The following is a 144179-nucleotide window of genomic DNA, read 5'->3' as shown; positions in this document are numbered from 1 at the left end:
CTGGCCCATACACCAATCAGAACAATTTCTCCCTATCTACTCTGTCAAAGCATTTCAAGATTTTGAACTCATCTCTCAAATGTGCTTCCAACCTTCCCTTCTCTTGCACCTGAAGTCCCTCATCCCTGATTCACTCTCGTAAATCTTTTCTGTACCCCTGTAAAGCCTCACACCCTCTCTAAAGTATGGTTCAAAAGCGTGCAGTCCAGAACTGGGCACAATCCTCAACTTGAAGCAGAACCTGTATTTTCAAAAAAGTTTGACTGTTACCCACATCAACCAAATCAAAAATCTCATCTAAGTCTGTTAAATGTGATCTGCCTTCAATGCATCTGTGCTAGCTTTTCTTCACTAATCGCCTTTACCCAAGCGACTGTTAATTTTGTCACAGATTATCATTTCTAAAGTTATTTTAAAATCCTTGTAGCCTTGCAGCCCTTACAGCAGTACAATTTTCTAAACCGGTGACCGCAACAGTAATGCGCTTTTCTTTTTTATTAACTTTTGCCAAATTCTTGTATCTCCCACTGTTTTGTATCTCACTCTCCTCAGCCACTTATTCAGATTTGTTTTAAACTTTTTTGCGAAGGTCCAAGCAGCTCCAGAAGCAGTGAAAGTATCACACAATTGCCGCCTGTCTATTGCTCGGTTCGTGTAGAACCATCTCACATTGACTGGTACATTTGGTACGATTAGGAACAGCACAAGAGACATAGGCTGCAGTTCAGTTTTACTGAGACAAATCTCACTTACACCATAAGACAGACAGACTTTGTAACCCTGTATTAGGGATGCAATATTGCATTGATTTTGTTGGATAAAATTGAGTCTAGCTTGCTGGTCTATAATACAACCTTCTTAATGTTAATTCCAAAGTGGGTTGGAGTGGCATGTACAGGAAAATAAATAGGTGTTAAGAAAAGTATAAATTTGAAGGGGTGATGAAAGTTTATGAACAGAATAAGATTTTAAAAATACTTGTTAAACTGGGGAGAGATGTAAGTTGGGAGAGGGGTTTTGAGCTGGAGCCCCAGACAATATAATTGAGCTGGCGAAAGATACTCACCACTAGTGGGTCTAAGAGAGGGCCAAATACTTAACCAGAGTTAGAGGAATAAAAACAATAAACGGAGCTGTAAGGCTGGAGGAGATCATAGAGTCATTGTGTATGAAAGATATGATTATAGTGATGTTGGAATCAAAAATCCCTACTGTACAGAAAGAGACCATTTGGTCCATGAAGTTTGCACCAACCTTCCAAAGACATCCCATCCAGACCCAGCCCCCTAGTCTGTCCCCATAACCCTGGATTTTTCCCATGGCTAATCCACATATCCTGCACATCACCAGACAATGTGGACAATTTAGTGTAGCCAATCCACCTAATCTGCACACCTTTTGACTGTGAGGATGTCAGGAATCCCAAGAAATGCTGTAAACGTATCAAAGGAAGAGGATACCCAGGGAAAGAGTAGGGCACATTAGGGACCAAAGAGGCAATCTGTGATGGAGCAGGATGACTTTGGTGGGGTGTTAAGTGAATACTTCACACCTGTTTTCATTTTGGAGAAGGAAGGTGTAGGTACAGAATTCAGGAAGAGAGACTATGAGGTTCTTGAGCAGTTTGACTTTGGGAGTGAGGAGGCACTGGCAGGCTTAAACATGGGCAGATTCCCAGATCTTAACGAGCTGTATCCCAGGCTGCCATGGGAGATGAAGGAGGAAATTATAGGGGCCCTGACCTAAAATTTTAATTCCTCTCTGGCCATAGCAGAGGTTCTACAGTATTGGAGGACAGCAATTGTGTTTCCACTTTTCAAGCAGGGTGGTAGAGATAAGCAAGGGAATTACAGACCAGTGACTCTCACATCAGTGGTAGGGAAACTATTAAAGAAAACTCAGAAGGAGAGAATCAATCTCCACTTGGTGAGGCAAGGTTTCATTGCACACAGTAAACAGGGCTTTGTCAGAAAGAGATCATGCTTAACACATTTGATTCCATTTCTCGTGGAGGTGACCAGGTGTGTAGATGAGTGTAGTACAGTTGATGTAGTTTATTTGGATTGTTAAAGAAGGTAAAAGCACATGGGGTTCAGGGAGAAAATTGGTGTGTTGGCTCCAAAATTTGTTTAGTAGGAGACAAAATGTGGTGGTAAAAGGCTGTTTGTGTGATTGGAACTCGGTGTCCAGTAGCTTACCACAGTGATCAGCGTTGTGTCCCTTATTCTTTTTGATATACATAAATGATAAAGAAGAAAATGGCGATGATAAGTATATTTGTGGACAACATGAAGATTGGTCAGATGGTTGTCAGTGAGGAAGAAGGTCTTAGGCTACAAGAGGATATAGATGGGTTGGACATATCAGTGGTAAATGGAACTTAACCCTGAAAAGTATGGGATGATGCACTTTGGAAGAAGGAACAAGACAAGGGAGTACTCAATGAATGGCAGAATATGAGGAAGTTCAGAGCAGCAGAGAGATCTTGAGGTGCTTGTCCACAGATCCTTGAAGGTGGCAGGATGGGCTAATAGTGTAGTTAAGAAGGAATACGGGACACTTGCCTTTATCATTCATGGAGCAGATTATGAGAGTATGTTGGAGCCATGCAGGATTTTAGTTAGGCCACAGCTGGAGTACTGTGTGCAGTTCTGGTCACTGCACTATAGGAAAGATGTGATTGCACTGGTGGGGGTGCAGAGAAGATTCACCAGGATATTGGCCTGGGATGGAGCAGGTTAGCCATGAAGAGGGGCTGGATAAGCTCAGGCTGTTTCCTTTAGAGCAGAGAAGGCTGAGAGGGGACCAGGTTGAAGTAGCTAAGATTATGAAGGGCATAGACAGGGTGGATGCAAAGCAGCCGTTTCCCTTAGTTGAAGCATCAGTGACAAGGGACATAATTTCAAGGTGAAAGGCTTCGAGGTTTCGAGGGGATATGAAGATAAAGGTTTTCACCCACAGGGTGGTGGGATTCTGGAATGCACTGTCTGGGAGGGTGTTGATGCAGGAAACCACACAACTTTAAAAAAGTAGGTAGATGTGCACTTGAAATGTCATAATCTTCTGAGCTATGGGCCATGTGCTGGAAAGTGGGATGAGTGTTGATTTAAAGTAATTTTTGTTGGTGCAGACTCAATGAGCTGAATTTCCTCTTCTGTATTGTCTGATTCTATGAAAACTGAATATAGTGTACAGCAAGAATCCAAGCCAGTAAAACCTATAGGTTTTAATGCCATAAAAATATGGAAATAATTAACATCTGAGGCAAGTTGAATTAATAGAGTGAGTTGGATGAAGTTCAGTAAGGAGGACATTAAGCTCAAGTTTGAAGAAGCTTTGAAGCATCACTTTACTTAAAGATACATTTATGATGCAAATTCAATGCTCCATGACCTTATTTATGCTCTGCCTTCCTCTTGTACAAACCAAGGCAGTGAAGATTGAGGACGTCACAATTTTCCTTCTTGCTAGTTGCATCAGAGACTTTGTCAAGATTCTTAAACTCTCAGTAGCCCAGGGATTGGGGAATCCACTGAATTAGGTACCTTTTTAGAAAAAGCAACTATTGAACATTGCCTGAACAACATGATAGAATTCAACCTACCATTTAATAGTAATTACTTATAATCAGTATTGGAGATCTTAAATGATTCTGCATATTTTAGTGGTCATCTGGATTAAATTCATCCTTACCAGGAGGTCTCAGTCAAGAAGGAAGTTTAAATCAGAAGGGGACTTTGGAGATTGGCTATATCTCCTGCATGGTTAAAGGACATTTGCAATCTGATGTTGCCATTGTTCTCCAGATATAGAGAGTGCCTCCTAATTTAAAACATAGTGGCCATTTACTCTCTGGTTGAGGCATGATATAAATTGGCCTCATTTGAAAAGATGAGTTCAGAATGGGAATTGCAGATGACAAGGGCAGCAACACTTAGATTGATGTATTGATTTTCGATGTTTGTTACATTTCTCCTCCACTGAATATCTGTTGTGGTTAACAGTTTGATTGCTGTGGGAGAGAGACACAAGTAGTAACTATGAGCATTATTTTTGGACAACAAGTAACACATTTACCAGGTTTTTTGACTTGTATTCAATGGGCTGTCTACTCGTCTTCATAGTGCAACAAAACAGCTGTGCAAAAAAAATTGATGCGTTCCATTCTCCTCTACTTATTAAAAGCATAGCGACCTCAGATTTACAGGGAGACATGAAAGAGATTGACTAACAGAGAAGAGGCTTTGGGAAAATAATGCTGAAATAATAACATCATAAATTGTGAGCAATAAGATCAGTAGACTGTTTTATGTACCAACAGATCAGTCACATGATTTGATGTCCAAGTGTGAAAGAACAACTAGTGCTGTCTGAATATATACTTGGATGTAAAATGAAACGACAGCCAATACTGTAATAATGTCAAAGAACGGGACGGTGCTGGCACTTCTTCTTTCAAACAATCATATTGCCAATAAAAAATAAAAGGCTTACATTTATGCAGCACCTTCTACACTGCAAGTACAATTATGTACTTATTTGAAGCATGGCGGCTGTTGTAAATCGGGTCAATTGGGCTGAATGTGGCAAAAAGTAATGTTTCAAGCTACAAAACAGGTTTGTTAGGTATATGACACTCCTGTGGTACACTAGGTATTGAAGGAGTGTAGAAAAGGGGCAAACTTCTTCCAGCATAGGATCATAGCAACTCAGATGAAGGCTATTCTCCTCCTCCACCATTCAACGAAAGTATGGAAACATATGGAGGAGAGCTGGCACAAATACAAAGGTAACAAGTAATAATGATGAAGATACATTTTGGGACAAAGAAAACATATAAGCCTTTGTTGTGATAATTATACCAGCGTCATGATGCATTACAGGTAATAGACCCACTTCTTCCTGCCCTCTTGGCTTAATGTGGAGAAGGCAGTCGATCACCCCTCTTTACAATGTTACCAAAGTCTGCTGTTACTCATTTTCTTTCTCCACAGACACTGCTTGACCTGCTTGAGTGCTTCCATCATTTCCTGCCTCTATTTCAGATTGTCAGTATCTGCAATATGTTGCTTTTGTCTTGTCAATTTAGAAACTGCTTTACTGTGGTCTACAAGCTGGTGCTGCAAGAACTACCAGGAGAACGCCAAAGGAAAGGAAAGAGGAAGAAAGTGTGGAGAGACCAAAAAGCATCTCGGAGGCAGCCATCATATCTCGCGGGATGTGATTGATTTGTGTTCTCTCCCATTCCTACCGTCCTGGTGTAATAGTTTACATGTTTCTAAAAATATTTCCAACACATCTATTACCTGTTCTGCACGTTAGTCAACATATTCCTAATTTTCAATTCTCTCAAAATAGAAGGAAACATAACTTAAAACCACACGTTCTTCACTTTCTATGACATTCATTGTTGTTCTTTTAAAAATCTGAAGATTAGCTTCACCATCAGTTGGAACAGAAGATGTTTTATCAACTCACACTTTGGGAAGTACATAAAAAGTTTGATCACTGAGATGTCCATCACAAAATATTAAACTGAGATAGCTTGTGCAGATGTTCAGTCACACGTATCTTAGGACTTGATGCAGGTAGCAATCATGTTTCATTCATGGATTTGGGAATTGCTGGCTAGGCCATCATTTATTGTTCATCCCCAGTTGCCCTAGAGAAGGTAGTGCTGAGCTCTCTCTATTAACCAAAAGAACTGTGGATGTTGTAAAAAAGAAACAAAAACAGAAATTGCTGCGAATGTTCTGAGGAAGCGTCACCAGACCCAAAGCGCTAACTCTGATTTCTCTTCACAGTTACTGCCAGACCAGCTGAGCTTTTCTAGCAGCTTCTGTTTTTGTCCCTTCTTTAACCTATGTGTTCCATTTACTGTAGGTACATACACAATGCTGTTCGGGGGCAGTTTCACAATTCTGACCCAGTGACATTGAAGGAATTTGCTTCACATATGAGGAGCGTTTGAGAACTCTGGGACTATACTCATTGGAGTTTAGAAGGATGAGGGATGGTCTAATTGAAACTTTCAGAATAATGAATGGCCTGGACAAAATGGCTGTTGGGAAGATGCTTCCATAGGAGACTCTTGGACCCAAGGGCACAGCCTTAGAGTAAAGGGAAGACCTTCTATAACAGAGAAAAAGAGAAACTTCTTCAGCCAGAGAGTGTGAATGTATGGTATTCACTGCCATAGAAAGCTGTGGAGGTGAGATCATTGAGTACATTTAAGACTGAAGATAGATAGGTTCTTGATTATCAAGGGGATTAAGGGTTATGGGGAGAAAGCAGGAGGGTGGGGTTGAGGAACTTATTAGCCCTGATTGAACGGCGGAGCAGAGTCCATGGGCTGAATGGCCTAATTTCAGCTCCTATGTCTTATGGTCTAATGGAACGGCGATATATTTCCAAGTCAGGATAGTGTGTCGCTTGGAGAGGAGTTTGCAGGTGGTGTGTTCTCATGCATCTGCTACTCTTGTCCTCCAAGATTGAAGCGATCATGGGTTTGCTGTCCAAGAATCTTTGGTGAATTTCTACAGTGCATCTTGTAGCTGGATGCTTGTGGATGTGGTGCCAATCAAATGGGTTGCTTTGTCCTGGATAGAATCAAACTTCTTGAGTGTTGTGGGAGCTGCACCAATCTGGACAAGGAGGGAGTATTCCAGCATACTCCTGAATTATGTAGATTGTAGATAGTGGGCAGGCTTTGCGGAATCAGGAGCTGAGATACTCAATTCAGGACTCCTAATCTCTGGCATAACCTTGTACCCACAGTACCTATATGGCTAGAATAATTCAATTTATGGCCAATGGTAAACTCCAGGATTTTGATAGTGGATGATTCAGTATAGATAATGCCATTCATTTGAAAGGAAACAATGGTTAGATTCTTCCACATTGGTGATGGTCATTGGCTGCCATTTGTACAGCTTAAATCTTACTTGCCACTTGTTAATCCAAGCCTGGATGTTGCTCCAATGTTGAAGGAGTCAAAAATGATGCAATCATTGGTGAACATTTCCACTTCTGAACTTATGAGGGAGGGTAGGTCTTGATCAAGCAGCTGAAGATGTTTAGGTAAAGGACCTAAGTCCCTGATGTACTCCTGCAATTATGTTGATGACTTGATGACTTAGACTTAGTCTCTTGATAGTATGGAAATAGGTCCTTCAACCCAACAAGTCCACACTGACTGTCACAGCATCCCACCCAGACCCATCCCCCTATAACCAACCTATTCTACACATCCCTGAAGACTATGGGCAATTTAGCATGGCCAATCCATCTAACCTGCACACCTTTGGACTGTGGGAGGAAACTGGAGACCCAGAGGAAACCCACACAGATGTGGGGAGAATGTGCAAACTCCACACAGACAGTCGCCCAAGGGTAGAATCGACCCCAGGCTCTTGGTGCTGTGGCAGCAGTGCTAACCACTGAGCCACCGTGCCGCCCATGTTCTGGGACTGAGATGGCTGACTTTCAAAGTTACAGTAATCCCCCTTTGTGAGGTACGACACCAACCAGCAGAGAGATTTTGTCTTGATATCCATTAATTCTAGTTTTTGTGAGAACGCTTTAATGTGACACTTGATCATTTGTGGTCTTGATATGAGGAGTAATCACTGTCTGGAATTCAGCTGTTCTGTCCATGTTTGAACCAAGGCTGTAATGAAGTCAGGAACGGCGCTGGCACAATCCAAATTGGGCATCAGTAAGCAGGCTTTTCCTCAGCAAGTACTGATTTCTTGTAGCACTGTGGATATGCCCTGATGCTGGACAGTGGACTAATGGAACAGTATTTACATGAGTTGGATTTTCCTGCTTTTTGTGTGTAGAATGTGTCTGGCAACTTTCCAATTTGTGGGCTAGATGCCAATGATTTAACTGGAACAACTCAGCAAGAGATGCAGCGCGTTCTGGGGCACAAACCATCAGTACTATTACTGGAATGTTGTCAGGGCTCATAGACTTTACGGTATCCATTGCCTCCAGCCATTTCTTGACATCCTTTGGAGTGAATTGAATTAGCTGATGAATGGCATCTGTGATGCTTTAGACCTCTGGAGGAAATGAAGATGGACCATCTCCTGGGCATTTCTGACTGAAATCAAAAGCAAAGAAAAATTGCATAATTTAATAACTAATCTTAAAAAAAAACACATGTACCTGTGCTGCTCTCACTGCTCCTTCACATGTGATTGCTTACTTTAACATGATGGCTATGTGCATTCCCAAATAGACTGCCTTTGCCTTCTCATCATTATTCAGCACCACTTACCCAAAAGTACTTCCATTAGTCTTAAATTACTTGCCTTGAAACTCTCCTTAGCACCTGTATTTTGTTTTCACCACACCTGATTTGGCCAGCTACCAATGACAGATGTGCACTTGGCTCACACATGTTCCCTGGCTCACCTTGTGTATTCTCCCTGGAGCAGTCATGAGCTGGATAAGAAGCTCCTGTAGGCTGGATGAGGACCATAGCTTGCAAGTCTAGTTCACAAAGTGTTAACCTGCATTGGGAGAGATCACTATCCATTGGGATTGTGGAGTTGTTGTGAAGACATAGCTTGAAGAATGTAATCTGGGTTTGGGTAATAGTCTTTATCAGATTTTTGGTGAAATCATATTTGTACAAATGACCACAAAGTTCTGCAGTGAAAGTAATGCTGCTTCTAGAACTGCAAGATGGTGTTTCCCTAGTGTCAGTGTTAGAGGGCACTCACTCATTTCTTTTGATGAGACTCACCCCAGGTTGGTCTCTTACCTGGAGTTTCTGAGGAGGGTTATTGCTGCCCAACTTCACTGTGATACGGGTTTTTATGGACAGAACTGCACAGGGGTCTGAGTGAAATGGGTTACTGTGAGAAATCTGTGAGATCATCTGAGAAATCAGATGAGGCCTTCCTCAACATCGGCAGCATCATCCACTTCCTTGTCTTTTCCCCATAACCCTTTATTCTCTTACTGATTAAAACATATATCTTCACCTTGAAAATATTTAACAACGCAGCTTGACTGGGCTCTATAATAAAGGGTTCCTTAGATTTGGTGCCGTCTGAGAGAAGAAATTTCTTCTCTTGTCTGTTTAAAATGTGAACCCTCAATCCTCAGATTATGCCCTGTGGTCTTGGCTTGCCCATAAGTGGAATCAACCTCTCCACATCTACCCTGTTCAAGTCCCCTAAGAATCTCTCAATTGTAAAAATTGTATGATTCAATAAAATCGCCTCTCATTCTTCCAAACTCCAAAAAGTACAGGCCCAACTTGGTCCAATAATTGCAAGGGCAGGATCTTGACCTCACCAGGAAGTTACTGAGAGTGTTGAATTACATAACTAAGAACATAAGAAATAGGAGTAGGAATAGGCCAACTATCTCATCAAACCTGTTCTGTCATTCAATAAGATCATGGTTGATATTTTTGTGGACTCAGCTCCACTTACCAGCATGCTCATCATGGTGTTGACACCTTTGTTTCTTTACCATTCAAAAATGTATCTATCTATCTTTGCCTTAAAAATTGCACAATGCATTCCCCACCCATGACTTCCATTCTTCATCCACAATGCAATTGCTTGCTGCTTGCTTTCTGCCATGATATCATGGGGGAGGTGATGACCTCATGTTATTATTGCTAGACTGCTAATCCAGAGACCTAGAAAACATTCTGGGGACCAGGGTTTGAAACCCGCCATGGCAGATGGTGGAATTTGAATTCAATAAAAATATCTGGGATTAAGAATCTAATGATGATCATGAATCAGTTGCTGATTGTCAGAAAAACTCATCTAGCTCACTAATGTCTTTTAGGGTAGGAAACTGCCATCCTTACTTGGTCTGGCCTACATGTGACTCCAGACCCACAGCAATGCGGTTGACTCTTAACTGCCCTTTGGGCAACTAGGAATGCTGTTTAGCACCAAAACCAAGCTGTATGTGCCTGATGGACAAATTTGATTAAGAACTAAGATAGAGGTTTCCAATAGAATAGCAGTACCCCTGTAGCAGCTCTTTTTAAAACTAAATATATTTAATGAATGGTCTTTACCCATCGAAGCAAAATACAGTGGATACAGTAAATTTGGGGCAGCACGGTGGCTCAGTGGTTAGCACTGCAGCCTCACAGTGCCAGGGACCCGGGTTCAATTCCAGCCTCGGGCAACTGTCTGTGTGGAGTTTGCACATTCTCCCCGTGCCTGCGCAGGTTAGGCTGACTGGCCATGCTAAATTGCCCGTAGTGTTGCTTCAAGGAGCGGTGTGGACTTGTTAGGCCAAAGGGCCTGTTTCCACACTGTAGGTAATCTAATATAATCTAAACTGAAGCAAACACAGAGAATGCTGGAGAAACTCAGCAGGCCTTGCAGCATTTGTGGAGAGAGAAAAACAGGGTCAATGTTTTGGGTCCGGAATGACTCTCCTACAGAACTGGAGTAGCCAGACCTGCTGAGAAGCTTTTACCTGCCTGGTATTAAAAGTGGCTTGCACTAAGTAGATGTGGCTAAAATGATGTGATGGCCATAGCTATGCCTGGGCTAGCCAATGATGTCTATTGTATGGCACTGGTGTAATTTTGTACTGGACAGTACCTTCAACCACCAAGCTATCGGGGGAGCTACCCTACATCCATTTGTACTAATGTTTTAATGTGATGGATTTGGAGATTATGTTGCAAATAAAACTTGATTCTTTAAAAATAAAGCCACAATCTTTCAAAAGTACCACAGTTACGTAAGCCCATAGCTGTTACTTTAGAATAAGTTGCTATTAGGGAATGATCTTGATCTTTAATAAATAGGACCCCTTAAAACTGTGAAGGTGCTGGGAGGAAGTTCACTCTCTGGAAATATGAATGGCGTGTGGCTCAAGGAGTCCTGAAGAGAAAGGTTTTTTTTGCGGTCAGACTCATGTAGAATGGGTAATAAAATCTTTTTATATGAGAACATTGTGAAGACTTATTGATGTGTTTGGCTTCAAGACAGTTTAGGCAATGCCAGGAAAAGGTTAATTTTCACTTTCTGGAGACTCCTCTCTGCTTAAATGAGACTGTCTTTGAGGTGATCTGGTTAATTTTTAGTTAATTCTTTTGGAGAGCAGCCTGACTTGCATATCAGACAAAAGAAAAGGCTAAGCTAGAGGGAAGACCAAAAAATAGACCAAAAAGGCTAAACAGTGGGACAACTAAGCAATTACTAATGATTATAAAATTATCCCAGCAATGCTAGTGGCTCAGTATATAAATCTACCATCGTTACATATTTAGAAAGAGAATACAGTAAGTATGGTAAATTTGCAGACTGGCTCCTGACAATTGCTTTTTGAAAAACTAATGTATTGTCATAAAAGTCCAATTTGTTTACTAATGTCCTTTTGGGTTGATAGCTGTCATCCCAACTCATATAGCCTGCACGTTTCTTAAAGATATTGGACAAACCAAAAACAAGTGAGAAGTGCTGTTTGCTAGTTGCCCATGTCCCAATAATAAATAATTTATTTTAAATGGGGAGACTAGTGAGGGTGGAATGGAAGTGTGTGCAACTACTGAAACTCATGTTGACGTTCACCTTTCAAAGAGATGACCAAGTGTGTACTTCATCGATATATTCAAGACTGGAAATGGTACTGAAAAGTCAAGTTCTCTATTCCTGCTGCTTGGTAAGGGTGTGTAATTTCTTTCACTGTGAATTTAACCCGTTTATTTGCTGTAAAACAAGCAATCTCGCACATCAGATTGTTCCTACTATCCCTTCATTAATGATGGGAAGACTCAAAGTTTCAGAGATACCAGTGCAAGCTATTGGTGAAGTACTGTTACTGTACAGACTCATATTAACCTTTTTGTCATTGAGCTTCTCCTGTGAACAGCTGTTTCTCAAGATGCACACAGCCACTCACTGGGTGGAAAACGCACCTTCCAACCCAGGAGGGAAAATAAATAAAACTTGTGAATGTGCAGCTCCAGTATGACCAGTGCATGCGTGTCCGGGTAGAAATGCTTTTTAAAATTGCTTTTTTTCCCCCTCCTGTGGGAAGGTTGTTACAAGTATTAAACATCCTGAATTCCTCCAAGACTGATATCAGATCACATTGAGAGATGATAGAATCATAGAATCCCTACAGTGTGAAAGAAGGCCATTTGGCCCATTGAGTCCATATTGATCCTCTGAAGACCATCCCAAAACCCCCAGCCTCCTACCCTATTCATGTAACCCCACATTAACCATGGCTAATCCACCTAACTACACATCCTTGATCACCATGGCAATTTAGCATTGCCAATCCATCTAACCATGGTGGATGCTGTTGGCTATTACAGTTTTTAGTGTTGATGGTACCCATTAAGAACAAACCCCATGCATGGTAACCATCTTTCCAACCTTCTTGTTACCTGCGAAATGAAGTTAAGGATTTCCACACAGACTTTGTTTATTCAGCTTTGGTTGGAATGGAGGAAGTCTCACAGATCTCAGAATCAGGAGTCTCAGCAGCAACAACTTGTGCAAAAATTGCCCATTCCACACTTGGCAGCCTTCTAATCTGACCCCATCCCTTCTTATCTTCTCCCTCTCCCGACTATCACTATGCTGTACAATATCGCAGCTCATCCCCGCCTGCCTAACCTGTTCTTCCTCTCACCTATCCCCTCCTCCCACCTCAAGCCACACCTCCATTTCCTACCTACTAAACTCATCCCGCTCCCGTGACCTTTCCGTCCTCCCCGGACTGACCTATCACCTCCCTACCTCCCCACCCATACTCTGCACCTATCTTCTCCTCTATCTATCTTCAGTCCACCTCCCCCTCTCTCCCTATTTATTTCAGAATCCTCTTTCCATCCCCCTTTTCTGATGAAGGGTCTAGGCCCGAAACATCAGCTTTTGTGCTCCTAAGATGCTGCTTGGCCTGCTGCGTTCATCCAGCTTCACACTTTGTTATCAATATCGAGTAGTTTGTTCTGTCGCTTTGTTAAGTGTAAATCTCAAGGCACTGGTGCTCTTGATGCATTGTGTCTCTCTGATGCTGCTGGGTCCCACAACATTCCCATACATATCAGTGAAGAAAGCGGAAGCTATGTTAAACCATTACGCACAGTCAGTTCATCATCATTTTTCAAAGTAATAACACAGATAACAGATATTGTCCATCCTGTTCAACTGTTTGTCTTGGCGGCCTCACAAGACAGGAGAACATAAAAAGAATCTGAATGGGTTAATTGGTACAAGTGTGTCTCCCATTTCCTTGACAACAGCATCTTACAGAATGTCCATACTGATGAAGGTTAGATTCCTTTACTCAAAGATTGATAAAAGTGTTATTATGGTGCCAAGGCAGTATCACAATACAGTCTGTTGCAATACACCGCCTCTTCCTTGTCACATTACTGCAAACATTGCTGACAGGTTGCATTCTTTGTAATACTGCAAGACTTCTCCTGCTTTGTTATGTTATGTAAAATGCACATTTAATGAGACCCCATTTTTCTCATGCACCATGACTTCCATTGCTACATCTTTATCTCTGGCAGATACATTATTCCAATAATAACGTTCGAAATATTTTGAAATTATTGGATTAAACTAGTCATAGTAAATAGCAAATAGTGAAAGCATTTGGGATTCAATTTCTTTTAGTTTGGAGGGAAATTTGTACATGATGCTGCTCCCATGCATCAGCTGTCTGTCCTTCCAGATGGTAATGGCACCTTCCAAGCCTATTACCACTGTCATCTAGAACAATAGAGAATTGATACTTTGGAAATACAGTCTTTGTAAGTTCCCCTCTGAGTCACTGAAAAGAGTTGAATTGACCTAAAATATCAACAGCATATCTACCACAGAGAGCAGTAATATTCTTCCCAATTTCAAACTGCTCTCTCAATGCTGTTAATTTAACACTCGTGTTGAAAACTTTAATTCATATAATGTCATATCACAACTGCTCGAAATACCTTAAACTCCTTCACGCGTATTTGAACAGTAGGATGCTATCTGGTAAGCATAGGAGTCAATACTCCTGCTAAGCTGTTAGTTATTGCTCAGTTGTCAGTACTCTCACCTCTGAGCAACCTCTCACTCACAAAATTGTAGGTTCAAATCCCACACTATAGCTTGAGTATGTAAAAACCAAGGCTAACACTCCAGGATAGTAATGAGGGAGCACTGCATTGGTGGACATGTTACCTTTGGATGAAAAGTTATAATAAGGCCCTCATCTATCTTTTCAGGTTGATGTGAACATTCCCATGAGGCTACCTTAAAGAACAGCAGTGGAGTTATCCCAGACTCCTAGCCAATATCCATCCGTGAATCAGTATCACAAAAAAATAGGTCAGCCTGTAGTTAAGACAGACTGATTTTTACTCAGGAAGGGAATCAACAGTAATAGGGAAAAGACAGGAAGGTGGAGTTGAGGACTATCAGGAACAAAAGCAGACATTGCTGGAAACGCTCAGCATGTCTGACAGCATCTGTGAAGAAAAAATCAGAGTTAACATGCCTTCACAGATGCTGCCAGACCTGCTGAGCTTTTCCAGCAACTTGCGCTTTTGTAGCTGATTTACAGCACCCGCAGTTCTTCTGGTTTTTATTGAGGATTGTCAACTCAATCGTGGCGGCGTGGACTCGATGGGCTGAATGGCCTACTTCTGACCATGCTTCTTATCAACTAAACGTATTGTTGGGCACATTTGGAATGAAAATCGTTGCTGGAATTTAGATGTTACTTTGTTATGCTTGCACAACCAAAACGAAGCCGCGTAGGAACCTGGCAGGTATGATGAGGGTCTTGCACAGTGTCAAATACAGTGAGTGGATTGTTTCTGATACAGGACTTGAAGGCAGAACCTCGAGGTCAAAAATTCAGATATCCTAGTACTGTGGTCACTCAAAAACCCAGCCCAGAGAATGGGTCATCGCTGGCAGACTCTACCCCAGGGATGATGTGAGGCCAATGTGAATAATTGACTGACCATGTTTGGGCTAACTGAGAATTCATTGGGATCTTCCTGGTAGTGGACAGGCCTGGACTGGGGTCTGCTGGGTGCCTAGAGGCAGCTGGCTGGAAAACCCACAACATCAATTCAGTAAACCCTCTTCTCACCCACCACCACAAATGATCTATAAAGGGGTCATAGATCTAGCCGCTATGGAGTGGAGTGGCTCTCCCTCCGTGGAGAGGTTTGGCAACTGTGGGACAAGTCTATTTTTCATTAATTTAAAAACCCTTCAGAGGGCACTTTGCGTTGGTGCTTTGAGTGGGTTGCTTACAGTCTGCATCCTGCAGCAGAGGCTCCCTCTCCAGATTATGGGGCTGTTGACCTTCTCAGGCTGTGAACCCCATGACCAAGCCTGACACCTCACGAACTCTTATGTTGTCCTTAACTGGACAGTTGATTCGAGCCAGCCTACGAAATGACTGCCTTCAGGAAGAGCTCCCATGTGGCATGCTAACAGCAAGTCCAGGCTTGGAAATGATCCTGCTCCTTGGCTGCTTGGGCCAAGGTTGTGCAAAAATGGAGCTGAACATTTGGAAGCTGGCTATGTTTAGCCAGAAAGTTTTGTAAGAAATATAAACATCAGTCATTTTATGCACAGCAAGATCCAGGTGAAGTCCAGGACAAACAGGGTAGTTACCTCTGGATTACTATCAGTGCCATGTGATAATGAGGTAAGAAATAGGGAGAGAGTGCAGCTAAACACATGCCTAGAGGGCTGGTGTAGGAGGGAGGGCTTCCATCATGTGGATAATTGGAGCTCATTCTGGGGAAGGTGGGACCTATACAGTAAGGACGGGTTTCACCTGAACTGGAAGGGCACAAAAATCCTGGGAGGGAGGTTTGCTTGAACTATACGGGATGGTTTAAACTAGATTGGCAGGGGGTGGAGAACAGGATTTATAATTCAGACGATGAGGTATTCCAAGCCTTCCAACAGACACAACAGGGAGTGAGGTTGTTAATAAAGGAATGCGGTCGATGGAGCATAATTGTGGACACAGGGATGGTTTGAGGTGTGTATACTGCAATGCTAGAAGTATCAGAAATAAGGCAGCTGAACTTAGAGCACGGGTCAGTACTTTGAACAATGATGTTGAGGCCACTACAGAAACTTGGGTAACTCAGGGACAGGAATGGTAGTTGGAAGTTCCGGGATTTAGACACTTTAAAAGAAGTATTGGGGGTGGAAAAAGAGGCATGGAGTGGCATTGCTAGTCAGGGCTCGTATAGCAGCTACTGAAAGGCAGTTTGAGAATGATATGTCTACAGAGTCAGGTTGGGTTGAGGTCAGGAACAAGAAAGGAGCAGTCACTTTTTTACAGATTTTCTAATAGTTGCAGAGAAGTGGAGGAGCAGATTGGGAGGCAAATACTGGAAAGGCGCAAGAATCACAGGTTTGTAGTCATGGGTGACTTCAACTTGCCAAATACTGGTTGAAAACTTTTTAGTTGTAACAGTTTAGATGGAATGGATTTTGTCCAGTGCATTCAGGAAGGATTCCTGACACAGTATGTCGATAGACCAACACAAGGAGAGGTCACATTGGATTTGGTGCTTGGCAATAAACCGGGCCAAGTGTTAGATCTGTTGGTAGGAGAGCATTTTGGCGGGAGCGATCATAACTCTGTTACTTCTACAATAGTCATGGAAAAGAAGAAGTTTTTTACAACACGGTAAGGTTTATAATTGGGGGAAGGGTAATTACAATTCTGTTAGGCAAGAACTGGGTAACATAAAATGGGAACAGATACTGTCAGGGAAGAGCACTATTGAAATATGAGATTGTTTAAGGAATGCATACTGCGTGTGCTTGAGATGTGCTCAATCAGGAAGATGCAGTCGAGTGAGGGAGCCTTGGTTCTCAAGAGAGTTTGAACGACTGGTTAAGAGGAAGAAGGATGCTTATATAAGGTTTAGGAAACAAGGAACGGAAAAGGCTCTAGAGGGATACAAGTTATCCAGGAAGGAGCTGAAGAAAGGGTTTAGGGGAGCTATAAGGGGCCATGAGAAAACCTTGATAGATAGGATCAAGGAAAACTCCAAGGCTTTTTACACATGCGTCATGAATAAGAGAATGACCAGAGAAAGAGTAGGGCCGATCAAGGATTGTAAAGGGAATTTATGCACAGAGCCTACAGAGATAGGAGAGGTCCTTAATGAATACTTTTCTTCCATATTCACAACTGAGAGGGACCTAGTTGTAGAGGAGGACAGTGTGAAATAGGCTGGTAGGTTCGAGAACATCGATGTTAGTAAGGAAGATGTACTAGGATTGAGGAACTTGAACATAAATAAGGCACCCGGGCCTGATGGGATTTATCCAAGGATTCTATGGGAAGTGAGGGAAGAGATTGCAGGGCCTTTGGTGATGATCTTTTCATCCTCACTGTCCATGGGGATAGTGCCAGAAGATTGGAGACAGGCAAACGTCATTCCCTTGTTCAAAAAAGGGAATAGGGATAACCCCGGAAATTACAGGCCAGTTAGTCTTACGTCAGTGGTGGACAAATTATTGGAAAGGGCTCTGAGACCTGATCACTTGGATAGGCACAGTTTGATTCATGATAGTCAGTATGGATTTGTTGGGGGTGGATCATGCCTCACAAACCTTATTGAATTCTTTGAGGAGGTGACCAAACACGTGGATGAAGGTAGAGCAGTGGATGTAGTATACATGGATTTAAGTAAGGCGTTTGATAAGGATCCCCATGGTCGGCTCATGCAGAAAGTAAGGAGGCATGGGATAGGGGAAAATGTGGCAGATTGGATTCAGAATTGGCTGACCCTTAGAAGACAAAGATTGGTAGTGGATGCAAAATATTCAACATGGTGCTCAGTTACAAGTAGTGTACCACAAGGATCTGTTCTAGGTCCTCTTCTATATGTGATTTTTGTAAATGATTTGGGTGAAGAAGTGGAAGGGTGGATTAGCAAGTTTGTGGATGATACGAAGGTGGGTTGAGTTGTGGACAGTGTAGAAGGCTGTTCTAGGTTACAAAGGGACATTGATAGGATGCAGAGCTAGGCTGAGAAGTGGCAGATGGAGTTTAACCCTAAAAAGTGTGAGGTGATTTATTTTGGAAGGACAAATTTGAAAGCAAAATACAGTGTTAACAGGATGATTCTTGGCAGTGTCGAGGAGCAGAGGGATCTTGGGGGTCACGTCCATAGTTCCCTGAAAGCTGCCACCCAGGTAGATAGAGTTGTTAAGAAGGCACATGGTGTGTTAACTTTCATTCACAGTGGGATTGAGTTCAAGAGCCATGAAGTTATGCTCCAGTTCAGCCATATCTGGAATATTGTGTCCAGTTTGGTCACCTCATTACGGGAAAGATGTGGAAGCATTGGAAAAGGTGCAGAAGAGATTTATCAGGATGTTGCCTGGAATGGAGGGAAGGTCTTATGAGGAAAGGTTGAGAGAGCTAGGGATTTTCTCTTTAGAACAACAAAGGATGACAGGTGACTTGATAGAGGTGTACAAAATGATCAGAGGTATAGATAGAGTGGACAGCCAGACACACATTTTCCTAGGGTAGAGGTAACTATTATAAGAGGGTATAATTTTAAAGTGAGTGGAGGTAGATATAGGGGAGACATCAGAGGTAGGTTCTTTACTCAGAGCGTGGTAGGGGTGTGGAATGCATTGCCGGAGAGGGTAGTGGAGTCGGCCTCATTAGTGGCACTTAAGCAACTATTAGATAGGCATATGGATGATTGTATAAGGTCGGGGTGGAGGTTAAATAGACTTAGGATCAGGGTAAAAGTTCAGTACAACATCGTGGGCCGAAGGGCCTGTATGAACGGTAGTTCTATGTTCTATGTTCTAAAAACACGCAGTGCATTGAAATTTCTGCTCTTATTTAAATCATGCCATTAGATCTTTTTATAACCTCCACATAATGAACTAGTACAGTCAGTTGCCTCTCAGTTTATCCTGACATATAAAGTACAGTGGCTCTGATAATGCAGTTCTCTAAAAAAAGCTCTGAAAATCAATAATTTTGCAGTCATTTTCCTTTGAATTTAATTATCTCTAAATTAGCATTCCAGAAGAGTCTATAAAACTTGTGAGAATTTGAATGTCAAAACTCAGAATGTTGCTTTTTAGCCATTAACAGGTTGAGCACTAAATGCATCTGTGAATATGTCATCTGTTCAGTACTTTTTTTTATTCATTCATAGGATGTAGGTAACACTGTCCAGGCCAACATTGCCCAAGGGCAGTTAAAAGTCAATTACATTGCTATGCATCTAGAGTCACATGTAGACCAGACAAGTAAGGATGAACCAGATGGGTTTTTCCAACAAGTGACGATGGTTTCACAGTCATTATTAGATTCTTAATTCCAGATTTATAAAAAACATTAATTCAAATTTCAATCATCTAACATGGCAAGATTCACACTCGTGTCCCCAGAGCATTGTGTAGCTCTCCTGATTAATAGTCTGGTGATATTACCATTAGGCTGCCATGTCCCTTTCTTAAGAGATTGCGAAAGTGCTCCTCAATTTTGAGGCCATCTGGGTAAATTATTATGTATGCATTGTCATAATGTTTTTAAGAGAATGCCGCTAATCTTGTCAGATTTTCATGGTAAAAATTAAAAGAAAATTATCTGATAATCTAGCTAATTCTAGTGGTGCTTTCCTCGCCTTGTCTTAAATGTTCCTGTTATGCGTACTTCATTCTGAATGTATGCTGTTGTTACATTCACTGAAGTTCCAGCAATTCACATATTAAACATACCTTTTTAACATTTTTTACCCCACTTCCCTGCTTCATATCTCCAGTTAACATGTATTCTGGTTACTTGCAAATGCTAATTAAATGTGAGTAACCTCTGCATTGCATCTGAGAACAGTTCAAGGTGATTCACTCTCCCAATTACGTCATTGCCCATCCCTATATGAAAGCACACAATTTTTTACTCCACACATCCATCATAACAAGGTTAGAAATTCATTACATGAGACACCAATACACATCTGTGACTTATCCAGCTCTAACCCAGCATGTTAGAACATTGTATACAACATGTAACAACTTTATTTTAGAACTGATCTGTTCCATCTTGTACAGATATGACTAAGAAAAATCGCGACAGGTTATTCTCATCTTAAGGTCTTTGAAAAGGATTCTACACATCAAATGATCATGATAGCCAATATTTTAATGTTTCAAATGAACCCAGATGAAATTGCCCTGTACTGTTAATAATGAAAGTATCAATGCAGTCAGTAACATTTCTTTGCCAGCTGATTTAAGGACGATGATAAGCCTGACGGCTAGTGCCTTTGTTAAAGAAAATCTGTTATATTTGGCATCACACAATGCGCTTTGAATCCAATAGCGCTTACTTTCCAATTTTTTTTATTTCTGTCTTAAGTACCTAGAGACAACTGAGTGAAAGTTTCTAATTAGCTCACCATCCAATCCAAGAAGTAATTTTACAGTAAGTTCTACATTAGTGTCCAGCAACTACAGACCACACAAAGTGCACAGTTCATTGAACAATTGAATTGTACAGCACAGAAGGAGGCCATTCAATCTGTCAGGCAGTTGCTGACTCCAAGAGCAGTTGAGCTCAGTTGTTCATCCCTGTGCTTTTTATCCATAAACCTGTAGTAATGTTTTGTAAGAAGTCAGAAATATCTCTTAAGTCTAAAGGAACTAAAGGGTATGGGGAAAAGGTGAAAAGGAGACACTGAGTTCGATGATCAATCACAATCATGTTGAATGGCGTGGACGCTAGGAAGTTGTTTCTGTTAGGTGGGGAGACTAGGACCCATGGGCACAGCCTTAAAATTAGAGGGGGTAAATTTAAAACTGAAATGAGACGACATTTCTTCAGCCAGAGAGTGGTGGGCTTGTGGAATTCATTGCCGCAGAGTGCAGCGGAGGCCAGGACGTTGGATGCCTTCCAGGCAGAGATCGACAAATTCTTGATCTCAGAAGGAATCAAGGGCTACGGGGAGAGTGCAGGGAAGTGGAGTTGAAATGCCCATCAGCCATGATTTAAATGGCAGAGTGGACTTGATGGGCTGAATGGCCTTATTTCCACTCCTATGTCTTATGGTCTTATGGACTGGGGGAGCAGACCGGGGAGCCCGATTGGCCAATTCTGCTCCTATTTTCTACGTTTCTATGTAAACTCTTGACTAACCTTTTAAAATTGTTCATCGAGTCAGCCTCCATTATTCTCTGAGATAAAGCAACCGAGATCCAATCTACCTGAATTAATAAAAAATTCTTCTCCTCATTACAAATGAATTTGAATTTATTGCCCCTTGTACTGACCTATTCACAAGAAGAAATAGGCTTCCTCGCAGTACTTTATCAAGATATCTCATCGTCTTGAAAACCTCAATTTGGTCATTGTTTACTGCTGTTGCATGGCGCTTGGGAATATTTGCTGCCCATTCCTAGCTGCTCTTAACCTGATTGGCTCTCTAAACTACTTCAGTGGGCAATTCAGAGTCAACCACATTGCTGTGAGTCTGGAGTCATACATAGGCCAGATCAGGTAAGAATGGCAGATTTCTTTCCATAAAGGACATTGGTAAACCAGATGGATTTCCATGACAGTGGTTACATTAGAACTTGGAATTCCTGATGTTTATTGAATTCAAATTTCACCGTCTGGAATAGGGATTTGCATCCAGACCATTAGCCTAGGACTTTGGTGATGATTCAGTGATATTACCACCACAGCATCACATACCCCTTCATTTTCCAGGAGGACAGTCTTAATGTTTTCAATCTCCTGCCCTGATGGCTGAAGTTCTTCCTCCCTGGTGACAGGCTGGTAAACCCTATATCCTTTCTCATAGCTTTATATCTTTTTTGAAGTGTGAAGCCCAGAATGCTCTGCAGTACTCAAGATAAGGACAGGTCTAATTAATCATCAAGTTCTACCAATTTTTAAAAATTTATATTCCTCAATTTATAAATTTAAGTAACTCCTGCTTTTTAACCCACATTATCAACTTGCTGTGCTAACTTTGAAGTTTTAAATACACAAACATTAAAGTCTGTCTGCTCATCTATACTTTTCACATTTCTGCCACTTGTTGTACACTGTCTTTCCCTCATAGCACCCACAAAGTGTATCACTTCACATACCTCTATGTTGAACTCTTAACTGTCATGCTTCTGCCCATTTCATCATCATGGATGGCAATCTGAAGCCATCAACTATATTCTCATCACAATTTATTATTTTACTAGATTTATAGAGTTTGCAAACTTTAAATGTTGCACACTACTCCTGAGTCAGAGTTGCTTATAAAAACTGAAAATATAATGGACTCAAATCTAACCCTTGCAATAATCCGATGTGAGCTCCCTGTCACTTACCTGGTTAGTTCTTAAGTTCTTACTTCAACTAGTTACTCCACGTGTGCCATGAGAGATCACTGTTCATTCACAAACTCAGTGCCTCTAGGTTGGTCTTTGTTCCTGCTTTGCTTTTCTGCTTGATCTTTGCTTCTCATTGTCTTTCCCTCTATTTAAGATCTCTTGTGATGCAGTGGTAGTGTCCTTACCTTTGACCCAGGTTCAAGTACCATATGTTCCAGCGGCGTGTCGTAACATCTCTGAACAGATTGATTAGAAAATAGCAGTTTATAGCACTACAACCTCATTGGTGTCTCCTGTTTTTTGGCTTGGTAAACATTGCCAGGTAATCACCACTTCACACCATCCCTTTGTTTTTCTCTCTCTGTTTCCATAACTGGTATTTCTTTTTCTCAGAAACCACAAAACACTAATAATATGATTCCCAAGTCAATGGCCACATCACTAATTATATTACTTTCCTCCTTTAAATCACTATCCCAATACCTTTAATTTGATAAGCAACTTATAAGCTGTAAAATTAATCAATTTAAGAGGGTAGGTTACAAAATCAACTTAACTTTGAGCTCTAACATGGTCTTCTTATCTGATATATAGCTACTTCTGTTGTTTTCACTATTTGAGGGTTTTATTTTTGTTCATTGAGTCAAAAGATTAAAACTGTGAGATTCGCTTTTCCTCAACTGACCTGAGGACTGCAGATTTTGTTCGTGTTCATGTTGTTCATGTTTCACTCCAAGATACACACCATCCTGAATGGAAATGATATCATTGTTTCTTCAAGGCTGCTGGATTCAACACATGGACTGTAATGATTCAATAGGGCAGCCTAGCTCCCCCGCCTTCTCAAGGGTAATTATGGAAAGGCTACAAAAAACTGGCCTTTTCTGCAATACTCATGTCCTACAAATGAAAATTAATTTTAAAAAATTCAGCCAAATGATTTGTGCATGAATATAATTTTCAGCAGAGTAATGTGGCCTCCTTGAATCTTGCTTTATCCTGCTTGCAAAAGGATTGTTCAATGCACAGAGGGGTCCGTCTAACCTTAAAATGCAAATTGAGAAACAATTGGCCCTAAATTTCCAATGTTTACAAAGGGATAACGGAACAATCAGAATTTTTCTAAAACTGAAAGGTTTACAGAATGGAGTTCCAGATTACTCCAGCTTCAATGGGTCGGAGTACAGCATGCTCTGAATATAGCAGTACAATTTTAAGAGGAGTAGTTCTAGGGGGCATGGCCATTTAAGACAACAGGCATGTATGTTGTATAGTTTTACAAAGGACCTGCTGACATCACTCCATTCCAACCAAACACTGAGATATATTTTTAGCCTTAAAAGTCTTAGCTGGGCAGCTGGCACATGCATAGAGTGGAAAGTGCAAACTGCTCATAAAGCAGTGAGCTAGTTGCTTTGTGCTGACAATGTTGTAACTGGCTAGCTGCACTTCATATTTGCCACAAGGCAGATGCAGATTAGCACACTTGAAGCATAGCTTGGGATTGAAGTTCCTTGCCAGATGTAATCGAGGGTAAGCGGAATGAAGTCACTTTAACAACAACGTTGGGACTTCATACTGAGGCTGCACGGGGTGTTGGTGAGGTCTCTTCTGGAGTACTGTGTGCAGTTCTAGTCACCATGTTATGGGAGGATTTTATTCAACTGGAAAGGGCTCAGAAAAGATTTACCAGGATGTTGCCAGGAATGGAGGGTTTGAGATATGAAAACAGGTTGGATGAGCTGGGATTTCTTTCACAGGAGTGTAGGAGGTTGAGGGCTGACCTTATTGAGGTTTCATAAACTTATAAGAGGCATCGATAAAGAGAATGGCAATGATCTTTGCCCTAGGGTAGGGGAGTTCAAAACTAGGAGGCATTTTTTAAGATGAGAGGAGAAAGATTTTTTAAAAAGGGTCTTTTTTTTACAGAATGGTTCATGTGTGGAATGAACTTTCAGAGGACGTGATGGATGTGGGTACAGTTACACTGTTTAAAAGACATTTGGATAAGTACATGAATAAGAAATGTTTGGAGGATATGGATCAAAAACAGGCAGGTGGTACTTGTTTAATTTGGGACCATGTCAATATGGACTGGTTGGACTGAAGGGTCCGTTGCCATGCTGTATGACTCTAATGCGGACTCACATCGCACTTTAGTAGAAGCATCCCAAGTTGTTTCACAGTAGTGTAATCAGACTAAAATTGACACGTAGGCATATATATAGATATAAAGGCTAGTGACCCAAACATTTATCACAAGAAGTGAGTTTTAAGGAGCACCTTAAAGGAGGAGAGTGGTTGGGAAACAACATTCCAGAGCTTAAGGCCAAGGCAACTGATGGTCAACATTTGCTGGGGGTGGGGATGGGTATAAATCAGAGAGGAGCAAGCTGATGGATTTGTAGGAGTGTACAAATTTGTATTTGAGGCTATAGAGATAGGGAGGGATAAAGCCACAAATGCAAGGATGAGAAAATTCACATGGACTCATTGTAAGATGGCAATATTTCATTGTCTCAGGTTTGTGGATGACTTGCAACGACTGTACTCCCCACTTGGACCACTTGCTACATGGGTTAGCTTTAGGTGAGCCATTATCACCTCTAGGCTGGTAGTTTGAATTAGAGTTCACTGAACACATTGGACTGGCCAAGGTAAATTGCCCAATCATATGCAGGAATTTTCAGGCTAGTTTAGCCATATGAAATGTGAGCTTAAGGGGATAGGGTAGAGGGCTAGGTCTGGGTGGGGTGCTCTTTGGAGGGTCAGTGCAGACCCGATGGACTGGATGGCCTTTTCCCCCACAGTAGGGATTCAATGATTCAATCACTTCAGGAAAAATGGTAGCATATTGTAATGTCACTGGAAATCCAAAGGCCCAATGAAATGCCTTGAGGAAATTAATTTGAATGTATTCAATAAATGTGGAATGGAAAGCTCACCTGGTCATGATATCCATCATCAACGTTGTCACTAATATCCTTTGGGGAAGGAAATTTGCCATATTTGCCTGGGCAGGCCTGCATGTGACTCCAGACCCACAGCAATGTGATTGCCTCTTAACTGCCCTCTGCAATGACCTAGCAAGTCATGTAGATTTGGGGCAATTAGGGATGGTCAGCAAACGCTGCCCTTATCAGGGGTGCCCAGGTCCCTTGAAAAAAATGTTTCTGCTCCTACTCCAGCACGCTGGTCTCAAACGGATAGAATTAGTCTTGGTCCCAGATTGCATCCTATTAAAGATTTAAGAAAATATTTGAAATACTTCGAAGTGCAATTGAAAAGAGACTTAAACCAGAGTTTAAAGGAATTCCCTTTGAGAACTGAGTGTGCTGAGAATGTGGCTATGATAACGTTAAAGTGTCTGCTCTGACAGTAGCTTGAGATCGGAGGCTTTGGGGACCAGTGGTCTGCCCCACCCCAAAAGAAAGCAGGAAATGAAGCCTCAGGCAAAGCGAAACAGGAATCACAGAGCGATTTGGGGCAGTAATAATAAACTTAATTTTCTTTCAAAGATGCTCTTAAACGGTGGGCGCTTCATCTCGCGTCAGTGTTGAGGGCCAATGTTACGTGTGACCCTCAGTAACTTCCATAAACGCAGCACCAGCCCCCAGACTGGAAGAGTGTCCAGACGAAGGACAGTAAGTAGGTATCCCCTCCTCTGCCCGACCTGCCCCGGCTGAAACTCAATCACGTGGCCACCATTCTAGCAACGCCACCATCGTGAAAGCACAGCTCTCCCTAAGAAAGGAGCCCCATTTTAACAGCAAGAGTCCACAACCAGTTATTAACCCTATAACTGATCTCCACCCCACACTGGGTTTAGGAGCTGTGCACCTACATGTTGTGAAATCAGGTTCAATTGCTTTGACGGTGCGTTTCCACGAGTGAGATTCTCTGCTTCCAAATAAATTGAAACGCAGAACACTGAGCTCCGAAACAGCGTCTCATTTACGAAAGAAACCTGAGTGAATTGGAATATTTTTCACAAGTTTGTGAGAATTATCAAAACTTGATAAATCTGTCCACTTTTCGTTGTAATACATGAGATCCCCGTGTATTTCCAAAAGTTTGAAGTCCCCGGAAAGTCGCCACTTTTCTAAAATCTCCCCGTTTAACTGTATCCGCAGTAATCCTCATCATCCATACACCAAATATTAACCCAGAATAATTTTTAAAACACCATAACCGCTCAATGCGCTGGTGTTATTTCTCCAGCACATTTATGTCCCTTCGATTTGAACTCCACATTGGAAAGGGAGTCTAAGTCTCCCGTGTATTCCTTTATTGCGTTAGTAACGAATTGTCGAACTAGTCTGAAACTTAATGAATTTTCTCACCGGTACTTGGTGTAAAATAACTGCCAATAATAAGTGCAACAGTAGTATCGTTATTTAATGATCTGCTGTTGCGCTGTGTTAATTTCCACAAGATCGTGAAATGTTATTCGTTCTCCTTCCACGAAAATTCGCCTGAAATGAATTGTGTTACGAGCACCCATATTGGTCTGAGTTCAGTGTCATGACTGAAGGTCTGAAAGACCATCCATTCAATAACCTCCTTAAACCACGAGGCTGACGCACTACAAGGGAAATCTACAAACTGAGCCGATAAACTTCTCCCAACTTTAACAAGGTACACGATTATGTAAACTTCAAAGTTTGAACACACCACGCCTTCAATTGGTGAATTAGCACCCCTGAAATCAATTCTTAGATTTCAAGCTGCCCGGGGTAAAGCCCTAAAAACTGCACAACATGACTGTTGAAAGGACTTCTGTTAAAATCACATGAATACCAAACAGACGATGAAGGGTCTAGGCCCGAAACGTCAGCTTTTGTGCTCCTGAGATGCTGCTTGGCCTGCTGTGTTCATCCAGCCTCACATTTTATTATCTTGGAATCTCCAGCATCTGCAGTTCCCATTATCTCGAAACTACAGATGCTGGAGATCGGAAATAAGCAAAAGAAAACTGAAATTGCTGGGGAAACTCAGCAGGTCTGGCAGCATCTGTGCAGAGAGAAACAAGAGTTCATGTTTCCAGTCCTGTGACCCTCCTTCAGACCTGGTAACTAAATGAGGAGCTTGTGGTCGAAACAATAACGAACCAGCCCTGAAAGCGCATATTCGAACACTGCAATGTGACTACACAAACCAAATCAGAAATTGCTGGAGAAACTCAGCAGCCCTGGCAGCATCTGTGGAGAGAAAGCAGCGTCGTCGTTTCTAGTCCAGTGACCCTTCTTCAAGGGAAAGTTGGAAAAGAAATGGAATAAATCATCAAAGCACAAAAAAGCAGAGATTTAAACTCGTAGAGCTGCTGAGATTTTCCAGCAATTTCTGATTTGATTTGTGTAGTCATATTGCTGTATTCGAAGATGTACTTTCAGGGCTGGTTCGTAATTGTTTCGATCACAAACCCCTTATTTATTTATCAGGGAGGACAGTAGACGCTTTTTGGAAAATGTGGGCAAATGTGGAACAATTTACAGTTAATGAAAAGGTCATCTGGACACAAAAATGGAAGCTTTCCATTCGGAAAAAAAGAAACGAAAAGCGTCTGAGAGAACACATTAGGCTTGGCTGAGATAACCCGCTGGAAGTTACCTGTTCGCTGTTCTGCAGAAGCAGAGTGGCGGGGCTATTTTGGAAAGTTACAAGATTATGGAGAGTGATAACATTGATGTGACAAAAGGCACCATTCAAAGACTCTTCTCCCTGGAGATTGATTACATAAACTGCGGCTGCATTGTGCATTTTTTTTGTGGGGGGTGAGGCGAAAGCCTTAATTTTAAAGGGGCAGTCGCCGTTTTATTCGGCGGAGTTAACCAAGAGGTCAAATCGATGGAAAATCGCTCCACGGCCACCCGCGTGATCATAACAGCGCGCTATATAATTATAATTCCCCTTTTGTATCGGTTCTTTATTTTTGCGAACAACAAATGCTGGAGATCACACTGGGTCAGACAGCATCCACGGACAAACAGCAAGCTAACGTTTCGAGTCCAGATGACATTTTATCAGATCCCTCCCCTCCGGCCTTCAGGCCAACTCGGCGTTTGTTGGAGCGATCAACGTAGTTAGCTGCAAGGTCAAAATGTTTATTTGCAAGCTGCTCCCACTCTAATAGTAACGGCGGGGAAATAAAAACGTGAACAAATATGTTTAAGACACTAGTATCCTTTACTGTAAAATTTGACGGGCTCTCTGAATCTCACGATTAATACAATCGTTCATTTTGTACAAAAGGCTGGAAAAACTCAGTTGTAGAGAGAACTTTTCGAGTTTAGAATAATTTCTTCAGAACGCATTAATTTTTTTCATAAAAATATTCGATGATCACATATTTAAGGGCATTAAATATTCGAGATTTACGTTGTTTGAATGCATGTTTTTTTTCCATGTGAGCTATAGTATGGTGGTGTGCTAACATTCAGCACGCTCCCTCTGTGCTCTGTTTTAATGACACCTGTACAACGTACACCGCCAGGCCTGCTCCATATATTCAGAGCTTAAGAGCGATTAATTTCTTTGCTTACGTTGAGGGCTGGTGCAGATTTGAAACATGCGATGGGGAAGGATGGTTAAAACCCCATTTCATATATCACAGGCTCCACACTGATGTACAGGACTGTAATTCCACTTTCAAGACCTTAACCATAAAACAGGACGCGTTCCTTTTACCGACAACGTTGGAGCAATTTCGCCCCAGAGTGGCTCTTAGATAGATCCTGTCGTGGGCTCAGGTTCCTCAGCTCGGAGTAGGAAATATAAAATATAAAAGATTTGTATGGCCCGTGGTCCTAACCTTGTCGAATCCAAATAAACATGTAGCCTTAATAACAGGCCAGATTCTCTCTCTCTCTCTGCCTTTGGTTTCGCTTCGCTGTTCGAAAGAAGACTTTCTCCGAAGGTTTATTTAACAAGTGCCTACTGAGACCCCGTTTTCATGTCAACAAAACCGTGCAGCCCCTCCCCTGCAGAAATGGGCTGTGTATACAAAAAAAGATTTATCCGCTAATGTCGTCGATTCGTCCCCAACTTTATCGATCGATCTGTTTATTGGGAAGGGGGAGAGGGGGGTAAACGGGTGTTCACATTTTCAGTGATTTTTATGCGGGAAATTTGTGAACACATTATTGTGAAGAACCTGCCACAGTTTCCGTTCAATGTAATTTTCAGGATGCAATTAACCAACTCATTCAATTACCACTTCAGATTTAAAGTTTTTTAAAAATTAAAATACAGAATCAGACGCCTTTTAAATTTGGAATGATCACTGTCTGGGAGTTGAATCAACTAAGGTAAAGTTTATACTTTAAGAAGCTGAGAAATTGGTTTTAACCGTGGCTGACGTTTCTGTCGGAGTGATAAGGTAGGAGTGAAGATTATACTCCTTTCGGTTAACTATGGACACTTTTAGCCAGCTTTCTGAGAGATTAAAGCGGCCATATTGGGTAAATGTGCAATTCTAAACGTTTAGAAATTGTCTACACTTATACTTCTGCATTAAGCTTCATCCCTCAGTGAACAGTAAAGATATCGGACTGGAAAGTAATTTACAATTGCTCTGAACGGAAAGCAAACCAGAGTCTCTACTAACTGGGAATTAAGCGATGGACAGTACACACTCCATATTATTGAGGAAAACATTCGTTAGTATCCTTCCATTGGTAAAGACGTGCCCAGGTCATTACGTATATTTCTTGCCCTGGTGAGAAATGATTTGTATTTTTTTTGATAAATCTACTCAGTATTCACTTTCGGGCCACCAGGAAAACATCTATTCTTTTATTTTCGTTTTTATTCCGCCAAGTGCTATCGATTTTTTTCTACCAATGACGGAACAAGATTTAATTCAGTTTATAATTCCCAGGATCAAACTGTTGACAAGAAAACACAAACAGATTCAAAAAGAGAGCCCATTGCTTTTGCGCGATTTCAGTTTCACACTAACAGTCAGAACACATTTCGCCTCCGGCCTGTTTGAATGAGGGCTTATTTTAGGGGCAAAACATGGGCCACCCCCAGCAGCATTGCACTCAAATCTCAATTTATTAATTTTTTTAAGCGAACATCACGAGAATAACCAGAAGTTGCCACGGAGATCGGACTAGGAAAATGTAGCTGCCAGAGGGTTTTTTTTGGGAGAGGGTAACTGTTCCCTGCTAGCCAAAAGGAGAGACAGAATCTGACATTGCTGCGTCTGGTAGCGACACATATTTAGGGGGTGGGGGTTGGTGAAGGGGTGTTGTCAGAAGGAGCTTTGGGGCAATAAAACTGCAGTAAAGTGTCGCCCAGGACTTGTTGTGTCCTAGCGAGACATTCGCGCCCTCCCGAAGGGATATTGTTTCAACAATCCGTTTGAACTATTACTCCCCAAAACAAAATACCCAGAGTCGCTCAGTTCGTAATTGTAGATCCATGCACTCTGTACATATGTATAATACGACGGTGTGTAGTAGTCGCTATTTTATTTTGATGCTTTAATTCCCAGAAACCAAAATGGTCGAAATGTTGAAAACAAAAATGAACAAAAGAAAGTTCATTTATTTGAAACAAACGCAACACATTTCCAGCTGGACTTGCCTGAAGTGAGGCTAAGGGAAATTGTGCACGTGCTAACTCGACTTGAAATCTTTGAATAATTCCAAACGATATATCTTTTAAGCCTCATTGCAGCACATAGTATAATTCAAGATTTGAATTTATCCTCTCCACCTCTCAAAAATAAATTGTAAATCTGCAACCATGAACTAATCCTTCTGACAGTTTGGAAAGCTGGTGACTGACAGGATCTCTCGAAGCCTGGGAGCAGACAGGCTACAAACAGTGAAACTGCTTCACCTTTCACAGAGTGAAGCGAATACTCCAGTCCCTTGGAATTATGGTCAGCAGCTTGTCAGACCATGGCAAAAATCTACCAGAAATAACTCAACAGTCAAAGGATCCCAATCTAAATGAAACGAAAACAATCATGTTCAACAAGACTGTTCGAAACAAGTCAAATTCAACCTCTCAGGCTCATCATTTCTTTGGGGGAAGGAGAGTGGATTATGTTACACAGGGTAGCGTGTTTGTTAGGAATACCCTTAATATTACCAATAGCCTTTACACAATGCAAAGACCCATCACCAAGCGCCTCATTGACCAGCCGCTGTCCCTGTTCTATTGCATTTTCATTTCATCACCCTCCGAAATCAGACCTTGGACTAATTTACTCTGCAATCGATCGCTTGTCCCGTTCACAATCGCGAAAACCCCAATGAATTTTTAGTTTATTAAAGGCGAAATTCAACGTTTCTGAGCTGATGTGCGTGAGGGGCAGAGAGAGACAGAGAGAAAAAAGGTGAGCAAGTTTTCTTTTACCATTTCTCCTCGTATTTAATGGCTGTCGGTCCTCTTTTTTTCTCGTTCCCCCAACCCCCACTCCCCCAGTTTTTATAAAAATACCCAATTTCTCCGATTCCGCTGGTAGTTTAAGCAGACTCTGGACTTTGCTGCATGGCGCGGTCCAAAGTTCACGGTTTTGGAAAGGTGCGGAGCGATAAATAGAAGCGAATTAAAGGTGGCACGTTCAAATGTAAACACAATGAGCCGGAGTTCACATTGTGCCGGCTCCTCCAACGCACTCTGCTGCACTCCGTGGCGATTTGCATATCGCTAAGACCTTTTTTTCTGCCCTCCCACAACCAGCAACCACCAACACACATACACACACACACCCCCAACCCTACAGACTTCCGTCTATTTGCATATTCTTATAATCTCTTCTCAAAGAAAGATCATGGCAGTTTAGGACAGTCTGCGGGAAACCGATGATCCACGCTCTCTTCTTGAATAATACTTTTTTTGAGTTTCGCAAGGCTGCGGATCCGATTGGTCTGTCTCTCTCTCTGTCTGTATATATTCTCTTACACACACACACACACACACACACACACACACACACACAAAAAGCCCCTTTGATTTATTTGGAACATGGTGTCCAAATTGACATCTCTCCAGCAAGAGCTGCTCAGCGCTTTACTAAGCTCCGGACTTTCCAAAGATGTCTTGATCCAGGCTCTCGAAGACCTGGAGCCCTCTCGTAGCTTCGAGGTGAAGCTGGAGAATCTGCCCGTGTCCCCGCTCAAGATGAACGGCTCGGTGGCGGCGGCGGCGGCGGCGGCGGACAGCAAAGCCGTTTTCCACAGCCTGGCCAACGGTCACAGCAAAGGCAAACTATCCGGGGACGAAGCCTCCGAAGACGGTGACGATTACGACACCCCCCCGATCCTCAAGGAGCTGGAGTCCCTGAACACCGAGGAAGGAGCCGAGCAGAGGGCTGAGGTGGACAGGATGCTCAGGTAAGCGAACTCACCCCCCCCACTCCTCCCCACCACCCCGTTATTATTTGTTATACACCAAAGTAAAATGTAACTAGATAGAAATAAAGCTCCGGATTTTGCGATAAAGCCCACCACCTGATTGCAAGCGAGAGCGGTCGCCTTGACAATTTAAAATCAAAAAAGGGCGTAAAGATCTTCCCCCACTCCCCATGCCTCCGGGCTAGTTACTAATTACCTAGTTTGCCATTTATTTCTTATTCTGAAGAGGATAAACTAGATGCCACGCGAGGCAGCCGGGTAGGGGCGAACGGGAAACCGTAGCGGTTTTCACAGTCTTTTAGTTCCTTGTGCCTTTAAACCTCGGAATTCGTTCTAAAACTGGGGTAGTTTGTGGTGAGGAGCGGGGTGAATGCTGCTGGGGGAGTGAGAAGGGGTGTTTTTTTTTGGTGGTGGCCGGGGAGTTCACGTTAATTACAGAGAGGGTTATTTAGGCAGCTTGTCAGTTTCACACAGTCGTTTTGCCAGTTTCGCCTTGATTACAAATCTGTCCCATTTCGCCAGAACCTCTTTCGCAATCGAGCCCGTGCTAATCTGAGGGCGAGCAGAGAACAGAGAAATTCACCAGTTTTGAATAGCTCCTGTTCCGTCTCCCAAAGAAAATAACAGCCAAAGAGCGACGAGGTGTGTTCTGGGCGTCATTGACCAAAAACCCGATCCAAAGTACTCCCCACTCAAAGTATAAACTGAGCATTTAGAAAAAAATCCTTATGTGTTTGAGTGCCAAAGATGTTAACGGGTTTTGTGCTTTGTCCTGTGCAATACACACGGTGTAACGACTTGAAGTTAAATTAAATTATTTGAAGCTGGGCTGATCTTTTGACATCTAAACAAAAACGTCGTAACTGTTAAAATAGCAGTCGAGCGGAATCCCCTAAACAAAAAAAAATCCTCTTCTGTAAAATGAGTAGAGCATTCTTCTTAGCAGAGGCACTGTTTGGGCTCCAGGCGTCTGTTTGAAACGTTGCTTTCGGCGATTTATTTCGGACTCAGCCGCTTTATTTCGGAGCTATTGTTTTAGAACAGCCATAAATGTCAAACTGTGACTCCTTACCGAGGAAGGAGCAGACAGTGAGCCAGAGTCAGTTACATCGACTGTGTAACCAGACTGCATAACTAGACTGAGTAACCTGTGTAACTAGATCCTGTAACCTGCATTACTAGATGGAGTAACCTGTGTAACTAGACCGAGTAACCTACGTAACTAGACTAACCTGTATAATTAGACTGTAATTAGACCGAGTAACCTGTGCACTCCCAGAGAACCACCCCCCCCCCCATAGAATAATTCAAGAACAGGGTAAAAATGTATTCGTTCGCTTCCTGTGATCCAAATAAACACGCAGTGAGTCGACTCGTTAACGTTTGATACTGTAACAAAGCGTACCATTTCCCCATTCCCTATATTTAACACACAGAAGCAAACTCCGACCGTGTGTCTGTAACAATAACTTTCTAAAAAAAAATTATTGAGATTTCAACATGTCCAGTGTGTGCTGAAAATACATAACGAATCCCAACAGCAATCCGGCCGATGGTCGAAGCGTGTGGAACGGATTTACTTTTCTTGTTGATTTGAGCTCACGCCGTCTCTTTCTCAGCCGCCTTGTAGCAGTTTGTAAATATAAATCTGACCCAAGATCGTGGAGCACGTGGAGCTGACGTTTGTGCCGAGTGCTATTAATTTATTATAAATCATCGACCCCGAATGCACAGAAAAGTGGAACACACGACGAGGTGAATGGCTAACCTGGTTACTGATTGGCAAAGTCAAAGCTGTAAAGGGACTGGAATCCAAACGCGGGCATTATCCTAAACAAACATCGCCTTGTGTGTTTGGCTTGGGGGAGCAGATAACTTACTAAATATGATCCGAAAATTACAATCAACAATCAGATTTCCATACGCACACACACTGTGTATCATATACACAAGTCGATCAAACAGGCGCCCACGTCCGTGCTCCCTGCGTTCAGGCAAATTCCGTTTTCGTTGAACTCCTTGTTGAAATTTCAATGCTGCAATTTCACTGCTCATTTCAGCGACATAGGATCTGGGCACACATTGTCCCAGCGCCCCCCCCCTCCCCCCCACCCCGATGCTGTTACTGTATTCCTTATTTGAATTAAATACTGTTTGCATTTTGGACGGTACTTAATTCAACTGTTCCACGATGGTTCAACTCTGGAAGAACAAACGCCACGGAGGAGCAGAAATAAAAGCTGCATTCCAGTCGGAGATTCGTTCCTGAAGCCGATCGGAAGGGATGCGAGGGCTCGCGAAATGGCAAGTGTTCATTCCAGCCTTAGACCGTCTTTCAAACGACCTTTCGTTTCGGAAAAAAAATCTTAACGTCGCCAAACGGACCCTGGGAAAGCTACCGTTCAACAAATTGAAAAAAAAGGCAACGTTATTCGTCCAAAGCAATGGGCATCCCTCCAGTAACCCGATAAACCATTGCCGTTTCACAGAAACACATTGCACCACGGCTAAAATATGGGCCGCCACAGCGTAGAACGGAATAAATTAACGAAAGGGGGACTGTTACAGTGGCACTCCGGCAGCCCAGATGATTTCTGATCTATACTGCACTCATTTTACTCATTCCAAAATGTATCAATCGATTGATATTGTATTCACCTGAACACCTGTCAAACCAGCCCAGTCCTCTTTTTACATAAATCAAGCGCAGGCTTCGTCACTTTTCAGTTGTAGATTTCAAATGTCCCTGTTATTTCAGGTTGGGATTGTAATTGGCGCTCGCCCGGGTGTTTGGTTTTATGTAATGTGGGTCATTTGTTCAGAGTGGGCTGGATCACTAAACAGGGTCAAATAAATAAAACGAATTCAGAGCGGTAGAGAGGGCTGGAATCTTCCTGTGCCCAGGTCGCAGTGGATTGGATCGGTGAGAGTGATTCTCTTGATCGCCTGGCTACAACCTCAGCTGGCAATGAATCTGCGTGCTCTCCTCCAAACATAACTGGGGAAAGGGTCTGTCCTGGTTGGAAAATAAGCGGTCAAGATTTGTTTTTAAACCCAAAGTTTGCGACACTTGCCGCTTCGAGTTTTCTTCAGGCACTTACCGTTTTGTCTGGTTGCCAGTGAAATAAGTGCACAGAGGCCAGGATACCGTCACCAAGTCACCCCCTATTTCCATCTGCAGTGTGCGTGGGCTCAGACCACCAGCTCAGAGCCAGTCCCTACCTGAATCCCCTGGGTGTTTTTTGAGGGACAGTTTGAAAATGGGACGCTGGGTTAGCTGAAAGTTCATTTTGGTCCGGTCTGGTCTCCTGGCCACACTTTGCAATTAGTACAAGGAAAACTGAGGCTACAAGATGATAAAATGTGAGGCTGGATGAACACAGCAGGCCAAGCAGCATCTCAGGAGCACAAAAGCTGACGTTTCGGGCCTAGACCCTTCATCAGAGAGGGGGATGGGGGGAGGGAACTGGAATAAAACATTTTTATTCCAGTTCCCTCCCCCCATCCCCCTCTCTGATGAAGGGTCTAGGCCCGAAACGTCAGCTTTTGTGCTCCTGAGATGCTGCTTGGCCTGCTGTGTTCATCCAGCCTCACATTTTATCATCTTGGAATCTCCAGCATCTGCAGTTCCCATTAAAACTGAGGCTACATCTCGATTTATTAACCTGGTCCATTCATGTCCTTCAGCAGTGGCAGGCCTCCTCACGTGTCTGACCTACTTGTGACTCCAGGCCCACCACAAAGTGGTTTATCCTCAGCTGCCCCCTGACATGCCCCTCAGTTGTGCCAAATTGACACAACAAAGTTCAATAAGAGCAAAACTGAAAGGACTACCCACTGACGAAGGGGCACACAATCAAGTCATCCCTGAAAAGTCTTCCCAATATCTGGACATTGAGAGAGCTGGCCATAGATTGGTCAGTCAACAGCCTGACATAGTCATAGTCATACAATCAAATCTTACAATCTCCCACACAACCACCATCACTATCTCTGGGTAAAATCTTGGCCCACCATAGGACAGACTCAGCAGAGTTGGTGGTACAGTGGTACGCAGTTGCCCTAGGAGTTATGGAGTCACAGCATGGAAACAGGCCCTTCAGCCCAACTAGTCCACACCAAACATGTTCCCAAACTATACTATTCCCACCTGCCTACATTTAGCCATGGTCCCTCCAAACCTTTCCTATTCATGTACCTGTCCAAATGTCTTTTAAACATTGCAACGGTACCTGCATCCATCATTTCCTCTGACAGTTCATTCCACATAGAAACCACTCTCTGTTAAAAAAAGTTGCCTTTCATGTCCTTTTTAAAACTTCCTCCTCTCACTTTAAAAATAAGCCCCTTAGTTTTGAACTCCCACACCTGAGGCAGAAGACTCTTGCTCTTCACCTTATTTATGCCCCTCATAATTGTATAAGCCTGTATGAAGTCACACCTCAACTTCCTGCACTCCAAGGATAATAGTCTCAGCCTACCTCAAGGCATCAGGTCATTTATGGGTAAGGAAACCTCTTGCTTTTGACCATTTATCTCCTGCACCATCACCCACCCCACTCCCTCCATCCACATCCCCATGGTGAATCAGTATCCCTCCATGTACCCCCATGAGAGGCACAAGGACACTCAATGCTATCTGGGTGAGGACTTCAATGCTCATCACTGAGAGTGGCTAAGTGATAGTATCCATTGACTCAGCTGGCTTGGTCGTGATGAACATAATTACCTGAGTATTTCTGTACCAAGGAACAAGAGAAACTATACCAGCAGAAATCCTACATGATTTGTCTCTGTTACGCTACCTGCCACCAATATATTCGTCGATGTCAGTATTGGTGAGAGTGATCACTGCACAGATCTTGATGTGGCGATGCGGTCCATTTTCACACTGAAGCAATTTCCATTGTGTTGTGCAGTGCTATCACCATTTTAAATGGGATAGATTCAGAATAGATCGAGCAGCTCCAAACTCAGTTCCCATTCGGAACTGAGTTCCCTCAATTTAGCAGAATCTCTTGTATTCCATCACAACCTGCACCCTCACGGCCTGGCATACCCTTCATTTTACCATTTCCATCAAGGCATTCTGAGGAAGGGTCACCGGATCCAGAATATTAAGTCAGGGGACTAGTCTAGTTCAATAAGAAGTGCATGAGAGAATGCTAGGTACAGCAGCAGGCATACCTAAAAATAAAGTGCCAAGTTGATGAAGCTCTTTTTCCACACTGACCAGCAATTGCAGCATGCTCCTAAAGATTGAGGTAAAATTTGTGCACAACCATTGGATCATATCAGAGTTCAGGATCCCTGCCAGTCCTGTTATGGTGGTGGTGGATAATTAAGCAGCTAATCCAAAGTGAACATCTCAGTCCTCAGTGATACACTGCCCACAATGCAGAAGGCAGGATTGAAGAGTCTGCCATTTCAGCTAGATTTGCTGAGTTGATGATCCATCTTGACCTCCTGAGGTCCCAGCAACATAAATGCCAGTCTTCAGTAAATTCGGTTAATTCCACGAAATATCAGTAAGTGGCTGAGTACAATGGATATAGCACAGGCTACGATCTTGGTAATGTCTGGTGGTTGCATTACTGAAGACTTATGCTCCAGAACTAACTGCACTCTTCATAGCAGTAGCACAGCTAAGACATTGTCATTTACTCAGCACAATGAACAACTCAGCAGGTATATCCACAAAAAGAACCACAAATCCATTCCAGCTAAAGGAGCCCCTGAGATCTACCCTCATATACCAACAAAGTAATTGGTATTGCTATACCTACCCAGCAATAAGCTGCTAACTGATACTGGGTTCTGGTGGGATCATTCAATTCCTGACCTCATTATAGCCTTGATGCAAGCATTGATAATAAAATAATCGAATTCCAGAGGTGAGTTGAAACTGACTGCCCTTGGCATCAAGGCAGCAATTGATAAATTGTGGCATCAGGGTGCCCAAGAAAATTGCCGTAATTGAGAATGGGAATTGGGAAACATCTCCACAGGTTGGAGTTATGTGTAGAACATAAGCAGATATCATAGTTCCAGACCAATTATCTCAGCCCAGGATAGCACTGCAGCAGATCCTCAAAGTAGTTTCCTAGTTCCAACCATCTTCAGCTGTTTCAGCAATGACCTTCCACCCCAATCATAAAATCAGAAGTGAGGATGTTCAATAACGATTGTAAAGATTTCTGTTCAATTTGCAACTCCTCAAATACTGAAGTGATCGATCTATTCATGCAGAAAAACCTGAACCAATATTTGCGATTGAGCTGATTTGCTGTTTAACTGCCAGGAAATAACAATCTGCAAGAAGGGAAAGTCTAACCACCTTCCCTTGATATTCAACAACATTTCTATCAATGAATCCCCTACCGTTAAGATCATTGATTAGAACTGCAGCAGGCACATAAACACTATGGAGGTTGGGGGAGGGGTGTGGTGTAGAAGAGAAATGTAAAGATTGTGGATTCATTGGTAGCTCAATCAACTCCTGACTTCCCATACTTCTCCATAATTTACAAGGCTTCAAAATGTCTAGAACAAAGCAACATGCTAGATTAGCACACCAGCCACAATCATTAGCTTTCAGTTCCTCTACCACTGACACACTGTGGCAGCAAAGTGTACCATGGAGAAGATGCACTGCTGCAACTTGCCAAGTCTCCTTTGCCAGCACACGTCAAACCTGTGACCTCTATCAACAGGAAGAACTAAGGCAGCAAATACATGGGAAAACCACCATCTGGAACATCCCCTTCAAGCCACACATTATCCTGACTTGAATCTTAGAGCCCTTTCCTAATAATGCTGGGGTATATCTGTACTATATTGACTGCAACCAGTCAAGATAGCAGTTCATCGGCACCTTCGGAAGGGCAATTAAGGAAGAGCATCAGATGACCTACAGTGTTGCTAACATCCCATGAATGAATTTTAAAATCTGTAATCTAAAAGTGGGAGGCCAGTGACCATCCCTAATAAAATGAGGGAGCGTCCATGACTATTGTAAATATAAATGTGTCCCTTTCCTTGCAATTTCAATTAAATAGGTCATTGGTCTAGCAGTGTATCTAGAAGTACATGAATGAATAGAACTGTGCTGCTGAAAGGTTTGTTTTAAAAAAGAATATTGCCTAGCTTTGTTTTCTTTGGATAGTTTGTCATCTTATAATGGAGGTCACAGGTTTTCCCAAGGACAACTGAGACAAATGTGTTAAATGCAATATTTTCATCTGGTGTCTCCAATAGGGAGGACCCATGGCGAGCAGCGAAGATGATCAAAGGTTACATGCAGCAGCACAATATTCCACAAAGGGAAGTGGTGGATGTGACAGGTCTCAATCAATCTCACCTCTCACAGCATCTCAACAAAGGCACCCCAATGAAAAATCAAAAGCGGGCTGCTCTCTACACCTGGTATGTTAGGAAGCAACAAGAGATTCAGAGACGTAAGTATCTTTGTCCATAAGGGGATATGGTGCGGGAGCTTTCTATATTCATTGTACATTATATATTGAGAAGAATTGCATATTATTCTCAAATGTCATTTCAATGAGTAGTAAATTGATTAAGAAAAATGTGAAGAATTTACTCAGTCGCTAAAATCACCATTTTAGTTTCTGATTATAATGTATTGAAACACTCACAACTCCAGGTGTAATGTAACTTTAAATTGATATTATTGTGGATATGCCAAGTAATTTCTGAGTCAGGGATTTTCCATTTTAATCACTTGTTCAGTTTGCAAATGTTATATCGGGGAAGTGTTGAGAAAAGTTACAGGAAAAGGTCACTTGCCCAACAAGCCTGTCCCTATTTGCTTAATTCCAGCACATCTTCCTACTTTCTCATCGTGACTTTTAGTCACATCTTTCTCCAGAAAAACATCCAGTTATTCTTGCCAGAGTAGGATGAAGGGATGCATATTTAGAAAAGACAATTTAGCACTGCTATTGGGAAGTACTTTATCATACAGAAAGTGATGCACACAAGGATTTGTCATTGGATAGAGTCATGAAGGTAGGATCCCAAGAATCATTTAGAAGCCAAATTGAAATAGGGAAAATTTAGGATAATCCTGGATAGAATGAAAAGATAGACAGCATGGCCTTACTCACCCATAACTGTCTTACTATCCTGAGACTCATTTTACACCAAAGAGTTTAAGCACCACATCAGTGGTTTCTTCATGGCAAAATAATAAATAGCAATAAGAGCAAAGATTGTTTGTAAGCAAGTAACTTTGGAACAATTTAGTGTAATAAATCTACTGTATTATCTTTGTTTTAGAAAGACTCACTTATTACATTATATCTTTAGCTGCCCTCTCTGACCCCTCACATGCATATGTATAAAAACCTATCCGTATTTAGTACAGAATAAAAACGCAGTTCATTAGTAGAACATTTCGCTTACATTATCACAGTAACTGTAGTGGAAGAATGATAATTTCGAAGTGGAAGAATGATAACTTCAAAACAGATACCAGCCTGTAATTATTTGATACAGTTGAATGGTTGTGATATGATGTGAAATTTTATTACCAATTATCTAGTATCGGAAGGAAAATGGAATAGCATGCAACATGATAAACTCAGGATCTGCATTATACATTTGAATAAACTCAGTGTTGCAGCAGTGCAAACAACTTTGTACAATAGCACGTCAGACAACACCATTTCAAAGTGGAGCTTGTCATCTGCTTCTGAATACCATGGCATCAAGTACTAAATAAAAATCACTGAAAATGAAATGGAAATGGTTTTGGAAGCTGAACTTTTTAATGATTATGTGGAATGGCACAGCTCATAATATAATAAAGAGGCATAACAATGTTAAGTAAAGATAATGGAGTAAATACTGGGATGATGTGGATCTGATATTAAGTAATGGTCACAGGACCTAAAATCTCATCAATAGCCCTTCACTTTCCCCAATTTTTCACATATGATTGTACCTGATTAAACAAAAATGTTGGATATTCCAAAATTGTAATTTAATTGATTGATCCCACCTTTTATTTTGTCTTGATACTTCTTCTTGCATGAGTGACTAAAATTTTCGATAATAAATGAATCCCTACAGTGTGGAAGCAAACCATTTGGCCCATCAGTCCACACTGACCCTTTGAAGAGCATCTCACCCAGACCCACACCCCCTACCCTATCCCTGCATTTCCCACCCTAGACACTATGGACAATTTATCACGGCCAATCCAGCTAACCTGCACATCTCTGAACTGGGGGAGGAAACCCACACAGAGAATGTGCAGACTCCACACAGATGGTCATCCAGAGCTGGATTTGAACCCAAGTTCCTAGTGCTATGACGTAGCAGTGCTAACCAGTGAGTCACCATGCTGCCCCTTAGATTATCACAGAATCCCTGTAGTGTAAGTCAAGGCCATTTAGCCTATATTACTAGTTCTTAAACTGTCATTAAATCATGGAGTATTACAGCACAGAAAGACACCCTTTGGCCATTGTTTCTGTGTTGGTCATCAAGCACCTATCTAAGATAACAAGCTTTTTCTGAAGAAGGGTCTAGGCCCGAAACGTTAGCCTTCCTGGTCCTCTGATGCTGCTTGGCCTACTGTGTTCATCCATCTCTACACCTTGTCATCTCAGATTCTCCAGCATCTGCAGTTCCTACTATCTCTGAAGTACCTATCTAATGCCATTTCATAGCACTTGGCCCTCAGCCTTGCATGATATGACACCTTAGGTTTTTATCAAAATAGACCTTAAATGTTGTGATGGTTTCTGTCTCTGTCACACTTTCAGGCAGTGAGTTCCAGACACCCACCAACATTTAGGTGAAAAAAAATCTCCTTTAATCTGCACTAAACTCCTGACTTTTGCCATAAATCTATGTCCTCTGATAATTGACCCTTCTACTAAGGGGAAAAGTTGATTTTTATTGACCCTATCTATGCTTCTTATAATTTTGTAGATCTAAGTCAAGACCCCCTAAGCCTTCTTTGGTCCATGTTTATATTGCATTTCAGTCATAAAGATGCTGAATAATCATCTCTCAACATATTTTTCAGTTATAATGCTGACCTATATATATTTAACAACATTTGGTTAAAGGCGACAACTCAATTTTGGACTTCTGCTGACAGAAGCCATTATAATACGGTTTGAACAATCTGACTGAATATGAAACTCCTTATTAAAAAAATTAATTCAACATGTTGGCTCCATTGGGAAATGAAGACAATGGTAAATTAGAATTGATATTTTAAAATGTTACTGTATGTTTTCAGTCAACATGATGTTTGGAATACCTTTTCTGATCTTCACAATCTAATCCTCTTGTATCATTATTTCGTTTAAGTCACAATAATAGAATAAAGAATGTTTATGCTTTACTATGGAATTTTATTCTCATTTCCTATTCATTCCATTTTTTTCTCTAAGTGTCCCATAGCAAGTCATTGATTGAACAACTTTCTCATCAAGGTTAGGCGCTAGCACATCTAGACACTGAGGCTATTTCAATAACTTTATGGTTAATACCTATATTAGGAGAACTAATCTATGTTAAGATACCAGTGGCACTGTTGTTATTACTCCTGAATCCATATTCTCCACTCGAACAGACCTTTGATAGTCAATAACTGTTGATTCAGCATTTCCTTGATCGACAAAAAAATAGATTTGTCATTAGGTTCCGCTACTAAGATCTTTATTTATAATGGTTATACAGTTTATGGCAATTGTATGGATTTTAACCCATTCAGCATTGAAGTGTGTGTTGCATATTCCAGCATTTAAAAATTACATATTTATAGACGCAGGAGATCGTTCTCCAGTAACAAACATTGAAAGCACAATGCAGTGATTAGTTATCTCTCCGCTGTATGGGAAAGCCTTTAAGAAATAGTTTTGAGAACAATCCCAACTGACCTGTTCATGGCTCTAAACTTTTGTCTCTAACACACTATGCTTACTGTGAGAGGCCAGAGGAATGATTGGTGTGAAAAGTGCACTAGCTGAATTGTGCAAATCCTTTTGAGTTTGGGCTAAGGCACAGTTTAGTTAAAATTATTCTGTGCAACATTAGAATAAAAATAAAGACACTTACAAAGGACAATAAATATCAATATGCTACTGAAGATGGTGTTTAAGTTATATCGGAAACTAAAAAATTGTAGCTGTAGAATTATATGGATAGAGGAGTGCAAAACTTGAATATTAGGTAGAAACATGGATAACAGGAGCAGAAGTAGATCACTTAACCCTGCCATGCCATTCATTATGCCTTGTTCCTGCTTCACCAAATATCCTTTGATCCCTTTAGCCCGAGATATCTCCATCTTGAAAACATTCAATGGACACGAACAAATTCAATAATGAATTCAGGAGAAGCTGCTATGCACAGAGTGAATGTTACCACGTGAACTGATTGAGACAAATTGTGGAAATACTTTAAGAGAAAGATAGATTAGTACACAAGAGAGAAAAGTAGAAAAAAAGTTGAATTATACGAAGTAGGGTGGGATGAGAACCAAAAGGATTGCAGATGCAAAAAATCAGGAACAAAAACTAAAGCTGCTGGAAAAATGCAGCAGGTCTGGCGGCATCTGTGAAGAATAAGTCAAATGTTCATGTTTCGGGTCCAGTGACCCTTCCTTAGAACAGGTGGGATGATATTTTGGTGGAAGTAAACAGGCATAGACCAGCTGGTCTGAATGGCTAGTTTCAGTATTACAACTTCTCTATGGTTTTATGTAGCTTCTTTTAGACTAAATTGATACTGGATTTGAAGTGTTACTGAACTGGTTCTAGTCCACAACCATTAATTAACCCATGTTACATTGTTTTATTTTGAGATTGTGCAAGTGGCAGTGTCTTAAATCTACAGCCAGTCATGTCCAAAAATCAGACATTTGTGGGAGCTGACATCATCTGAGTTGCCCGCCTCACAAACATCATTGGTCTAACTGAGCTAGAAATCCATGGACCTGCTCCTACTCCACCACCAACACTTGGTAACTTATACAATGGAGCTTTTCCAGCAAAGTGACACCAATGGATCAGCAGCTGCCTGAAAGAAAGTCCTGGTTTCTCTTGCAGCCTCATCTCAATTTCTTTCCAAATTGCCCATAGCAATCATTACTTGGAAAATGTACCCTCGACACTCAATATGCCTGACCTGTACAACCTGACCTAAAGCCTGCCAGATCTGAAATCCATCATGGACCTTGTCCTAGGGTTGCCAGCTTTGAGACACTGTACCAGTACCATTCAATAACAAAACCACCAGCTGCAGAGAGGAACAGAAGTCTGTGCTGTATTTCCGCATCAAGTTTGCATTCCATAATTTTGTTGATGGGATTTGATGGTGACTGTATTGACATCTTGTTGTGAATTTTCTTTTTTTTTGAAGAATAAATGAATCCATTTTTCCTGTTGTGTATAGGCTGGGTCAAATCTACCCTTTCTCTTTCAGAATTCAACCAGACTATCCAGAATACTGGAAACAATATGACAGACAAAAGCAGGCCAGATCAGCTGCTGTTTCTCTTTCCAGAGTTCAATCAGCAAGACCAGGGGCAGGGCTCGGAGGTGGGCACTGAGCCTGCTAACAAGAAGATGCGTCGCAACAGGTTTAAATGGGGACCAGCATCTCAGCAAATATTGTACCAGGCTTATGAGAGGCAGAAGAACCCCAGCAAGGAGGAACGGGAGGCACTGGTAGAGGAGTGCAACAGGTAAATATTGATAACCAAGTAATTCACAAATATGTGCAGTTATCCTTGGTATTTCAGTTTGAAAGTGTGTGGATGGATCCCAGTTCAAGCCCTCACCAGTGTTAACTCAGATGATCGTAAGCATGATTGCATTGGGGGTGTCACCATTGGCTTCTGCATGCCAGGAGAGGGAAAGGGAGCAAATTAGCCTGAGTTTTCAATCCTCATTGAGGGATGATTGCCCGCAAAGCCCAAAGGTGAGGACAGGATCAGACCCATGTGTATTTTCAAAGGGCTGTCAACCCCATGAGCTCTATCTTGCCACAAAATCAGGAGAAGAGCTGGCAGAAAATAGGTTAGGGCAGGAAATTAATGGTGATGGAGGGGTTTTACTTGCCAACACAAAACAATAAACTCTATTTTAAAGACTCATTGCAATCTTTACAGAACTAATGTTTTGCCTGGTAATGCTGGCTTCTGTACTGTTGTCTCTTTCTTGTCTTCTTGTTTGGGCAATGGGATTGCAATCATGATGTTGTCAAAACACAATGATTGTTACAGACCATGATTGTTACAGACAATGGAATTTCTAATTCCAACTGGATAATCTCCTTTGGATATCTTGGCAATTTTTGAAGAGAATGTAGTTAGTGACAATCTCCCTCTGTGGCAAAATAGAATCAATGCAATGAATAGTTCAGGAGATCAGGATGAGGACAATCAATTGATTATGCATTATTAGCAGTATTCCTACTCAAAATGAGGCAGGCTTTTCATGAGATTTTAACTCTTTCTGTGTTTTTATGCCATTTATTTTGATGGTGGGGGAGAAGGTTTTAGGGCAACCAGTGAGTGCTACTGATATATTTGGAGATGGTATTGAGCAACATCGTGAAGAAATACATTTATCATCAGCACTGTTATTTAGAAAGATAACTTTAGGTGAATTGTACCTGTGAGAGCAATAAGTTTTGCTATTTATTTATGTCTCTGAGAGATGATATATTTGTCTGAAGGACTGCATTTTTCTTCTGTTTAAATCTAACATTACACAGGAAAATATTATTTCCAAGATTTTCTTACTCTTTATTATGATAGAGCATCACTGGTATTTATGGCCCATCCCTAACTGTCCTGAAATTGATTGCCTTGCTTGGCCATTTCAGAGGGCAGTTAAGAGTCAACATAATTTCTGTAGTTCTGGAGGCACATGTAGGCCGCACCAGGCAGAGAAGCATATTTCTTTCCCTGGCCATTTTAAAAAATTAATTGATGGTAATTTCACAGTTGGCATTTGTAAGATTAGCTTTCAGTCCAGATTTTTTAATTAATTGAATTTAAATTGCACCAGTTGCTTTGGCAGGATTTGAAGCCATGCCATATAGCTTTACTCTGAGCCTCTGGGTTTCCAACAGGCCACCATCTCCTCATGAGAACCTCCTGTACAGGGAGGACTTTCACAGGGTTTGCAAGGAGTATTATGGAAAGTAGTTTGTGATAAATCTCCCGAGAAGATGTTTCAAATGATGAAAAACACAAACAGCCAAATTTCACTCTTCAATCATTCAGAGTGCATTTTTTGAAAGTTAATGCATGAACAAAAACAAAGTTGGTGGAAAAGCTCAGCATGTCTGGCAGCATCTGTGAAGGAAAAAACAGAGATAACGTTTTGGGTCCTGTGACCCTTCCTCAGAACACAGGTCCCTGGAACTGTGAGTTCTGAGGAAGGGTCACCGGATCTGAAACGTTAATTCTGTTTTTTCCTTTGCAAATGCTGTCCAATCTGCTGAACTTTTCCAGCAACTTTGTTTTTGCAGCTAGGAAAGTGTTGGTTTATACACAATTATATAAACCAACAGTTTCCGAGCTCCCATCAGTCCTGAGGAACGGTCACCGGACCCAAAATGTTAACTCTGATTTTTCTTCACAGATGCTGCCAAACCTGCTGAGATTTTCCAGCAACTTCTGGTTTTGTTCCTGATTTACAGCACACACAGTTCTTTTTAAAATTAATGCATCTTAGGGCAGCACAGCAGCTCTGTGGTTAGCATTGCTGCCTCACAGCTCCAGGGACCTGTGTCCAATACCAGCCTAGGGTGACAGTCTGTGTGGAGTTCACACGTTCTCTTCATGACTGTGTGGGTTTCCTCCGGGTGCTCTGGTTTCCTCCCACAGTCCAAAGATGCGCAGGTTAGGTGGATTGGCCATGCTAAATTGCCCATAGTGTGCAGGGATGTGCATGCTGGGTGGATTAGCTGTGGGAAATGCAGGGATAGGGTAGGGGAATAGGTCTAGGTTGGGATGACCTTTGGAGAGTCGGTGTTGGCTCAATGGGCCAAATGGTCTGATTCCACAGTGTAGGGATTCTATGATTCTGTGATCTTCCTCATGCAATGCCATTGATCTTATCTCAGCCAGTCTCACCAAAGATGCCATTCTGCATTTCTGCATTCACCAATTGTCCACTTGTGACTTTAATCCATGGACTCAAAAGCAGAAAATTCTGGCCAGAGACTTTAAATCAAGACAGAAGAAAGCAAAAGGATTTTAAATTTCAACCTTTCTCTTCAACTAAGTTTCATTCATGAGATTCAAAAGAAATCTCGATGCTGAATTTGGTCCTCATTATAGAATTTCCTTTGGACAGTGGAAAGGTCTTTGTTCCCTTATCAAAAGATCTGTGTTGTACTTTAGATATCTTTGAAATAATACATTCAGAATTAAAAGTACATACCTCTGGAGTAAGTGGCACTGGAAGCCAGGCCTCTTGGCTGAAAACACCGCACTAGAAGAGGCCAAGTGATAGTCCATGTTTATGCAAGAGAAGCTGTTTAATTCTTGTATTCAAACTTATTTTTATATGAATGAAAATAGGTGCATGGAATGTAATTAAGCATTCATTGTAACGGTAAAAGTGCATTCAACAGCATTCAGATTATCTGTTTAAAGCATTCTTATCATTTCTCCCCTCAGAGCTGAATGCATACAACGTGGTGTCTCCCCTTCTAAAGCTCATGGACTGGGATCAAATCTGGTTACAGAAGTCAGAGTGTATAACTGGTTTGCCAATCGAAGGAAAGAGGAAGCTTTCCGTCAGAAACTTGCCATGGATGCATACAATGTTCAGTCTCACAGCATCAACCCATTGCTGTCTCACAGCTCCCCGCACCACCCACAGCCGAACTCATCCCCCTCGAGTAAGCACGGTAAGCTGTTGGCCATTGTTGTATGCCAGTATACTATTTAAATGTGCAAGGTGTTGCAAAGGTGCAACTGAGGTTGGGAACGGAGTGTGATTTATTATACAGCCGCAATCTGAATCTAAGGCACTGAAAAGATTAGACGCAACATGAAGTTTCACAACCCATCTGATTTTGACATCACTCCAAAGTCGCATTCGTTAAAGTGTAAAACCAACGTTTTCTGCAATCCAATGGGATTCCTGTTTGGGGAGCTACATTAAACTTATCCCTAGGGAGTCAGCTGAATTAATTAGTTTAGCACCTCTTTTAAACTGTATTGTTCTTAAATGTTGGGACTTACTAGTGGACGAGTTTCAAAGTATATGGTTTGACAGTGGATACAGTTTTTCTGTTAAATCACCGCTGTCCAGAATGCTCCATACATTAACATTTCCTTGCTGGGAATTATACTTTTTGTCAAAGAAAGATTTGTAAACATCTATGTCCTAGTTTGGCTTTCGATTGGTTTCCACAAGCATTATGGAGATTGAACACATTTGAACTGCTCTATAAGTTTAATTCAATCAACATAGTCATTCTGAATGAATCAATTCGATCACAAACTGAGCAAGTGTGTGGAATAAAGTTCCAACGATGCAGCTAGTTCTTTCTCAGCTTCATGAGTCCAGATTTTCAGAGGGCCAGGGTGTGATTTCAAAATTATAGTCCCAAAGGACACTTTAAGATCCCAGTGCCATGGGGGTCAACTTTGAATTTTCAAAAGGCATACAAGATGAGGAGGGAATAGGAAAACCCACTCTCTGTCAGTTAATGGCCCCTCAAACTCCTTACTATGAAGGGGTCTATGTGGTGCAGGACAAGATTAGACACAACATGAAGTTTCACAACCCTTCTGATTTTGACATCACTTGAAAGTAGCATTGGTTGAAGTGTAAACTTAATATTGATGAGCCTGAGCATTTGATGCACGTTAATGCACTGCATTCTGGTTTGCCACAGAGTCAAGTAATATTTATTGTTCATTGTGTTGCAAGTGCTTTTTCTGGGATGTACTTGCCTCTGCGCGTGCGCTGGAACTTTAATAGTTTTATGTGGCCCATTCTATTTTCGTCAACGCTACTCATACTAAAAGGAGCGATAAGGAAGGGAAATAAACAATGAAGGGCAGGTGCTTATAGGGTTGAAATGAAAATCAAATAATAGTTGCCATGTCTCTGCATTTTTTTACTTACTGAAGCTTTGGGGAATTTTGTTGGAAGTGCTGCACGGCAATATAAGTGGCAGCACAATTGGTGACAAAAGATTGTACCTCATTACACATCCTGCAGAGACAGTAATATACCTTTATACCCACAACACAAACAGCATATATGAGGGACCCTTTAACATGGTGCTAGGTCACTAACTCTTCCGTGAGATTCCATCATATCAAGAGAAAATAAACATTACCAAGTCAGAGGCCCTTATTATTTTTCATGGTAAATGGACATTACCATAAAGTCCAACATTGATTAACAAACCCTAGTTATCCTTAAACTAAGTCACTTTCTCAGCTATTTCAGAGGGCAGTTGTGGGCCTGGAGTCACGTACAGGCTGGGTAAGGATGGTGGATCTCCTTTACTAAAGGGCATTAGTGAACCGGCTTTTTTTTTACAACAAGCAATGATAGCTATCAATGTCTCTGTTCCTCAGGTGAACTTTATATTCTAGATGTATTAATTGAATTCAGATGCAACCCGCTGCTGTGCTGGGAGTGCTGGGCTCGACTTCTGGAATACCTGTCTGGCGGCATTACTGCCATTTATCACACACGAGACCAGCATCCCATTGACACTGCAGGTACCATTGAGGGTAAAAGGTAGATTCAATTACAAAACTTCCAATGTAATTCTGGCCTCAAACTTTATTCCAATGTTGAATCGAGTGGGAGAATTCAACAAGAGGCAGCTGTTGGATGTTGAATCCTGACATAATCCCCAACAACATTTTCATAGACCTGCAAACTTATTCCACGCGAGTATCTATCCCATTTGCTTTTGAAATCATTTATCACTCATTCTGTTCACTAATTATTCATTCTCAATACTTTCCACCACTTTTACAGGCATTGGGCTACAGGCCATTACCTGCTGCATAAAATGAAAATCTTACTCCCTTCCTCCCCATCCATATTGTCCAAAACCTTAAAAGTATGTCCCTCACTCATTACCCCACCATCTAATAGGAACAGCTGTTCTTTGTCTACGTTATCTCAAGCTGTCATAATCTTGTATATCTCTATCAACTCTTGCTTCAATATCCTTTGCTCCAAACAGAATGTGTTTACTTCCATTAAATTGATTCTCTCACAAACTCTCGCTTCCTTCCAAAAGTCCCCAATGAATACTCCAAAAATGTAACTTAACATCACCTCTCCTGGACACAGTGCCATCCTGTGGCTGGTATCAGTGGTATTGTGCCAGACTTCTGTGATTTGTCCTTAAAACTGCAGCACCAATTAATTGGCCCCATGCCAGTCTCTATGCTGCCAGAATCCTGGTAGGGGATGGTGGGACAGAAATGAAATGGCTTCTGCCTGTCTGCTATTTTAACTCCCTGTCTCTTCCTCCTGGGCTGTACCTTTCCTGCAAGCCAACTGAATTATAAATGGGACAGATGTGTTCGGAGCTGATAGACTGAACCCGATGCTCAGACTAATGGTAGAATCAATAGTGAAGGAATGGAGCAAGGTCCAATAGAGAGAGAGGAGTATATGTGGGCACTGCGTAACCTGACTGTAGAGGCAGGCTAGACCTGAGCTTTGTCCTGATGAATGGCATTAGGACAGAATACTGAAAGACTGCACTTGGTCACCATCCTGTACCATAGTATGCGTGAGTACTATCTGGAGAAGGAGGCAAGAGAGAATTAAAGGCCAGGGTTGCCAGGGAAACAAGTCACAAAATAAAATCAGTAAAGAGAGAAATAGAATTAAAAAGAACAGTGTGGAAAAAAACAAAGAGCACAAAATGGAGCAACAAAGGTTTGGTGAGTGATAATAGAAATGTCATTGTGATTCTGACAAGATCAGAAAACAATTCATATTGTTCTTGTACCTGCAATCTACACACTAAAGTTAGCAAGCCCCTGATCCAAACAAAGGAACCTGGCGGGCAGTGGGGTCGTAGGGAGGTCACCGTGAGGTCACCGTCCCAGGATGAAGAGACGGGTGGGCAGGAGGGGTGGAGGGGATGAGGGGGTTGGGTGGCACTTGGACAGGGTGTGGTGGGGGGGTTGGTATGTTGGGAGGAGTTCATTCCACTGACCCTGACTAGCAGTCTTAGTGTCATAGGCCACTCAGTTACAAGACACCCTACAAGCACATTGTCAGCTAGATCAGCTGTTTTCAGTGTCGCACTCAGGCTAAGATAATGCAACAGCATGCAGTCAGTGTTGTCATGGCATTGTGTCCATTATGCATGCTTAATTGAAAATTAAGCAAGTGCTTTGAATGAGCCATGTTCCCCTTTGATCTCTCCTGTCCCTCCAGTGTGTACTCAGTCACTGCGTGACATCCTTTGTTTTTTTATATGAGGGGACTGCATTTGTGGAATGGTATCCATGTTAATTTATCTTTACTCTGCAAGGCGGTTACAGGCTGCCCCCTTTATGTTTCCAGCTCCAGACTCAGCCAGCAGGAGCTGTCCAGTCTATGGCTTGCAATGACACCCCATTCTACAGTCCTCTTTAGCCGCCAGGAATGATGGTCCTTTCTTAATGCAGTCTGTGAATTGGGATGGGGTCTCGAAAGGTCAGGCGTGTCAGAGGAGAGAATTTGTGAATTTGCTGGAGACTGGTGCTGATATTGATTAGGTTGCGAAAAAGGAGGAAATGAGCTCAGGAAATGAATAATGTGGGGACAGGGGAGTGCATGAATGAGTCAATGAACTCTAATCTTTTTAACCTTTCCCAGGGCACATAGGTACAGAGCGTTTTGTTGGATTGTCACTTCTATGACTCAACACAAAAACATTCTTTCTTTAAAATGAATAAACTGTACATGACATGCCCAAGGATTGTTCACTTGAATTATAATCCTTCAGATCCCCAAGATTCCTTGCAACCAGTTGCAGGTTTATGGTCAACTAACTCCCACATGAGCTGCCTGGTAGAAATGGTTAATAATTGTTGGTAACAGAGTTGCTTTGTTTCATTAAGTACGGTGCTATTAAGCTCCTTCTAAAACACAGTCATACTGTCCTGGACCATTGGTGTCTCCAATGACAACAGTAGACTGTTAACAGCCTTAGTTCTAGCATTGAATTCAGACTGTGTCTAGACTCAAACTCCACTCTACCCATTGCCAGCAATTTTCTCAACATGCGGAGAGCAGGTGAGGGAACTCACTTTCATCTTTCACACTTAAAACAAATTTTTTGCGTAAGTTTACAAAGTACACAGTGAAACCATTCATAGTGTCTTGCAGCAGAGAAAGGTTGAATGGTCAAAGGTTCCGTGTAGAACAAAAAGTGCTGGAAATGGGCAGCTGAAGAATGGAAATGCCAGGCAAACATTTTGATGAGGGCTGGTTGTTAGGATTGGAAAATGGGAGTTGAGTGAGACTTTTCTTTAAGAAGGAAATTAAGGAGGGGACCCGGTATCTTTGGATCTTTTCAAGGTTGGATGAGCAGTCAGGCGGTGCGAGCACGTCAGAAAAGATTCTGGCTGGTTGCATGTGAGAATGAGTTCCTTGTTTAAAGTGAGAGCCTTGGGGAAGGGCCAAAGTACAAGGCATTAATGAGGTTTTGAAGCCTTAGAAGCAAGGGGAGAAATCGTGGTCCAGAAATTTATATTTCAAAGTTGGGATTTTGAAGTCATCAGGAGAATGTATGATTTTGTAAGGGTACCCACGCTTTCATTTCTTTGTAATGTGCAGTAGGCAGAATTTGTCATGCTTGTTTTCGCACTAAACCGTCTTCTGGAAACTATGATTTATCCAACCTACTATTTTACCTAAAGACTGGGACTTCCTACCTGCGGCTGTACACTTACACACAGCTCATAAAAAGAAATTCATTGATTGGGTTTGTATCTCTTAATTGCAGCTTCATGCAGTTTGAATATGATATTTTTGGTCTTTGACCTGCATTGTGCTTAACCAGGCAATATTCTGATTTTTAAAATTTCCATCCTCGTTTACAAATCCTCACCCCTCCCTGCGTCTGCAATCTCCTCCAGTCCCACAATTTTTGGAGATATCTGTGCTGCTCTAATTCTGGCCTCTCCTGCATGCCCGATCTTAATTCCTGTCTTCAGCTGCCTGGGCCCAAAACTTAGGAATTTCCTCCCTACACCTCTTCTCCTCACTTTCCCTCTTTAAGCCACTACTTAAAACCAACATCTTTGACTAAGATTTTGATCATCTAATCTGATATCTCTTTATGCAGCTCGGAGTAATATATTTTTATAAAGCACCATAGGTCAATTTACACCTCAACATTAAAGGTGATATGTGAATATAAGCTGTTATTGATGAGAGATTTGGAAAGATCTTTCTTAGTGCCATTGTGACATTCTCTGTAACCATGTTGCCTTGGCATTCAATGGTATTGCGAATCAAAGTGTCCCTTGTCAATGGCCTGGGATCACAACTGATGAGTAGTTTAAGTGGACCAGCCATGTAATGCCGTGGTTTCAAGGATAGGTCAGAAGCTGAGTGTTTCACAATGAGTAAGTCGCCAAGTGACCCTCCAAAGTATGTCCATCACCACAGAACAGGTAAGAAGCGTGATGGAATATTGCTGTCTGATTAAATGAGTGCAATGACATCAGCACTCTATACCACCCTGGGCAAAGCAGTCTGCTAGATTGGCAGCACATCCATCTCTTTCAACATTCACTCCCTCCACTGTTAGTGCACCTTGGTTGTTGTGTGCAACAACTACAAGATGCATTATAGCAACTTGCCAAGATTTCTATAACCTCCAAAGACGCTGACCTCTACCACCTAGCAGGGAAGAACACCAGATGCATGGGAACATCAGCACTTCCACATCACAACACCTTTACTTGAAAACGTATCACTGTTGATGCCTTGTTGCGAGGTTAAAATTCTGGAACTCCCTCCCTAACTACACTGAGGGTGTACCATAAGGATTGCAGCAGTTCACGAAGGCATTTCACCATTACCTTCTCAATAGTGATTAGGGGCAGGCAATAAATTCTGGTCTACATCCATTATATGAATAGAAATAAGTCTCATTCCAACTGATCTAGGTATTTGTAAGCAGAATAGAGACACAAATCAAGTTGCCTCTTAGGACAGACAAATAAAATATGACAGGAGTTACAAACCTTTAGGTTAAAGAGCTAATAGAGACTGATTGTCTTGTTGTTTCAAGGTCATAAAGGTTTCATTAAGCAATCACAGTTTCACTCGATTGCCCCTTAAATGGAGCTTAGATCTTTTAGCATGCAAACCAACCAAGCAGCTCTCAAAGTCCCTTCCACCTCTGTTTAATTCAGAACTGTTTTCCCACAAGTATAGTTCTAGAAAAGATAAATAAAGTCCAATGAATCTTTGGTTGGACTTTATGGGAAACCTATAAGGTGCAGTGCAATTCCAATGGATTTTAGAATGGACATTCCAATGGAATTATGCTAGAGAATTGGTATAGCTCCAGTAGATATTGGGGCACATGATTTGCTGCAGGGGCAGTGAATTTCTTTGTTGGGGTCTACACTTTGTACCTTCACAATGTTATTTGCAGAGGGGCTCCAAATCATTTAGGTCTGGGATGTGGCTGTGGGACCATGTCATGAAATCCAACGTTGTGCCCCACAATGTCGAAGCAACTGAATTCCCTCCCTTTTTTAATCTGCTGGCTTTTCCATTATAAATTTCTTTAAGTTGGACATCTAGAGTGATCTGTTCTCTATACTGCTCCTTCATCCTAACCTCAACACTGCAATTCTCAGAAGTTTGAACTTTAATAGCCCTGCTTCAGTTTCACTGTATTGGTGGTTAGTGGCAATGAATCACCATGAAAGAAAGTGTGGATATGGATTGTCCAGCTGTTGTTGTCTCTTATGTGATGACTGGCCTGATTTCGGCCGGATTAGGGACTCTACAACAGGTTTCAAGCTTCAGTGAAAAAAGAATATAAGGACACATGCTGAATTACATAGAAACATGGGAACAGGAGTAGGCCATTCAGCCCCTCAAGCCTGTTCTGCCATTCAATAGTATCATGGCTGACCTGTGGCCTATCTCCATACACCTGCCTTTGGTCTGTATCCATTAACAGCTTTGTTCAACAAAATTATCTGTCTCTGATTTAAATATAAAAACTGATCCAGCATCCACTACCATTTGTGGAACCGAGTTCCAAACCTTTACCACCCTTTGTGTGTAGAAGTGCTTCCTAACATCTCTCCTGAACAGTCTGGCCCTAATTCTCAGACTATGCCCTCTAATTATCGAATTTTGTTTGTTTGTTTGTTTTGTTCTAGAATTGTATTGTAAAGTGGACATTTGGTAGAACGGACTGCACAATTAATTCACTTCAATGTCTAGCCTCAAATACGTGGAATGGCCACTTGGATGCCTTTGGAGTTGCATTCAATGTAGAAAAAGAGGCAAGCAAAAGAGGAAGTGAGCACTCAGGAAGTAGAAGGATGCGATGTTCAGAAGCAAGAGGCATATATGCCTGTGTCCCTGGCACTTGTCATGTGGTCAGCTCTAGCCCCCAACCCTCACTGTAGCCAAACATACAGACATGACCCCCTCCACTTTGAATGGAAGGATGGAAAAATTGCAACTTGTCATGCATTTTTTAGTGCCCATTTACATAGGAACCTGGCTAGGGGTCCTGGCTCAGGTTACTAGATACTGATGAAGTTCTGTAGAAAGGGAGGGAAACTCATCAACAGAATGTCATGAATAAAATGGGGAGGTAGTGGCATAGTGGCAACGTTGCTGGACTAGTAATCTGGAGATTACTAATAAACTCTGGCAACATGATTTCAAAGCTCACTGTTACACCTGGTGAAAGTTGAACTTAATGAGTAAGTCTGGAATATAAAGGTAGCTTCATTAATATTGTTAATGCAGTTGCTGCAAAAACCATCTGGGTCACTAATGTCCTTTAGAGATGAAAATCTGCTATCCTTATCTCACCTGACCAATGTGTGACTCCAGATCCACAGCAACATGGCTAACAGATAAGTGGCCTCACAAGTTCAAGGGCAGTTAGGGAGGGCAAACAAATGCTGGCCTTGCCAGTGACACTCACATCCCATGAAATAATTTAAAATAATTTCCTTGCAGTTCACACAAACAATAATGGGCAATTGCTCAATTTTCTTCAACACTGCAAATGCCTGTCAGTCGATGACAAACCTGACATTCATTGCCTGGCAGCAGATTTGTGGAGTCCATATAAAGGCAACTTACTAACTTAAACTTTGGCAAGTGGTCCTGACAATCAGGCTTCAAGGAGATAACCACCATGAGGGTGGTTTACAAAGTGGTAATCTCAATGAGAGCTTCAGGTGGCATCAAAACCAAGAGAAGGTTCTCTTCATCATCTGAATGTGAAGATAACATTTCACTACATCAATTGATATTTAAAAGATAAAAGGTGCAGTGTGTGTGTGATGTGGAACACTAATAACGGCTTTGTAATAGATAGTTTTGATTTCATATGAAAGTGTTCTGCAAAGTTCTGCAGCTTGCATGGCCTTACTTGTAGATCACTGACCTACACTGACTCCGAGCTAAGCAACTCCTTGATCTTAAAATTCACATTTCTGATTGCAATTGTTGTTGTGCCCTCACTATTTATTCTGTCAACAACCTCATCCATCCCAACAGTACTCAGTGATCTGTGCACTTCCCTAATCCTGGGCTCGTTTCCACTGCTCCACCATTGGCAGCTGGGCCTTCACTTGTGGAGGCCTGAAGCTGTGGATTTTCCCATCTTAAATATTCCACCTCCCTCTCCTTCTTCTGTTAAAGCTTTTTTGGCTACCACACCTACGCTCATTTGGCCTCATTTCACCTCAAGTGGGGCTTGCTGTCAAATTTGGTTGAAATCACTCTTGCAAGGCAACTCAAGATCTTTTATTTGTTAAAAAGCTCTCTATGGATGCACAATATTATTGGTTTGCTGATTCTGTAAAATTGGTTGCTACCATGATGCACGTGTTGTCATGGCGACAGAAAGAGTTTGGAAGCCGGGTGGGTGACAGTGTGGACATAACTGATGTTTATTTTTCGATTTGTCAGTAGTTGGATGGGAAGAAACTCCAGTGTGATGTTGCCTTGGATATGTGCAGTGAATGGTACAGGTTATTAGAATATATCACATGCTATTGTGGGCTTTGCAAAATTTACACTTCTCACTTTTGTTCATGTTTGACACTTTGATCTGCTCTGGGGAGTACAACTCACAACTCATAAACCTCAGCAGTCCTTTTCTACTACAAAGTACTGAATATATTGTCATTGTTGTTCCACAACCATTTGCCTTTTTAAATGTAGTATTCTCAATAGCTATGCTCATCTGCATCACCTCATGTATAATTACTTTTCAGAGTTGTTTTGTGTTCCCAAAAAGGTTGTATCAAATAATATGAAAGAAGTTATGTACAGAGCACAAAGTATGAAGTTAATGCTAATAACAAACTTGGATTATTGCTTTGTATAATTGGAAGTATGAATGGACTTTTTAACTAAACTTGAGGGACAGCTTATTTGAATTGAGTATGGAAGTTTGGGGATGTGAATACAACAACAAGAATGATGAACAGGAGCCATTCTTATTGCACATTACTAAAGTCTACTGTTTGTCTACTAGTATTGAGGGTCAATCTCATTGTAATTATTTTTATTAATCCTTGTATCAACATATGAGTAGATATCCACCTTCAATGGAAGTGCAAAACAAATGGTGTAGCATTGACCTCCTGTTATCCATTTATCCAGCATTCAGTTCCTCTAACTTCAACAGGACTGAAAATCAAACAAGGTGTATATTAGATTGTTGAGGTGTTATTGTCAGTTTGGGGCTACCACTCAGCTGAATTTCAACCCTAGATAGTTTTACAGTTGGGAGCTTTTCTCTTTGAGGCATTTGTCTTCTCTGTCTCTCAGTTTCTTTTCAATGTCTCCTGTTAAGCAGGTGGTTATGTGACTAGCTTCAGACCCTGACTGTTTAAAGCTTATGATAGCAGCTCACCTCTGATTCTATGTCCCAGTGTTCCCTTCCTTATCTCCACTTTGTCAAAGAGCTCACTTAGTTTCATTATTTGTCACGACGAACAGTGATTTGTTGTGCTGTCCGATTTGCAAGAGAGCATGTAGTTAAAAAGAAAAGGCAATATGCAGCTCAGATTGCATAAAAAAAGCTTAATCCCCAGTAAGGTACCATTTATGTATTTTCCTGCTGTAGGTTTGATATAATGATTGAGTGATACCCAGAGGGAATTCTTATTTGGAGTAATAGAGTGATACACACAGGGAATTCCTATTTTGGAAGTGATTGCCAACATTCTCCATTTCTCATAGTTTCAAACAAATGGAGAAAAATCCATGGGCTGTGGTCTCTTTTCTGACTAGGATGCCCCACAAATACCTGCTGAAACCAGATACAGTCAGTTGAGGAATTGATCGAGAACACACAGCTTGAAAGCACACCATGCAGAATGGTAACAAGGGCATTCATATAAATTCCAGTCTCCATTATTTAAACAAAGCTTATGGTAATTAGATGAATTCTCTCATATCACTAGGATTGAAGGTGATTTTAAAAAATTCATTTCTAGAATCTGGATATCTCTGACAAGACCAATATTTATTGCTCAATCCTAATTGCCTGGGAGAAGGGGTGGTGAGCTGCAAGGTGGTTGGAGACTGACAGTGCTGTTGGAAGGGAGTTCCAGGGTTTTGATCCAATGACAGTGAAGAATTGATGATAGATTTCCAAGTCAGGAGTTGTCTGACTTGAAAGGGAACCTGCAGGTGATGATGTTCCAGTTTATTTTCTGCTTTTGACTTTATAGGGAGTAAAGGTTGCGAGTTTGGAAAGTACTGTAGAAGGAGCCTTGGTGAAGATCAAGTCCATTTGGGCAATTTTAATTCATCAATCCAGAGATGACCTAAGCCCCTCCTAATTTGTTTCATTAAATGATTTTGGAGTTTGTCCCTCTAATAATGTACATGGATGTTTCTTCCATACATTTATCAGCCTTTGTGTAAAGTGAAAATTCCTATTACCAGTCCAGAAATGATCTTTGGTGAGTTTGAACTGACATTTCCTTAGTTCTGCTCCCGCTGCTCAGGGAGGTCCAGTTAAATGTTTTCTTTTCTGCTTAACAATCTAAAAATACTGCAAAGGATCACGTCAAACACTTGCCCCTTCCAAAGTGGAAACCCCAGGTCTGTTCAGACATCAGTGGAACACAAATCCTTACAGAGGAATCAGATTCTCTCTTGTCTCTTCACAGCAACGCCTCCAGCCTTTAAAACTTTCTTTCCTTCCTGGAGATCAAGCCGAAAGCAATATTTAAGTTGCAATTTGGCCAGAACATTGAATAGATTCATCATGCCTGAAATACTGCTGCTAATAATACCTGCCAATTTTCCTGGGAACTACTTGTGAGGACTAAAAGCAGCCTACCTCTTGGAAGAACTTCGTAATTATTAAGTTTATTTTATTGCTTGAAGTGTGCTGGCACTGATATTAGGTAAACTAAGGGACGATAATAAATATGCAGTCACAATAATAGGTGTCACAGTAATACCTTTGTTGAGTCGAAAGCATCAGATGCAACTTTTCAAAGTTAACATACACCAGAAGGTCTCCAGTGACTCTATGCAGTTACTTTACTGTAATTTAAATGCTGCCAGAGAAGGGACCGACGGATATGGTCATCATCATTGAGTGTGTTGATATTAGTCCATCAGATCGTTGACTAACAGATGGGCTGTATAACAGATGGTCAATAGAGCGATGCATCAATGTACTCACAGGTTGCTACTGCAGATTAGTAGGGCAGGATTTGTTCACCTGTGGGTTTAATTCCCTTTGTTACATTACTGTGCCCTGTCTGGAAGACAGTGAGGACTGCAGATGCTGGAAGATAGCGTCATTAAATGTGGAGCTGACGAAGGGTTCCGGCCCGAAACCTTGACTTCCCTGTTCTTCAGACGCTGTCTGACCTGCTGTGCTTTTCCAGCTCCGCATTTATTGACTGCGCCGGTGTTGGTTTAGATATTTGAGTGCCAGTGTGTAAGCCCTTTTAAAAAGCGGCTGATCATTACATTCAGATCGGGCAGGAAATTAAGCGACGATAAGGAATACACACATAAGGCATTAAACCCATTGATTTCTCCATGAAGCTCATTCCTAGGCGGAGCAAAAAAAATCCAGCTTGTAAAAAAAAGTTGTAATGTGGGATCTTTATGCTCCCACAGGACGCGGGGGGTGGTGGGGTGGTTTCTGAGGTCTGATTCCTCTGGTTTTCTGTCGGACACGTCTCCGATAGCTTGTTATCAATGTTGCCATTGACGCAGGTTATTCATTACTGACATGTTCAACCAAAGAATGTAGGAGGCAAGAGGAAGAACTTTAAACAGAATGAATCAGGTCCCTCTGGGGTGTTACATTTACCAGTAAGCGCGAGAGATTTGGTTGGAAAGATTTGGAAACTGCACTGAGCTAGACGTTGCCCCTTTAAGGAAGCCATTCCAAAGGGTGCTTTGTAAACACTGTTTGCTAAGATGTACATTTAATTAATGGGCCCCGACTGGAACTGATAAGACATGCCTGAGCAGAAATTTGCCTCAACCATAAAGTTCAGGTAAATTCTTCAGACCACAGTATCTGCTTGCTTAACAAGACCAAACAGACGGATCACAGGCTGAGCTTCTGGGGTCAAAAGTTCACGCTGAACGCTTTATTACTCAAGGGTGGCTGCCACTCCTGGTACCCACTGCATTATACAACAGGAGTAATTGGATTGAGTAATTATCTTTCACTTTTGAACACAAAACAAAATTGCATTGGTACGTGAATGAGGATATTTTTGAGACCACTGATTTAATTTGTAACTGACACGGGGCGTAAGATTTATTAAGAGCAGTTAAGAAAAGGTAGAGAAGGTGAGTGTCTCTAGGGTATGGATCCATGGACACCTTCCACTTCATTGGCCTTTCTTCTTCCCTGGGCCTGGGAGTATGTCCGTGGGCAGACAACTTGGTTATGAGGAAATCGCAGGCATGGCCGGTCCCCAGGCTCGCCCCAGGTCAAGCTGCCCACCGTCCAGTAGGGGTCACACATGTCCTTTCCAGTAGAGTTTAGTGATCTCTACCTGGAACCTTGGCCAAACCCTCTCCCACCTCCCTAGTTCCTGACGTCCTAGAGTGACCGCATAGGGCACTGACATTGTGAGAACCCTCACCATGTGCTCCTAAAATTCCTCTCAGGGGAAGATTTAATCTGAATTATTTCTGCTAAAATTTGGGAGCCAGGGTGTTCACACATAAGAACATAAGAAGGGATTAGCTCTAAATTTTTGGTTGACTGACTGGCACTGCAGAGTAGCCTGTCGCCTTCACCCAGGCTGATGAACAACATCCAGTTTCAAGGTTGTAACTTGACTTGCATTACACCTATACTTGATTAGGTGGAGGGGCATCAAATAGATGCCAATGTTGAACTGCCTTGACTGCCAGTAAGTAAGAATAGGGAGTGAGTGGAGAATGGGGCTGCTGAGGTTATTCTCATGTGGAATGACAAAAGTCATTCCAGACCTATCCTCTGCTGGCTTTCTATGTTACACCGCTTCATGTGAAAGCAATTGGAGTTCACATGACACACCCTTGACTGGTTCATGCCCTACCAAGGCAAAACTGACTCTCACTAAGTGTTTATATATTCACGTATAAACAGACCCCATTTAATAGTTTACTCATCGATTGAGGTGAGGACAGGGGAGTTCAGAAATTTCTGAGCTAACTTCCTTGTTGTCATGGAAAGATTTAACTAGAAAATTAAAAGTGGGCATATGTAAAAGATGTGCTGCAGTTGGTCAATCCTGGCTTTTGTTTGGTGTCATCTTCTGTCGGGTTTAAAATTTGAATAGCCCAGTTCAATCAAAATGCAAACGTGCAAAAGAATTGCAAAAGAATCAACCTGATGTAAACAGAGCAATCGAAAATGGTGCAAGAGCTCAGTTTTCACAACCAAAGGAAAAACAAAGCTGGTATTAACCCTCTCAGTGCTGGGCTGGACCTGAAGCTAATTGATTATTCACAGACAAAGACTCTCCAATTTTTGGTCCACCCTTCTCATTATGAGTTCTAATCTATTGCAACAATTTAATGTACTGCACTGCTTAGTTGCCTGAAATGACAAATTTCAATTAAAACGCGCATGTAAAATACCTGATGCCAGACCATAGGTGTGATTTTCAGAAGTTGGTTTGCTTTCAGCGTGTCCTCCCCACAGATGACTCAAAGAGAGTGAAAATCGATTACCAGTTTCAGCCTGTAAAAATAGACACACACTAAATTGCCTGAATGGTACTCACATCCTTCCTATGTGGCTTCCCACTGTATCCCAAACTCTCCCTGGCCCAGTGCTAATTAGACCCGATTAGGTATACCTCTGGGTCACTACCTATGAATTTGTTTTACAAGACGATTTCCATTTACTCTCTGCTAGAGGATAAATCATTTTGTGAAACCTTTTACTTTAAATATTCCCAATTCCAAGGCAGTTACTGTGTAGATAGAGGCCAGGCCAGTTCAAATGAACCCTCTTAATTCGAACAGTATCCCTATCACCAAAAATAAGATGTTAGTTGTTGGAACATTTACATTGCTGTTATCTACAAGCACACTAACCCTTAGAATTGGCTTGCTGACAATGCCTCTGGTCACTGATAGTAAAATACATATAACCAGGATTGTGTTATCTACCGCTAACAATCCTCGGGTAGCATCATCATCTTGTCAATCCTGAGATATGTCACAACCCACTCTTGTTTATATTATTCTTTATTTAACTGGATAAAAAAAGTATTGCTACTTAAGCATGCTCTGTAAATGCCTTTGGGAATTAGCATATCTTAATGAGGATACCCTCCCAAGCATTGGTGTACCGAATTTGCCAAATTGTCAGAGAGGCCTTCACTTACAGAATGTCAGTGAGCTCCCAGCTCACCTCTAGTTGGGAATTTGTTGCTTGCTGAGTCTTTGAAGAGCAGGGATTGCCTGTAAGCAATTGTTAAAGGGTTGCTAATGAAGTCTGATGAATAAAATGAAAAGGATTTGACTACATAGTGGTCATAGCATAAGTGCAGAGAAATGTCAGTTTAATTTTTAAATGTAAGGTTAATGCTTTGTAAAGGCATTTTGGGTGAGAACAGTGATGGTATGGTCCAGTTTGCTGAGACATTAGACTGAAAATGGAAAACCAAGTTTTTGGTGAAGAGCCTATTCAGACCCCTGTTTGAATTCATCCAAAGATCTGCTACCCGTGCCCCAATTCTCACTAAATGTCATTGGCCCATCAGTCCGTACACATGGACTTATATTGGCTTCCAAATCAGTGACACCTCAAATGCAACATTCTCATCCTTCTGTTTAAATCCTTCCCACCACTGTAAAATATCCCTCTATGCCTCCAATTCTGGCTGATTGCTCTTCCCTCACCATTGGCAGCCATGTCTTCATTTGCCTCTCTTTATAAGCTCCAGAACTTCCTCCCTCAACCTTTCAAGCTCCTTTAGCACTTGCTGTCTTCCAACAAGACACTCCTCAAAACCAATTTTGTTAAGTTTTTCGTCTTTGGCCTGCCCATTTCAACATTTGGTGGAAAAGAGTTTGTGGATAATACTCCTGCAAAGGATCCTAAGAGCTTTCATCATGATGAGGGCACCGTATAAATGCAGCCTGGCGTTGTTTTCAGCCCCCTGACGATGGGGGACTGGATGTTTCATGAGGCATAGAATATTACAGCGCAGTAAAGGCCCTTCAGCTCTCGATGTTGCGCCAACCTGTGAAACCAGTCTGAAGCCTTGCCAATCAAAGGGCCTTCTCTGCATTGGCCTGCATGCTGACCTTCCTGGAAAGAGATGGAGCTGGGCGAATTTTGTGGCACAGTGTCCCAGCAGTGTGCATGTTTTCACACAACCAATCTCTTGGAACCGTCCCTCCTTCCTTGTGATTTGGAGCATTTGCAACTGGAGCTCCCCTTACAAACTGAAGCAGGCCTGTTTGTGTATGTAAATGCAGACCTGAGTGTGTCAGCTAAATGTGGTGGGGTATGGGCAGAGTCTGCCTCCAGTGCAGCCTGACCTGCCTGGCATCCACCCATGGCTCCTCCTCCAAAGGAACACAATCTATGGGCAACGCATTGTGTGAAGGCTGCGGGCATTTTAAAAAAAAGGGCAAGGAGTGTCAAAATCACTTTGCACCAAGGCTTCTAGACATTGACAGGGAAATGAAGGAGCAAGCAGCAAAAATAATAGCTGCGGAAACACCCCAGAAAGCACTTTGTTATGTAATGAAGACCTCTGCAAATGTACTTCTACAGGCAAGCTTTCACCACCTCCACCTCCACCTCCTGAAGGGATGTACTTTGGATCCTCCATTGCAAAGGGGAGGTGATGGCCTACTGGTGTTATCACTGGACTGTTATTTGAGAGCCCTAGATAACATTCTCAAGACCTGAGTTCAAATTCTGCCATGGCAGATAGTGGAATTTAAATTCAACAAATGTCTGGTATTAAAAATCTGATGATGACTGTGAGTTGATTGTTGGAGCAAAATCCCATCTGGTTCACTAATATCCTTTAGGGAAGGAAACTGCCACCCTTACCTGGTCTGGCCTACTTATGACTCCAGAACTACGGCAATGTCTTAACTGCCCTCTGGGCAATTAGGGATGGAAAATAAATGCTGCCCAGCCAGCGACGCCCTCAATCTGTGAATGAATAAAAAAAACACTTTGCTCATCCCTGTATCTGACCTAAGCAGATGAGTGTCGGTGGAACTGAGACCTTTATGACGGAGTCTGGCCTACAGTCTTATTTTGTCTCACACACCGGATAGAGGCCACTGGACCGTCTCTGCAGGCACAATTCCATCCGTAGTTAGCCTGTCTCATTCTAAATACCATTGATCAGCTCACTCAGACCCCTCTCTCTATCTCTCCTGTTACACCTCACTACAAAAACCATGTGGCTGAAGCACGTCTGGCAGTGAAAGCAAATACAGCCTGAAGATATTATTGTCAAATAGGACACTATTTATGTTAGAATATGGGGGAAGCTGTGAACCTGTGGATTGTATGGAGAATGCAAAAATTTGCTGAAAGAGTATCAGAATTGAGTGGTTCCACAGGAAGGACTGAATAGGCTGGTTCCCTTTTCTTAGCAAAGACTGAATTGATGGATGTTTTGACGATTATGGAAATGTTCTGCAGGATACAGGTAGTTGAGAAGTCACATGACAGTCACTAATAAATTCGTTGGGAAATTCAGGACAAATTCTACCCCCAGAGAGCAATGAGAATGTGGCACTTATTACCGCAGACAGCAGTTCAGGCAAAGTGTGTAAATGCATCTATGGAACGCAGAGTTAAGCAGCCAAGGGAGAAAGGTATAGAAAGATATGGGGTGAATGTTATGTTCCCCTCTCCCTCCTATGTATTTCGACGGGGTTTAGGCAACATGAAATAAAGTGGGTGGTTAGCCCCCTCCTTCCGGCCAGCCCATGACCCACCCCATATTGTGCACCTTTGATAGCACAGGCTGCTGTTGGGCAGGAAAGTCTTAATTCCTCTAGTGGGAGCCCTGAGCAAATCAAGGGCATTCTACCCCCAAAGAGAATACGCCCTCCACTTTCTCCCAGCACGCTGTATTGACGTCCCCATCCCAATCCGGGTCTGCCTAAGCCACCCACCCCTCATTTCCATGGCCTCTCCTACCATGCCCTTCCAGACTCATCTAGCTTGTGGTGACACCTTCATTCCTTCCAAGGGATTGGTTATGGTCTGAGCAGTGGCCACTGCTCTTTCCTGATGCTGCCAACTCTATGGACCTCCTGGATGATCAGAGGTCCTTAGAATGGGACATCTTGTCCCAGAGAGGCAGAAGTCCAAGCTCACCTGACCAAGGCCCTCCATGTGAGCCATTCAAATTCTCCATGTGTCAAGGTGCTAACTCACTTTTAGATTGAGGTGATGGAGTTGGGTAATCCATACCTCACACTCCACCCCTTCAGAACATTCCCTTTGTGCTGATAAAGTGAGATGAAGAGGTGTGTGAGGAGTGTACTATTCCAGAAATATTGACAATGGGCTGAATGGCCTGCTTTCATGCTACACATACTTCATGATACTGCTTGTTTCAATCACAAACAATATGCCCTACATACACTTACAAAGAAATAACATATCTTACAAATAATATAGTGGGATAGCAGTTTCTCTGAATATTGTGGAGCGTCAGTATGTATTGCATAATAAATATCCAATTTTGGTATGGATTCTCGGTACAGAATGCTTTCAGATTGGAGATCAATAGATTTTTGACCTGACTGGGGAATCCAGGGATTTGGAGATCATATGGAAAGGTACAGCTTAAGTAGAAGATTAGCCCAGATCTTAATGAATGGCTGGAGCAGAACCAAAGGGCCAAATGGCCTGTTTCTAGTCCATATTCTTATGTACACATGTTTGTAATGTAAAAGTGTGTCTCTTATTGCCAGGTAATTTATGAGCACCTTGCAGTCTGCTTCCCACTGATCTCACTATTTGAACACAGCGTCAAAAGCTAACATTGTTTACAGTCAGAGCGACACTCTCTCTGAGAGCATAAAGAATTGGAGTGTTATGCTGCAACACTCAGGGACCTTTGTAGGTCATGACTCCACTGACAGGCGCCTGAGAGAACTGAGGAACTAATGCCATGAAAACATATTTATCTTAACCAGTTTCACTGACACCTGTTATCTGTGAATTTCCCAGGCTTTGGCCCCAGCTGTAAACTCCGTGAGCTGTACCGACTCAGTGCTGAAATTGGCCTCACATTTATCAAACATCAATCAATTTCTCCTAGAACCTGTGCTCTCACACCCTCCCCAAGTCTCCCCACCCTCCCCTATGTGCAGCATCCAGTGTGTTGGTAATTCTCTACTGAAAGCGCCCTTTTCTTCCTTGGCAGGAAGTATTATTGGTTTATGGATATTCATTAACCCCTCATATTTCTGGGATCACATCCCTGATTCCTGAAACACAAAAAACATTCAGATCAGTGCCAACCTGCTGCCCACATCAGACCAGTTTAAAAACCTCCTTCAAAATATAATAGGCTCTCCCTAATGCAGATTTGGTTCTGTTAGTTCAGAGACCCAAGTAACCTTTTATGACCTGGGTTCAAATCCTGCTGTGTCGGATGTTGGATTTTGAATTCAGTAAAATAAAAATCTAGCATTAACAGTCTAATGATGACTATGAATCCATTTTCGATTGTTGGGAAAACCATCTGGTTCACTCATATCCTTTAGGGAAGGAAGCTGCCATCCTAACCTGGTCTAGCATACAGACCCATAGCAATGTAGTTAACCCTTAACTGCCCTCTGGTATGGGTACTAAATGCTGGCCTAGCCAGCAATGCCTTCATCCCATGAATGAATTAAATTGTAACAAACTAGGGATAAATTTTTGAAATTGGAATCTTTTTTCACCTGTTGGGTAGAACGAAGTTTCTGGTCCTGTGCAGAATAAACATATTTCACAAGAACAGACCCACAATTTGAAGGCAGTGATTCTTTCACGCCACTCCTCCGCTAGCAAAAGACCAGTGTATTTGTCCCTTGTCCTTCACAGAGTTAAAAATCTCAGGGCACACGTTTTTACTATCTATCAAGAAACAAGTTGCAGTAATGTCTCTCACTAGCCTTCCCAACAGTTTTTACCAGCAGCTGTTGTTACCATTTTGTTACCATGCATAAAACAGAAGCTTGTGTTTGATAGAAGAAATACAAGTGTACAGCTCACTTAGGCATTCATTATTAAAAGTAACGAGAAGTGGAGGAGAAGCATGAAAAAATTATCTCTCTTCAGCTTACAAAGGTGAAATCCCCATTCTTAAACACTGTGGGGTAACTCTTTGAGAAAGGTAATTGTGAGAGATGGTGGGATGCAGGCAAAGAAATGGAGCTGATGCAACTATGAGATTAGTTATGTTTGTATTAAATGGAGGAGTAGGTCCGAGAGACTGAATTGCCTACCTCAGCTTCTAGTACTTATGATAGAGTTGTCATGACAATATGGCTTTAAGAGGTACATTTTGTCCTTTTTTTTAAATGAAGAAAGGTTGAGCTGTCAGCTCAAAGCCAATCAAATAAGCAGCTTCTGAGGCCTTAGGATTTTTTTAAAAGTTGAAACAATAGAAGCAGCTGAATGGGTGGCTTCAAGCTCCCACAGAACCAGGATTTTTAGTTTTAGCTTTCAGCAGTTGCTGGGGTCTTGAAGCTGGGTGTGAAAGCTCTTATTCTGTCTCTGTTACAGCTAAAATCTGGGATTCTCTTCCTGCTGCTAGAATTGGATGTGACACAATCAATTTTATTGAATTTGCCTTTGCCAATGGTGTGTTCGTGGGATTGTTACTATATTGGAAGACTTAATTAGCAGTAGTTGATTTTTTTTTGCTGTTAAGACTATTCTTCTTATTTTTTCTGTATTTTAACTGTAATGTAAAAATAAAGTGTGGTTTGCTGAAAGTTGAGTAGTTTGATCCATCAAATTGTATTTGGAAAGCAAACGCCTCATACTTACCTTTAAAATAAGAAAAAATTAGGGTCTAGGCTATCTTTTTAATATATTGTGAGGGGGTTTGGTCTGGTCCGTAACAAAATGGTTGCTCATCAGGGATCAAAATCTCTAATTCTAGTTTGGATTTAGCAAAATTGGACTCAAGGACAGTGAGTGATGGGCACTGATGTTTTTTTACTTTGGGGGTTGCACTCAGCTGGTTTAAATAGGATGAGCTTTGTGTAATAATGGCTCTTTCAGTCACCAGGTGTTTTTTGGGGGTGGAAGGAATCTCTTTGGAAGTTTTACAGAAAGTGAACAAGGCAAAGCCTTTGGAATTGGCAGACAAGCTAGAGTTGGGAACAAAAGCAAAATTGCTGGAAAAGCTCAGCAGGTCTGGCAGCATCTGTGAAGGTAAAAACAGAGCTAACGTTTTGGGTCCAGAAGCATGAGAAAGGGTTTTAGACCCGAAACGTTAACTCTGTTTTTTCCTTCCAGATGCTGCCAGACCTGCTGGGCTTTTCCAGCAACTTTGTTTTTGTTCCTGATTTACAGCATCCACAGTTCTTTCAGTTTTTTTTAAGCTAGAGTTGGGGTTGCCTTTGTCCATGTGAAAAGGGGAGCAATAGCTTGATATTTATGATTGCAGGAAATGCCATTGGATTCGATGGAAATGGCTAAAATGAAACATCTTGAACATGAAAAGGTAATTAAACAGTTTGAATTTTAATTGAAAGCAGAAGAAAAGCAGAAAGAGAGAATAACTCTAGCAGTTAAATAAGAAAAGAATAGCTCTGATAGAAGAAAAAGAGCAAAAGAAAGCCATAGAAGAATAAAAAGAGAAAGAGTGAGTTTTTGAACTTCAGAGATCAGGACTAAAAACTCAAAGTCATCCTAAAATGGCTGAGGTAGAGGTGAAAGGTAGGAGTAGCAGTTAGGACAGTGATGGAGAGCAATCCCATCATAGCCAAAGGCCTGGTGGGGATTTGTTTAAATATGTCCAAGCATTGCCTAAGTTCAATGAGAAGGATGTAGAAGCCTTTTTCATTTCATTTGCGAAAATGGCTAAACAAATGAAGTGGCGAGTGACCACATGGGTATTGTTGATCCAAACAAAGATGGTAGATAGAGTTATTGAGGTATTTGCATCACTATCAGAGGATGTATCTGGGGAGTATAATGAGGTGAAAAGAAAGCCATCTTAAGTGCTTATGAGCTAGTACCAGAAGCCTACAGACAATATTTTTGAAATCTAAGGAGGGAATGTGGTCAAAAGTACATAGAGTTTAAAAGAACCAAACAGAGTAATTTTGATCGGTGGATAATGACATTGAAAATAGATCAAACAAATGATGCTTTTAGAGACATTATTATTTTGGAGAAGTTCAAAAATTCGCTTCCTGAAGTAGTGAGAATTCATGTGGAAGAGCACAGAGTTAAACGGTAAGATGAGTAAAAACAGCAGGTGATTATGAGTTAGTTCATAAATCAAAGCTGGGCTTCTGACATCAGTTTCAATCTGTGAGGGATAGAAAGTGGGGAAAACAGAAATCCTCAAGTGGTGAGAGAAAAGGAGACCTCGTTGAAGATAATAAAGATAGTTTGCCTCAGGGTGAAAAGGAAACCCAAGAGGGGGAAAGAGAATTTAAAAAGTTCAGGTGCTTTCACCGTAATAAAGTAGGCCACATGAAGGCGCAGCATGGTCGTTTATAAAAAGTACTGGGAAGATGGATGTGGGAAAACAGGATAAGCCAGTGAGCTTTATTAAAGTGGTAAAGGAAAGCACAGTGAAAGCTAAAGAGCTTCAAAAGTAGGTACAAACTGATCAGGTGTTGATTGAGAAGGAAGTGCCAGATTTCTTTAAATAATTTACCTGTGTGCATAAGGTTACTTATGTTTGCTTACAGAAGCAGATGAGGAAATTAAGATCTTAAGAGATATAGGAGCAAGTCAATGTTTGATGGTGAGGTATGAAGAGATATGGAACTCAGAAGGAGTATTACCAGAAAAGGTAATAATATGTGGGATCCATGGTGAGAAGACAGTGTTCTATTGTATAAAGTGAGGTTAGAAAGTCTGGTGACAAGTTCTGAAGTGGTAGTAGGAGTAATAGATAAATTCTTGGCTTTTGGAGTACGATTTATCCTTGGTAACGGTGTAGCTGGATCCCAGGTGGGAGTGATGCCTGCTGTGGTTGAAAAGACAGTGGAAAGTCAGGTAACTGAGTTGTTACAGAAGGTCTATCCTGAGATTATTCCTGACTGTGTGGTCATAAGGTCACAAAGCTACAGGCGGAGACAAGAGGAGAAATCACAGCGTAAAGATAAGGGAATTGAAGTTCAATTACCTGAAAATATGTTTGATCAAATGGCTGAGAAAATAACAAGAACAGGTGGAAGACAAAGTGGATATTTTTACTTCAAGGAAGTTAGCTGAATTATGAATGATGAAAAGCTAAAGCATTTGTATAATAAAGTGTAAACAGAAAAAGGATCTGAGTGTATCCCAAAATGTTACTATCTTAAAAAATGAAGTCTTAATGAGGAAATGGAGACCGTCACATATTGAGATGGATGAAAAATGGGCAGAAGTTCATTGAGTTGTATTACTGGTGCAGTATAGAAAGGAGGTGTTGTGCGTAGCACAAGTTACCAGTAAGAAGTCATTTGGGAGTAAGGAAATTCAAGCCATAATACAAAAAAAAATTTAACGGCCTGGACTGCACATGGATGTGGTTGAATTTTGCCAGACATGTCACATGTGTCAGGTAACTGGAAAACCTCAGGCAGTGATAAAACCAGCACACTTAATACCCATTCCCGCATTTGAGGAACCATTTACAGCAGTCTTAATTGATTGTATCGGACCCCTAACAAAAACAAAAAAAAATCAGTATTTGTTGACCATAATGGATATGTCAACTAGATTTCCAGAGGCCATTTCATTGCCCTGTATCACAACTAATAGGATTGTCGAACATAGAACATAGAGTACTACAGCGCAGTACAGGCCCTTTGGCCCTCAATGTTGTGCCAACCTGTGAAACCAAACTGAAGCCCATCTAGCCTACAGTATTTGATTATTATTCATATGTTTATCCAATGACCATTTAAATGCCCTTAAACTTGGCGAGTCTACTACTGTTGCAGGCAGGGCATTCCACGCCTTTGAGTAAAGAACCTACCTCTGACATCTGCCCTATATCTATCAACCCTCAATTTAAAGCTATGTCTGCTTGTGCTAGCCATCTCCATCTGAGGAAAAAGGCTCTCACTGTCCACCCTATCTAATCCTCTGATCATCTTGTATGTCTCTATTAGGTCACCTCTTAACCTTCTTCTCCCTAACGAAAATAGCCTCAAGTCCCTTAGCCTTTCCTCATTAGACCTTCCCTCCATACCAGGCAACATCCTGTTAAATCTCCTCTGCACCCTTTCCAATGCTTCCCCATCCTTCCTATAATGCGGCAACTAGAACTGTACGCGGTTCTCCAAGTGTGGCCGCACCAACGTTTTGTACAGCTGCAGGTTTTCTACAACCTGCAACATCCTTCCGCACTATCCACGACTCCACCGACTTTAGCGTCATCTGCAAATTTACTAACCCATCCTTCTACGCCCTCATCCAGGTTATTTATAAAAATGACAAATAGCAGTAGCCCCAAAACAGATCCTTGCGGTACACCACTAGTAACTGAACTCTAGGATGAACATTTCGCATCAACCACCACCCTCGGTCTTCTTCCAACTAGCCAATTTTTGACCCAAACTGCTAAATCATCCTCAATCCCATGAGTCTGTATTTTATGCAATAGCCTACCATGGAGAACCTTATCAAACACTTTACTGAAATCCATATACACCACATCAACTGTTTTACCCTCATCCACCTGTTTAGTCACCTTTTCAAAGAACTGAGGTTTGTGAGGCACAACCTACCCTTCACAAAACCATGTTGACTTTCCCTAATCAAATTATTCCTTTCTAGATGATTATAAATCCTATCTCTTATAATCCTTTCCAACACTTTACACAGAACTGAAGTAAGGCTCACTGGTCTGTAATTACCAGGATTGTTCCTCCTCCCCTTCTTGAACAAGGGGACAACATTTGCTATCCTCCAGTCTTCAGGCACTATTCCTGAAGATTATGACAACATAAAGATCAAAGCTAAGGGCTCTGCAATCTCCTCCCTAGCTTCCCAGAGAATCCTAGTATATATGGATAATGATGGGATAGTATAGGGGGAGGGGCTTAGATTAGTTCACAGGTCGGCGCAACATCAAGGGCCGAAGGGCCTGTTCTGCGCTGTATTGTTCTATGTTCTACATTCCATGTTCTATCCCATCTGGCTCGGGGGATTTATCTATTTTCACACCTTCCAGAATTGCTAACACCTCCTCCTTGTGAACCTCAATCCTGGCTAGTCTAATAGCCTGTATCTCAGTATTCTCCTTGACAACATCGTCTTTTTCCTGTGTGAATACTGACAAAAAATAATCATTTAGCGTTTCTCCTATCTCTTTGCACTCCACGCACGACTTCCCACTACTGTCCTTACTGGCCCTAATCTTACTCTAGTCATTCTTTTGTTCCTAACATACCTATAGAAATCTTTAGGGTTTTCCTTGATCCTACCTGCCAAAGACTTCTCACGACCCTTCCTGGTTCTTCTTAGCTCTCTCTTTAGGTCCTTCCTGGCTAACTTGTAATTCTTAAGCACCCTAACTGAGCTTTCATGCCTCATCTTGACATAAACCTCCCTCTTCCTCTTGTCAAGAGTTTCAACTTCTTCAGTAAACCACGGTTCCCTCGCTTGACCACTTCCTCCCTGGCTGAAAGGTACATGCTTATCAAGGACACGCATTAGCTGTTCCTTGAACAAGTTTCACATTTCAATTGTGTCCAACCCCTGCAGTTTCCTTCACCATCCTATGCATCCTAAATCTTGCCTAATCGTCTCATAATTGCCTTTCCCCCGGCTATAATTCTTGCCCTGTGGTATATACCTATCCCTTTCCATCACTCAAGTAAATGTAACCAAACTGTGGTCACTCTCACCAAAGTGCACACCTACCTCCAAATCTAACACCTGGCCTGGTTCATTATCCCGAACCAAATCCAATGTGGCCTCACCTCTTGTTGGCCTATCTACATACTGTGTCAGGAAACCCTCCTGCACACATTGGACAAAAACTGCCCCATCTAACATACTCGAACTATAGTGTTTCCAATCAATATTTGGAAAGTTAAAGTCCCCCATAACAACTACCCTGTTACCCCTTCGAAGAGTTACTCAAATGTTGTACTAGACAAAGACTAATCACAGAAACACAATTGAATCAAGAGTCAAATTTTCATCAAAGTTATTCAAGGAAGTTATGGATGGTTTAAGAATAAAACAATTCAAATCCACTGTGTCCCATCCAGAATAGCAGGAACCATTAGAATGGTGGCATCAAACTTTAAAGACCATGTTGAGGGCATATAATCAAGACACTCTAAAGACCTAGGATAAAGGAATTCTATTTGTAATTTTTTGCATTTGGGATTTGAAAGTATTGCAGCATGAGATGAAACAGGAAGCAGACAAGAAATCAAAAAATTATAGTTTTGCCAGTGGAGATAAAGTGTTAGTGTTACTCCCAGTGGTAGATGAACCTTTCAAGACAAGATCTAATGGGCCTCATCAAATCAAAAAGAAATTGACTGAGGTGAATTGTTTGATAAGACTGTCAGATAGAAAGAAATCTTACACTGTGTCATGTGAATATGCTCAAAAGGTATTTTGCTAGGGGTGGAAGGCAAAAAGAGAATGTGTTACTGGTTACAACACAGAATGAAGAACCAAGTTCAAATGATTCTGAATTGGACATTCCTCCAATTAAATTGGACAATGAGGAAATCCTCAAAAAACTGGGATAAATTACCTTCCAGAGGAAGACTAAAATGACCTGAAAGAGTTATTACAATCACTTGAGGAGATATGTGGGAATAAGCTGGGAAGTACTAATCTAATTAAGCATGATATAGATGAAATTTTGTTCCAATTAAGCCACTTCCTTATAGATGTAATACTCTAAAGTTGGCACAAGTTCAAAAATAGATCGAACACATGCTCAAAGACAATATAATCAAAATAAGCTGCAGTAAATGGATGTTACTGAAAGCAATGGTGCCAAAACCTTATGGTACCCAACAATTATGTGTGGACTATGCAAAGTCAATGTAGTTACAAAATCTAATTCAAACCTTATTCCATCTTTGGAAGACTGTGTTGAGAGGGTGGGACAAGCAACTTATATTTCTAAGTTGGACTTAGGGGATATTGGCAGGTACCTTTATCTGAAATTCCAAAGGAAATTTCAGCTTATGTGACGCCGAATAGACTATATCAGCTTAAAGTCATGCCATTTGGAATGAAAGAAGTGCACCAGTCACATATCAAAGACTATTCAATAAAGTAATTTTGGGATTATCCAATTTTGCGTTGTACATGATGATCTGGTGATTTTTAGTCACAAATGGAATGAATATTTGGAGCATCGGTTGGAATTGTTCAGTCAACTTCAGGAGATGAGCTTGATGATAAACCTGGCTACAAGTGAATTCACAAAAGCCCAAGTCACATTCCTGGGCTATGTCATTGGACATAGACAGATGGCATGGATGTCATTGGGAAGTTTCCCGTACCAGCAAACGAAGAGGGAAGTATGACAATTCCTGGGAAAGAGTGTGTTTTTTTAATCAGATACTTGTACAGATTTTAGCAGTGTGACTGCTCCACTGACTAACTTGTTGAAGAAGTGCAGAAAACTTCAACGGATGGCAAACCGTCAGAAGGATTGTGACAACCTGAAAGTGTTAACCATTGCCCCAGTGTTAGCCAACACCTGATTATACTGAGCTGTTCAAGGGGCAATCGATACATGTGATGTGGGTGTTGGTGCTGTAGTCTTACAAGACAATAGAAAGACCTATTGGATATTTTTCCAGAAAATTGAATAATCATCAGCAGAGATAAACCACAATTGAGAAGGAGACCTTGAGTTTAGTGTTCGCATTGCACCATTTCAACATTTATATTGCCAGTAATGTGTCTAAGACAATTGTATATGCTGACCATAACCCCTTAAAGTTTTTGGAAAAAATTTAAGGATTAAAAACACCAGACTGTTTAGATGGAGTTTAATATTGCAGCCATTCAATTTGAAAATTAAACATGTGGCAGGATGAGAAAATGTAATTGCCAACATGTTGCGATATTGATGAAGCAAGATAGATGTGTTCAGTGGCAGGAGTAAATGGACGGGAATAGAATGTATTAGTGAATGTTTGGTGGCAGGAAAACAATGGTCTGAAATGAACTGTAGTAGTGAATGATTGCATGCTTGGAGTCAATAATGTATATGTATTATAGTGTACTAATAGGATAAGACTAAACGTTCTTAAAAATGAAACCACCAGTATATATTAATGGTTCATCTTTTTAAGGGGGGAAGGTGTGATGATAATATGGATTAACCAGGTATATTTTGTCCTGGTTATTTTCTGAAGAGAGGTTGACACAGTTTCTGCAGTTGCTGGGATCTTGAAGGTGAATGTGGAATGTTTCATTCCTCTTTCTGTAACAGCAAAAAGCTGGGTTCTCTTCCTGCTGCTAGAATTGCATGTGAGATAATTTATTTGACCGAATTTGCTTTTATTTTGTCAATGTTTTAACTGTGGTGTAAAAATAAAGTATTAACATTTCTGAGGAATGGTCAGTGGACCCAAAATGTTAACCCTGATTTCTCTCTACAAATACTGCCAGTTTTTACAGCAATTTCTGTTTTTTGTTTCTGATTTCCAGCATCTACGGTTCTTTCAGTTTTTGAAAATAAAATGTGTTCTGCTTTAAGTTGAGTAGTTTGACCAAACAAATTGTATCTGGAACATAATGCTTTACAACGCCTTTAAAATAAGAAAAAACTTAGGTTCTAAGCTATCTTCTTAATATATTTTAACAAGGTTTGGTCTGGTCCATAACAAATGGCAGAGGGCATACAGAATGTGATGGTTGATGAGAATGTCGATTTCCATTTCTTTTGCTTCACCACTATGGGAAACCACAAGTGAGGTAAACAGAGCAGTAACTGAAGCTCTAATTCCTGAATGCTGAGTACAAATCAGTAGCTCTCTCCATGTGATACTGTTTACCTCAGTCTTTGCGTCGTTTCCTTCTGGCTTTCTAAAGTGGCAGAGGAGGTGGAAGATTCAAAAAGGTAAGAGCATCAGTAATAAAGGCCATACAGATCCAGAGTTTTCTATTATTATGTAGGGATTCCACAGGTTTTAATGCACTTTTACACAAGTTTAGTTACTTGCATTGACACGTTGCAATTTGTGCACTGCTTTGGCCCACAACAAGAAAATCCTGGAACTGCTCACGGGTCTGGTTTCCAGTCACACATTCCTAGTTTCGTGTCTGCACCAGCCTGGGAATTCAGTGACAGGCCAAACAAGCTCTGTGCTTTCCAGGGTCAAGGACACTTTAAACTGCTTTTGGCAATCTGTCAGCTATATTACATATTGACTTAACCCATTACACCCTTGGCACTTAAGTCAAGAAACTCACTGTCAAATATCACTTGGAGTTAGACTCCATCCAGGGGTGGCAGTCCCAGAGAAAAGGGATGAATTTGGTATGAATGAGTAATCGCAACAGGAGCAGTCGAACATAGTATTTAATACTGTCAGCGAAAGTTTGTTACTGCTGTGAATCTACCCCAGCCAATCTGACAACATGTGCATATCTGTATTCACAGTAAATGCATTTATGCCAGACTGTGCAACTGCAGATTTTGCAAAGCTTGGAACAAGGGTCTCAAGAATTAAAGTTTTATTCTGTACTTCAACAGATTAATTACAAATACAGACATTAAAACAGGCCCGATATTATCTAATTTAAAGAAGCCAAATACATATCTTAAAATTATGAAATTCTCTTTTTTTCTCTCTCTCAAATACTGAAGCAGTTAGTGAATGAATTTGGAGCTGTGCTATAAAAATAGGCCATTCCCAGACCTACTGCTTTCAAAGTATAGTTTGAAGGGATCATGTGCTCAACCTCTTAATGGAATACTCTTCCCGCTCAGATTTATGAACAGTGTTTGCTGTAAGTTAATGCGGGTAATAAACAGCAAAGAAAAAGCACACAATCTACAGGTGCTGTACCTGAAATGCTACACCTGAAATGTCCTTCACAGATCCAAGTTGAAGGTCATACTCCCCCATATTTCTGAGCTGCTTGAACCAGCCCAATTGCATTTATTTAATCTGGGGGATTGAGCAAGAAGTTACATACTTCAGACTGACCTTGATGGATTGAGTCACCCATTTATCCAAAGTTGCCTTGTGTCTCATTCTGCATTGTGCACAGAATTCACTTCTGTTCTCCTACTTCTGTGACACTGAGGGTGTCATTGAAAGAGGCACCATACCGTCAATGTTTTTGTGAGATTCTTCAATTTCACTTCACTGAGGGGAAGCGGGATAATCAAAGTTTTGCGACAAGGAGTTATATGTGGATTTCAGGCCTGCATGTCCCCTGTGTAACGTCATTTGTGCCAGATTTCAATTTAAATTGATGGGATTAAGTACCTATTGAAATCCTAATTAATGTTTCTTTGTGTAAAAAATAGTACTTTTTCTGCATATATGTTCAATGATTAGCTTTAATTTCATGTCTTATTTAAGGCAAGATGACTTTGCACTTACTTTTCATCACCTGCACTCACAACCCCTCCTGGTTTTTTGTTTGGATAATCTTGAATTCTGTGCAGTAACTGGTGGAAGTTCCTCAACTTTAGAGCTGCATGCTGTCCAATTGCCATTCTATTGAAATCATTGAGATGGAAATTAGGCAGATTTAATGATAAGGACAGTCCTACCAATGGATGCCTCTACACTGGCAGTGTTCTACAACAGTTCAGTACTATGATGGGAAGCTCATTAGTGGGTGGATGTCCATTCCACAAGATTATTGTCCCAGTTAGTGACAATGAAAATTAGCTCACTAAATTCCATTTTTCAAAATGTAATGTTTAAAGTGGGGCACCACAATGGCTCAGTGGTTGGCAAAGCTGCCTCACAGCACAAGGGACCCAGGTTCAATTCCACCATCAAGCAACTGTCTGCGTGGAGTTTGCACATTCTCTCCATGTTTGCATGGGGTTTCGTCCAGGTGTTCCAGTTTCCTGCCACAGTCCAAGGATGTGCAGATTAGGTGGATTGGCTGTACTAAATTCCCGTAGTGTCCAGGCTAGGTGGATTAATCATGGGAAATGCAGGGTTATACGGATCGGGTAGGGGGGTGGGTCTGGGTGAGATGCTGTTCAGTGGGTCAATGTGGACTCAATGGGCCAAATAGCCTGGTTCCACACTTGTAGAGATTTTATAAGTGGACTTTGCACTCTGGTCCAAAAACTAAGCAAATCCCAACATCTTACCTGTATCATTTTTCTCCCCTCAGTTTTTTGAATAGCAGAGCTGCAATAATTTGATTTTTCTCAATAAAGTCACTTCTACTGCTTGTTAATGTTTGAGGAGTGTAAAATCATGTTTATCTGCCGCGATTGAAGTCAAATTTATGTTCCACTCTAATTGACAGCAGTTATGTTCAACTAAAGTGGATTTTGAGTCTTTCTGAGGAAAATAAGATCCCTACTCTCCATTCATCTTTTTCCGAAACGTGTTAATTCATATGAGATATTGCATAACCAAACCTCATTGGGTTATTGTAGATATCATTGCACTGCAAACCAAAAAGGAGAAATTGGGCTAGGACAGAATTATTACTGTAACAGAAAACAACATACACATTCATAAACAGCGAGTTCAAATTGGTGAAATTGACTGGTATGAAAAGTAAGAATGACGAGCATTTATATAGCATCTTTCACAACTTCAGGGCTTCCCAAAGAGTAGTTCAAACACTATAGTTATAACGATGACATAGAAAATTCTGCAACCAATTTGAGCACAGCAAGTTCTCAAAATAATAATGTGATAACATCCAGATAATCTATTTTAACAATTGCACTTGAGGGACAAATATTAGCTATAGTTACCAGGGAATACCTACTTCTCACCCTCAAAATGATGAGATGTTTTATGCCCATCTGGAGGGTTAATAGAATCTCTGTTTAACATCTTATCCAGAAGGTATCACCTGCAAATGAAAATTCTCCCTTAATATCAGCCTGGATTTATGTTCTGGTATCTTGATCAGGGACTTGAACCCACACATTCTTGAATGCTAATATAGAGCTATAGATTCACATTGTGTCTATCTCTGGTTGTACCACAAACAATCCATAACTAATGAGGTGGTGAAAGATGCATATTAAAAATGAATCAGGACATTTAAGATGAACGATGCACCAACATAGGGAGGAAGGCATTGCCTAAATTTGGTCAAAAATGATACAGTAGTACATTACTGCAAAACAGCATAGGAAGCAGGACCATCAGGACAAAGACAATACTAATTGAAAGAGAGGTGACAAAATATGCAAAGTACAAACTCTAGCAGAGGTGAACTCCATTGTCTTCCAAACCCATGGATAAAGTCTATCTTTGTCAAATGAAGTTATACCCCCTAGTGCCTGGCATGTTTCCAAGGTAATAAAATTCATTTAAACAAAAGCTGTAAAACAGTATTCAGTAACAGTAAATACAATGAAAGGAAGTGAAATTTCCTGGTGTGTTTGGCCCATGAAGGATTGTATTGAAAGTTGACATGTTTTGCAAGTGGAAAGGTTTGAGGTGCAACCAGACTGACAGGTGATGTGGTTTTATAGAAGCTATCAACAGAGCTGGAAAAGATACTGCAGAATTTTACTTCAAAGTGCAACCTACCGCTCAGAACTTGCAGTTATATTGTGATAGTCGATATAGTAATTTACAATGGTATATGTTGACATAAAAATAAAACCACAACCAAAGCTTATGGGAACTCAGTGATTGCTTTTGGCTATGTGCAGGGTGGAATTTAAGGAATGCAGCTGGGAAGTGCATCTCCCACATATAAATTTTAATAGTATACAGATGTCAGTGATTGTTCAGAAATTAACATGAATTAAAAGATCACTATCAGTGAAACAGTTTTTAAGAATTGTTTGATGGGATGTGGGTATCGCTGGTTACATCCTTGAAAGGTGGTGTTGAGCCGTCTTCTCAAACCGTTGTAGTCCATGTGAGGTAGATACACTCACAGTACTTTTAGGAAGAGAGTTTCCAGACTTTGACCCAGCGACAGTGAAGGAAGTGCACTACCAACAATAGTAATGCCATTGAATGTTGTTTCTTGGAGACAGTCATTACCTGGCACTTTTGCAATGCAAATGCTACTTGCTCCAAAGCAACCAAAGTTTGGAGGTTGTCCAGGTCTTGTTCCATATAGATACAAAATGCTTTATATCTGAAGAGTTGCAAATGGTACTGGATCTGGTCATCGTCCAGCACCTGTGCAGTGGGAGATCCCAGCCTACCTTTCCTCAAATAAATATTCACACACAACAAAGATAGCCAGTCTAATACTCTGTCAGATCCCTGTTGGGTGAGCATTTTTTCTGCAGCACAGAATAAGGGTGATGAATAGCAAACCAAACAAACATCTGCAATCTATTTTGAAAGACCTTTTGCTACAGGTTTATGAAGAAGCAGAACAAAATCATCTTTCTGGAATACTGCAATTGGAACAGATTGCTTACAAAGTGTTAATTAGATCCCAGTGATCCATTGATCTACACAGATCCAGCAGAAGAATACCTATAACTTACCTTTTCCCAAATAGTGGCTTTATGCGATTTTAGACTTCAGTGATTGTAACCAGGTCTTCCAAATGGACATTATTGAATATGAGTTAGAGATAGTAGGAATTACCAATGCTGGAGTCTGAGATTACAAGGTATGGAGTTGGATGAACACAGGCCAGGCAGCATCAGAGAAGCAGGAAAGCTGGCCTGCTGTGTTCATCAGCTCTACACCTTGTTCTCATGGAATCTGAGTTCCCTGATTGGGGCTCTAAACCTGATCCAATCAGGGAGCCCTAGCTGACAAATATAAACAAGAGTGTCAGAGGTTCTGCTCTATCTGAGACCTGGCTCTCAGTGAGCTGGATCGGTATCAAGAATTCTCCATGTGTAAATAAAGGGTGCCTTGGTAACGAGATACTGGCCTCTGTGAAGTTATTTCAGAAATCTGAATGCGGGCAAAGTGTAATTGTCTCTTTTTCTGCATTTATTTAAAATTTACCAACCTTCTGAAATCCAAATGAAAATCAAATGACTTCAAATGTAACTATTTTGAGTGATAGCCACACACTTTTATACAATTACTGGCATTTTTTGGTGATGAAGTTGCTCAGTTTGATTTTTATACTGGTCTGGGTTAGGGTTTTGTGCCTTTGTTTAGTCATTTAATGATGGTTGTTGTACTTCAGGACGGTTTGACATTTTCTTTTCAAGGAAACAAACTGGAAAGATAATGTTAAAAAAATTTTTAAAATACTCTACACCACAATTTAAACAAAAGCTTTTTATGATATATGGTGAAAATGCTAATGAGTTTAAAGCTAGACACCAAATAATAGGAATGTGGTCAGCTTGCCTCAGCAAAGACAAACGCTTATGGGAACTCAGTGATTGCTTTTGGCTATGTGCAGAGTGGAATTTAAGGAAAAAGAACCAAGAGACAGGGATGCAGGCAGCCAGTCAGGCTAATCAGAACAGAACGTTGCAAAGACTTTCAGACCTAACCGAGGCTACTTGAAGGATGTAAAATAGCTAGCGGTGAAAAACTGTTTTGAGTAAGTGAAGCAAAGAAGCATACCAGATTATGACAATATATTTATGACTAATTTGTATAACTAAGTTAGGAAGTGTAGTCTTGTTGTATCTAGTGCTGCCTTTGTTCACACTATGAATGATTTGTTTCTGATCTCAGTTTAGCAAGTATTTTCTTGGTTCATTTTTGAAGCTGTTAAGGTAACAACAAAGTATTCATTTTGGAGAAGAAGGGTACATTATTTTTCGAACCTGGGTTGTGTTTTTATGTAGTTAAACATTGAGCAGTATGTGTGCATATCTAGACACTATACATTGATTGGCCTGATCAGCACTGATGTCCACTAAAAATTAACTGGGCTTTTCATTCTGTTTACGATCTGGAACATAGCCACTATGTTTAAATGCTCATCTAGCCTGTCCCTTTAAGGCTACTGCTCACTGAATCACTCCTCAGTGAAGGCAATTGCGAAATTCATTGGAAATTTCCAACTCCAGAGCTAAGAATTATTTCTGATCCACAACAACAGCATAGTTATGATGACTTTAGTTTGATGCATCATGTGCAAGACATTTTTGCAAATGTGTAGCATTGTGAGTTCGAGGCTACAATGCTCTTATGATAATAGGGAGATGAAGGAAAAACTGTTACACAAAGTAAATGTGACACCTACAAGAAAAGTAAACCATACATAAAACCTTTTATATAATAGATAGAAGGCTACTTTGACATTGCTGATAGTGAGTTGTAGAATACAATTTATGATAATATTATTTACACCAAAGTAAAATGGGAAAAGAAATGTTGTAGAGATAATGGGAACTGCAGATACTGGAGAATCCAAGATATCAAAGTGCGGAGCTGGATGAACACAGCAGGCCAAGCAGGACCTTAGGAGCAACATTGCTGCTTGGCCTGCTGTGTTCATCCAGCTCCGCACTTTGATATCTAAGAAATGTTGTAGGAAGTGTGAATTATAGTAAATTGGAAACAAAAGCACAAATTGCTACAAAAGCACAGCAGGTCTGGCAGCAACTGTGGCAAGAAACCAGAGTTAATATTTGGGTCGAGTGACCCTTCCTCAGAATGGATGGTAGCTAGGAAAATGTAGGTTTATACACAGGAGATATGGTGGGGAAAGGAGTGAGGAGTAAATGAAAGTCGGGGATGGAACCCAAAGAGGTAACAGGACAGTTGGGCAGACAAAAGAGTGGATAATGATCTGGCTATTCACTCATTCACAGAATGAGGGCATTGCTGGCTAGGCAGCATTTATTGCCCAGAGGGCAGCTAAGAGTCAATCACATTGCTGTGGATCTGAAGTCTCATGTAGGCCAAACCAGGTAAGGAAGGCAATTTCCTTCCCTAAAGGACATTAGTGATCCAGATCGGTTTTCCCCAATAATCGACAATGGATTCAAGGTAATCTTTAGATTCTTAATTCAAGATATTTATTGAATTCAAAGTCAACCAACTGCTTTGGTACAATTCGCACCTGGGTTCCCAGAACATTATCTGGGTCTCTGTGTTAACAGTCCAGTGATAACACCACTCGGCCATCACCTCCCCCTATAGGAGGGTGAATAGCTATTAATGGAGTCTGTTAATGGCTAATAATAGGTTGTGTGTAACAGCAGCCTATGTGATAACAAGGCCTAATGTGTGCGGGTTCAGGATAAGGACATGGGAGAAATCAAGCCTTAAAGTTATTGAACTCAGTATTGAGTCCAGAAGGCTGCAAGGTGCCCAAGCAGAAAATGAGGCACTGTTCTTCCAGCTTGCATTGCGTTTTGCTGGAGCATCGCAACAAGCCTGAGACACAGATGTTGGCCAGAGAACAAGGTGGTGTCCCGAAGTTAGTATTATTTGCAATACTTTGAACAGTTATTGCTGTTTCCTGCAGAAACGCTTATGGTTAGTTGGTGAATGAGGATATGCTCAAAATGGCAATGAATTTAAGAGATACTTGAGGTTCTTGGAGATGCTTAGCTTGCAAGTACATTGTTGAAGTTGATGTAGCAAAATTGATATCAAAATTTACAATGTAAGACACTATTTAAAAGAAATGTTACCAAAAATTGTGACGAATGGAAGTAAGGCCTGTGGATGTGAAATGCGAATTCCATATATTGTATATTCTTATCTTCAGGTATTATAATTATTCTGCTGTTACTAGATTTGCAAAGCACCTCACATCTTTGAGATGTGAGTGTGAAAGATAGATTTTCCTTGAGAGAGATAATGGGAACTGCAGATGCTGGAGAATCTGAGATAACAAAGTGTGGAGCTGGATGAACTTTTTTCCTTGACTTTGGTTTTGCAATGATGTCAGCACCCTCCTGAGAAGTTCTGACTTACTGTCTTGAGCCCTCAAAGATCTTGCTGGTCAGCTTTTCCAGCCCACAAAGAGCAACAAGTAATCTAGAGACTAGATCAAAGAATCCTGGAAGATCTGCATGTTGCTTTATTGAAGAATGGAAAGTGACCAAACTGCAAAATGACAAGCACGATTGTTAATGCACAATGCAAATTAATTTCAGCACATGAGCCCACACTCTGGACAAATTCATGAAGGAAGGAGTGCCTGGCTCAGTCACTAGATTATGTGGTTTGAACTGAGGTAACAGTGGGAGTGTTACAATTAACACTAATATAGTCTTTGTTAGGGAAGCAAAAGAAGCTGTAAGTTTCTCAGATTCGTTCATAATAGCCCAGGTCTCCAGATGGAAAGTACCGTGTATCTATGTGGATATTAGATGAGAATAAGATTAGATTCATTGTGCAGACTGGAATGCTTACTTTGGAAAGTACAGAAAGTTGCCAACACCTGCAGAATTGAATTCTGGCATTGGTCAATTCTTTTAGAAATATAGAGGTAAAGGAATTACAAAGAACTTCACAAGCAATCATGTAAGATACTGTTAACGGCCAATGAAAGAATGGACTTTTCCCCTTTGACAGTTTTACAGCAGGCTGTGCTATAAAGTAAAGTCTTTTTATTAGACTCTAGACCATTATTTGACCACTGGGCAACAGAACCATTTAAATGTTTTACTGTCTTGCTGATGTTTACAAGGCAAACCATTGCAAAATGGGCTTGGGTTAGAGATGGGGAAACAGAGTACACTACTGATTTAATATGGAAAAGTGATGAACCCTCACGGAAGTTTTACAAAAGAAATTTTTACCTTTGATGTATGATCATTGAAAAGCAGTCGAAAGCTATTAATTCACAACTCTTCAAGCAAATAATCATTTGGTGCTTGTTACGCTCACATGATTTATAGATGTGGCAACTAAGGACACTGCAGTCTTGAGGAAGGGATGATCATTTGCTGAGGGAGTAGGACACAGTGTGCATGGATTCAGTGTGTTTGGTTAGTGATGTCTCAGAGGCAATCATCATCTGCTGCAGTTATTTCATCACCTTTCAGGGAGGAGCTTTCCTGGGTTTTCTATTGTAGTTGAACACGTTTCCTTTGCCTTTGTCATTGTATCTCTTCAGGAGGTTGTGACATTAGGGAAGTAGATGAGAACACTATTGAGTCACTCAGAAGCATCATTTAGTCTCATGATGCTTTCTAGCCCAAATCTTCATTGGTTTACATTTTTATTTAGTAAAAATATTCAGATTGATCCTTTGTCTTTCCTTGGCAATAGGAATCCCATTGTCTTTTCCCGGCCTACACATTGGATTGCACTAGGAGAGAAGGGACATTTGCTCTTGAGTATTTGCCTATTGCTTCTTTGATTCCACTGCTGTTTGGTTAGTGACGGTGGCCTGAGGAGGACTTTTCATCCATATTACGCCATGCAATCAGATCAGAGACCCAGCAAGGTGACCACTTCATTACATGGTTGCTTTGCCCATAGAGAGAATCCTTGCCGCATTGTCTGCTGATGCTTCATCTGGAGCTGATTTCTTGGCAGTTTCTGTCAGAGGTGGTTTGCAATTGGCTCCACGGTCACGGGCAGGGGGAGGAGATGGGTCCCAAGTTACCACCGCTGAAATGGGAATTACAAGGGGATGCTGTCAGTATTATTCTGAATGGCACACTTGTCAACTAGCCAACTAAGGTAACCAGGCCAGTCAATGAAATTGCAAATTTTCCTGTGATTTCCCAGTTAGCCTATTTGTTAAATCACCACGACCTGAACAAGGGAATGAATCATTCCTCAGGTCAAATAGGAATTTTCTTTTTCTGACTTCGTCCTGCCTGGAAGCCCCGAGTTAGAGTTCGATGGCTCTTTATTAGATCACGAGATATTATTTGTGCATAAATCATAATAGCAGAAAAACCCCTGGAAAGCAATCAGGAGTAACTGATGGTTAGGATCAGCTAGCACAGAGCAATCTCTGAAACGTTTAGTTTGTAGTGCATAGAATAGAGGTTCCAAATACTTTCAGAAAATTAGCAAATGATTGTCTATGAGATAGTAGGAACTGCCAATACTGGATTGTCTATGGCTATTTCTCAGCAGCTTACATGGGGAGTGGCTGAAAGAACAAACACACATCACAAGGTTAGAAATATGAAGGAAGTTGGCAACTGTGAAAAATGGTGACAACGGTGACTCTGAATTATTCAATAATGGCATCACCCTGGCATTTCACAATGTTTGCCCTGGACATGAGTTAACTGCTTACGTTGGCACATTTCCAGCTATGAATGCAATCTTGTTTTCATTTCAACTGAAAGGCTGCTTTCAAGGGATGAAGATTGAGTAATGATGCCACAGATTTATCAATCTTAAATGATAGTCAAGCTCATTTTTCATAGTGCAAATGGTTTGCAAATCAAAATGTTCTATTTCTTAGTCACACTACCCCTGTGCTGAGGAAATGTCGTTCTTGGTCTTCTACCTTATCACCTCCCTCCCTGCTTTTCAAAATCTGCTCTCTGTTCTTGCTTTAATGCACTTAGACCAATTTTTCCCATTTTGCTTATTCCCCTCTTGCTGAGGAGTGCTGCAATGTTGGAAGAGCTGTGCTTTATAAAACTCAGGCACCATTTGCCCTATTTTATGTGAGCACAAGACAGTGCCTTGACACTTTTTGAAGTCGAACAAGGGGAATCCACCCCTGTCGTGGACAATATTTATCCTTTGACACCCAATTAGCTGGCCTGTGGTTACTTGCAATGTTAACATTGATTGTCACATGTGTTGACAGTAGTTGCATTGCAAAGAAATGATGAATAGGTAATAAAACACATTGAGACGTCCCAAGGATGTGGCAGGTTCAGTATAAATCCACAATTTTTTCCTCCTGCACAAGGTTCACTACAGAAATGCGATTTGTTGTTGACTGTCCATGTTTTCTTTGTCACATTTATTTATTTTTTTCATCTTATCTTTCTTTTCTCCCCATTTTCTCCCTTCATAGGCCACTCGCTGCCCGGCGTCTTCCTTCATGAAGGAAGTCAAGGTTCTCCTGGCTATGAACATCTCCACAACCATCAGTGCCCCAACATGGCCAGCTGGCAGGAGGTGCTACTCAGTCAGGGTGAGCCGGGCAGTAGTGCTTTTATTTACTCAGGATGTTACGCCTCATTAACAAAAGTCCCCAATCTGAGGCAAACTTTGGACAGTCCTGAGAGCGGGACTCAGTAATTTCTATATTGTGAGAGGCTTTCAACCCCATCCCCACTTGCTCCTCCCTATAATCAACTTTATATTGCTTTACTAACATTCAGGACCACGCTCACAAGGATCCTCCTGCACACACATGCTCTCTGAAGTGACATTAATTTATGATAACAAGCTGTGGAGCTGGATGAACTCAGCAGGCCAAGCAGCATTAGAGGAGCAGGAAGGCTGACGTTTCAGTGTTACTTTCCCATTTGATGTGAGATGGCAGATTACTTCTGGTTAAATGGGGCATCTAACCTCTGAGAAATCCCGACAGACTCTGTTCACCTAATAGGAAGGCTACACACTTTTCCATTTGAAACACCATGTCACTTAACTGATACAAAAAACCATGGGAATTCAGGTTCAAGTTGAGTTTTACCAGCTGATGCCAAGCAGCTTACCAAAACAGAGCACATGGACACTTCCTGTTTCTTGTCTGTTAGGTCCATCTGCCTCCTCAAGGCATTAACCTTCACGATGATTTGGAGCTGAGCTGGGGGAAAGAAACTCCCAGTCTGCAATGACAGGTCGATCCCTCCTGGTGCAGTTGGTCGATCATCGACAACCCTGTGGAGACTTGCTGATCTGTTGGGTTGAGATTGCCTTGCAACTGACTGCCTGTATTACAGATTACTTTCCTGTTCAGAATTAAGGCGTGGGGAGGTCTACCACTTTAACAGATACTGGGGCTTTGTCAAGGTTAGAATTTCATTTAGACTTTATTACATAGCGCAGCTTTGAAAAGTCTGGGAAGAATTATTTTCCAACCGAAGAAAACCTACATGGGGCCGAAATTCTTAACTGTATTTAGCTTTATCACCTTGTCTTTTCTTCCATTGTAGAGTTAAATGCCTCTTTTGACATGTAGCATGGTTAGATGTTCTTATCACATCCAGGTTTGCACGCTTTAATGTTGGTCTTTTCATCCTACTGTTTAGTGGGAACACAGGCAGTATGTTGACTGACGTACTTAGGTACACCAGAGACCTTTCACCTTTGCCCCCACCACCCTGTCAGTGTTTACTTCACATGTTTTTTTTTGTTTGCTCTCTGTTGAGCTAAGAAGGCTAAAATACAATTCAGTATATTTCGGTGTATTTGATTTTGAATTTATTTTGTGCAACAGGCGTGCGATATGGCCAGCAAGGGACCAGTGAAGTCTCCTCTTCCACAGCAATCAGCCACCATGGTAACAGCGCCATGGTAACAAGCCAAACAGTTTTACAGCAAGTCTCGCCAGCAAACCTGGACCCAAGCCACAGTCTGCTGTCACCTGATGGCAAGATGGTGAGTACACCTGCACTATTGTAACTGCAGTGCTGATAAGATAAGAGCCCAAGAAGGCAAAACAAACAAGTCGCTTTTTAATGGCGGACAGACTCATGAAACAATGACAGCATTGTAGGAAAGCGAGGTCTGGATTCCAGAATAGGTCAGGACTGCAAGGCAGTGCTGTAACCCATAGCCTGCACAGCACTAAATGTGCAAGTTCTGTACCCAACCAACAAAGCTGACAAAAGAACCTTTTCAATTTATTGATCAAGCACATTGTCGAGTTGTGTTCTGGGGTGTGACACTATTCCTTATCGCTGGTGACAATCATATTGATAATAAACTAATTTACTTCATTTCTCGTTTAGTTTCCTTGACATTCCCTAACTGTCATTGCCTACGTACCAGTTACTGCACACCAAAGCACAATTTTGTTATATGCAAAGTGCTATGAGATAGAAACATTGAAGATAGGAGCAAGAGGATGCCATTCAGCCCTTCCAGCCTGCTCTGCCATTCATCACAATCAAGGCTGATCATCTAACTCAATAGTCTGATCCAGCTTTCTCCCCATAACCTTTGATCCCATACACTCCAAGTGTTATATCTAGTAGCCTCTTGAATACATTCAATGTTTGACATCAACTACTTCCTGTGGTAATGCATTCCACAGGCTCACCACTCTTTGGGTGAAGAAATATCTCCCCATCTCTGTCCTAAATGGTCTACCCCAGATCCTCAGATGTTAAAGCAAAACAAATGGGGCTTTATTTCTTCTTATCCTATTTCCTTTTCTTTCTACCTCTTTTTCGTCCAACTTTCCTTTCTTTATTGCACTCAAATCCATTTCTACAGTCTAGATTCATTGTACAACCTCTTACTTTGCTTCCAAGCAGTCGAACTCTTACCTACCTTAGCTTCCATTTCTCCTGCAATCTACTGACCTTTCAATCCTTATTATACTGTGGCCTATTCCCCATTTGTTTTGCCTCACTGGCTTTCCCTTACATATTTCAATTTAATTTCTATCTTGGACCTTGCACCTTATTTTGTACACAATGAAGATGAAAGGTTCACGACCAGTTGCTCATTGGACATCTAATGCTAGGAAGTACTAGAGAATGGTCAGAGAGGCACTGGTCCTCTGCTACATTCACTCCAGGGAAGATGGTTGGGATCAGACATTCACGATTTATGTCTCCTACACTCCAAAGGCAATCTTGTCGAGACTCCACTGTGTGGCATAACTGCGCCTCAAGTGTGTTTTCCAATAACGATCCAGGAAACATACGCACACACATCACATTGCCATTTACGGTACAAACAGATTTTCAGCTTTGGAGTTAGGAAAGAGGTAACAGTACTACCCCTCAAAGGGTAATGGCCACAGGTTGGAATTTTAACCAGAGTTCTCCTTAATTGGCATGCAGGCAGGCTCCTTGTCCAATTCAAAGTGGCAGGCAGGTTCCCAAAACCGGAGCAGAGATATGGATGGGATTTGACAAATCGGAAAATTTCCATCTTTAGCATCCACCTACAAATAAAAGGTGAACAACTGAGGGAGTCCTTCAACTTGAAGGATTTTAAAGAATTTAATGGACAAATGTGAAAACTGTTATTATGGAGGAGTAGGGATTCCCTGTACAAGGCTGACTTTGGTGGCACGTGTAGATCTGTCTGGAGCCCTGACCACTAATCTACCCGCTCACAACCAGCCTCCCACAGACATCTCATCATTACAGGAAAGTGACCATAGACCATAAGACCACAAGATTTAGCATCAGATTTAGGCCATTCAGCCCATCAGGTCAGCTCTGCCATTCATTATGACTCTTGTGTTTCTCTCCTGCCTGCTTCCTGTAACTCTTGATCCCCTTACCTATTAGGACTGAACTATCTTAAACCAGGCTCAGTGGACGTTACTGTGCATTATGCCAGGGGTTGGGGTGGGACAGGCACCCTGAAGTCAGAAAGGCCGATACAGAGAATGGCATCAGAAAGCTTTTCATAGCGTCTGCCTCTGCTGCAGGCCTGGAATATTCTGCATCTTAAGTGGGCACTTTTCCCAGCTCTGTCAATGACCCATTGACCAAAGAACCAGGTGGATCTAAGCGCTTTCCATCAAAGCTCCCTTGAATTAAAGGCGATACATTGTATTTATGGACGTAGGGAATTTTTCACAGCACGAATGCCAGTCTTCTGGAAAAAAATGACTGGCTATTTTGAGATGCAGTAAATGAGGATCCGGCAAGCACTTTCACTGGGTTAAAAAAGGGATTTTTAAAAAAATGACAAACTTGCCCCCCCCCAAAAAAAACCCTTTCAATATATAGATTGATAGTGACCTAGCATTATCAAACTCAAACTATTGACTTAATCTGTAACTTTAAAAAAGAAGTGGATACATTTAGGGTAAAAAGTGAAATTTTAGTAACGATAGGAAAAGGGGATGCTGGGAATTCTGTCAAAGAGATGGCACAGCTCCAGAGGGTCAGATGGTAAAGATATAAGATTCTGTAAGAAAAGGTAAACTTACACTCAGGGTTTCTCCTAGCAGCAAGAAGCCTCTCCTTCTTGGTCTTGGAAGATTGTTCCACACCTAAAGATTATTTTCTCTGTTAAGCTGCATGGTGCAATCAATTTTCGAAACAGAATTTTTCCATTGATAGCCATTAACGGCAATTACATTGTAGCTGGCAACCACTTACCATTTAATGGTGGTTTTCACTGTTTGCTATTGGTATGTACCTGCTCTCAGTACATGCAGGGCATGATGTTACACCTTACTGTGTGGAGGAGATTATGAGAATGAATTAGTGCTGGGAGTTCCTCAATGGAGGTCTCATAGAATTAAAGTGTCATTAAGGTTCAGAGGGAAATGTTTTGGCCCTTTGACCTCTGGCTTTGCTGGTTCTCCTTATGTAAATCTAGGCAGCCACATTCTCCCACTCCATCTCCATTGCCCTGCCGGTTTATTTCTCCCATATACCTACCCAATGTTGTGTTGAAATCTTTGATCATCTCCTCTCCCTGCACACTGTAGGCACTAGGTTCCTGTAATTACTACTCACTGCTTAATGAGATCTGGCTCGTGTACTTCTACTTCAGTCACTACATCTCCTCTATGTATTGCTGAAATCCTTGATTTGTGTGTCCTAGTCCTTGTATCATCAGCTAGTGGGAACAGCTTTCCTCCATCTGAGGAGAAACAACAGAAATCACTGACACCATTCTGATAAATCTTCTCTGCACCATCACGTCCTTCCTAAAATGTGGTGGCCAGAACTGGATGCGCTACAGCAGTAATTGTCTGACCAGAGTTTCAAAAAAATTTTAGTAAAACCTTCTTGCTTTTGAACTCAACATCTCATGAAGACTGAGATCCCATGTGCTTTGCTAATTGCACTCAGGTTCAAAAATCAATGCACATGAACCCTGGGGTCCCTCTGCCCCATTAGACACTTTCCATCTGTGGCATTAAAGTCCCCATTGCCCTTTTCTTACCTCATTCACCTCAAATGTCTCTATACAACATTTCCTCAGCCCCACTCTATCCATTCTGTTAACCGCTCTATGTCCTATCGTAGTTGATTAGTATCATCCTCACAATTGGTAACATTAGAAAACTTTGAAATTTTAGTTTTCCAAGATCGGAAATGAAAGCAGTGATCCTAGTACTTAACCTTGAGGAACACCAGTGCCTACATCCTCCTGTCAGGAAATCATCTGTGTACCATGAGTTGCTGTTTTCTGTCCTTACCCACTTTTCCCATCCAAGCTGACATTGTATATAGGCCTCCAAGTATATAGGTCTCAAGCTTTTGAACAATCCCTTTATGGGATACTTCATCAGATGTTTTCTTAATACATATACACAACATCCACTGGTTTCCCTTCATCAATCTCTGTTACGTCATCAAAAAATTCACCACATTCCTCTTTTATAAATACATGCATAAGCGCTTAGAATGTTTGTACATCCTGTGTTAGTTCTTTGAAACCTACCATTTCCTTTCATGAGCATAAAGGTATGGGGAGGCAATGTCCTAGTGGTATTATCACTGGACTGTTTATCCAGAGACCCAGCTAATGTTCTGGTAACCTGGGTTCGAATCTTGCCACGACAGATGGTGGAATTTAAATTCAATAAAAATCTGGAGTCTAATGATGACCATGAATCTGTTGCCAATTGTCAGGGGAAAAACCCATCTTGGTTTACTAATTCCCCTTCAGGGAAAGAAACTGCCAACCTTTCCTGGTTTGGTCTATATGTGATTCCAGATCTACAGCAATGTGGTTGATTCATAGCAGCCCTCTGGCCAATTAAGGATGGCCTAGCCAGTGACGCCATGAATGAATGAATTTTTAAAAATATAAGAGTTGAAACGTACCAGAAAATACCATTCATCCCGGTGTTCCCTCCGACAAGGCCCACTCGCTTCATAATTAATGCTTGCTGTATAGCATTGATGGGGATAATGATGCTGAGCTGTTTCAGGGTATGAATTCTTGCAGTAATGGTACCAAACCAACAGAGATTGGTCACTTTGAAAAGAAAGCCACATTTGTGTCCAGGGACAAAATCCTTCTCCTTGTGCCCCTGATAAAAGGAGCTGTATAGTGCAAAATAGTTTATAGATGCAATGATCCATTTTAACAAGCTCTTACACCCACTAGCTGAACACATGCTAAATGAATAACGTTTGGACTGGTTTCAGCTGGTATCTGATCTGATTTCTCTTTTCTTTGTTTAGATCACCGCTACAGGTGGACCTCTGCCTCCAGTCAGCACATTGACAAATATCCACAGCTTGTCACAACCTCCACATCACAATCACCAACAAACACAGAATCTCATCATCAACCCCCTCTCTGGAGTTATGGCGATAGCACAAAGTACGCCCTCTTCTATCTAACCTGCTGTATTGTATGAGTGTGGCATTTCGTCTGTTCTTAACACGTTGCAATGAGAGTTCTGTTGTGTTCCAGGCCCTTGTGTTCATGTTTATTCATGGGAATTTGGTACAGAATAGTGATTCTGCTGTCAAAATAGATAACACCAAGTGGTATGGCACTGTCCAGTAAGGATGTCCAGTTGACTCTCATCTCAACTCAGTCACCTGATCTTAGCAGCATTACAAGTGAAAATAAGAGTTTTCAAGAGGGGAGGGAGGCTTCATGGGAGCATGTCTCTTTTCTTGTTTTGTTGTTATTGTTTGCTGGATGTGGAAGCATTGGCCAGACTGAAGTTGTTGTCCATCTTTAGTGGCCCAGAGATGGTGGTGGGTTATTGGCTTGAACTGTGGTCTTGGTGAGGGTTGATGCTTACAGCATAGTGCTCGGTAGGGAATTCCAACAACAATGAAGGAATGACAGTATATTTGTCACAGTTGTGCCAGGTTGTTATTCGAAGGGGAATCTAGAGAAGACAATATTTTCATCATTTTGTTACTGTTCTTAGCTGTACAGGTCAAGGAATTGGGAGGCACTGGCAACGTAACCTTGCTGATTGGCTGCACTGCACATTGTTCATAGAACATAGTGCACCAACAGTGGGGCTAATGAGATAGTGGCAGGAAATACAATATCTTAGCCTTAACTCTCCACCCTAGTGAATTTAACATTCGTGTCAGAATCAGCATTTCTGCACAAGAGAGCAGAGCAATTTGAGGAGACAGCAGTAGAGGATTAACATGGGAAGTCCACATGTTGGTCCAACTGTGATGCTTACTGCCCAGACTCTCTCTAGAGGGGAAGTACTGGTAGCTCCCGGCACTCAGGAAACTATTTGCAGTCCAGATATGGGGATTGCTTGGCATGAAGTGCATGGAGGTTCCCTGAACTGCACTCCCATTGAGCAAGATTCTGAAAATCTTTATCTACTTTAATATCAATGCATGGCTTTAAAATAGGGGAAAATCATCCAGCATCAGAAAACTAACTTTATTAAAAGTGCATTATTATTTTTACCAGCTATATTTCTGAGTTAAGAATGATTTTGGCTGTATTTACTCTCAGTCTACAGTGAACTTGCTTTGCATGAGTGCCAGAAAATTCTAGTATTAATCAGGAGTCAAGGCTTGGTTTGTCTCCCAAGGAAGGCAGAAACCCACCCCCCATCTCCCCATGCCTCTCTGTTGTGACCATAATAGTTTCTGAGTACTCGTTAGAAAAAAGCAACAAATGGCTCATTAATGGTCCTTTAAGGAAGAGAATTGGCAACTCCCACAAGACCAGGCCTACTAGAAACTGCATTCTACACTTGATGACTGACTGTTAACTCACATTGAAGTGGCCTAGTATAATATTCAGAGAGTAATTAGGACTGACAACAAATTAGGCCATGTCAGTATTCCTTAAATCTCCAAAACACCTATGAATTATGAAGTTGTATAAATGGGGGTGATTACAGAGATCATTCAGTCTTTCCCACCTGTTTGTCCAATGAAATCCATATTGAAACATCCAATCATTAAGCAAAAGATTCCAGATTTTACTTTATCTAATTTTTTTTGAACTGTCAGGGTAGTAAAGGATTAAGCGAACAGGGAGCAAGATTTGGGACAAGGACCAGAACTGCCATTATTTTACTAAATGGCAGAACAGGCTCAAGAAGCCTAGTCCTATTTTATTCCTTACATTTTTATGAAGGCTATCGTCAGCCGCCATTTAAACTGATTGATATTTGTCGCAGAATGATCTTTATGCTTATTTGAATTTGCTACCTATCCAATTCATTCTGTCATTACTCATTTGCCTTTTTGAATTCTGTGCCTGAGGTGAATCTGATAAGTACCTGAATCAGAACACAATATTCAGATCTACATTTGTCCCCGCTGCAAATATAGTGGTACCTCACTCATGAACTTGCTCCCAACTTTGACACGAGTTAAAAAAAAAGGTTGAATTCAGGATAGTCCCAGAGGACCAAATGACTGCTGTCTCATTAGAGAGAGAGAAACAACTGGTGGTGAGTTTAACCTGAAGGTCTCGACGCCTCAGGGGAGGGGAAAGGTTGAGAAGATAGGACCTTCATGGTAATGCCAAACAAGGCAGCTTGCTTGATTGGCACCATGTCCACAAGGATTCATTCCCTCCACCACTGACGCTCAGTAGCAGCAGTGTGTACTACCTACAAGACTCATGGCAGAAATTCACCAAACACCCTTAGACAGCACTTCCAAACCCATTTCTATCTAGAAAGACAAGGGCAGCAGATACTTGGCAACATCACCATCTGCAACATCCCTTCCAAGCCACTCACAGTCCTGATTTGGAAATATATCGTCATTCCTTTACTGTCCATGGGCCAAAATCCTGGAGTTTCTTACCAAGGGTATTGTGGGTCAACCCACAGCAACTGAACAGCTGCAGTTCAAGAAAGCAGCTCACCACCACCTTCTTAAGGGCAATAAATGCTGACCAGCCAGTGACACCCACATCTCACACTTGAGTGAAGATAAAAGACTGTACAGGAACCATATGTGCACTCAATGTATATCTACCCCTCAGTGAGTACAGTACCACCCAGGGGTGAAGTCTTCTAGGAGCACTTTCTACCTGTTTGTAGCTGTTTTTGTTTGGAGTAATTGGATGATGGGAGGAGATACTTAAATCGGGCGAATGAAAACTTGGATGAGTGACTCTTTGGAAGATTTTTGCACAGCAGTATTCACATCATTGCCTTGTCTTTGTCTTTTTTTTTTCATTTTCCAGGTATAAGCACATCCCAGGGGCAGAGTGTTCCTGTTATTAACAGCGTGACAGCAGGTAGCCTGGCAGCTCTACAACCTGTGCAGTTTTCACAGCAACTTCACAGTCCGCATCAGCAGCCAATCATGCAGCAGTCTCAGAGTCACATGTCGCAGCAACCGTTCATGGCCACAGTGACCCAGCTGCAGAACTCTCACAGTAAGATGTTGCCATGGCTTGGAGTGGGAGGTTGGCTGTTCATTGCGGGGAAAAAAAAGGGCCTAGCAGCCTAATGAAAGTACGATGATTAAGTGTTTTCAATCTCTGCCAACGTCTTTCTGCCTGGTTACCTGATTGAAGTCACACAGATACTGGAGCCCTTGAGCCATCTCTAAGTTCAGTGAAATAAGTGCGTAGCTGAGGATCTTCCTGCCTTGGCTAGACATTTCTGTTTTCTGTTTCTAAAAGGAGTTTTCTATCCACAAACCACCCCCGCCCTCCCCCCACCAAGGCCCCCTCAGCAGATCTCCCTGGCTCCTGCGGTGTTGGAGAGTGTGGATTTCCTCAAGTTTCCTGCCAGAGGTACTCCCAGCCTGTCTTACTGATAGCCCTCGGAAGGGACAGAAGGCTAGAGTCAGTGCACAAGGGAAGCGTGTTTGAGAATGAGCATGAGGCTGGCAACCAGCTTATGAGATACATTAGACCCAGTGCTCTGTCATAAGGGAGGGGGTCAGTGTCCTTTAAAGATGAAATCAATTGGACCCAAGGTCTTTCCAAATTCGGATCCGGCTAAGTGTTCACCATTCAGTCATAACATGAGGCAAACTATCAGACAGCCAAGTTGAGATGTGAGGCAGTGCTAGGTCTCCGGCCCAAAGCCACCTGACTGGGAGTCAAGTGCTATATATTTTTATTTTATGACGGGAGTTGCTGGGGCTGGCATTCTACTTTTGAAAATAAAATTTATATCATGGCCTTGATGAAATTTTTATGAGGTACTATTAACCCTCAGACTGCCAGCAGGATCAGAGACCTAAGTCAGCATAGCAATAAACTAATTTGTATGTTGTTTTCTCTGTGATATTAACCCTATCCTATCTGAAACGTAAGTTGCAGAGAGTAAGTCACAGTGTAGTTACATGATGTGGCCACAATGTGGCTCTGTGAGTGAGAACAGGAACCTGCGGGTTCCATTGCCACCTTACATATAAAAGATCCACCGACTAACTGCAGCGACGTTAAGAGAAGTTATTAATATTACACAAAAATGGAAATAATTGAACACATGCCCAATGTTTGGGCTGGCATCCCTTTGACCCTCTTATTCATAATGGTCTCTTGTGTTGTCAACTTCAATTGATTGGTCCTGATCCTCCCACCTCAGTGATACACTGTGATTGGAGTGTACACCTTTTGCAGGATGTTCCACAGCACGCGACCGAGACAACTTCAGCAGCAGCAGCAGCTCCCAGACCTGTGACTTCCTCCACCCAGAAAGACCATTCAGTAAATGAATGAGAGCGTCATCACTTCCAAGTTCCCCTCCAAGCCTTGCGCCCTTCCATCTTTGAAGTATGTTATCATGCCTTTAAAATCCTAGAACCCCCTCTCTGAGAACACTGTGAGGGTACCTTCACTATATGTTGCAGATCAACACAGTGGCTCACCACCAGCTTCTCTGAGCATGGGCACTAAGCTCCAGCCTTTTTGTTGCCAACAATGGGATAGCATGATGGCTCAGCGGTTAGCACTGCTGCCTCACAGCACCAGCGACCCAGGTTCAATTCCACCCTCAGCTTACTGTTAGTGTGGGTTTCCGCCAGCAGTCCATTGATGTTCAGGGTTAGGTGGATTGGCCATGCTAAATTGTCTGCTGTGTGTCCAGGCTAGATGGCTTAGCTACGGAAAATACAGGGATGGGGTGTGCCTGAATGGGATACGCTTTGAAGGGTTGGTGTGGACTTGATGGACTGAACGGCCTGCTTCCAAACTGTAGTGATTCTATGAAATTCATCAATATTCCCAAGAATAATATATTGAAACTTACAGAACTTTGATTTTGAAAATGATTTGGTTTGTTTAGTTAATAGAAAATCTTAATTCATCAAATAAACCCAGTGGCATAATTGACCAGCCAATTAATATCACCGATATTAGGCTCTCTAAATCTATGGGATTTGAACCTATATCACCAGAATATTACTTGGGATTCCTGGATTATAGCTCAGTCATTTGACCATTAGGTCAACACCTCCCTGCATCAGGGTACAAAGTGCTTGAAATTCCTTCACTGGTTTCTTTGTCAGTGCTTAGTGAGTCACAATATAAATCGTGATGTCATCATAAAATGAACATCACTGAATAATTAAAGCTTTACCAAACACTTCTGCATGAATACAGGAACGGAAAGACCTGTGCACACAGCCTTTTAGATATGGCTGAGATTGTGAGAAGGTGACTGATACCAGGAAGCATTTGCAACCACTAAAAAGGAAGGGGGTGGAGGAGTTCCATGTGCCTCTCAATAGGGATATTTTAGGGTTAGTCCCATTACTTAAAGCAATTATTTTTATTATGCACATCCAGAAAGAATATTTTTCACTTTGGAGATAATTACTGAGGTCTGCCGTAAGTGTGTTTTAGGCGTTTACCTGAAGTAGAAATATCCCTTTTCCCCTCCCTTTCATAGAATTACAGAATTTTTCAGTGCAAAAGTAGGCCATTTGACTGATCATGTCTATTCCAGCTCTCGAAAAAGCTACCCAGCTGATTCCATTCTCCAGCTCAATCTTCCTATTCATCACTAAAAGTATATATATATATATAAATATACATGTATGGCTCTGTTTTGAAACCTTGCATGGAATCCACCTCCACCACTCACCCTGTTAGTGCATTCCAAATCCTAACAAATCTCTGAGTAAAGGCATTTCTCCTCATCTCTACTGGTTCATGAGCTGACCATTTTAAAATTGCAATCCCCTGGTTACTGACTAGTGGAAACAGAATATCCTTTTTACCCTGTGAAAAGTGTTCATAACTTTGAACACCCTCAATAAGATCACCACTTAACCTTTTCTGTGTCAAGGAGAATAAGCCCAATCTCTCTGACCTTTCCTTGTATCTAAAATTGCTCATTTTCAGCACCATTGTAGTAAGTTTCCTTTGCTCTCTCTTGACAGCTTGAGCATCCTTCCAAAAATAAGATGCCTAGAACTGAAAACAATACTCCAAATGTGGTCTGACCAATGATTTGTAGGGGCAAAGCACCACTTCCTTGCTTTTATGCACTGTGCTTCAATTTATAAATCCAAGGATCCTTGTCATCTCTGTCTTAGTTCAACCATAAAGTATGGCACTAACTGGAAATTTTTAGTAAAAGTGAACAGATTCAATGGTTTTCACATTTCCAGGCTCACTATTTGAATACTGCAATGTGATTGGTCACTCACCTTGCTCACTGACATCTCCATGGCTGCATACCATGTGACAAGGTAGCAGATTTAAATTGGATCAGGAGAGTGGAAGATCCCATCACAGTCATCACCAGGTTTTTGTGTTTTCCCATAAGTGCTTTCCCTTTCCTGCTGATGGCAAAATCTGGGCCAGTATGTTTTGAGCAACAAACACGAGGTGTGGCATACTGTAGTTAAAGGTTACTTCCTCAGGTGATATTCTCCTTTGTTCATTATGTTTAGCAAAGCAGTGCTCAGTTTGTGCACTGGACTCAGTGCTAACACTGTGGTGTGCAGGAGCTTCAGTCTCCAGGTGTGTCATTATGGGGAACAAGTGCCTACGGGATGTGCTTTGGGCTTCTGCCAGTAAATTATCACCCAGTAAGTTTCACTAATAGCATCTGGAAAATTGATTTTTGTTTCGTCTTCAAACAAACAATGCCGTTTAAAAGGCGGCTGCTGCTGCTGCCACACATGGAGTAGGGTGTAGGGTGGATTTCAAATCTTTGGACGCTCCCGTCAAGTAGCCCAGACCTATCGGGTGTACAGTCAGGAGAGGAGTGCATTGTGGAGGGAAAGAGAAATTTATTTATGGTGCACCGTAAACTGGCTTAATAACAAATTTGTGAACCATTTACATTTGACGTGGCTTCCGTTAACATTGATGTTAATGGTAAAACCAGGCTGTCAATTTGCTTTTGGCCCACCTTATGTTCCTGGTGTTGACAAGACTCAGCTCTGTTATAATAAGAACTAGGAGCAGGAGTAGGCCATCTGGCCCCTCGAGCGTGCCCTGCCATTTAGTAAGATCGTGGCTGATCTTTTTGAGACTCAGCTCCACTTACCCGCCCGTTCACCATAACCCTTAATTCCTTTACTGTTCAAAGGTTGATCTAGCCTTGCCTTAAAAACATTCAGTCAGGTAGCTTCAACCACTTCACTGGGCAGGGAATTCCACAGATTCATGACCCTTTGGGTGAAGAAGTTTCTCCTGACCTCAGTCCTACATCTATTTGCTTCTCTTTAATTTGAGGATATGCCCTCTAGTCCTAGTTTCACCTGCTAGCGGAAACAACCTCCCTGCCTCCACCTTACCAATTCCCTTCATAATCTTATTTGTTTCTATAAGATCTCCCCTCATTCTTCTGAATTCCAATGAGCATAATCCCAGTCTACTCAGTCTCTCCTCATAATCCAACCCTCTCAACTCTGGAATCAACCGAGTGAATCTCCTCTGCACTCCTTCCAGTGCTAGTATATCTCTTCTCAAGTATGGAGACCAAAACTGCACACTGTCCTCCAGGTGTGGCCTCAGCAGGTGTGCTGCAGCATAGCCTTCCTGGTTTTAAACTCCATCCCTCGAGCAATGGCAGACAAAATTACATTTGCCTTTTTAATCAAATGCTACACCTGCAGTCCCACCTACAGCGATTCATGCACAAGGACACCCAAGTCCCTCTGCACAGCAGCGTGCTGCAATTTTTTACCATTTAAAACACAGTCGTAGTTATTCACTAGTTGAACTTGCTTCTCTCGTGTTCTCCTGAATTTCTATTAAACTCTTTTGCAAAGAAAGTTTGTTAATTCGTCTCCCCAGGTGCGATTTGTAGCACCATAACCTTCTGGAATCACTGATGCTCATTTAAACTGAAAGTAGAGCCTCCACTACTTTTTAAAACTGAAATTAAAGATCCCTCAACACTGTCTCCACCGAAACCTCGCAGGACAGTTACAACGCAGGGCGAGGGCAGAGCAAAGCTCCTTCTTCTCAGTTAAATTGAAACCAAACTGAAAGTAAATCTCACTCTACTCTTTTAATCGAAAGTCAAGCTCCCTTGACATTATCCCCATCAAATACTCCCAGAATAGATAAGCACAGGGTTAGCTACAGAGTAAAGATCCTTCCACTCTTATATGCTGTTTGTATTCTTGCTTCTGTATGCAGTGCTGATGACTATAAGCAGGGTTACAGGCCAAAAGCTGGAAAATGGGACTAATGTAGTCAGATATTTGTGGGTTGGTGCAGACTTGATGGGCTGAATGGCCTGTTTCTGTACTGTAAGCATCTATGAGACATGGCCTGCACAAATCTCTCTCAATTAACAATACCATTTTATTTGATATAAATATATTTTACATTGCAAGTTGCTTCAAATTAAACATTACAATACATGAATTAATATAGAAGCACAATATCTTGTTCCACTCATTATCTGAATCTTGTCTCTAATGTCCTACATGATGGAACAAGCACAGATTGTGAAAACATCATCAGCTTGAGGATTCAAGGTTAGTGAAGGAGGCACTCATCTAACTCTGCTGTTTTGTTTTGGTTTCGTTCCAGTGTACACACACAAGCCAGATCCTCCTCAGTATTCCCACACTACACGTTTTCCATCAGCCATGGTCGTCGCGGATACGGGCAGCATCAGTGCACTAGCGAGCATGTCCTCCAGCAAGCAGGTAACTGAATGCAGCAACCACAGGAGCTGCTCAAAGCGACAGTAATGGCTGTCAGCCTGTGACATTTAGAAACCCTGTTCCAAAGTGAATGTTAATCTGTTGCAGGTACACATCGGCTGAGACTGAAGTTCTAGGTGCCATTGGTGCGCATAACTGATCCACATTTTTATTAGCACTAGGCAGTTGCCTTGAATCAATTTGTTCCTTTAAATCAGGACATAAATAATTGAGTGAGTTGGATGAATTCATCACCTTTTCCTATTCCTCAAATTCTCACCCATTTTCAAATCTTTGCATAGTTATCCATTATCTCTGGAAGCCGCGAAAATCTATGCAATCCCTGTGTACCTCAAATTCTAGCTCCCTGAGCATCCCTGTTTTTAAGCAGCTCCAAAACTGAGTCTGCAGCTACCAAGGCCCCAAGCCCTGAAATTCCCATCCTAAATCACTCTCTCTCTCTTCCTCAATGACTTTCCTCAAAATCTAACTTTCTGAGCAAATATTCCATCATTTCTCTTCTACTTGCATAGCCTGGTGCTGGATATTGATTGACAACACTGCTAAACTGTTTTTGTAGTTTAAAAGCCAGCGATAACACAGTGTGGAGCTAGAGGAATACAGCAGGCCAGTCAGCATCAGAGGAGCAGGGAAGTTGACGTTTCAGGTCAGGACCCTTCTTCAGACTTTTCAGAAGAAGGGTCCCGACCCAAAACATCAACTGATGCTGCCTGGCCTGCTGTGTTCCTCCAGCTCCATACTGTGTTATCTCTGTCTCCAACGTCTGCAATTCTTACTATCTCTATCTAAATACAAGCTGTTGTTGAATGTATTAACTGGGAGAAAAGGCCTTTAGTTCATCCAACACACCATCATCTTGTTACTAAATTCAATGAATAGTGAAATTTTCAAAGAGTTGGCCATTGCTGTCCAGTATTTTCTATCACAAGGACACCATTTACCAGCTGAGTTCATTAGTTGCACAGTAGGAAATGGGGATGTTTAGCTTGGTTGTTTAGATGATGAATATGTAGTTGAGAATGGGGTCAGCTGACAGATTTTTATTCTGTTCAGATTGAGTGAGACTTAGGTCTGTCATACATTAACAGAATAAGCTATAGTTTGGCCATCCTTGGGCAATTGAGAGTGTTACCCTGAGAAAGGTAGGGTTAAGAAAATGATGTCTTCACAATTATACAGTCCACTATTTAGGATGAGCTCTACAGTTTGTGGATGATAGCATGACATAGGTAATGGATGAGAGAGACAATTTATAGATTTTGTCTCTCTCAGCCCCAGGCCTTCAGTTATTAGGAAATATTGGAGGCAGCTTCCAAGTATGCCCTGCCCATGGTGTATGGGACAGAGACTCTATGAGGAGCTAAAGGAAACAAGTAACTATCAAATAGTTTCCTGTTCCTTTATTTCAATCTATTTTTGTTCCATTTCCCTAATGCCCCTTCCTGTCTTGAATGTGTTGTAACAAGTTGGGACCTCATTTCACAGTGAATTTGCCCACATGCACCTTCTCTGCTTATGATCCTGATCATCATACTCAGGTCAGGAATGCTGAGGAAATTACTGGCTCTCAAACCTGATTTGGTCCCTTGACAGTCAAAGCAAGGCTGCCCCTGTTAAACGTTCAGGGACTGCTACATGGGCTACCAGGCATGGAGTCTGTGGAGAATATATTGGAAAGGCACACCTTGAGGATCACTTTGTCTCTGGTAAATGTTTTTTTTAAACAGAAAGGTCCTCTAGCCCTTACCCCCACATCTACCTCATCCCCATACACTCCCTATGTCCCATCCATGCTACCTCAGATCCCCAGCAACTTCCTCATGTTTCCTCATGTTCTCCATGCCAAACTGTGCTGCTCTGCCCAGCCCCACAGCCTTTTGCATACGTAATGCCAACTCATTTCAACCCTTATCCCCTCACCTACCTTTCCTTCCCTATATACCTTCTGCAAAATCTCTCTCTGTATCCACCATGGACAATCCGCAGGACTCATACTGATATGAAATAAAATTGTGAGGTTTGGATGAGATGTGGACCCCTTGATAGGCAGTCAGCATTGCCGAGAGAAGGAGGTGAGAAAAAGATCCCATGATGGGCAAAGACTGAGCTAGGTTCACAGGAATTGATTGGACTTGGTTCTAGCTGTACTAGAACGTAGCTGTTTGTTGAGTCTCTGGTAAGTGGTTGACATATTTTCTGCTTTTGAGTTTAACATACTATAAATAAAGGTGGTAAATTTAAAATAGTATTGTACAAGGCAGCATAAATAAGTGAATGAAACAATTAATCAGTTAAAATGCATTGTGAATGCCAGGACAGGTGATTTGTCAAGGCTGTAGTATGTAGGAGTTCCTAGATATCATTATGATCCAGGGCTAGTATGCCTGCAAACATGTTTGAAATTCACACGGCTTTGGTCTGAAGTTATGAATTGGAGGCTGAACTACCAACACTGTGATACTTCAGAGAGGGAGAAAGTTACCTTGATTCTTTGTACCAAGAAGCAGTCACACCACTGAGGAGAACATGTTCTGTTATAGTCAGTGGTCAGGGACAGGTGGTATGACTGGGAATGAAGAAAGGGTGTCAGCCTCTGAAATTGTCCGATAGACTTGATGTTCTGTCAGCCTGTTTGGATAGGTGCACGGGCTGCAGGATCAGTGAACAAATTGACCATGACTACAGAGTTCTACTGGAAGTCATTTAAGTGAGGTGTGCAATAACAAATATAGCTTTAGTAGGACATAGTGGAGTTAGGGAGATTGACACCAGTAGTTGCAGCAAAGATTGAGAATTCGGGCAGTTGTGTTGCCTGTCCAGTGGCAAGTTCAGGACATCTGCTCAGCACTGGAAAGGAACTTGCAGTGGGAGGGAGGAAGATGTGATCCATGTAGGTATCAGTGATATAGGTAAAACTAGGAAAGAGGTAATGTGTACAGAGTGTGAAGAGCTAGGCACGAAGTTAAGAATGTGAACCTCAAAGGTTATGATCTCCGTGCAACTTTGCATAGAGTACACAAAATTAGAGAGAAGAATACACGCCTCAAAGACTGGTATGGGAGAAGTGGGTTTGAGCACTTGGCCACTGGCACCAATAGGAGGGAAGATGAGGACTATGTTGGGATGGTCTACACATGAACTATACTGGGATCAGTGTTCTTTGAAAGGCATCATTTGGGAAGTAGAGAGTGTTTTAAGCTAATTAATCCGGGAAAGAGCTCAAATGTGGAAATATGTGGTATATCAAAGTGTGCAAACAAGGTAATAGAGAAAGATAGTAATAGTGGAAACGAGGGTCAGAGAGAGAAAAAAGTCACAGGAATACACTAACAACCAACATCAGACATTACAAAGATAACAAAAAGAGAAAAGTAATGGCTCTGTATCTGAATGTGGATAGCATTCACAACAAAGTGAATGAATTGATTGTGTATAGAGAAGTAAATAAATACAGTCCAATGGCCATTACAGAGTCTTTGCTGCAAAATGACAAAGATTCAATCCTAAATATTGAAAGCTATATGACATTGCAGAAGGATAGGGAGCTTGGTAAAGGCAGCACTGTTAATCAAGTATGGTATTTGTGCGATAGTGAAGAGCTGACATTGGTTCAGGAGATCAGGATGTAGAATCAGCCTGAGTGGAAGTGAGGAATAGTCAAAGAAAGATGTCACTAGTGGGAAAAGTGTCACAGGTTCCTAACACTAATCACAATGTGGAACAAGGTCAGTCAGAAGAAATACTGGGAACTATGAAAAAGGGACATCATTAATTACAGATGACTTTAAATTACATAAAAATTGAAAAAGGTAGATTGACAGCAGTTGCCTCGATGAGGATGGTTTCTTAGAGCACCACATTGTGGAATCAAGGAGAACAGGTTACATTAGACTCGAATGATGTATTATGTGACAGAATTAATTAATGACATAGTAAAGGCATTCTAGATAACAGCAACCACAAAATAATTTAACTTTGCATCCAGCTTGAAATAGGAAAAATTGTGTCTAAAACTTATATTGCAAATCCTAAGAGCAGCAACTATGTGGGTAGGTAAGTTGAGCAAGTGAAGTGAATGCCATATTAGGTTAAGGGATAGATCAGTAGATATGTAGCAACAGAAATTTCAAAGGATATTTCAGAATACTTGGGTTCTGGCGTTTAGCCACTGGCACCAGTACGGGGGGAAATGAGGGATGTGTTGTACTGGGATCAGTTCTTTTGTGAATCACATAACTCAGGAAGTAGAGAGAGTTTTAAACTAAATCGTGGGAGAAGGGGATCAAATGTGCAAAAATGTGGTATATCAAATACAGCAAGATATTAATATATGAAGTGAGGATCAGAAAAGGAGTGACAACAGAAAGAGTCATGACAAGAAATACCCAAAGAGAGGAACCAGGTTCATGAAAGAAGTTAGGAAAAGTGTCAGACTGAAGGAATATGCACATAACTGCATTAAGCTGAGCTGTAGGTCAAATGTTTATTCAGGATACAAAGAATGGCAGAGAATGACTAAAAAGTTAATCAGAAGGAAGAAATTATGGTATGAGAGGAAGTCAGCTGGAGAAAATGAATAGCAAGAGTTTCTACTGGTATAAAGTAAAAGTATTTAAATTGAGTGTTGGTCCTACAGGCAATGAGAATGGGGAGTTAATACTGAATCATAAGGAAATGACAGATGAATAAATATTTGCTGCTGTCTTCACTATAGAGGATACAAAAAAAATTCAATAATCGCTGTAAATCAGGAGGTGGCAGGAAGAGAGGAACTTAGTGAAATTACTATCACAAGGGAAATGGTACTAAGCAAACTGATGGAGTAAAAACTGAAAGAACAGCGGATGCTGTAAATCAGGAACAAAAACAGAAGTTGCTGGAAAAGCTCAGCAGGTCTGGCAGCATCTGTGAAGAAAAGTCAGAGTTAACCTGACGTGTCTGGTGACCCTTTCTGAAAACTGATGGTAGCTTGTAAAATGTTGGTTTATGTGGAGAAGATAGAGTGGCGGGGCGGGGGGAGGTGGGGGGGTGGGGAGGTGGTAAAGAGTAAACGACAAGGTGGGGTTAGATCCCAAAGTGAGAGAAGAATCGTTGGACAAACAAAGGAGGGTGAATAGCTGTTAATGTACACTGTTAGTGCTAACAATCGGTAGTGTGTAATGGCAGGCTATGTGATAACAAAACCTAGAGTGTGGGTAGGGTGTTAGAACATGGGAGAGTTCAGGCCCTAAAATTATTGAATTTGATATTGAGTCCGGAGGGCTGTACGATCCCCAAATGGAAAATGAGGTGTTGTTATTCCAGCTTGCACTGAGCTTCATTGGAACACTGCAGCAAGCCAGCGACAGAGATATTGGCCATGGAACAGGGTGGTGTGTTAAAGTGGCAGGCAATTGGAAGATCAGGGTCTTTTCTGCAGGCAGAACATGGATGTTCTGCAAAATGGTCATCCAACCTACGCTTTGTTTCCCCAAAGTAGAGGAGATCACATTGTGAGCAGCAAACGCAGTAGACCAGCTTGTGGGAAGTGCTTCACCTGGAATGGATGTTTTTCGCCCCTTGGATATAGGGGAGGGAGGAGGTAAATGGACAGGTATCACACCTTCACTGGTTGCAGGGAACGGTGCAGTGGGGGGTTTATTAGGAGTGAAGGAAGACTGGACCAGGGTGTTGTAGAGGGAACTGCCCTTGCGGAAGGCAGACGAGGGAGGGGATAGGAATATATGTCCAGTGGCTGGACGTGGCAGACATGCTGGCTAATGATCTTCTGGATTTGGATGTTGGTGGGATGTTTGGTAAGGACATGGGGATACCTATTGCTGTTGCGGGAGAGAAGAAAGGGTATGAAGGCGGAGTTGCAAGCTGACAAAATTCCAAACCAGATTAACCTCAATTTAAAGTCTTAAAAGAGGTTGTTAATGAGGTACTGGATGCTTTGATGTTAATTTTCCAAACTTGTTAAGAAAGATTCTGCTCTTAAATTTGCAAATATAACCCCTCCATTCAAAAAGGGAGGGAGGCAGGAAACTTTATGGCCAAGTTACCTTGCTATCGGTCATAGTGAAGGTATTAAACTCAATCGTTGAAAGAGATTATAGCTCTGCACTTAGAAAAACCCCAGGAAGAGTCAGCATGGTTTCGTCAAAGGAAAATCCTGTTTAATCATTTTATAAGAGTTTTTGAAGGATCAAAATACTTGTCGATAAAGATGATATTGAGGATGTAGTTATGTTGGATTTTCAGAAGGCATTTGATAAGATACCACTTCTAAAGTATTTTGCAGAAAATTAAAACTCATTATCTAGGAGCTAACATATAAGCCTGTAAAGAAGATTGGCTGGCTGGTAGAAAACAGAGAATATGCATAAATGGGTATTTGTCTGATTGGCGGGATGTAACACGTGGAATCCACAGGAATCTGTGTTGGGGCCTCAATCTTTTTAGAATTTACATCAATGACTTTTCTGTCAGAAGATTGTTAGACTATGAAACACTGTGCCTCTGAAGCAAGTGGATACAAGGTCATTAAATATCTTTAACATAGAAGCAGCCAGAGTATTGCTAGGTAAGGGAATCATGGGTTATTTGGGTAGACTATGTGGAATCTGAAACACCAGCAGATCAGCCGTGATCTTATTGAATGGCAGACCAGGCTGAAGGTGTCATTTGGTGTATTTCGACATTGAATGTTTATATAACGTTCCAAGAATCTAATGGTGAATTCATTTTTTTTTAAATGCATTGAAACACGTTCACTATATTTAACTTCCTTCAACAATTTAGTTACTCATAAGAACAAGCGTTTGTGGTCAGAGGCCAATATCCGAGCCTTTACAACTACTTTGACAATCAAACTACAAACTGACAGGCACCCTGCTATAATAGTGACAGATTGCAATCAGTCATGTAGTACAGATTCTTTAACACCTATGATCAGATGGAGTGAAGTAGCAGGCGCTGGATTTTTTTAAAACTGGAAGCAATTTTTTTTCGAAGAAGTAAGGCCAAGACATAGTTTTGATGGGTTCCCTTGGCAGCATGACAGAATCCTTAACAGCTCTTTTGCATGTATCCACTTTTTACACACATCATTGACTACTTTTTACAATCTCAAACGACATTTAACATCTCACAAAGGACAACAGATTTCTCTCAAAAGTATTCCTGGACATATTCAGCAGGATACCTCACCTCTCCAAATGAGTACCTTAATTCTTCAAACACTTCTGCAAACTTTGATCCTTCTGCCAATAGGTTTAATGAACACAAGACCTATGGCCTAAAAACAGAAAGGCAGCTGCAATTTACTCTGTCTAGTTGCCTTCATGAGCTACAAATCTGTAAAGCAGAACCCATCCTGTTTTCCTGCCCCCTCCTGATGAAAATAGTTCGGAAACAAATGTGCAACTACCTCAGACTCACGCACCTCACAGACTGTTCACTTCGGTCAACAAATATTCACTTCAGGAACAACTTACAAGGCCTCACTGTGGCTTTGAGTTGACTTCACCAACTGCATTATATCCTGCTTTTATATTCTTTACGGATAGATTTAGCAAGACACAATGTCAAAAAAAATGCTGAAGCTACTAAAAAGCATCATCACTCTTCTTTAGTTGAAGATCCTTTGTGCACTTTGCCTAAAAACCATAAACACGTTCATTATAAACAGTTTTAACATTTTATTGAACTTCTTCTTTGAACTGAATCATGGAATAGTGGCAGCACCGGCTGGGCCAGCACTTATTGCCCAACCCTAGTTACTCTTGAAAAGCTAATGGTCAGCACCTTCTTTGGACCATTGTAGTCCACCTACAGTGGCTGCACCTAAAATGCTGTAGGAAGGGAGTTCCAGGATTTTGAGCCGGTGCCAATGAAGGAATGCCAATATAGTTCCAAGACAGGAAGATGTGTAACTCAGGAGGTAACTTGCAAATGACTATGTCCCCAGGTGTCTGCTGCCCTCTCCTTCTGGGTGGTAGACACGTGGATTTGGAAGGTGCTGCCAAAGGATCCTTGGTGAGTTGCTGGTACACACTGCTGTCACTGACTGTGAGTGGAGTGAATCTTTAAGGTGGTGGGTGGGGTCCTAATCATGCAGACTGCCATGGCCTTGAACATTGTGCGTATTGCTGGCAACTGCAGAGTATTTCATCGCAACTAGTGACAGCTTTCCTTTATGAATGAAATTCAGGTAGTGACTTTCCTATTTTAGGTTTCTGATTTACTTTGTAAACTCCTTTATTGCCTGGCTTTCTTCAATATTGGTGACCTTGCCTTCAGATGTGTGATTCCAACCTCCAAGTCTTTTCCCAAACCTGTCTTCTCCCCTATGTAATAAAATGTGAGGCTGGATGAACACAGCAGGCCTAGCAACATCTCAGGAGCACAAAAGCTGACGTTTCGGGCCTAGACCCTCTCTAATGAAGGATCTAGGCCCGAAACGTCAGCTTTTGTGCTCCTGAGATGCTGCTGGGCCTGCTGTGTTCATCCAGCCTCACATTTTATTATCTTGGATTCTCCAGCATCTGCAGTTCCCATTATCACTTCTCCCCGATGTCCCTGCTTCTAACTATTTTTTTGACCACATCTCCATCTTCAGGGTGGTGTCACTTTTTGTCTAATAATGCTCTGGTAGACCAGCTTAGGACATTTCAGTATGATCAAGGTGCTGCATAAATGTAATTTTGCTGTCACTAGTGAATTATTTTCAAACAGCCAATGAAAAAGCACCAACACATCTCAGATATTTTTAACTAAGTAGGCTTGACTAAAAATACTTCACAACAATTGGTGACATGAAAAGAAACTTTTCTTTAACCCAATGAGCTGCAGACCAAAAGGTTCTAGCTTTATATGTTTGTTTCACAGTTGCGTTTAGTACTTGCATTAGAAGAAGTGGAAACACAGCATGTCAGCCTTCCAGCTAATTATCAGAATTTTTGGATCTGGGACCCCTTTCAAATAGCTGCCTCTTCTGAGCTGTCCCCCTCAACAGCAACCCGAACTTGGAGGATCATCCCTGGCATGTTAGGTTCATTGGGGTACAGTACAGAAATAATTGTAATTTGTAACACATATTCAATAAAATTCTTATCAGAATGAAAGGATTGAAAATAAATTGTGGCTGAACAATTCAAGTCTAATATTGTCCTGCGGGAGGATGAAGTTGGTTTTGCATTATCTAGCTAAAATGAAAATTGATCTGTTTCACTGAATTTTCACTGACTCTGGGTTCCTCTTACTTTTCTGTTAAGTGTGTAATCAGCATTGGGAGAATGGCTGATCCCTGGATCACTGATATTTAGCTCTGCTTTCGTAGTTTAGTGAGTCAGTATTCCAATTTTACTTTGATATAAATTAAGATATTCTCTTGCAACGACACTTATGTTTAGTCAATAAAAAGGACCAATCAGAAATTAAGTATGCTGTATTCTGAATTAAATATGCTACTTATTTTTTTAACTAATTGTGCGATCCCTCCATTATAATGGGCAATCACAGTCCCAATATTCACTGGATAAGCACTGCTGTTAATGTAAGAGAGATAATGGGAACTGCAGATGCTGGAGAATTCCAAGATAATAAAATGTGAGGCTGGATGAACACAGCAGGCCAAGCAGCATCTCAGGAGCACAAAAGCTGATGTTTCGGGCTCTCTGGTGAAGGGTCTAGGCCCGAAACGTCAGCTTTTGTGCTTCTAAGATGCTGCTTGGCCTGCTGTGTTCATTCAGCTTCACACTTTGTTATCTTGGATTCTCCAGCATCTGCAGTTCCCATCATCTCTGATCACATCTCAGATGATTGTCTGTTTTCCTGAGAATTCCACGAATGCGAGGGATTGAGAAGTTTCTGGAACAAGCACTTTATGGTTATTATAATATTGATGGAGTGTCACCAATAGCAGGAGGGTGGGAGTGCGATAAATGCAGCCTAGTGCCCTTACAGAGTATGGTCACACCAGAGGTGGCAACCTACAGGCTGTTAGGGAAAATGTCAATAAACTATTGTGCTCTTTGGTTATGGATGATGGTTTAATATTTACCATAGAAATAGGAAAGGAGTAGGCCACTCAGCCCCTCAAGCCTGCTCCACCATTCAAGGGGATGATGGCTAATCCGACACTCCTCAAGTCCACTTTCATGCCCTTTTCCCATAAGCCTTGACATCCCACTGATCAAGAATCCATCTAACTCAGCCTTAAGTGTACAGAAGGTCTGTGCCCCCAAAGCTGTCTGTAGCAAGGAGTTCCAAAGACTCTCAGTCTTCTGAGAGAAGTTCCCCTTTATTCTGAGAGTATGCTTTCTGGCTTGCATGTTGCTCAATAAAATCAATCCCAGTTACATCTACAAATCATTGGTCAGAGTACATTTAGAGTATTATGTTCGGTTCTGGGCACATCATTTAACTCTGGAAAGAGTGCAAAGGAGATTTACAGAATTACACCAGGAATGAACAATTTTAGATACAAGGAAAGATTAGAGAAATTGGGCTTGTTCTCCTTGGAGCAGAGAAGGTTGACAAGTGACCTAATTATGAACATTTATGAACAATTTTGACAGGGTATAAAGGATAATCCATATCCACTCATTGGTATGTCAGTAAGAGAGTGCAGTGAGGAGAAACTTCTTCGTGCAGAGAGTTGTTAGGATTTGGAATGCATTGCCTGGGAGAGTGGTGGAGGCAGATTACATCGGAGTTTTCAAAATAGATCTGGATATATATTTGAAAGTGATTAATTTAGATGGCTATGGAGGTAGGGCTGGAGAGTGGGACCACCTGGGCTACTTTTTCTGGAGCCAGTACAGACACAAAATTCTCTTCAGAGTTTGCTAACTCAATAGCATGTCTCTTTCGGGTAACCCTTCAAGACACTTGCTCTCTTCTGATTCTGGCCACTTACAAGAGCCTGATTTTTTTTATCTTATTCATTCAGGGGATGTGGGTGTCACTGGCTGGGTCAGCATTTGTCATCCATCCCTAATTGCCAGAGGACAGTTAAGAGTCAACTACATTACTGTAGGTCTGAAATCATGTGTAAGGCAGACCGGGTAAGGATGGCTGTTTTCCTCCCTAAAGGACGTCAATGAACCAGATGGGTCTTTTCCAACAATTGACACTGGCTTTCTGGTCACTATTAGACTCTTAATTCCAGATTCTTTACTGAATCCAAATTCCACCATCAGCCATAGTGAGATTTGAACCTGGGTTCCCAAAATATTACCCGGATCTCTGGATTAATAGTCTCGTGGTAATACCAAGAGACCACCACCTCCTTGATACAAATCATTTCACCACTGGAGACAGTGCCTTCAGTTGTCTGAGCCTCATGCTCTAGAATTGCCTCGTTAAAACTTTCTGCACCTTTTTTCTTCCTCGATGATCCTGTAAAATAACTTACTTTACCAAGCTTTTAGTCACCTGTCCTCATAGCTCCTTGTGTGTCTTGGTATCAAATGTTCTTTGGAACCACACCTGATGATGAAATGGCTGTGCTATCTCTGGGAGTCCCACTTTCAAGGTTACCCTTCCATCCTTGCACAGTCGGCTCTTAAAAGGAAAACACAGGTTTGGAAAGCTTTACATTCCTGTTGTAACTACATGTAAGCACCATAAAATCATGAAGAACTTGATCCACATCTACTTCATGAGTCTCCTAAATGAAGCAAAATTACACCATATAACACAGTGCAATTGTATTAACATTGTACCTTTGCTTCAGATCTACGCAACAGAAATGATGCAATAAAGGCAATCTGCGTAGAAAGTGGTTTTACCTGAAGCAACCAGCAAGCTCCGCATGCCAGTTCGTCTTAGATTGAACCACACCCATCACCTATAAAACACAGAGCGGCCTTGTTTCCTTCAGGTACTGCACTGAGTGCAGTCACTAACTGCCAGCAGTGTGATTTATGACAATGTTTTACAATTTTGTGTTTATTTGCTTTTCCCATTAACCAGTATGATTCTCACCGGAGAGATCAGCACACCTTTTTGCACTGGATTCAACCACCTTGTCTGCAAGCCTTGCTAACACTCTTTATCGACTCTTCCGTTTCTCTATTTTCCTCCTCCTTTCTCAAAAAACGAGCCCCACCTCACTTGCACGAGTAGCTTTCTCCTCGGATTTGCTCAAGAAAACTGTTCCAATTGTGAGGAAACGTCACTGACTTGGAACACTGTGCAGGCTTTTCTCCATAGGCCTCGGGTCCCCACCATCAGACTCAATAGAGGTCAGAAACCTTACCCTATGTGGAGGAGAGCTACTCACCTCACATATTTGCCAAATTGGTCAATTAGTAACTTCACTCACTGCTTGATGCCCAATAGTAAGCAGGTTCTCAAAAGTGGAAGGGCCAATCAGGGTCCAACCAAAACATAAAGAAAAAGAAGCTAATCTCTCTATCAACTAAATGAGAGGGGGCACGGAAAGGCAGCCCCCTACTATCCTCTCTTCCCCTTTTAAAACATAAAATTAAAATAAATTTTAAAAAGCATTTGGGAACCCCCACCAAAGGCTGGCCAGCAATTGTGTCTGGCTTGCTAGATTCCCGATCTGCCAGTGGTTGCAGAGTGCACAAGCTGCAGGATGCACTACACCTTCGAACCAAGACTCCTCCAACTGCACCTTCCAAACCTGTGACCTCTACCACCTAGGATGACAAGGGAAACACCCTCATGGGAACATTATCATCTACAAATTTCCCACCAAATCACTCACCATTTTGAACTGGATTCATATTTGCATTCTTCCTTTGTCGCTGAGCTAAAATCTAGGGATTCACTTCCTGACAGTGCTGTGGGTCTACCTACATCACACCGACTGCAGTGGCTCAAGAAGACAGCTCACCACCAGCTTCTCAAGGACAATTAGGGTTGAGCAATGTATACCTGTGATGCACACATTCCAAGAACTTGAATCAGAGGAAACCTTTGACTAAGGTAAAAAGGAACGCTGATATTTGCTGAAATTTTAATCAAGTCTCTGAATCTAGTATTCGTTATAAACTGTCCATAGAATGCACACTTTTCCACTCACAAGTCTCACTCTCTGTTAGCAGGATTTGTGGTCACACTTTTCTGTTAACACATGCTATTGCAAACTGCTCAGGCAACATTTTCCAATCAATTTACCTACGTCAACAATTAAGAAACTTTGACTGCTAAATGGCTCTGTCGAGTGAATTTCTGAAATTCCTCTCCCAAATCTGTTTATGTAGACATAAAACATAAACTTTAATCAACTGACTGTACAAAGTCATAAGCACTTTGAATATATTTTACACTGACTGTCCCATAGTAATCAATTCTGGAGTGCCCCTTTGTAGTATCAGCAATGGTAGCCTGGAAATTACAAGTGGTCATATTAGAGGATGTCTGCTTCCAAGGATAAGAACATACGAAATGCAGTCGGCTATTTAGCCCTTCTAGCCTGCATTGCCATTTGATATGATGGTGTCTGATCTGATTGTAGCCTCAACTCTACTTTCCTGCCTGCTCCCCAACAATCCTTGACTCTGTGTGTGATCAAAAATCTGTTTTCTTCCCCTATAGTGTTTCTTAATCCCTCATGGGAGGTGGGCAATGTTGGCTAGGCCAGCATTTATTGCCTACCTCTAGTTGCTCTTGAGAAAATGGTGGTGAGCTGCCTTCTTGAACAGCTATTGTCCATGTGCTGGAGGTAGACCCACAATACCGTTATGGAGGGAACTCCAGGATTTTGGCCCAGTGATAATGAAAAGGTCAGTCTAACTCAGACATGTGAGTCATTCAATGACCCAGCCTCCTGTTTTCTGGCGTAGAAAGAACCAAAGGTTAATAATGTTCTAAAAAATACATTCCTCCTTGTCACTGCCTTAAATGGGAGCCCCTCATTTTTACACAGTGTTTCCCAGATCAATATTCTGCCAGAAACAGGAACATTTTTCCAGCATCTGTGTCGAACTCTCCCAGAATTTTGTTCATTCCCAAATGATCGCTATTCATCCTTTAAAACTCTAATGGGCTCAAGCTTTCCTTTGTATATGAATTTCTTGTGTCCACTACAGATGTGTTAGTACATTCATTGATTGTTCACTACTATCGTGAACACACCTTTTCCACTACCAATCATGCAGTGTGGGTATTGGAACAGATTAAATTACAGACTTCGCCATAACAGTCACTCCCTGACTGGAATAAAATTTCTTTTAGAAAACCCACCAGGTATTCACTTTTAGAAGTTCTAGATTTGTGGAGTAGTTTAGATTACTTAGGACTTCCCGAAGTATGGGGTGTGACCCAAAATGGTGTCCTGACTCATTCATTCTGGAGTTGTGACCTCCAAGGTAGGAATGGCTAACATGTGGGACTGAGTGAACAGCTGCCAGGCAGCTTAAAAACTCAAAATATTGTTCAAACTATGGGTGTGACCTTTATTGACTCAAACTTGATGCCTGGCTCCCGGAGGGAACCGGACTCAAACGAACAGGAAATCTCCTCACAACTGTCTCTACCTGACCCCTGTTGCTACTGTCCCCACTACTGGCATTTTTAAAAAAATTCACTTATGGGAGTTGGGAGGCTCTGGCCGGTGGGATTTTATCGCCCATCCCTAGTTGCCCTTGAGAAGGTGATAGTGAGCTGCCTTCTGGAACCGCTGCAGTTTATTGATACAACTGAGTGGCTTGACAGGCCATTTCAGAGGGACCTTCAGAGTGAACCACATTGTTTGGAGTCACATAGATGCCAGACCAAGTTAGGATGGAAGATTTTCTTCCCTGAAGGACAGATGGGTGAGCCTGATGGGTTTTTCCAACATTCGGCAATGGCTTCATGGTCGTCAGCAGATTCTTAATTCCAGATTGTTTTTGTTGAATTCAGATCCTCTTATCTGCCCCGGCAGGATTCAAACCTGGGTTCCCAGGATATAGCTGAGTTTCAGATTAATAGTCTAGTGATAATACCACTGGACTAAAGGTTCTAAGGCAGGATATTATTAAATTGGAAAGCATGTAGAAAAGATTTACAAGGGTGTTACTGGAAGTGGAGGGCTTGAGTTACAGTGGGAGGCTGGATACACTGGGACTTTTTTCACTGGAGCATTGGAGGTTGTGGGGTGACCTTACAGAAATTTATAAAATCATGAGGGACATAGATAAAGAGAATAGTGAACGGTCTTTTCCCTAGAGTATGGAAGTTCAAAACTAGAGGGCATAATTTTAAGACAAGAGCAGAAAGATTTAAAAGGACCTGAGGGGCAGCTTTTTCACACAGAGGGTGGTGCATGTGTGGAATGAACTGCCAGAGGAAATGGTAGATACAAGTACAAGTTACAACATTTAATAGTCATTTGGACTATTTCGTAAATAGAAACATAAAAAATAAGTGCAAGAGTCGGCCATTCAGTAGTTCAAGCCTGCACAACTATTTGATACAATCATGGCTGATCATGCAAGTTTAGTATCTCACTCTTGCTTTCTTAGGAAAGGTTAGAGGAAAATGAGCCAAACACAGGGAAATGGGACTAGTTTAATTTGGGAACTTGTTCAGTATGGACAAGCTGGGCTGGAAGGCCTGTTTCCATGGTGTATGATACTATGAGTCACTGTTTACACTTGTCAAGAGGGCACAACAGTGTTCCTTCCTTGAAATAGGTTTCATGATGGTAAATAAAATTGGGAATCTCAGTTTTACAGAGTTAATTGCTGTTGCATACTCTCTACTTTGTACTTTCATACAACAGAGTGAACGTGGTCAGTGATCTGAGCTCCTGGTTCAGGAATACTTGTTTAGTATTTGCTGTCACAGTTTCCTTTGTTGCACTGTCTCAAAGGATTTCCTTCAAAATAGTAGTAAATTCTTACATTTATAATAGGCAGCTGCTACCTTCACAAAAGAAATATTGAGCATTTAATTTTGAAGAAGTGAACTGATGAGAATTGCAGCCAAATGCTATTTCCATCATGGAGAGAATCGCAATGAGATGTTCCATCTCAGTTCAGGTTACACTGCAATTGTAAACAAGCAAAAGCCTTTCCGAAATATATCTTCATTAATGTAGATATAACCTTATGCTCGTTGTGTTGAACTGTGTCAGTATTTCAGTATCGTAAAATTTCCATTTAATGATGTTATTGAAAAAAAAACTTAAAGGACGTCATACAATGGAATGCTTACTGCAGTTAAGTGATTTAGTACAAATATCTCAAATAGTACGCAGCTAAAGTACTTCCATCATAATACCTTCTTCAATGGTAAAACTATAAGTTGCCTACCTCACCGCTAAGCAAGACACTTGAGTTCAGTTAAACAGCAAATTTATTTCTGTTGGACTAAAATAGAGGTGAACGGGGTTAATATACATAAAATAGGAATTGAATCTTAATGTTTGTTGAGATTCTGATACACAAATCTCAATCAGTTGGGCAGTCAGGCAGAGAAATACTCCTAAGTAAACGAGGTTTCCTTTGAAAATCTCTATCAATCAATATGCTAACTATTCAGCCTTAAAGTGGCTTGATTAATTATGCCTTCATACTCCAATGGGCATAGATGAGTTTCTTGTTGGAACAAGCCTTCACAGTGCAGGAAGTATCCTCTTATCAAAATACAATGTGACACTACCTGTTAGTTTAACATACATTCAGATAATTACCATCTTCTCATCAGACACCCTGGTCACCCTTCCTTGAAATAACGTTAACTGGAGCTAATGCAAATGCTTTGTGCATGAGGTGACACGCAGTTTACCAGAATACACTTTTCAAATGAATTCCACTCACTGTCCCTCCTGTTCTGGGAATCCTGAAAAGATTTTCCAAGCTTCATCTAACAGGAAGGTGAAAATGAATGACTTAAACTCTGAGGAAAGGAATTCAAGTTACCAAGGAGGACTATTTAAACAGAGATGATGTATTTGATCAATGCCAGCACAAAAACCTGTATTTACATATTGCCTTTGATGTAAAAGAAAATCCCAAGCTTCACAGGAATGTTCTCAAACAAATAATGATACAGGGCCACATAAGGAGGTATGAGGTGAGATGAAAAACATGCTCAAAGAGGTAAGTTTTGAGAAGCAGCAAAAGGACAGAAATAAGGTAGAGGGGGCATAAGCAATTAAAAGCACGATCACCAGTTGTGGAATGAGTCAAATCTAAGATGTACAAAGACCAGAATGAGAATAGCACAAATATCTCAAAGTTTCACGTCTGGAGAAGCTGACAGACTGAGAGAAAGGGAGGCAGAAAGGAATTTGAAACAGAGGGTAAGATTTTTACAGTGCTTGGCTAGGAGCCAATGTACATCAGCAAACACAAGAGTAATGTTGGTGAATGGGAACTGGCAGGAGTTAGGATACGGGTAGCAGAATTTTGGATGACCTCAAGTTTACGGAGGGTGGAATGTGAATGACCAGCCAGAAGCATTGTTGAAATCGTTGACTATAGAAATAACAAAGACAAGGATGATGATTTCAACAAAAGCTGAGCTGAACTGGGGCATGTTACTGATAATACTGATGATAAAAAGTGGTCCCTATTAATAGTAGAAATATGTGGTTAGAAGCTGATCTCAGGTCTAAATTTAGTCTCAGACAGTTACTGGATAGAGGGTTTATATGGGTAGTTCAGGAACAGACTTAGAATGGAGAACAAAGACGTTCTAATGTTTAATTGAAGGAAGTTTTTTGCTCATCCCATGCTGGCTGTAGGAGAAACAGCCTGATCAATTAGCAGCGATGGAGGGTCAGGAAAGGTGGCAGTGCCGTCACACTGGATGTCACCAACGTGAAAAGTAGCACTGTGATTTCAGATGATGCTGCTGCAGAGCAACATGTAGATGAGAAATGGGAGGAAACCAAGGATTTATCCTCAGGATACACCAGAGGCAACGGTGAGGGAGCAGGAGGAGAAGCCATTGCAAGTCATCCGCTGGCTGGGATCAAGTGAGAGATGACTCTGGAGGTTGGCACACTGATAATGTGGTGAAGGATGGGAAAAATCATCTTCGGCAATGTCACTGTAGCATGTAAACAGCTTACAAGGAAGAGGTGTATGATTTTCTTTTGCAACAGAAATCTTTGGTGTCCGTGACAATATGTAATTAAACAAAATCTATTTTCTTTCTCAGGATGTGGGCTTTTCTGGTTAGGCCAGCATTTATTGCTCTTGAGAAGGAGGGGGAACTTGGTAGTGCCTTTTTGAACTGCAACTGTTCATAAGGCTTTAATTTCAGATTTGTTCATTGAATTCCACATGATTATAACTCATGCCCCCAGGTCATTAGCTCCGTATATAATTGCTAACCAGGCTACACTATCACCACCTCCATGATACTTATGGCCCATCTTGCTACTGTATTAGGGAAAGGATTTTCAAACAAGTTACATCTAATCCATTGGAGAAAAAAATTGAACACAATGTAAAATAGGCCTGTAATGTGTGAGCTAAGCACACTAATGGCCTGAAGATTATAAAGCAAGGATTATTTACACCAGTGGCACCAGATCTTTACAAATATTAAGAGAGATAAAGCAAAAACTGGGGAAATAGCGTATTTACATTGAATCAAACCTGTATTTGTACATATTGGTTGAGGAATTCTTTGCCTTCATCTCACTCCTTGCCAACTCCAATGTGAGAAATAAACTCCTTCCTACAGGGATGGCCACATACACTATTTGGTTGCTTTGGGCCCTCCCTCAACATCGCCATCTGATCTTGGTGGCCCTGCTACACACTTGCCTGCTTCAGACTGGCCAGTCCAGCAACTGCACTCAGTCTATAGTGAACATTTACTAAGCAGTTGTGGGATCAGTAGGTTTGATTGTAACGTGATGGCTATAATATTCAGGTCCACATTGGTGGCAGCATTTTCATCTCAGGCAAACAGTAAGGCTTGGGGTGATATGCAGCATTTGCTCAAGAGGACATTGCCAACTTTTATCCATACTGATACTTTCCGAGGGATCCAGGCTCTGTGGCAAATCATCCACAGTGGGGCCTGGGTTGGGCTTGGCTCCAGCACTCATACACTTGGCAGACCTTGTAGCTTCAGTTGCCGTTAACCATCGGGCCATCCTTCATCCAGGGCAGGAGTAAGTCTTCCCCTACGCTGGATGCAACCCCTGGATTCACAACACACAGGTGTCTCCAAGATTCCTCGTTGCTCCCTGACTCCACTTCACTCGAACCAACAGTTCAGGTTCAAGGCAAATCATTTATTGAGCTGCCTGTCTCCACATCTTCCACCAGGCTTTTGGCCCTGGGCATCTGTAAACCATTTTCCAAAGCTACCCTCCAGTTACCAGTGTGACAATCTGTGTCTGTTCACTAGGTAACTCTGTGGGGTTCAGGATTGCAGACATCTTGTCTCTTATTTGATTCCCTAATACTCTGATTTTGGAAGGATACTCTCTATCCACCCCACAATCCCCTCCCTCCACTCACCCCACATATCCCCTACACACACACACACACACACACACACACACACACACACACAATAATAGAGTCATACAGCATGGAAACCGACCCTTCAGTCCAACTTGTCCATGCCGACTAGGCGTCCCAGTCTAAGCTAGTCCCATTTGTCTGTATTTGACCCATATTCCTCAAAATCTTTCCTATTCATATACCTGTCCAGATGTCTTTTAAATGTTGTACTGTACTGCTTTCACCACATCCTCTGGCAGTTCATTCTATACACCAACCACCCTCCGTGTGAAAACGCTACCCCTCAGGTTCGTTTTAAATCTTTCCACTCTCACCTTAAACCCATGCCATCTAGTTTTGAACTCGCCTACCCTGGGTCATTTGAATCCCACAACTAAAAATTGTGAAATCTGAATTCACTAAAATTAGGGAATTGAACGATAGCTGAACAGGGGTGACTGCACAACCATTTTTGTAAAAGAAAATACAACCTGGATCACTAAGGTCCTTTTTATGGCAAAAACAAGCTTTGTGTGGGAAACTTCTTCTTGATTTAGATTCAGGAGTGATCATAGTCTTTGCCCCTAGGCAATGCTCATTCCCTGGCTGCAAAGGTTAGGGAAGAGGGAGTGGAGATCCCTTTTGCTGGCTCTCTGCATCACTTCATGCACTGTCCCTGAATATCCTATGAGCATGTGTCATTTCAAAACCTTTGTCTTTTAAAATCAGCATTGAACAGCACACATTCACACTCCTGTACACCATCCATGAAGTCTTTAATGTGCTTGTTTTTGTTGGTGGGGGGGGGGCCGCAGTCTGCTATATCCATCCTTAAAATTAGAGCAGGACACGTCCTATTAGAGTTGTATAGCACATTGGTGAGGCCTGTTCTGGAGTACTGTGTTCAATTCCAGTCAACCTGTTATAGGAAGGACATTATTAAACTGAAGATGGTTCAGAAAAGACTTACAAGGATGTTACCAGGAATGGACGGTTTGAGTTATAAAGGATGGCTGGGGAGGCTGAGACTTCTTTCACGAGACCATAGGACGTTGAGGAGTGACCTTCTAGAGGTTTATAAAATCATAAGGGTCATAAATAAGGTAAATACAAAAGTGAATGGCAGGTGTCTCTTCATTAGGGTGGGGGATTTCAAGACTAGGGTGAGAGGAGAAAGATTTTAAAATCTTTTTAGGCAGAGAGTGGTTCATGTCTGAAATGAACTTCGATAGGAAGTGGCAGACACACATACAGCTACAACATTTGAAAGACATTTGGATAATTTCATGCGTAAGAAATATTTGGACAGGTGTGAGCCAAGCGCAGGTAGTTTGAGCTAGTTTACTTTCAGACTTAGATTGGTTGGTCCGAGGGGTCTGTTTCTGTGCTGTGTGACTCTATGACTCTCTGACGTAGCTCTCAGTTTGAAAGGCCCATATCTGATTTCCTGGCCACTGGTAGCCGCAAAGATCTGATCAGTAAGTTGTGGCAAATGTGAACTCAAAACAAGCCATCTCTTGAGCTTTGTGTTAGCTCACTGCCAGACTCTCTGGTGTGAGGGATGACCACAGTGCCCCCATATCGAAGGTTATCTTTATGAAGTGCCCGATGGGATTTTACGAGAAAAAGGCTGGTGCTCACACCATTCTCATTCCTTAACAATGACGCTCAATTGCAGGAAATTCAGGGAGTGTACATGAAGTGACGTGAAGACCTTGCCAAAGGAGTCTCCACTCCTCTCTTCCCTGACTTTTGAACCCAAGAAATGAGTATTCTGAGAGCAAAGACCATGATGGCCCCTGAATCCAAATCAGGAAGAAATTCCCCACAACAAGCCTGTTGTTGTTCTGCACACTTCGGATTTTTAGGGGGTCAGTGCTGATGTTCTGAAATTGCACATTTTAACCATGTATTAATGAAGATTTGGCACTTGTTTAAACCTAACAGCAGAAGAAATAGGGGCCAAAATTATTAGCTGCAACTTGTGGCTTCCCTGAAGAAAGGGAATTAAAAAGAATATGAGTGAACCAGATTGTTTCTTTTAAACAAAAAAAATTGCAGAGTCATCATTGTTAGACAATCATTTAATTTCAGTTTTACTGACTTCAAATTTCATCATGGTGAGATTCAAATATCTGATTCCCAGAACAGTAGCCTGCATTACTGTAGTTATGTATTATTTGTCTAGTGACATTACCACTACTCCATCAGCTCCTTCTCTCTATCTTCAGAGATGGTAGAAGATTTGGTTCTTTGTCTCTGTTTTAAATGAATGGCAGGCTCCTGCACTGTGTGACCCAAACTGGTATGACTTTGGGTTATGTGATTCTGTTGTAGCATTATGCCATCTGACTTACTGTTGTAATGTTACTGAGAATCGGCATACAGTGCTGCTGGACTGAGAAGAACACACCCTGGATATATTGTAGAGAAATAGCAGGCCCTGTCTATTTTAGAAATCATGTAGCTTATAAATTGTAATATGGATCAATTTCAGAACCAACACAAACATGCATGCACATGATCAGATTTTTCTATAAAGAAACTATATGAAATATTTGAGCAATAGCACATTTATATAACAGAAAAATGACATTAACTGGATATATTTTGAAGAAAAGCCCATGAAAGAATAAACAAAAAGTAGTTGGAGAAAAAGCATATCTTACATGCAGGATAGGGAAGAGCAGGTGAAAAGAAGGAAAGCATGCAGATTATTGAGGAGTGACATAGCTGTGATAAGTACATGGTCTTTTTTATCTTTTCATGGGGTATGGGCAGCACTTGGCAAGGTTAGCGTTTGCTGTCCATTCTAATTGCTCTTGAACCAAGTGGCTTGTTAGGCAGTTTTCTAAGAACACTTCAGAGTCTACCAAACGATCTGGAGACACGTGCAGATCAGATCAAATAAGGCTGGCAGATTTCCTTCCCTAAGAAACAATAGTGAATCAAATCAGTTTTTACGACAATTGAGGATAGTTGTCATGCTCACTACACTGAGACCAACATACAAGATTTTTAATAAAATTTAAATGCCACCAGACCAGAGAGCTGCTGTTTCATTAGAGATAGAGAGGGAGAGAGAGAGAGAGAGAGAGAGAGAGACAACTGGTCATGGTTTAACCTGAGAGTCACCAAACCTCAGACAAGGGGAAGAAGTTGAGAAAGAGAGTCCTACATTGCAACCTCAGCTGGTGCAGAAAGGATAAAAGTAGTTGTCACACAATCTCGAGTGATTTTGGAAGTCATTCATACATGGATTAGATGAACTTGAACTCTCACCCATCCCTGTTCTTTGGTAAACGCACAAATGTGGATAAAACTAAATTTGGCATTCCCATCCCTCAGTGAGAAAGGTCACTTCAAAGAAGTACAAATTGGAATTAAGAGTACGGTGTTATGACTCAATCTCTGCCCTGTGCTCCCTTTGAACATAAGTCAATACTGGGAGTGCCACAATACTGAATTTACAAGTGTAAATAAATAGTCAATTCTGCTAATCTTAGCTTTTTATTGTATGAGCACTCAGTGTAAATCACCTTAGTGTTACCCTGGGCATGTATATAAATGAGTGATGATAGATGTGTTCCTCTAAAGTTTCTAATCACATATTGTCAGATTGGGCAAATTTGCCCAAGTAAGACAACTGCTAGAACATTCCCATGACTTTGTCAGTTTGGAAACCATTGCAGCCACTTTAAGGGATCAGTCATGTTTGTATTGCCAGTGCCTGATTCACAGGGGTCTGGTCTTAATGACATCTCCTGGCGTCTTCTTATCTATGGGTTATTATGTTTACAGTTCCAATAAATTAGGCCGGTCACAAAAGCTATCTTTGGCATTACTCTCCTGATGAAATAAGATCAACTGCACCGTATCTTTTTATAGGATACCTTACAGCAATTTGTTGTGATGTAAAAAAATTTATTCAAGGAGGGGGTCAGCAAGCACATGATTATTCTTTTTGCAGAGGAACAGGATTATCGCTCATAATATTTAATAACATTGAAGGGAAGAGAGGAAATAAAACCAAAAAGATTTTTTTCCTTTTAGGGGCTTGACTTGGAACTTAGTACTCTGCAGCAAGTTCTCTACAGCCCACCTCTATCTTTTCCTGATAACACAGATGTTGGTGTCGGGAACATGAGCACATTTTGATATTTACAATAGGTTATGGAAGGTTTCACCATATTGGCAAAAAATTATTGACTGTTTTTAAATTGGTTTTCTGATTTTTTTTCCCCCAAAATTATGAATAGGTTTTGAAAGGGCAAACAGTGACAGATTGTCTCCACTGGTTGGTGAATCGGTAACTAAAGGAAATAAGCTCAGGATTATGACCAGAAGAACCAAGGTGGGACATCCGAAGACATTTTCCACTTTGGCTGCTAGAACATTAAATATTTTATACAATTTGGGTAGGAAATGTAACATTGTTTAATATTTGAGAAAGAAGATTATTATGGAATATGTGCAATGTATAGGGATGTGAGATTATTGTAATTTGTTCCAAAAATTGAACAACTAACACCAGTACAGATACAATGAGTTGAATGGCTATTTTTGCTGTTGTAAACTCTATTGGTGAAGTGAAACAAGGTCAGTTATGCCGCACAGTTTGTATCATAGTGACGCTTTGTGTTGGTATAAACTGTAGAGTATTTCAGCTGGATACTTGCCCAGACGTAAACTAATACAAGATGTGCCTTTACATTGCAAACTTCTTAAACAAGTTTTTTTAAATGGAAGTCTAAAAGTAGAGGGCATAGGTTTAAGGTGAGAGTGGAAAATTTATATGGGACCTAAGGGACAACATTTTCACAAGGAGGGTGGTGCGTGTATGGAATAAACTGTCAGAGGAAGTGGTGGAGGCTGGTACAATTATAACATTTAAAAGGCATCTGGATGGGTATATGAAAGGGAAGGGTATAGAGGGATATGGGCCAAATGATGGCAAATAGAACTACATTTATTTAGGATATCTGATCAGCTAGACGAGTTGGACTGAAGAGTCTGTTTTCAAGCTGCACATTTCCATGACTCTAAATGTAAACATTTGGGCGCCAGTGATCACAAAATCCATGCATAATGGCCCGTTACCTCCAGGTTTTGAAACCACAGGCTGCTTGAGTATGTTCTGTGCACTGCATGTTATGAACAATGGTATTTTCTCTTAAAAGGATGTTGTGGTGCAGTCTAGAAGGATATTCTACTGACCACACAACTGACCAATGTTGTGTAACAGGAACGTCAGCACCATTGCAATGCCAGGTACATAGGCTGTACATCTCAATGACTGGCTGATCAAATTAATTAGCACATTCTTTTGGTTGTTAATAATAGGCAAAGAACAGACCAACAGTGCTGGGAAAGCTAATGGAGCTAAAGGTAGACAAGTCTCCTGGCCCTGATGAAATGCGTCCCAGGGTACTAAAAGAGGTGATGGGAGCAATAGCAGATGCACTAGTAATTATTTACCAAAATTCACTGGACTCTGGCGTTGTTCCCGCAGATTGGAAAATAGCCAATGTGACGCCCCTGTTTAAAAGAGGAAGTAGACAAAAAGCGGGTAACTACAGACCAGTTAGCTTAACTTTGGCAGTGGGGAAAATGCTTGAATCCATCGTTATGGAAGAAATAGCAAGACATCTGGATATAAATTGTCCCATTGGAAACACCCAGCATGGGTTCATGAAGAGTAGGTCATGTTTAACTAATTTGGTAGAATTCTTTGAGGACATTACTTGTATGGTGGACAATGGGGAACCTGTGGAAATGGTGTATCTGGATTTCCAGAAGGCATTTGACAAGGTGCCACACCAAAGGCTGCTACATAAGATAAAGTTCCACAGTATTACAGGTAAGGCATTGGCATGGATAGAGGATTAGTTGACCAGTAGAAAGCAAAGAGTAGGGGTAAATGGGTGTTTTTCTGGTTGGCAGTCAGTGGCTAGTGGTGTGGTTCAAGGATCAGTGTTGGGATAGGTTGGTGGGGGCTTGTTGGTCTGCAGGGCCTATTTCTGCACTGTAGCGATTCTACGATGATCTAAACGGAGATTTCAGTTAGATTGTGTTTACCATTTTGTTGGAACTACCATCCAGTGGTTATTTTAACAAGTACATTGACATTGGAGGTAAAAGATGCTGTTTCAGAATGGACAATCAGAGGCTCAAAATTTACAATCTCATCAACATTCTGTTGCTTCACGTAGAGAGTGCAAACTAAACAGGATGGGACTCTACTCACTGGAGGTTAGAAGAATGAATAGTGATCTCATTGAAATGCACAAGATTCATAAGGACCTTGACAGGGTAAATGCAAAAAGTATGTTTCCCATCATTGAAGCATCTCGGACCAGACAGCATAGTCACAGAATAAAGGGGTGCCAATTTAAGACTGAGATAAAGAGGGATTTCTTCATTTAGAGGGTTACAAGTCTTTGGAATTCCTTTCACAGAGAGCTGTGGGGACAGAAGCATTGTGTGTATTTGAGGCTGAAATAGATTCTAGATCATTTGGGGAATTGAGGGTTGTGGGGAAAAGCTTGGAAAGTGAATGTGAGGAATGTCAGCTCAGCCATGATCCTATTGAATGACAGTGGTGTCTTGAGGAGCCAAATGGCCTATTTCTGTTCCTGTTTCTTCCGGGCTTTTAGTCCTGGAATATTTGCCTCAGGATTGATAGGGCAACTCTTAATGTTTGCTTTAACAGCAGCTACATATTTTTCTTTTCTTTTATTTCCTCAGTGTCCTCTTCAAGCCTGGTGATGCTCCACTCATCTCCTCTCTTCTAATCCTGGGATAACAGCATTAAGAAGAAAAACAAAATGGCTGCCAAAAACCACCTTTCTGGTATCAAGGGAGACCGGGGAGGGGGGAGGTTTCTATGGAAAACCTCGCTGAGCCAGCCAGTACATGGAACAATTTTATGGAGCTGTCCAAGACTGGCCTCCTCTGTAGCTAAATTCTTTAGCAGACTGACAGAGAACACATTGCAAAAGAGAAAATCTGACCCAAACCGTACCTTGAAATTCCTGCTGGAACAGTATTTTCCCATTCACCACTTGTGTCTTATCTCAGATTGTGCTCTGGCTTGCACAGGCCTCACGCAAGAACAAAAATCGGGAAAGAATTTTAAAGAATTGGGGTTTGTCTTAGGAACTCACCTGCCCAGCAAATTCTTTTTCTTTCTAGAAAATTTACAGTCATAACAAAACACCTTTTTATCTGTTACTGGAAGTTTGAAGCAAGAACACTTTGTACAGTTTAATCAAATTCGAACTGTGAATATTAAATGAAGGCAGATTATAGTTAAGTTCTAAAAAGGGACAGCCTAGAAAATGAACATAAAAAGCCTTGATTGACCTGATTAAGTGCACTTCCTGGGATGGGCAACATCTCCAAGGGATGCGTTGGCTGCAAGTAAAAGTGCCAAATGGACCTAGGCATTGAACAAACGCAAAGAAGGAAACAGGGTTTCCCCAGCTGGTCTCCAGGGATTTTGAATGATTTTGAAGTGAATAGCCCCCTTTGAAGCTGGGATGAAACCTAATTGGTATTCCTCGAAGCACAGCACTGCCTCATAATGATGGCAGTGATTTGACAGAAGGAGAAACAGATTGAATTCAATCAACGTTGAACTTCTTAGTTTGCAAGGTGGCACACCTTTGCGGAAAAGGCAATGACACGGGGATTTGCAATGAAAGCAATTATTGTGGAGGTTTGATCATCATCCCAAAGCTTTGTCGGTCGATCATTCCAGATCACATTCACCATTTTGGGGCTCCTGTTCAATATTGATGTTTCCGAAAGGAATGGGTGGAAATTGTTCTGGTGTATGGATTAATTAACTGGAAACCAGCCTATTCGATATGTGGTATCCAGTACTTTCTGCAATTGTTTCATAATCACCGATGACTGGTAGATTTGGTGATGAATGCAGTCAAATATTTGTCCGTTTCCTATGTACTTTAAAATCCAATAATGCTGTCAACCATTTCATTCCCATGATGACATTAGGTTCCACTTGCAATACAGTGAACAGGTTTTAGACTTGAATTCCCTCTTTATCAGTCATAACATTGACCAACGCCCAGTTGAATCCCGAAATAACTCAGCTGGTAGACTGTTTTGCTTGTTTACTCTCCATGAAGTATATTTTACCATGAACTTTGCCACAGTAAATTGGGGGAAAGACCAACAATCAGAAATGCATTCAGATTTATTCTACTCTTTCTGAATTTTCCCAGCACAGATCGGATCATTTTCAGAAAGTTATTTCAGGTGAATGCAGCATAGAATGTTTGAATGTGGCTGTTGCCATTCAGCTGTAACAGAAATGCAAGTGTTGGAATGTGAAGTTGGTCTGAATTTGGATTTCGATTCGAGTTCACATTTTTGATTCTGATTTTGTCATAATTAGCACCCTGTTGAAAGCTGTACAAAACAATTTTTCACAATCATCAAAGTCCTCATGCACCCAAAGAATAACAGTAGAATTCAATCCTTCCCTAAAAACAAATCTACAAATTTTTTGTCTGGCGAGAACCTTGTGGCGCAGAAGGTATCACCACTGCCTCTGGTTCAAGTCTCAGTCCTGACCATGGAAGAAAGGTTCACGATTTGGTTCAAACAAATTGAGAATCAGCCAGCTAACCCTTTCAAACCTTCACCTTTGTCCTGCCAAAAGGGAAAAGAAGAGTGCACAGAGATACAAAATACACAAACCATCTCTCCAGCTTGCAGGGACCCCTAGGATGTTTTAAAAATTCTACCAGTTTTTCTTTTCAGCTCCCCAGATAATGTGACTACAAGGAGTGGGATCCCTTGCTGTTGACTGGAAAAGCTAATGCTACCCACTATATCAAAGAACAGGAACATTTCCAATTGTCTGGAAAACATGTGCATCGTAGCAAAAGGTCACATTCCACGTTTACCTTGCAGCTGAACAGGATTACACTGACATAACGTACAAGCTTTTTCATCAAGTTGGGGAAGAAAGTTGTTATAAATGATTGTTTCCAAAAGGTGTTAGAGATCTCAAGTAGAAGACCTTCCTGATCAGAAGGTCTTGATTTCAAAGCCTTCAAAAAAACAGTCACTCTGATACTCTGCCTCATTTAGGCAGGAATAGCCAATGGACAGAAAGGTTGCAAATTGTTGTGCTACGATGCTAAATCTTAAAAAGAACAAAATACAAACATGTTCTGACTTGCCTGCTTCGTTGTGTCCTTCAAGTTGGCTGGTTAAGGCCAGTCATTAAAGGCTGTCCATTGGCTAACAGATAGTTAAAATCATTCCTCATGCCCACTGACCATGGCAGGATCTACACTGACAAATCATCAACATGACGGGGAGAAATCACTGAAGATGTTTGGGGACAATAAACAGTGACTTGAATGATCCAGCTTCCACAGTTCCATCTGAGAACCATTCCCATTTGTCTCCTCTTCTACTTCTGAAAACATCAAAATAATACCATCTTCACATTTTGCCACTTGGTTTAAAAAGAAATTGACATTAATAGAACAAAAACAGAAATAGCTAGAAAAGCTCAGTAGGCCTGGCAGCATCTGTGGAGACAAATCAGAATTAATATTTCGGCTCTAATGTCATTGGACCGGAAACCTTAACTTTGATTTCTCTCCAAGATACTTCCAGCAATTTCTGTTTTATTTCTGATTTCCAGCATGCCATTCTTTCAGTTTTTATTAATGGAACAACTTGGGACAGTGAAGTCTTGGGCTACGTTTGATCTAACAGTCAAACAATTTTTAAGTGCCTTAATGAGAACATGTAATCTCAGTGACAGCATTCCTTACTTTCACCAGAAAATTGAGATAGATGTTACCCTCCAGTCTCTTTGTTCTGTTTGTGGTAGCTGTGAACAGTAAAGTCAAAGGGGCTCACAGGTACCTTGAAATGATAAAATTGAGGGTACAGTTGACTCAAATGCCAGCAATAGGCCAATGAAATCAGGACAGAGCTCAAGCCAAGCTCAAAGATCTCCAGTCTAAATAAATTAAAACAAGCTTGCCAAATCATTGTTCTTCATCATTTACTGGGAGCTGCTACACAATTTTAATATGCCTTCATGTCAGATGTATCAGATTCTGTCTGTAATTGTCCTTTTTCTTTGATTTCACCATGGCGGTAAAAATTGCACTTCCTCTATGTGACAAGCTAACCCACTCTGTTGCAGAGGCTAAAATACCAAAAAAGGTTTTATTTTACCTTCAAGTTGTTATACCGGCCATTTCCCAAGTTTAACTGTGTAGGGAAATGGTAATTGCAGGAGAGCTGAATATTCCAAGGAAGCCTCTTTGAATGAGGTGAGCTGACACATAAAGTTATTCCCAATTTCCAGATTATTATTTACACCAATTGACAGGTTCATTGCTGTAAGATGACAGAAGGGGGCTGATTTGTCAATCATGGGTTTCCAGCATCACCCACCACCAGCCCTTCCTGGGAAATTGCAGGCAATCCTTAATAATGAATAGACACCCATAGGGAACATATCCTCAGTTTTCCAGTTTATCTCTCCGAAAGTGATACTCACTCCAGGGAGTATATATTTGTCAGTTTCTGTTCTCATCACTGGTATTTTTACCTGTGTATTCTGAGGAATGTGTTCTGTGATTATAATTATAATCAGGCTCTTTAGAGTACTCTGATTGAATACTTCATGTTATGTTTTTGCTGCTCCAAAGTGTATTTACTCTCCACAGTTTTAGCTGTAGTTTTGCAATCATGTATCATGTCCATTTTCTCACAGAATTCAGTGCTTCTACAGTCATTTAATGAATGTCACAGTGAGGATTACTTTGTGCACAGTGGAGAGACGGATATCCCCATATCTAGTTGAGTTAAATATTAGTAGTTATACAGTACTATACTCAGATTTTGAAATGAAATTTACAAAAAATGGGCCGGTTTGGTTCTTTTTAACATCTTCAGCTTTCGTCCTGTTGCTGTCCACTTTGTGTAAATTACCTATCCAGCATTTCAGAGGGCTTTTACATACTTTGTAAACTGTCATATCCAGCCTCAATACATTCATCTTGCTTTGACAAATTATGAATCTACTGTAAACTCTGGTGATCATTGCGCAATGATTTGAGATGATGTGCTACGTTGAATGAAACATGAATCATCAAGTCACTGCATGTTTAATATATTCACCCTGGTTCAACAGTGGTATTTTACCATTCGGCCAACGATTCCTGCAAATAGTCCAACAAGAAATTCAATTGTAAATCAAATGTGTTCTCCATTAAACCCCTATCCAGAAACTGTTTGCATTGGCAAGCCATTACACTGTGTTAGATTATATTGCTATTCTTGCAGTCAACCATGCGCATCCTTTTGTTTTAGTGGTAAGAATGACACCCTTGCATTTAAATAGCACCTGTTGTGCCTTAGGACATGAGCAATGCCTGGTAATCAACAGGCATGGCAGCCAATTTGTGCACAGTAAGATTCCATAACAAGCCGTAAACGAACGACTTAATAATCTTCAGTCTCTGCACACTGCGATGAACTGCATGCCACCGCTAGTCACATTGTTACATCTGTTGTTTAAGCCGCTCCCTGAACTCCTTAACTGATTTTACATCTTCTAACCTGTAATTCATTCTCCTGTTATCTGCAATTCTACATCCTGCTTCTTTCTCTGATAAACAAGCACAGCTCAAGAAATGTTCAGTCTGTTTGATTCTGTGCAGATCTTTTAAACGATTAACATTTTAATTCACCTTTAGATTTTGTTTATACCATCTATAACTGATACCATTGAATATGGATTCACCTCACCAACATGAGATTTTCCTTTTCGTGAAGAACCACAGTCCTGCATTCCTGGATTTCTAGGTCTAGCATTTAAATACTTGTCTCACTAAATAATTGTACCACAGGCTGAGAAAATTGATGGTCTAAAATTGTGAGTATTGTTCCAAAGTAAGCAAATACTGTAGGTTTACAATAACTGTTTGATAGTTCTTAACGTGAAATGTTTCCCCTTGTGACCCTGAATATATATGTGGTATACTTCACAGCAACAAAATGGCTCTTTTGTTGTTTATTATCTCCTTTCAATCTCATTAATTCTCCCTCTCAATCCTTATCATCTATATAGAGTCACAGAGTCATACAGCACGGAAACAGACCCTTCAGTCCTGGCTGACCATAATCTCAATCAAAACTAGTCCCACCTGCCTGCGCTTGGCCCGTATCCTTCCAAATATTCCTCATTCATGTAATTATCCAAATGTCTTTTAAAAATTGCAATTGTACACAAATCTGCCGTTTCCTCTGGATGTTCATTCCACACACAAACACCTTGAATTAAAATACTTACCAAGAAACTGTAAAGAGGCTAGGCTCCCTGGATTAGAAAAGGATTGGGGATGTTCCCCTCATCTCTTTTTTAAATCTTTCTATTCTCACTTTAAAAATATTCCCACTAGTCTTGAACTTTCCCGCCCTAGGGAAAAGACACATTATCTATGGCCCTCACAATTTTCGACAACTCAACCTCGCATGCTCCAATGAAGAAAGTTCCCAGCCCACCCAGCCTCTCCTTATAACTCTAACCCACCATTCCCAGCAACATCCTGGAAAATCTCTATTGAACCTCTTGCTGTCTCAGTCTATGTCTCTCCCCCTTTAGTTATCTCTTGACAATCATTTCTTTTTCCTATCTTCTCCCCCTGATTTTCTTTGTCCCAAACTCCCTTGGACCCACCGCCCCTTCTCTCCTCTCCCTCTGGACATTCATTTGACAAAACAGTGTTATTGAAACTTCCCAGAATTTTAGATAAAAATGTATAATTATTGAAAACATTGATTATATCTTACAATTGGTGTATTTTACTGCTTTGTAACTTTTCTAATGTCCAATACACAGTATTAATTTACGTTATTGCTGGAGATTCTCGGTCAAACTGAATTTTTCAAAAAAAGTTATAGTAAAATAATTCTTATTTTGTAATATACAAAATTGTTCATCATGAAGATGTGTAACATTTTAGTAATCTCAGTTCCAGCTGATTTCAATGGTACTTGCCATTTTATGTACACTTGCAGGCAACAGGTCACAGGGACCCAGCAGCAGAGACAGTCCGGCCTTTGATATAGTTTTGTCTGTTGATGTTTGGCAATTTATTTACTGCCGAGGACATAGAGGAATTCTGACCTTTTTATCTAGAAGAAAAAGTGCCGTTAGAATTGATTTGTTTCAATGTATTATTTTTGTAAAAATGCAAATCCAGTCTTTTAAAAATCATATTTATACTTAATGTTTAAAGTAAACATTGAAAATAAACAATGTTAATGACAGCTGAAGGCTACAGGAGTTTTCTTTTTACTTGAAGTCAAACCAATGCTTAACACCTTGCATTTGATTAGCACCTTTAACATAGAGTAGGTCAGAGACTAGGAATACAGGAGGTCCATGATTTCAAACGTTCAACTTATGCTTATGAACGAAATCCAATGCGGAGGTGTAATTTTAAAGATCTGACATGAACATTTCTTGTACTTTTAGTGCTACTTTGTATTGTTATGCATCATGTTCTAACTTGCACACAATTCAACTTTCAAATAGATGTCAGGATAGAACCTATTCACTGCTTGTACTGAAGTGGGTAACTAACTTCTTGATTCCCCTAAAGCCTGTCTACCATGTACAAGGCACAAGTCAGGAGTGTGATAGAATACTTCTTACTTGCCTGGATGGGTTCAGCTCCAACACCAGCTTGACTCCATCAAGAACAAAGCAGCCTGATGATTGACATTACATCCGCAAGCGTCCACTCCCTCCATCACTGACACTCAGTAGCAGCAGTGTGTACTATCTACAGGATGCACTGCAGAAATTCACCAAAGATCCTTCGACAGCACCTTCCAAACCCACAATCACCTCCATCTAGAAGGACAAGGATAGCAGATACCACCTGAAAGTTTCTTTCTAAGCTGCTGACCAACCTGAGGAGACATGAGAAGTTGTTGGCGGATAGGATCAGGGTAAACCCTAAGGCTTTCTATAGGTATTTAAGGAATAAAAGAATGATGAAAGTAAGATTAGGCCCAATCAAGGATAATAGTAGTAAGTTGTGTGTGGAGTCAGATGAGATAGGGGAAGTGCTAAATGAATATTTTTCAACAGTATTCACTCTAGAAAACGACAATGCTTTCGAGGTGAATACTGAGATACAGGCTACTAGACTAGGTGGGATTGAGGTTCACAAGGAAGAGGTATTAGAAATCCTTCAGAGGGTGAAGATAGATAAGTCCCCTGGGCTGGATGGGATTTATCCTCGGGTCCTCTGGGAAACCAGGAAGGAGATTGCCGAGCCTTTGGCATTGATCTTTAACTCGTCATTGTCTACAGGAATAGTGCCAGATGACTGGAGGATAGCAAATGTGGTTCCCCTGTTCAAGAAGGGGAGTAGAGACAACCCTGGTAATTATAGACCAGTGAGCCTTACCTCAGTTGTTGGTAAAGTGTTGGAAAAGGTTATAAGAGATAGGATTTATAATCATCTAGAAAAGAATAAATTGATTAGGGATAGTCAGCACGGTTTTGTGAAGGGAAGGTCGTGCCTCACAAACCTTATTGAGTTCTTTGAGAAGGTGACCAAACAGGTAGATGAGAGTAAACCGGTTGATGTGGTGTATACGGATTTCAGCAAGGCATTCGATAAGGTTCCCCACAGTAGGCTGTTGTACAAAATGCGGAGGAATGGAATTATGGGAGATATAGCAGTTTGGATCAGAAATTGGCTTGCTGAAAGAAGACAGAGGGTGGTAGTTGATGGGAAATGTTCATCCTGGAGACCAGTTACTAGTGGTGTACCGCAAGGGTCGGTGTTGGGTCCACTGCTGTTTGTCATTTTTGTAAATGACCTGGATGAGGGCATAGAAGGATGGGTTAGTAAATTTGCAGACGACACCTCGGTCAGTGGAGTTGTGGATAGTGATGAAGGATGCTGTAGGTTGCAGAGAGACATAGATAAGCTGCAGAGCTGGGCTGAGAGGTGGCAAATGGAGTTTAATGCACACAGTTGTGAGGTGATGCACTTTGGTAGGAGTAACCAGAAGGCAAAGTACTGGGCTAATGGTAAGATTCTTGGTAGTCTAGATGAGAGAGAGATCTCGGTGTCCATGTTCACAGATCCTTGAAAGTTGCCACCCAGGTTTACAGGGTTGTTAAGAAGGCATACAGTGTTTTAGCTTTTATTAATAGAGGGATCGAGTTCCGGAACCAAGAGGCTATGGTGAAGCTGTACAAAACTCTGGTGCAGCCGCACTTGGAGTATTGTGTACAGTTCTGGTCACCGCATTATAAGAAGGATGTGGAAGCTTTGGAAAGGGTACAGAGGAGATTTACTAGGATGTTGCCTGGTCTGGAGGGAAGGTCTTACGAGGAAAGGCTGAGGGACTTGAGGCTTTTTTTATTAGAGAGAAGAAGGTTGAGAGGTGACTTAATTGAAACATAAAATAATCAGAGGGTTAGATAGGGTGGATAGGGAGATCCTTTTTCCTAGGATGGTGACGGCGAGCACGAGGGGGCATAGCTTTAAATTGAGGGGTGAAAGATATAGGACAGATGTCAGAGGTAGTTTCTTTACTCAGAGTAGTAAGGGAATGGAATGCTTTGCCTGCAACGGGAGTAGATTCGCCAACTTTAGGTACATTTAAGTCATCATTGGATAAGCATATGGATGTACATGGAATAGTGTAGGTTAGATGGGCTTGAGATCGGTGTGACAGGTTGCACAACATCGAGGGCCGAAGGGCCTGTACTATGCTGTAATGTTCTATGTTCTGACTTGGAAATATATCGCCACTCTTTTAATGTCGCTGGGTCAAAATCCTGTAACTCCATCTTTAACAATATTGTGGATCTACCTACAGCACATGGAGTACAGCAGGGCAAGGAGGCAACTCACCACCACCTTTTCAAGGGCAACTAGGGATGGACTCTAAATGTTACTCCTGTGACATTCACAATCCATAAGTGATTGCAAAAAATGACCCAAGGCAAAAGACAAAGGGGAAAAAAATTCCTTCTTTCAGGATAGATGTTAAAAAATGGCCTGGCCTGTTTTCTCATGCGGTTGTAAGAGATTTCTTGAGGGAAGAAAACAAAAGAGTTATTCTGAGATGCTGGTCAATATTTGCCTGTCAATCAAAACATTGCTCAAGCAGGTCACCCACCCATTATCACATTGCTGCTTGTGGGATCTTGCTCTGCATAAATGTCGCCTACATTACAGCAGTCACTACAGATATTTCAGAGCCATGTTATTGTCTTTGAAGGGCTTTTGGGGCTGCCTGACATTACAGAAGACACCTATAAATCCGAGATTCCCCTTAAAAATGTTCAATTTTTAAAATGGGAAGGCATTAGCTGAGTGATATTATCAAACGACTATTAATCCAGAGATCCTGGTAATGTTCTGGGAATCTGGGATCGAATCCCACTATGGCAGATGGTGGAATTTGGATTCTACAAAGGGCTGGAATTAAGAGTCTAACGACAATCATGAACCTATTATCATTTGTTGGGGAAAACACATCTCATTCACTAATGTCCTTCAGGGAAGGAAATCTGCCATCCTTACCTGATCAAGCCTACATGTAACTCCAGACTTACAGCAATATGGCTGACTTTTAACTGCGCTCTCACCAATGAGGGATGGGCAATAAACGCTGGCCCAGCAAGTGACACACTCATCCTATGGATGAATAAGCAATAAGTATCTTTTCCTTTCTGTCTCTTGAAGTAATGCTGGGATAGAACGGGGCAGGAACACCTCCCCCATCTCTTGGCAATTTCCTCCCTTCTTCTCTTGTGTGAGATCTAGCAATTGTCCAAATCTATTAGAAAGTTTACCAAGAAACACTAAAGAGGCTGGCTTCTATGAACTAGAAAAGGCTAAAGTGTGATCTGATCAGAGGTAATGGGAACTGCAGATGCTGGAGAATCCGAGATAACAAAGTATAGAGCTGGATAAACACAGCAGGCCAAGCAGTATCTTAGGAGCACAAAAGCTGATGTTTCGGGCCTAGACCATTCATCAGAAAAGGGAGATGGGGAGAGGATTCTGAAATAAATAGGGAGAGAGGGGGAGGCAGGCCAAAGATGGATAGAGGAGCCCCTGAGGTTGGTCCGGAGGGAGGACGGTATGCGGTCTTGAAGGCAACAACAGGATTTGACAGGGTTATATAGAGAAAACATTTCCATTTGTGGGGAACCTAAAACTAAAAATCATAATTATGACAGCCACTGATAAAATCTAACATGTAAGTCAGGAGAAATGCCTTTTCCCAGTGGTTGCTGTAAATAGAATGTTTTTAAAAAAAGCTAGATAAATACATGCAGGTGATATGCCAGGCTGAACTAAGTACATTGAAAGACAGAGATAACATGGTGTGGAGCTGGATGAACACAGCAGGCGAAGCAGCATCTTAGGAGCAGGAAAGTTGACATTTCGGGCCTAGACCCTTGCCATTTCTGATGAAGGGTTTAGGCCCGAAACGTCAGCTTTCCTGCTCCTAAGATGCTGCTTGGCCTGCTGTGTTCATCCAGCTTCACACTTTGTTATCTCGGATTCTCCAGCATCTGCAGTTCCTATTATCTCTGATACAGTGAAAGACAGCTTGTGTGGACCATTATACCACCACAGATCAGTTGATTCTGTTGAATGGTCTGTATCTGGGAAGTACACTCAATGGAGCTCAATGTATAAACTATTAGGAAGCCGATGGCAACCTAACCTGATCCTAAAATGCATTTGATAAAGATCATATTAGGAATCCTGTGACTCAGCTTGGAATTTTCCAGCCAGACGTACTGAAGTCAATCCTTACATCCTTGTTGCAATCATGACGGGAATGGGCGTCGAACAGAGACTTTCCAGATCTGGTTCAGATCTATAACCATACCGTCTACTAATCTATTAACTATTCAGAATGTGACTGAGAACTGACAGCCAATATTTTCAAAGGGCGTACATAGTCCTTCCAAAACTGATTCAGGATCCATTTTGATGACAGCCCATGGAAGTGGTTCAATAGCAAAATAACTCATCAGTGTCAACAAAATGTTATTTCACTGGCACATGAGATTATTGTAACGAAAAAAGACACACCATCATTTCAAAACTTTTTCACTTTCTGATCAGGACAGTGACCTTGTATGATGATTACCACCCCTGGTTATACCCTCTCCACCTCCCCACCCCCTGGTTATACTCCCTCCCTCTACCCCCATGCCCACCAAGCGGATGTGGTCTCCCTCCCTTGACTGTCACTGAGCTCTCAATCCTGAGGGATACTCTTGAGGCCCAGGTTCCAGACCTGAGGGAGTGGGAGCCCATTCCAAACTGAAGTTCCATTGGGAATATCAGCCATGATGTTTGGTTTCCAGGGAACAACCAATCAAAGAAGTTGGGGGATGGGCTGGGTGAGGGCCTAATAATGGGAGGGGAGACAGGCAATGTACATACTTTACAAACATTGAGTCAAGAGTTCCTGATAATGGGTTATGGGGCAAGTATATAAGATGTTGCTCCCAATACGTATCATTTTACCAAAACCAGAGCAAGGGCAAAGACAGAACAACACAGTCAACCCTTTAGACTGGGGGTCGGCAACCTATGACTGCAGATCCACATGGGATTTGTTAAGGATCTATGCAGGTCCCGTGCTTGACTGCATTTCAACTGACTCAATTTTGTTGATTACTAGATGGTTTGATTTTTAGAAAATTATCTTAATGTTTTACTTGTGAAAACCTCTCAGTTGTTGTTCCTGGAATTGGGAAATGGTGCTGATGGGAGTTTGGGGATACAGCACCCAATCCTTTCCGTGTTGTAGGGTTTTCAGTGCCCTTCAATCTCTTTAAGTGAGGTCTACCTCAGGGCTTCCAGACCAGTCGTGGTTTAGGTGGAGGAGGTTTTAAATACTCCTTTCTCTGTTTAGAACAATGCCACATGATGGAGAAGAATGGTGAGGTTAGGAGTGGTTACAAGATAATAATCTAATCACTGGGCTGAGCCATCATAAATTGCACGAGAAAAGGTCGAGTGGGTTTATTACCGTTATCTGAACACTGGGATTAGATTACAGCTTTGAAATCATCTTTTGGAATGTTACTTGTTTATAATAGATAACCTGCATTTTTTTGTTTAGGGTTTGTTCAATACTGCTTGCTCATGTTTAAGGGAACTGACAATGGCTTCATGTCACTGCTGTGGTGTGGTATTTAAACAAGGTTAACTCTCGGGACACCACCTTAAATATTATCAAGGAATAATCTGAGAGGCTCATTTTGTAAGGATCTCAGGGCAGGGGTTGGCAATCTTAACAACAAAATTGTGCTTTAAATTTAGTCACATTTAAAACCAAATTCAAACCATTCGTAACATTTGCCCGTAAGAATGAAAAACAAAACATGTTTCAAAAACAATTTAAAGATTTAGAGTCATAGAGCTGTACAGCATGGAAACATACGCTTTGGCCCAAATCATCCACGCTAACCAGATACCCTAAATTATTCAATTCCCATTTGCCATCATTTGGCCCATATCCCTCTAAATCCTTCCTATTCATATACCCATCCAGATGCCTTTTAAATGTTGCTATTATACCAGCCTCCACCACCTCCTCTGGCAGCTCATTCCATACTTGCAGCACCGTCTGTGTGAAAACGTTACCCCTTAGGTCCCTTTTAAATCTTTCCCCTCTCACCTTAAACCTAAGCCCTCGAGTTTGGACTCTAATACTCTAAGGGAAAGACCTTGGTTATTCACTCTATAATACCCGTTATGATTTTATAAACTTCAATGAAGACGGTCTAGCAAAAACTGCTGCAGCCTATTTATTTACAAAAACGTGGTTATTTGAAGGAGAGGTTTTTTTTGCAAGCACCATGTTAATAAAATTTAAAAAAGAGAATGAACCATTTAATAGGCATCAAAACTGGCTCAATTCGAAAGAAATCAAGATCAGAAGCTTTGTGTGTCCTTAACAAGTTCTATGTGGCTCTAGAGAATGGGCTCTTTCTCACAGAATGTAAAAGAAATCAGACCAAGAAGAACCCAGTGTCTGATAAGGATGGAAATACTTGAGTCACATGGGCTGCCTGATGCTATCAGCACACCCACTGAGTTCCAGTTAGTCAAACTGCAATACTTCAGGCTGTGTTATGACAGCGTTGAGTATGAAGATGTAGACCCCTTGGCTCTGGCTCTGCAAGTGTTTCCACCCAAACAGCTTCATGGTTTACATAGGAGTGAAACCTGTCCAGTAAATCAGCTCATACATGGTGGCTCAGTGGTTTAGCACTGCAGCCTCACAGCGCCAGGAACCTGGGTTTGATTCCACCCTTGGGTGACTGTTCGTGTGCAGTTTGCACATTCTCCCCATGTCTGCGTGGGTTTCCTGCAGGTGCTCTGGTTTCCTCCCACAATCCAAAGATATGCAGGCTGGGTGGATTAGCCATGCTAAATTGCCCATAGTGTCCAGGTACGAGTAGGCCAGAGGGATTAGCCATGGGGCATACAGGGTAGGAAGATGAGTCTGGGTAGGATGCTCTTCAGAGTGTTGGTGTGAACTTGATGGGCTGAATGGCCTGCACCCACACTGCAGGGAATCTGTGATTTTTTTTTACCGTATTTCCTCCCCAAAACTGCATTTTCATCCGCTTGATGACAAATCCCATTGGCCCTTGATGGAAAGCACTTCAAACTTTTTTGTAGATAGGGGACTTGAGACTTAATCTATGTTTATAAACTTCCAGTAACAAGTTGGCCTTCAATTGAAGGAGTATAGAGGTAACAAAGTATGGAGCTGGATGAATGCAGCAGGCCAAGCAGCATCTTAGGAGCACAAAAGCTGACGTTTCGGGCCTAGACTCTTCATCAGAAAAGCATTTTGTCAG

At 41.4% G+C, this 144179-nt stretch overlaps 1 protein-coding gene across 6 annotated transcripts; it reads left to right on the top strand.

Annotated features, from left to right (window-relative positions):
* Positions 1 to 28371: 28371 nt before the first annotated feature.
* LOC125464507 (hepatocyte nuclear factor 1-beta) lies at positions 28372 to 136567 on the top strand. 6 transcript variants are annotated; one of them, XM_048556924.2, is made up of 11 exons: positions 28372 to 32713; positions 39992 to 40191; positions 45281 to 45461; positions 48414 to 48646; positions 88667 to 88786; positions 90041 to 90201; positions 94941 to 95082; positions 97903 to 98097; positions 103678 to 103796; positions 127489 to 127583; positions 129977 to 136567. In XM_048556924.2, the coding sequence occupies exons 1-10, from the start codon at positions 32346 to 32348 to the stop codon at positions 127540 to 127542; spliced, it is 1773 nt and encodes a 590-aa protein (XP_048412881.1). In that variant the 5' UTR covers positions 28372 to 32345; the 3' UTR covers positions 127543 to 127583; positions 129977 to 136567. The 6 variants fall into 6 exon arrangements, with proteins under 6 accessions (XP_048412881.1, XP_048412879.1, XP_048412883.1 ...); XM_048556922.2 differs by having other exon boundaries at positions 28376 to 32713; positions 45200 to 45461; XM_048556926.2 differs by lacking the exon at positions 88667 to 88786 and having other exon boundaries at positions 28381 to 32713; positions 45200 to 45461; positions 48414 to 48637.
* Positions 136568 to 144179: the final 7612 nt, after the last annotated feature.

Source organism: Stegostoma tigrinum, chromosome 27 (genome assembly GCF_030684315.1).
Source record: "Stegostoma tigrinum isolate sSteTig4 chromosome 27, sSteTig4.hap1, whole genome shotgun sequence".
Taxonomy (NCBI): Eukaryota; Metazoa; Chordata; class Chondrichthyes; order Orectolobiformes; family Stegostomatidae; genus Stegostoma; species Stegostoma tigrinum.
The sequence above is the reverse complement of the archived record's forward strand: the minus strand, read 5'-3'. Positions and strand labels throughout refer to the sequence as shown.

What these genes read in the sequence shown, in the direction of transcription:
- LOC125464507 (XM_048556922.2), top strand. Translation starts at nt 32,346, where the DNA reads ATGGTGTCCAAATTGACATCTCTCCAGCAAGAGCTGCTCAGCGCTTTA. An exon ending in CTGGTAGAGGAGTGCAACAG is followed by an intron (nt 45,462 to 48,413) that starts GTAAATATTGAT and finishes TTCTCCCCTCAG; the next exon opens with AGCTGAATGCATACAACGTG. An exon ending in GGAGGTGCTACTCAGTCAGG is followed by an intron (nt 88,787 to 90,040) that starts GTGAGCCGGGCA and finishes TTTGTGCAACAG; the next exon opens with GCGTGCGATATGGCCAGCAA.